This window comes from Carettochelys insculpta, chromosome 27 (assembly GCF_033958435.1).
Source record: "Carettochelys insculpta isolate YL-2023 chromosome 27, ASM3395843v1, whole genome shotgun sequence".
Lineage (NCBI taxonomy): Eukaryota > Metazoa > Chordata > Testudines > Carettochelyidae > Carettochelys > Carettochelys insculpta.
In genome coordinates, this window is record NC_134163.1 from 2,632,501 (window position 1) to 2,744,066 (window position 111,566).

Sequence of the window (111,566 nt, forward strand, 5' to 3'; positions counted from 1 at the left end):
CAAAAGGTTGAAAAAGCTACCGGGGGGAAGCTGTTCTAGGTTTAATTTTAACAAATAGGGAGGAAATTACTGAGAATTTGAAAATGGAAGGATGCTTGGGTGAAAGTGATCATGAAATCATTGAGTTCACAATTCTAAGGAAGGGTAGAAGGGAAAACAGTACAATAGAGATAATGGATTTCAGGAAGGCAGATTTTGGTAAACTCAGACGGCTGGTAGGTAAGGTCCCATGGGAAGCTAAACTGAGGGGAAAAACGGCTGAGGAGAATTGGCAGTTTTTCAAAGGGACATTATTAAGGGCCCAAAAGCAAGCTATCCCGCTGCGTAGGAAAGAGAGAAAACATGGCAAAAGACTGCCTTGGCTTAACCAGGAGATCCTGCATGATCTCAAACTAAAAAAGGAATCGTACAAGAAATGGAAACTAGGACAAATTACAAAGGACGAATATAGGCAAACAACACGAGCATGCAGGAGCAAGATTAGAAACGCAAAGGCACAAAATGAGCTCAAACTAGCTACAAGCATAAAGGGAAACAAGAAGGCTTTTTACAAATACATTGGTAACAAGAGGAAGACCAAGGAGAGGGTAGGGCCATTGGTCAGTGAGGAGGGAAACACAGTAACAGGGAATTTGGAAATGGCAGAGATGTTTAATGATTTCTTTGTTTCGGTCTTCACTGAGAAATCTGAAGGAATGCCTGACACAGAGAATGCTAGTGAAAAGGGGTAGGTTTAGAAGTTGAAATAAGAAAAGAACAAATTAAAATTTACTTAGAAAAATTAGATGTCTGCAAATCACCAGGGCCTGATGAAATGCATCCTAGAATCCTCAAGGAGCTGATAGAAGAGGTATCTGAGCCTTTAGAAATCATTTTTGGAAAATCATGGAAGACAGGAGAGATTCCAGAAGACTGGAAAAGGGCAAATATAGTACCCATTTATAAAAAGGGGAACAAGAATAACCCGGGAAACTACAGGCCAGTCAGCTTAACTTCTGTGCCAGGAAAGATAATGGAGCAGGTCATTAAAGAAATCTTCTGCAAGCAATTGGAAGGTGGTAAGGTGATCGGGAACAGCCAGCATGGTTTTGTTAAACACAGATTATGTCAAACCAATCTAATAGCTTTCTTTGATAGAATAACGATCCTTGTGGATAAGGGAGAAGCAGTGGATGTGGTATACCTAGACTCCAGTAAAGCATTTGACACGGTCTCACATAATATACTTATCAATAAACTGCACAAATACAACTTAGATGGGGCTACTATAAGGTGGGTGAACAACTGGCTGGATAACCGTACCCACAGAGTAGTAGTTAATGGTTTTCAATCCTGCTGGAAAAGTATAACTGGTGGGGTTCCACAGGGGTCTGTTTTAGGACCGGTTCTGTTCAATATCTTCATTAACGATTTAGATATTGACATAGAAAGTACACTTATCAAGTGTGCAGATGATACCAAGCTGGGAGGGGTTGCAACTGCTTTGGAGGATACGGTCATAATTCAAAAGGATCTGGATAAACTGGAGAAATGGGCTGAGGTAAACAGGATGAAGTTTAATAAGGACAAATGCAAAGTGCTCCACTTAGGAAGGAACAATCAGTGTCACACATACAGAATGGGAAAGGACTGCCTAGGAATGAGTACAGCAGAAAGGGATCTAGGGGTTATAGTGGACCACAAGCTAAATATGAGTCAACAGTGTGATGCTGTTGCAAAAAAAGCAAACATGATTCTAGGATGCATTAACAGGTGTGTTGTGAACAAGACATGAGAAGTCATTCTCCTGCTCTACTCTGTGCTGGTTAGGCCTCAGCTGGAGTATTGTGTCCAGTTCAGTTGCCTCTGAGGATAGAACAAGAGGCAATGGACTTAAATTGCAGCAGGGGAGGTTCACGTTGGACATTAGGAAAAAGTTCCTAACTGTCAGGGTGATCAAACACTGGAACGAATTGCCAAGGGAGGTGGTAGAACCTCCATCACTGGAGATATTTAAGAAGAGGTTAGATAGATGGCTTTCAGGGATGGTCTAGAACGTGCTTGATCCTGCCATGAGGGCAGGGGGCTGGACTTGCTGGCCTCTCAAGGTCCCTTCCAGTCCTACTCTTCTATGATTCTATGATATGACAGTACTACAGTGTCCTGGAAAGCCTCGTCCACATGCTTCTCTGCCTCCCTGAGCTCTTCTAGTTCAACCACCCTGGCCTCCAAAGCCTGAACTCGGTCTCTGAGGGTCCGGAGCTCCTTGCAACTAGCCCACACATACATCACCCACCCGCAGAGCAGGTAGTCGTACATGTTACACTCTATGCAATAAATAGGATAGCCCCCACTCTGCTGCTGGGCTTCTGCCTGCATTTTCGCTATTGAATAATCTGTATATAAATGGGGTTTTTATTTAGAGGATTGGGATATATGTTATATGTCAGAAGAAAATGACACCCTCTAACCACCACCCTCTAAACTCTCCTCTCAAAAGTCCCTCCTGTTTGCAATTGCCTTGGTCGCTATCTAGTGGGGTTTATAAAGCTCTGGCCTTCCTGATAGCCCTGCTCTTTGGCTACGCTTGACCAATGAGCAGAAAGTTTTAGAGTTCAATCCCAGTTATGACTCACAGCTTCCAACTGCTGCTCTGAGCACACGGCCTTTCAAACAGACAGCTTAGTGCTCAAAAACCTCCAAACAGACAAACACAAGCCCAGAACCCTCAAGCACAAAACACCCACACACTCTAGATAGCCGCTTACTGCAAGGCACCAGAATTTGGCTCTCCTTCACCAGGCGAGCTCCTCTCAAAACTCCCTCCTGGTTGCAGTCGCCCTGTTCACAAGTGCCCTGTGGGTCAGCCAGTACCCGTGTCTGTCCATGGGTAGACATATTGGTGCAAGATTACACGCCTCTCCCAGAAGGGTCCAGAAAGCCTTTGTGCTCCCTGGGCTGGAAGATGGGGAGGCACATAGCTCTGTGTGCTGCATCTTTGCTGGCACCAGCCCGTCAGCTCTCATTGGCCACCATTTCCCACTCCTGGCCAATGGGAGCTGCAGGGGACTGCGCCGAAACTCTGCCCTTCACTTGCCAGTGCTGCCAAACACGTGGGACCAAGGCAGGCAGGGAGCCTGCTGAGTGCCAGCCTGACGGGCTGGCAGCTGATGATTGGGCTTGGGGCAGGAACACTGTGTAAAATCCCCCCCCTCCACCTCCCAAGAGATGTGCAACACAGAGGCACATGGAGGGAGCCTCCAGCTGTTTTGAGCAGCCTGGGACTGCGGCAGGCAGTGAGCCTGCCTCACAGTCCTGCTGGCCAGGAGCCATCTAGGTAAGTGCCTCCCAGCCAGAGCCTGTCTCTGGCACCCACTCCCACACCAGCTCCCTGTGCCAGGTACCAACCTTGCACCCCCTCCTACACTCCTCTCCTGCACCCCTACCTTCTACCCAAGCCTGCACAGCAGCTCCCTCTCCCAAGTCACCACCTTCTGCCGAGGTTATCCCCAAGCTATCTGTAACCCACTCTTCCCCTCCCTCCCAGACCCTGTGCCCTCTCCTACGCTCCCCCAGGCCGGGGACCCTCTCCTGCCCCCTCAACCCCTGCCCAGGTTATCTGAATCCTCCAGAACCCCCTCCCGCACGTCACAACTCACTCCCAGACCTGGCTGGCACCCCATCTTCTATATTCCTTCCCTGGGGTCAAAATCCTCTCCTGGCCCATACGCCCTGCACCTGACCCAGGTCGCAATCCCCTCCTTCACTCTGTCCTGCACCCTACCTCCATCCCAGACCCCGCACCTTCTCCACAGAAAAGTGCAGCCCTTGACCACTTTCTAAATTCTTGGAGTGGCCCCTGATAAAAAATAAATGCCCATGCCTGATCTAGGGCCACCCACTCTTACCCAATTTTTAGGGCTTAGGGTGTAATGTTCTCTGGGTTTGCAGGACCTTCTGCCATTAAAAGAGTCTGTTCTAGCAATATCCTTACTCTATTAATTAGCCAACAAGCAGAATACACTTGCTAATCCTGAGCAAGCAGAACTCCTGTTGGTCAGTCTCATCTTGAGTTTGGTTGCTGCATGTCGTGGTCATGCAGAGGATTCGTGGTAGCTCTCATTGTAGGCTTCACCTTGAAGGTGACTAATTCTTCCAGGTTTTTCTTTATTATTCTTCTGTTCCCTCTTTTCTGCCCTTCTTCTCAGGTCTCAGTTTATACAGAAAAACTTGAGTCCTGCTGAGCTAGAGCTTCACCTAATGTTTTACTAAGCAATCAATCTATTGTAATTCCTAACCAATTATATCCACCCCCTTAATTGACTTATACCCAGCAAAATTAATTACACAGCAGACACTCAAAAAAACCCAGACCCAGATCATCCAGACAATTGTAGGGAAGTGAGGACCATAATGATTCGACGACAGGAATAAGGCCACTGGGCTACATGGACCTTTGGTCTAACCCAGTCTGGCTGTTCTTATGTAACCGAGGGACAGCAAATTTCTTCTTTGAGTGGTCCCTGTGGGTGCTCCACATCAGGTGCTGGGCTCGTTCAGGCACCACAGAAAGGAGAATTTTCTAGAGTCATAGTCAGGCTAGTCAGCTAGAAGAGCATTATTAGGATACAAACTAGTGAGTGCAAGAATGATGGTAGCGAGATTCAAAGCAAAACTGTTCAACATCTCAGTCATTCAGGTGTATGCACTGTGATGGGGTTTGGGGTTCCCCAAGCTCTGCACCCCGTCTGCAGGCAGGAGTGACTTTCAGCAGGAGAACAGCGGGTTTATTAGCCAACAGGACACAGCGTCGTACAGAGGAGTCAGTACAGCAGGCAGAAACAGCCAGTCCAATCCATGCTGGGGAGAGGAGGCCTTGAGGGGCCCCCAGAGCCGGGGCCTTGCCCCCTCCTTTGTCTTGCTCTCTCTCAGCCCAGACTCACTGCTTCCAACTCCCAGTTCCAATTCAAACCCCCCAGGCTCCACCTCCTCCTTTGTCTCCAGTACAAAGGTGTTACCTGGTCGTCAAGCTTACCCTCAGCAGGAGACCCACACCCTCTGTGAGCCACTCACATGCACACAGGTATCCCCCACTCCATCACATCTCTCCCCCCTTCCAGACCGAACTGAGCGGGGTCACTCAGCCGGTGACCTGGGGAAGTTCGGGGCCCCCTCACGTGCCAGGGCATCAGCTGTACCCTGGGTGCTCCCCTTGATGTGCACCACCTCCATGTCATAATCCTGCTGGGGGAGGCTCCAACTCAGGAGCTTGGTAATGGCCAAGTCCCTTTAGTTTCCTCAGGTTCGTTGGTCTCCCTGCTTCGGTCTCTGGTCCATCAGCCACGTTCTCAGGTCGGGCAGGCAGAGCCCAGACAGGTGCTGCAGCACCAGCAGATCAAACAGTTCTCTGGTCTGGGCCCTGCCCCCTCTGACCACCAGTCCATACAGCTGCTCCGGCCAATGTTTGGAATTCACTTACAGTTCAGTAAAGGAAGGTACAAATGCTTCCACCCTTGGCATTTAGCCAGACCACCAAAATGGCTGTGTGCCTCAGTTTCCCCTTCCACGTCACACAGTAGGTTTGGAATGTTCCTCCTCATGTGAGAGGTTGCAAGACTAGTTACAGGGAAGAACGGTGACATTTTAGCATTACAAACTCCTTCAACGTACAATTCATGCTTCTACATCAATGGCACCATGTTACATGGCTCCAAACATTCAGTACATGGTACAATTCTACAGCTTTGGGTAGCAGCACCCCCTGGTTACAGCAGTCAGTGTGAGTAACAGAACAAACCCATTGCAATTGTACATGTACGTTGCTCTTTGGTAGACCACAACCTTTGTGTAACCTCCTTGAGAATCTGGTATTTTGGGGCTAAATGGGTGAGGCCTTTCTTTGCACCATCAACTTCTAATCTTCTCTCTTGCCCCCTGGGATGGAAATCTGATCTCCCTTCTAACAAGAGCTGGGCCATTGATGATCTCAGGGAGACGGCCCCCTCCCAGCCAGTCTGGAAATCTGCCAACCAAACTGGTTTCTAAAAGTTGTTTTGTGACTCCCAGACACAGAATCCACATGAAGGAATCCCTGTTTATCCCTTACTGGCCCACCAGGCCCACTGCTCCTTTGTCCTTCCACCTCCAACTTTTGCCTCCCCCATGGAATCAGAGGTGGAGTCCAGTGTGAGAATATACGTGTTTTCACTTATATGTGAAGATGGGAAATGCTGGCCCTCTCCTGCATCCTACAGAGATTGACTGTGCAGCTGTTTTACTTGGTTATCACAGGGCTGCTCACACTCCCTGATGGTTTTTACTTTACTTGGACCAACTTCCAACTCCTGAGAAACCTTTGCCCTGCCTGCTTTGGACACTTGCAGAGCACAGCCAGTGGTTTCACACTCAGGCAGGTTTTGGCCATCAGGAGCTGCAACGAACAACTTCCCAGGCAAAGGTCTCACTCTCCTTCATCTCCCTCCCATTTTCTGTAGTCCCCACAGACTGCTCAGGAAAAGTTTCATTCTCTTCCTCAAGAGCTTCCTCAACAACTCTCCCATCTGCCTCCACGGGGGCACTGCTCCCTTGAGCCACAACCAACTCCTGGGTTTCACCTATGCCCAGGATCACTTCTGGCCCATCAGGCAGATTCCCACATAATCCCCCTCCAGGCAGACAGCTGGTACCACTAGACAAAAGGTTAGGCTCGCTTTCCTCCCTTCTGCTACCAGCTCCTTTATCTTCATCAGGCAGCATAACTCCATTGCCAGTCTGCTCTGCCTGTGTCCTGGCGAGAGGATGAGACTGATAGGACAGAGTCCTCTCACCCCTCCCAGTAACACCTCAGCATCGGGCAAAGAACAAGTACCAGAATCTTCTGATCTCTGGGATTCCCTGATGATACTAACTGGATGAGACCCAGTTAAAGCATCAACCTCCCTGAGAGACACAGAGGTAGGCCCACTTCCCATCTGGGCTTCAGCAGTACTCAGATCCAACTCTGGGCTCTTGGCCCCATCGCAAGCCCCCACAGGCTCAGACAAAGGATTCACTTCCCCAGAAGCAGAAGCACCTTTCTTGCACCAAGGACCAGCGTCCTTAGCAGGGACACCACTGCCCATCCCAGAGCCATTCCCTCTGCTCCAGCCCCCATGGCGGGATTCAGAGCCACACCTGGAATGCTCTTTCCTGGTGGTTCCCTCTCCAGCCACCCCAGGCTGGGGAATCTTCCTCAGACAATGGACGAGTTTCCTCTTTGGCACCTTTTCCAAATGCAGGCTCTGCTCTCTCCCCAGGCTGCTGCTGCTGTTCGACACAGACAGACAATGGGAGACACTCTCTCCTTTGTCCCAGCCCCCCTGCCATTCCCAGTGGACAAGCTGCTTTTCTGCATGGACGCACGGGCACCTTCCTCTGCCCAGGCCTGGAAAACTCTTCGCAGATCTGTCTTGGCCACTAGTAGTTGATGGGTTGGAATTGCTCCTTCCCTCCTTGAGCTGCAGCAGGCCACTCAGTTCAGAGCTCCATGCAGTCCAGGGTTCCCTGCCCCAATCTGGGCTTACCTCTGCAGGAGTTTCCTTAACCCTCAGCTCTGCCACTGCACATCCACACTGCCTTGTCCAGCTCCTTTAATCTCAGTTCGGTTTCCAGGTGCAGCCACTTCACTGTGGAGTTGCTGAGCATGGTTGCAGGCTCTCAGGCTGATGCTCTCTGCACCCCACGATCCCTGGAAGAATCCCTTCAGTGTGCCAGGCTCCTTGCAGGTCACAAGCTCCATGGGGTTAGGCCATAGGCCCCTCCGCCCTCTGGGACCGACTCCAACAGACTCCCAGAGGAACCCCTTCTTCAGTGTGACACCCGCTCTCAAGGGCCACAACCACACTGTCTTGGGAAGAACTCATTCAGTGTGTCAGTCTCCTCGCAGGTCACTTGTTCCTGGGGGTTGGGCCCTCGGCCCCTCCACCTTCTGGGACCGACTCCAACAGACTCCCAGAGGAACCCCTTCTTCAGTGTGACACCCGCTCTTAAGGACCATGAGCACGTTCTCCTGCAACGAACTCATTCAGGGTGTCAGCCTCCTCATAGGTCACTTGTTCCTGGGGGTTGGGCCCTCAGCCCCTCCACCTTCTGGGACCGATTCCAACTGACTCCCAGGAGTAACCCCTCCTCGGGTGTGACACCCCCTCTCGAGGACCACGACTGCAGTTGCTTGGGTTCGGCCGCAGGCCCTTCCGCCTTGGGGACCTCACTGCCCGTCAGCACACCTGGGTCTCGCTGGGCCCTTGTTACTTACTGCTGGGTGCTCCATCCTCAGGGTGCAGAACATCCCACTTCTGACACCAGTGTGATGGGGTTTGGGGTTCCCCAAGCTCTGCACCCCGTCTGCAGACAGGAGTGACTCTCACTCAGCAGGAGAACAGCGGGTTTATTAGCCAACAGGACACAGCGTCATACAGAGGAATCAGTACAGCAGGCAGAGGCAGCCAGTCCAATCCATGTTGGGGAGAGGAGGCCCCGAGGGGCTCCCAGAGCTGGGGCCTTGTCCCCTCCTTTGTCTCGCTTTCTCCCAGCCCATACTAACTGCTTCCCAACTCCCAGTTCCAATTCAAACCCCCGAGGCTCCCCCTCCTCCTTTGTCTCCAGTACAAAGGTGTTACCTGGTCATCAAGGTTACTCTCAGCAGCAGACCCACACCCTCTGTGAGCCACTCACATGCACACAGGTATCCCCCACTCCATCACATGCATCCATGTTGGACAGTACAGAGGAAGAGACTGGGCTATGCTATAAAGACTTGACAAAGATGGTAGAGGAGATACTGAAGAAAGATGTGTTGATCACTGGAGGAGATTGGAATGCGAAGGTTGGAACAGATAACAAAGGTTGAGAGAGAGTCATGGGAAGGTTTGGATATGGAGAAAGAAATAAACGAGGTGAGAAACTACTAGAGTTTGCTACAGAGCGTGAGATGGTGATCTGCAACACGAGACTCCAACAAAAGGACTGTAGGAAGTGGACGTGGTGATCGAATGACGGGTAGTCCAAGAACATGATAGATATGATTTTGATAAGATGAAGATGGATAACATCAGTACAGCAGTGCCGAACTTTCCAAGGAGCAGATATAGACTCAGACCACAGTCTAGTGATTGCAAACATCAAGATAAAACTCAAAAGAAAACGTAAGACAGTTTAAGAAAAGAAGAGACGTGGCAAGGCTATGTGAGGAAGAAATAGGGAATGCATACAGAACAGCACTCGAAGAGAAGATTAAGAATATGGCCACACAGAAAGACCTAGATAAGAGAGTCGCAGGGATAGCCATCGCTATAGAAGAGGCAATTGAGCAGACTGTTCCAGAAGAAAAGATCAATAAGAAGTGGATTACCGAGGAGACACTGAAGGTGGCTGAAGAGAAGAGAGCATTGAGGATCAGAAGAGATGTTTCCAAGATGGCAGAACAGCAATATAGAGTGACATGCAATAAGGTAAGGAAAGCAGCCAGATAGGATATGGAGAAATGGTTACAGGAGCAATGTGAAGATATAGAGAGGTTTTACGGTAAATGTAAGACTGGGGAGGTGTATAAGATGATTAGCAATACTAATAGGAAATGGCAACAGAAGCAGATGGCAATTAAAGATGAGATCGAAGAAGTGCTCATGAACAGGGAGAAGATTGTGCAGCGATGGACAAGATATTGCACCAATCTGTAAAAAGCACACTTGGACCTGAGTGTGTCAGAGTGACTGATTGAAGAACTGGAAGAGAGATCTCCGCCGAGCATCGAGAGTGACATTTCGAAGGAGGAAGCAGAAAAAGCAGTGAATGACTACAGAACAAGAGCCCTGGAAATAAGCTCACGGGAGAGATGATCAAATGTGGGGGAGAAAGCGTTATTCAGGAAATACACCAACTATGTAATATAGCATGGAAAGGAGGGAAGACACCTAAGGAATGGACAAGATCTGTGCTAGTGACAATACCCAAGCAAGGAAGTGCACTGGAGTGCAAGAACTACAGAACGACTGCCCTGACGAGACATCTAGGTAAGGTGCTGATGATGATACTGAGAAGGAGACTAAGACCACAGACAGAAGAACATATAGCAGATGAGCAAGCGGGGTTCAGAAAAGATAGAAGCACCATACAGCAGATATTGGCACTAAGACTGACCGCGGAGCAAGCCTGACGAGAGAACAAGAACGTGTACGCTTGCTTCACTGATTTTCAAAAGGCATTTGGCAGTATAGATCAGAAAGTGACCTGGGCATGTTGGCGTCATACGGAGTGGATAGCAGACTGATACAGTTGTGGAAGGATATCAGTGACAATGCAGACACAGCGGTGAAAACATGCAGGGAGTTGGGAAGTTGGTTTAAAACAAGTAGGGGTACAAGACAAGGAGATCCAATATCACCAAGTGTCTTCATCACACATCTGGAGAGAGCGATGAACAAGATCAAGGAAGAAACAGAAGGGATATCTTTGCACAGGAAAAGAATTAACAACTTGAGGTTCACGGATGATATAGTTGTCATTGAGGAAGATGAGGAGAAGCTGGTGAAAATGGTGCAGGTGCTGAAAGAAGAAGGGAAGCGGTATGGACTGATTCTGAACATTGATAAAAACAAAAACAATGGTATTTGAAGATAAGAAAATAGGAAGGTGTGCAAAATAACCTGGTGACCCCTAAGTGACTGGCCACGCTCAGGCATGTTAGAGTGAATTGCCTGGGCACATGAACAACGTGGAGAGGTACGTGGGATGGAGGCAGGGTCCAGAGACTGTAAAGAAATACGCCTCAGTACAAAATGGCTAAAACATTAACCCCAGGACAAGAACTGAGGAACCGAGTAAATTGGGCAAGTCTAAACCAGTCGGCACCGGGATTTACTGGATTGCATACAGCCTGCATTAACAGCAGCATGTAATTTCAGCCGCATCCACATCTTCTTGGCCTAAATTGAAAAACAGGAGAGACCATGGCCTCTGACCCATCAGCCCAGAGGAGCCAGCTGCATACCTTAAAAAGGGAAAAAATAAGTATGAGATATATAGTTGTGTAAAATGGGGAGGGGGGCTGAGAGGGGCTGCAGGAGAACAGAAGCAGAAGCAACCAGGCGGTGATCTGTCAGGCCTCGGGTGGAGCCAGCAAAGGGCGGGATTATAAAGGGGGGCTACAATGTAAGGAGAAGGAGGAACTCCCGAATCTTGGAGAGATTGGACGCTGTCTGCGACAAGGCCTGATCACCCTTCGCCGCTCCTCCCGCCTGCTCACGAGTTAGAGTATGGTGCAAATACCTAACGGTACCGTGACAATCTGTATTAGTAGTATAGCTAGCTGAAGTAACACGATGCAACAGTGCACCTCATTCCTGTATCTGCTTAACTATGTAAGTATATGCTCTCCGTAAATGCTCTCATTAACTCTGTTTGTATTCTGTCTGTCTGTATCCTGTCCTGGGGCAAGTCTGTCTATATGCTGATGTGTTTGTTTTAGTTTCATGAGCCTGTAAGTGTCACTTGTAAGGCTGAGGCAAAGATGCCCCAGAACCCCCGAAAGAGCTTTGATCCAATGACCGGGAAGTTCTGAAAGCAAACTGCCTCCACTGGGAAGCGTGATCTGCTGAGCCTCCGTGCTCTACAGGACAGTGTCGTTTGTGTCTGTACATCATACCCTCCTATTAACCCTTCAGTAGTCCCATCCCCTGAAACTGGAAACACACTTCTTGGAGATAGGTAACAGCCAATGAAAGTCCACCAACCCGTGGGCTGTTTTAGATAACTACTGGGAGTTAGAAAAACCCCAGGGGAGGCTTCTCTTTCTTTTGGGTGTAATCCTATTCCTCCTGTTAGGAGTGTGGTGTAAGCCACAGCTGTAACTACACCAGTTTCATAATAGCAAAATCAATCTCAGTGGGGCGGGTCACCACCAGGAAGCAGCCCTCCTTTTTTCCCAGTTCAACACTTCGCTCACCACCACCCTTATTTAGGACTTGAAGCACAGCTTATTTGCTCCTCAGAAGGAAGATCAGTGTAGATGGTATTGAACTGGAAAATAAAGAGAAGTTCACATATCGGGGGAGCAACATAACGTATGATCTAGACTGTAAGACGAAAATAGGGACTAGAATAGTGAAAGCAAGAGGGAGTTTGAAGGCAATGGATAAGATCTGGAAAAGCAAAGCAGTTAGCTTAGGAATGAAGCTGAGTGTCTTGAAAACGTGTGTATTCAGCAGCATGTTGTATTGATGTGAGACATGGGTGGTGATAAAAAATTTGAAAAGAAGAACATTGGCATTCAAAAGGAGTTGTTACAGAAAGATTCTAAGAATAGGATGGATGCAGAAGGTCACCAATGAGGAATTATATATAAAGATACAGCTGCAAGAGAATCTGCTGCAGAAGGTTATAAAACAGAAGCTACAACTATTTGGGCATGTTTGCAGAATGAACGACAAACGAAAAATCAAGACCCAGGTATTTGGCATAACGGATGACTCAAATAGGAGACGCAGACCCCACAGAGAATGGATAGACAATATAGTAGATTGGTGCAGAACTAGCCTACAGAAACTAAGCCACTCCACACTGGACAGGGAAAGATGGAAGGAAATAGTGAGAGAGGCATCAGACATCAACAGGCACTGAGCCCACGGTTGATTACGATGACAGCCAGGCAGACCGAACATGCACGGCTGCTGTCCCTAGCCATTCACGCTCCTTCTGTGACTTGCACGGTCTGGCTCCCACCAGTTTCTCTTCAACTGCCTCAGGCTGCAGACAGAACGTTCTTCTTTCACGGAGTTCGTCAGAGTGAAGTTCTCTCTAAAAACTTTTTTGTACATAGTTTGGATCCAGTTACTAGTTCTTTCCTAATTTAAGTTTTTCATTAATAGTTACAGTTACCAGTTGAGCCTGGGCATTCTTTGTTAAATAACTATAACTACAAGTTTGCTTCTCTTTTTTTTTTTTTTTTTTTTTTTTTAACGTTAATAAAGGGGGTGGGGAGAGACCGAAAAAAAAGATTGGGTTACTGCTGACTTTTATCAGAGAGATAGCTGTGTCAGTGCGTGTCTTCAAAAACAAGAAGTTGTCCTTGTGGCACCTTATAGGCTAACAGATATCTGTTAGTCTGTAAGGTGCCACACGACTTCTTGTTTTTGCTGACTTTAAGTTGCTTAGGTCCCACTGTACTATCAAGATGCCTGGCTCTCCAAGATTCAAAATGTGCAAAACGTGCCGCAAGGCAATGCCATTGTTGGATGGCCATGCCTTGTGCATCAGATGCCTCGGCAAAGCTCATGTAGCACAGAAATGCGTGCACTGTTTGAAACTTAACAGTGAGAGCCCGCCACGAGCAAGAAAGACAGCTCCATATGCTAATTTTTGATAAAGTCCTCCAGCCTTCATCTCAGGATGTGGCTTCTCCAATGGTGCAATTACTGCCCCCCCAAAAAATGAGCATCTTCCACCTCAGAGACCTCACCAAAGAAAGCGTGGGCATCTCCAGCCACATCATTATCGGCACTCCCGCAAAGCAGGCCTGACGCTGCAGTCAAGCCCCACAAAAAGGGCTCAGAACTGGCCATGTCCAACCAGCTGAATCCACAAAAGTGGCATGGAAATCCACCACCACATGGTCTCTGGAACAGTTGGCACCGAAATCAGCGTCAGCACCGGCAGTCTCGGGACACAGAACACCAGCTCAAACACCTATACCCACACCACTCAACACTGCAGACCACACTGGCGCCCAAGGACACAGCACTGAAAGACATCCAAGCATTCGGCACCGACTTGGCACTGAGATCAATGTTAAAGGAATCAACAACCAGGCCAGTGCCAATGGAGTTAGTACTGAGAACAGCACTGAGAGACCCAGTGCCCAGACAGTCCGTGGCGATTGAACTGAGGCCCGGAGCAGCTGCGTCTCCTCATAGGCAACTGTGGAAGACTCCTGCAAAACCTAAGCATGGCAGTCCTTCCCTATGCTCACCATCCCTAACTTTCTCTCCAGCACACTCATTATCACCACAAAGGGAGTCATTCTCACTGCCTGGGTACAGGTCATGCCGTTCTCCATATCAAAGAGAGTCTTCACCCTTTTTAAGTCTGGCGAGGTTCCATGATCAGCAGTTCTCTGTATCTCCTTTGCTTGCACCTTCCTGTGGCCACTTGGATTCTCTCCATTCCCCATATCTGTCTTCAAGGACCGCTACACACTATCATGGTACTGACTGTATCCGTCTCCTCCCACATCGTACCATTATCACCACCGTCGTCATTCTCATTCGCTGCATTGTTCATCTTACCGGCATGATTCACCCTTTAAAGGAAACACATGCTGTGCCTCTGCCTCCTCAAAGCATTCGCCTGTTACTCCACCTTCATCCTTGACCCCCCAACATACTCCCCCTGAGCAATTCTCTGAACCAAAGGAGGGACAGTGGTGATCACCAGCCAGCTGTGTCCTCAACGGACCAGTCATCATCTTCACCAGAGGAGGCAGCCATTCCAGGAGACATTTCCTCTCCTGGTGACACCAAGCGGTTAAATGAATTATTCAAATGTGTCACCCTCACCCAACAGGTTAAAATAGCTGAGGTGGCTCAAAAGAGGCATCATCTCCTCCAAAAATCTGACACATATCCAAAGCTCCAAAGTTGCCATATCTCTAGCCAAGGCCATGCTGGAGGCTGCCGAGAACATTTGGCAAAACCTGGCTTCCACACCACCTTCCAACAAGTGTACGGATAAGTGGTATTTTGTTCCTCCTAAAGGGAAGGAGTTTTTATTTACCCATCCGCAACCTAATTCTCTTGTGGTTGACGCTGCTCGCAACAGACGGAAGGCACCACACTCCAAAACACCTATGCCGATAAGGGCTCGAAGAGGCTGGACCTCTTTGGCAGAAAGTTTTGTTCTTCTACTCTTTTATTACGTATTGCCAACTACTTGCCACATCTCTCCAATTGTGACTTTGACAACTATTCTAAATTAGCACCTTTTAGTGAATTAATTACCTGAATCAAAGCATCCTATTTTAAAATCCATCGTACAGGAGGGCTAGGCATCAGCTAGAGCTGCCATCCAAATTGCCTTAGGCATCGCCAATACGGCCACATGTGCTAGTGCCACATCCATAGTTATGTGACATGCCTCCTATTTACACTTGGCTGGAGTGCCAAAGAGCTCCAATCTAAGTTGGAGGACCTCCCATTTGATAGGCTAAAGCTGTTTGCCAAAAGAACTGATGCAGTCCTGTACTCAAGCACGGACTCGCACACAACACTGTGCACTCCAGGCATGTATACACCTCTCTGTCAATGATGCAAGTTCAACCTGTACTACAGGTGCTTTGATTACCCGTTCCAAAGGCAGCCTTTGTACCAACAGCAACAACACATGTCCCACCAGCTGCGTTAATGCCAGCGTCCACCTAAACATCAAAACAACAATAACTGAGCCCAACCTCACCAGGCCACAAGGCAGCAGATCTGACTTTCGTTGAGGACACTGAGCCAACACATCCACCCACCTTGGAATGTCCAAATATTCCACCATCATTTGAGGCCCTTTTTCCACCAATGGGCCTCCATCACCACTGACAAGTGGGTTCTAGAACTTATCTGGTCAGGCTACATCATTCCCTTCTTCTCCATCCCACCTACCATGTCCCTTTGCTGCTCTGCAAGGAAGTCAACCTCCTCCTCATCAGAGCCACAGAGAGGGTACCGGACAAGTTCAAGGGAAAAGGATTTTACTCCTGTTACTTTCTCGCACATAAAGAACGGGTGGATGGGGACCAACACTAGACCTACAGGGCCTGAACCGATATTTACAAAAATGATTGTTCAAGATGGTAACACTCGCCTCCCTCATATCAGCGCCGGGATCACAACGACTGGTTTGCTGCCGTCCACCTTCAGCACACATAAGTACATGTGACTGACTATCTGGCACACAGGTGGTTCATCCACTTCAGGATGGGCACAGAACATTTTCAACATTGTGTACTGCCCTTTGGTTTATCCATCACACCCAGAGTGTTTTCCAAAACCCTGGCGGTGGTCACTGCCCATCTTCACCAACAAGGGATCATAACTTTTCCATACCTCAATGACTGCCTTATCAAGGGAAAACTGCAAACAGAGATGTCCAGTATGGTCACCATCACCAAGAGCATGTTCAATCATCTCAGTCTCTTGGTCAACTGCCAAAAATCGATGCTCACTCCTACACAGAACATAGAGTACATAGGGGCCAGGCTCCATGTTCTCTCTGCCAGGGTGTACCTGCCCCTACAAAGATTTCAAGCAATTCAGGACTTGATACAGTCCATCACCACCAGTCCCACGGTCCAACTGGCACTGTGCTTAAAGCTAATGAGTCATGTGGAAGCCACCACATAGGCGGTGCAGCATGCCAGACTTCAATTTTGCACCTTTCAACACTGGATGAGCTCTGTGTACAACCACACAAAGAACACTTTGCACAGGTCGGTTCACCTTCCTTAAAGTCTGCCTGTCCCTCACATGGTGGACCAAATGGCACAACCTGGTGGCAGGGGTAACCTTTCAATCTCAGGAACCTGTAGTGCATATAACTACAGACGCTTCTCTTCTGGACTGTGGTACCCACCTGGGTACGAGGTTGGTTCTAGGTCGCTGGTCACTGACCCAGGTTCTGTTACACATCTATCTATTGGAGCTCCGAGCAGCTCTCAATGCCTGTCACCATTTTCACGAGCACATTTGCAATACTACAGTCAAAGTACTTACTGACAACATTGCCACAATGTACAACATCAATTGCCAGGGCGGGGCATGTTCACAATCCCTATGTGCCGAGGCCATCTGACTGTGGAATTGGTGCATTCACAACACCATACTTGTGGTATCTTACTTACCTGGCATGGTAGATTCACTCAGCAGACACTTTGCTCCAGATCAGGAGTGGGAGCTCCACGACCAAGTCCTCCATCACCTCTTCAATCATGGCAGCACTCCCCTTGTAGATCTGTTCGCCACTTGCAACAAGAAATGTCATCACTATGGCTCGAGGGGCAGAGTGGGAACCAAATCATTGGGCAACGGTTTTCTCGTCACATGGGAGGGAGCCCTGTTTTACGCCTTCCCTCCCATGGTGCTCAGCCCCAAGGTGCTGCACATCGGTAGCACCCATATACGCTCACCAGCACTGGTTTTGATTACTGCAACGCATGTCGCCATACCTGCCCCCAGCATGGCCCGACCTCCTATCTCAGAACCAGGGATCCCTGCTTCATCCTCAAATACAAACCCTTCACCTTTCGGTGTGGTCACTAGTTGGCTCAATCCATCCAAAGACGTTTACTCCAACCAGGTTAAAGAGGTGCTGATACAAAGTCGGTGGGATAATACCTGTGCCACCTACCTCTCCAAGTGGCGTAGGTTCTCTTCATGGTGCTCCGCTCGAGATCTGGACCCACAAGCTGCTCCTTTGCACTTAATTCTGGACTATATTTTGCACTTAAGGGACTCAAGGCTGGCGTCGCTCAGCACACCTTGTGGCCATTACTGCCGTCCATCAACCCATGGAGGGGTTTTTGCACCCTCCCCATTGTCCAGCTCCCCCTCAGTGGCATTTAGACCTAGTGCTTAATGCTCTCGTGACACCTCCATTTGAACCATTAGTAATGGTACCTTAACAAATCATGGCAATGAAGGTGGATTTTCTCCTGGCCATCACTTCAGCCTGCAGAGTCAGTGAGCTCTTGGCCCTCATGGATGTGCCTTCTTATAGTATTTTTAACAAAGATGGGGTTATTCTCAGACTCCATCCAACCTCCATCCCTAAAGTGTGCTCGGAATTTCATCTAAATGAGCCTACCACATTATCTTCATTCTACCCTAAGCCGCACGCCTCTCCTCGACAAGCATCGCTGCACATGCTGGGTGTCCGGAGGGTGTTGCCCTTTTATATTAACAGAACTAAATCATTCTGAAAGACTGTGACAGACTTTGTTTCTCTCACTGAACGGTCTAAGGGTCAGCCTTTGTCAGCCCAACGAGTAGCAAAATTCGAAACTTCATGTATAGTACCAGGCTACTCCGCCAAGGGAATACCCCTCCAAGCACCAGCACGGGCACACTCCACAAGGACCATGGCGGCATGAGTGGCTTTTCTTCATGGTGTCCCAGTACACGACATGTGCAGAGAAGCTACCTCGTCGTCCCCCTATGCTAGCGAAACGCTCTGCAATACAACACTGATGGACCGGGAGAGCGTCTTGCATCAGCAGTGCTAGCATCTGGTGACAAACCATGACTCCTGCCCTCCTTCCATTACAGGCGTACTGCTGCAGCCACCTGATGGGGAGCACCCACGGGGACCGCGCAAAGAAGAATGTGAAGTTACTCACTTTGTAGCAGTAACTGTTGTACTTCAAGATGTGTCCCTGTGAGTGCTCCCCAACCCGCCCTCCTCCCCACGCCGGAGTCTCTCTTCACGCCTTTCAGATTCCAGGGCGGTTCTGAGAAACTGAGGAGCCGGACGGTGCACGTCACAGTGCATGAATGGCACGAGACGGCAGCCGCGCATGTGTCGCCCTGCTGACTACAGCTCTAGAAAATTCTCTGTTCTGTGGTACTGGTGAGCTCAGCACCTGCTGTGGAGCATCCATGGGAACACATCTCAAAGAATGACAGTTCCTGCCCCAAGGTGAGTAACTTTGCTGTCTAGCAGGTGACTGCCACGTCCGGGAACAGACACTGTCTCGTCCATCTTGGTGCTCTGACAACTAGGACAAATAGAATCGTAGGACTGGAAGGAAGGTCAAGAGGACATCTAGTCCAGTCCCTGAACTCAAGCCAGGACTATAATTCAGACCAGGGTACAGCAAGGAAAATAGCAAGAGCAGCCCATTGTTTTAATTCAGTAAAGAAATTATTCAACGGCCCCCGCGCATGCGAATGGGAGGGTCCTTCACAAACTAAGTCAAACTGTGCTTTTTGTAAGGGTTTCATGTCAGTTCTCTTTCTTAAAATGCACCTCGCCGTTCACAGCAGGAACGCTGCGAGCCTCCTTTTCAAAATCCAGACTGTGTCAGCAGCGCGCTGCGAACCCGGCTACCCACCACGCGCCGCGCCTCCGAAAGGGGGAGTCACCCAGCGCCGGGAGATCAGTTCGATTTAGCTGTGGGTTGTTCAGGGTGGGGCTTTTGCATGTTCGCTGCTTATCAGTCCCAAGCAGCCGCGCTGGGGGCCACGCGCTGGGAGCCTCCGTGACGAGCGGCGCGTGGCTCTGGCGCTGCAGCCCCCCGGGTCTCGGCTCGCTGCGGGTGTTGTTTTGCGCGTGCACAAAGCGGCGCGTTGCGGCGCGAGGAGGTGGCAGTGCCGGGGGGCGGCGCGCTGCTCTCGCCCGCCGCAGCGAGGACGCGGGCGCTGGCGGGGGACGCGGCTCCCCAGCCCCGCACACAGGGCGCGCCCTCTGCCCTCGTACGCCGCGGCCGGGGGCGGGCGGCGGCTGTGGACGCAGCGGAACACGTGCTCCGGGGGCCGCTCTGTGGGCTTCCTCCCGTGGCTCGCGGCTGGCCCGACCGGTGACCGCCAGCCGGGGTCGGGGCGGGGGGTACCGCGGGGTCCAGCGCGCGGCCCTGCGCCCCGGCTGCCTCCCCCCAGCGCTGGGCGGGGCTCGAGGCTGGAGACGGCCCCGCCCCGCGCAGGGATAGGCCCCGCCCCCTCCCGCGCTGCTGGGGGTGGAGCCCCGGCGCACTGCACGCTGGGAGTGGTGGGCCCGGCGCCGCTGCTCGGCTGTCGGTCCGTCAGTCCGTGTGTGGCGCGGGGCGGCGCGCGCGGCCATGGAGGGGGGGCTGGGCTCCGAGTTCGGGGCGGCGGGCGGGAAGCTGGACCCGGGGCTCATCATGGAGCAGGTGAAGGTGCAGATCGCCGTGGCCAACGCGCAGGAGCTGCTGCAGGTGGGAGCGCGGCGCGGGCCGCCCGGCCGGGAGGAGTTGGGGCCGGGCCGGGGGGAGCAGCTGGGGGGGCCGGGCCGGGCCGGGGGGAGGAGGAGATCGGGGTCCGGGGGGAGGAGCTGGGGGGGCCGGGACCCTGTGCCCTGACGCTGCACTCTCTGCAGAGGATGACGGACAAGTGTTTCCGGAAGTGCATCGGGAAGCCGGGCAGCGCGCTGGACAACTCGGAGCAGGTGAGGGGCGGGCTGGGGAGACCTCTCCTGTGGGGCAGCGCTGGGGCTCGGTGCCCCCTGCCGTCACAGACCCCTCAGTGCCTGGGCTCCATCTCTGTGCTGGGGGTAGTGGCAGAGGCCCCTGTGCTGTGGGCGTGTCGCTGTCACCAAAGGCCCCCCTGGCCCCTTTGCCCTGGGGCCCAGAATTCCCCTCTGCCGGCAACGCCCACTGGGAGGTACCTGCCCAGCCCTGGAGCAGCCGGGACCTGGGCTCATCTGCCTGTGCAACCGGGCACCGCCGGGCTGAGTGCCCACAGCTAGGGCTGCGCATCTCCTGGGGGTGCACGGAATGATTTATTCTGTATGCAGATGGTGAAGTTTAGCAGGAGCGTTTGCGTGGACCTCCACAGCTGCTGGCAGTCCAAGTGCCTAATGCAACCACGCCAGCAGGCCCTGGGTCTCTGCAGGGCACTTGGGGAGAATGGCTGACCCTGGGCTGCTTTGTACCATCTGCCTGTGGCTCTCAAAGCCCTTTGCAAGGCAAATGCCCCTGTCAGTATGATGGGAAGAGCAGCAGAGAAGGGTGATGACTTGCTCAAGGTCACTGGCAGGGGCAGGGAGGGGAGGCCAGGGACTCCTTGTAACGTGATCTGCCCGGTTTTCCTGGCACTTGTAATGTTCTGTGGCTGAGCTTTGTGTTCCCTTTGGCGTGGCAGGTAGTGCAGCACACCTGGGGCTGTTCCTAGCTATTGCTGGCCTGCTGGGCATCCTTCGGAGTCACTGCCTCCATCTGTGCCTCCAGTTCCCCAGGTCCAGCGGGGGCTGACTGATGAGTCCGGTCCTCCTTGCCAAGGCACTTTGGGTCTGGGGCCAAGAGTAAAGTGGCGTTATGGTTCTGTTTCAGAAGTGCATTGCCATGTGTATGGACCGGTACATGGACGCCTGGAACACAGTCTCACGAGCATACAACTCGCGGCTGCAGAGGGAGAGAGCCAACATGTGACCGGCTTCCCGCAGCCGGACAACGTGCCTCAGTGCTGCCCCCTGCTGGGGGAGAGTGACTTGATTCCTGGACTAGCCCAAGTGGCTGTGTGCGAATGAAAACAGGTGGTGGCAGTGAAATCCCTGTGATTTGGTTAATTGGCGTTTCCATCATGCTAGAGCAATAAACCCCATTGTGGAGTGTTTGCCCTGTCCTGGTCTATGCAAGCTCAGGGTCTCGCTAGGGCTGAACAGACAAGGGCAAAGGTATCTGGCCAGTGGAGTGGCTGCTGCCCATTCTCTCAATCCGGCTCTGCTCAGCGCCCATGGTAGGGGGCTGAGACACTGGCTAGGGCATGTGCTGATTGAAGGGAGAAAGGGCTGTGGGGGAAGGGATCCCCCAGAACAGGGGCTGAGCAGGTCACTTGCCTGCTCCCCAAGGAACTGAATGTGAGCCAGATCTGCAAGGTGCCTCTGCTCCTTCCTGTGGGCTTGCTGGCTCCAGAGGGAAGGCTGGTCTCTGAGCCGGGCAGGCAGGTTTGGCGGATTAGCAGGGTGACGGTGCACTCCAATCCCTTGCCTTCCAGCCAGCTGCCAAGTGCCCTGCCGGTGAGCGGGGGTTGCGGCCCGGGGAATGTGTCAGTACACTGTGGGCATTGGATTATTACCTGGGATGCTCTGGCCTGCAGTGGTTTATGGGGCTGGGTGCTGGCAGTGCACAGCCCCAGGCCCCACAGTGGGGCTGGGCCATACTTGCGCAGAGGCTGCAATCCCAGTAGCTGCTGGTAAAGGAGAGGTTTGGAATGAAGACTCCCCACATTGGCCTGTCATGGTGCTCGGTCAGGGCTGGCCTTTCCGTGTCCCCCTGGCCTGGCTGCTGGCTGCACTGTTAGTGAGGTGCCTGACAATGAGTCCACAAGGGGCAAGGGAATGAGGAGAGTGACACCGTTGCCGGGGTCGGGGGGCTGCATGGCATTCTACAGAGCAGAGGTTAAAGGAGCTGCCTGAGCCAGCTGGCTGTAACTGGCCTCTGGCTCCTTCTGTTCACTTCCTTTTCAGCTTGTCCGGGCCGTGAAGCTGTCCCCACCCCACTAGGGATGTGATGAATCTCGGCTCCAGGTATTGGATTAAATACTGTGGCCAAGTAATGGCTGCCAGCCCCTGTGGGCCACGCTGAGGGCTGCCTCTGGGGTTTGGGCTGTGGAGTTGACCAAGGGCTGGATGGCCAGCAGCCCCAGAGGGTAGGGCCAACGGAGCTGCCACAGCCCTTCCAGCTCCTGCAGTGGGCTTCTGTTGCTTTTTCCTAGTCAGTGGCTCCCATGAGACTAGTTAGCCTTCAAGTTGCTGAGAGCCCACGAGCAGGGAGCTCAGCTGTGCCCAAACACTGTCTGTTAAAACATCGCTTTGTTCAGCCTGTTCGGAGTCTGGCCCCAGCTCTGGAGGGGATGTTAAATAACCAGATGAGGGGAGCTGGGTGCTGTCGCTCTGCACAGCTGTGACTGGGAGCCAGGCCGTGGCAGAGCTCAATGCAGCTCTCGGGGTTTTATTCTCTGTGCAGCCAAACTCCCTCCTCACTTGCAGCCACCCATGGAGCAGCTGACCCCTATGCCAAGTAGGACCAGAACTGCCTCTGAGCCCTCGGCTCTGCAACCTGGCCCCAGGGTTCTGGTCTGTGCCGGTGTATTGTGGAGTTGTGTGCAGCCTGTGGCATGTGCTGCTGTTGGTGGGAACTTGAGGGGCTGGTCTCTGTGGCATTGCCTGCTGGCTGGCAAAGGCAGCTGCCCACTCAGTGTGCCAGCAACCCTGTGTTTAGTGAGTACCGCTCCCTGGGCAATTTTGGGACTGTGAACCGCTGGGGGAGGGGCAGGACACCTGTGAGTCAGGCTCTGCAGTACTGATCCTTGCAATTCAAGTCCTGTCCTCTCTTGGGGGACACCTGAGGCTGGCTGGGACACAGGCAGGGTACAGCTCTGGACCAAGGCCGTTGCTGTTGAGGGCTGCCCAAGGAATAGGGTCTTCGGTGGCCAAGCTGTGGGTTTTGGTTTCCTGTTGCTGGCAGCCCAGCTCTAAACTGCACAGCCACCTCTTGGGGCCTGCATGCAAGCGACACACTCATGAGCCCAGTGGTGTAAGTTGCTGCTGGGAGCTGGCTGATCCCCTGGCTGCTGCAGTGATGGGACCAGGTGAGCGTGCTGCAGCCTGGGTTTCCAGCATTCTGGGTCAGTCCAGGCTTTGCACATACTGGGCTGCAGGGGTTTGGGTGAAACAGGCTCCATTTATTTACAGGAGCCACTGTCTCGAATCGCACCGTTCTAGGCAAGCGAGCTCTGATAAGTGCACGCTGAGCTGGGACTGTGCGGAGCGTTCGGCTGCATCTGCCATTGCCATGGGGCCAGTGTCTCCCCTTGGCAGCATGAAGGAGTGGTGGTGGGCTAAGGAAGTGTTGCTCCCCGGCATTACTCTCCTTCCCTGAGTGCAAGATGAAGCTTCACAGCTTGAGGTTCTGCCCAATCCAGCCCCGGACAGCGGTGACTTTGGTGTAAACACCAGGGAAGTAAGGCCTTGCACAGCCATAGCCCCAGCTTGTGATTCCAGCTAGAAACCACCGTCCGGAGGGTTCCTTGCAGGCCAAGGGGCCACCTGCATCACCCTGCAGAAAGACAGAGATCAGCCAGCGTCAGGGCCAGGGACTGCAGCCTGCTGTCCTCTCTCTCTACCCCTCCTGCCCTCCCTCTCATGCTTCTGGTGTGGCTCAGCTCATGCATCTGCTTCACCAAGCTGGTGCCTGAGATCAGGGTCTTCTGGGGAGGGAGGCCCTGGGAGAGGAGACTGATGAAACAGTGCTATTGGGGGAGGATGGGAGCTGCCCCAGTGCCTCCTGGCTTCCTCTCCCCATGGATTTCAGACAGCTGGGGAGCAGGGCAGCAGCCCAGGAAAGTTGAGGTTGGGCTGAGGGGGTTCCTGCCCCACGGGCCCAGCTCCGGGGCTCCTTGGGGCTGGCCTGAGCTCACCGAGCAGCTGTCGATGGCGCCCTGTGGGAAGCCAGCACACACCATCCTGCTGCTGATCTGGATGGGGTAGAACTTCTTGCAGGTCTGGTCGCTGATGATGTGGATGGCCGCCTTTTGCAAGTGCTTGGACGTGAGGCCTGCAAATCCAAAGGCCAGTCAGCCTGTGTCCTGAGCCTGGAACTCCAGAAAAGAGGGCCATGGCTTTAGGGCAGGGAGTCCTGGCCACAGAATGGCTACTGGCCAGCTCTGGTGGCATGCGGGTGAGGCCCCTGCTGGGCTGGCTTGGCTTCCTTCCTGCCAGGGCAGGGCTGTGCTGGGCAGCCGGATTTGTTACTTGTGGGATGTGCACATGTTCTCGGGCAGGTAATTTAGTGGAGTGGGAGGTCAGAGCAGGCTCAGGCGTCAGCCACAAGGGTGTGGTGCAGAGGTGGCAGCGCAGGTGGAAGGGACTCATGGATATTGGCTTGATGGGACGGGTCTGGGTATCCCATGGGAGGAAGCTAGAAGGAGTAGGGGGACCAGTGAGATGTTGGCTGATGGGAGTGGCAGAGGGACAGCAGTAGTTTGGCTGGAGGAGGACGGCACTGTGGGTGTTGGCTGACTGGTGTCGGCTGGAGGGTGTGGCGGGGGCAGCACTGGTTGGTTGCGGGGGAGGGCACAAATGGTACCTTAGGGTAGCACGGCGCATGCATTGGCCAGAGGTGTCTGTGCTGTGCACAGCCTGGTGCTGCTGGGGCCGTACCTCCTTCCTTGGTGGCGCCCCAGCCTGTGATGACACAGCGAGCCCCGTCCCTGAAGAGGTGGGAGTTATCCGGGAGGCAGATGGGCTTGATGGCGCTGGTGAAGCGCACAGCCGTGGCGAGCTCCAGCAGCGCCACATCATAGTCCAGCGTGTAGATGTTGTAGAACGGGTGCTTGTGGATGTGGAAGATTTTCTCCACCCGGCCGTCCGTGCCGCTCAGGAAGGGCGTGCCCAGAATGGCCACCCACATCTTGGGGTCACTGTAGCTGTAGGGTGGGCAAGAGCAGGAGGGCTGCTGGGGGACCTCAGTGCAGCTGGTGGGGGGCCTGTTCCTGCAGGTGCCCGGGCCGGCGGGGGCAGCGTTTGCTGAGCCATGCAAGGAAGCATTGCCCCACGCTGAGCTCTGTGAAGGCCCTGCAGCAGGCAGAGCTGGCAGCAGCCCCCGCCTGGGTTTCAGTGGCTGAGCCCCTGTGACTGGCTCTCCATGGCCCCTGCCTGGGGCTGTAGCTTGGCGTGGGGGGCTCTGACACAGGGCAGGAGTGCTGACTTGGCAGCCTAGAGCCTCCTCCTGGGCCCCCTGTGCGGAGGGTCTGCACTGGAAGCTGGCAGGGGCTGGACAGGGAGGCCCAGCGACCCTGTCCCACTTACACATCGAAGCAGTGAGCAGCTGAGAGCAGCCACTTCTCAGCCACCAGGACAGCCCCACACTTGTGCTCCTTGCGCCGCAGCCAGAGGCTGACCTGCCAGGGCCACTCGCCTCGGGCTGCGCCACTGCCACCCACAATCTTGCTGAAGGCCCCGGCAGGCGCCATGCCACAGTCTGAGAGGAAGAAAGCAGCTGCTGGTTATTGGCCCACAATGCCAGGTCCTGGGAAAGACGTGCCCAGGGCTGGGGGGGAGTAGCACAGCCTGAGCCAGGAAGGGAAACGCTGGGTTTGCTGGACGCCAGGGTGAAGGCGTTGGGTTGGATGACCGGGGCTGCCCAGGCACGTTGGGCTGGATGGTGGTCACCGACTGGAGCTGAGTGGCAGGCAGCAGGGTGGGGGGCTGGGGCCAAGTGGCTGGAGGGGGAGCGGAGCACGAGGCAGCCAGGGGTCCCACATCTGTACGTTTTGGGCGGGCTGGGCTTGCCGCTTCCCTCAGGAGCAGAGACTGGCGGAGAGGGACAGGATGGGCCGGGGAGGCCAGGTGGGAGGGTGCAGCTTGGGGTGCTAGGCAAAGGGGAGCTGGGACAGGGAGGGGCAAGGCAGTGGATGGGGGGCCAGAGTGTGCTGGGCAATGGAGAGGGCTTGGCAGGGGGCACTAGGTAGAGCCAGGAAAAGGGGGTCGGAGGCAGAGGGAACCAGACAGGGAGGAGGACAGGGAAGGGCTGGGCTGGGCTGAGCTGGGGGGAGGGCTGGCCGAGGGAAGTAGAGCCGGGAGGGGAGGGAAGACAGAGAAGGAGGTACTGGGCAGTGGAGAGGGCTGGGCAGGGCCCACAGGAGGGGAGGGCAGGGGAGGTGTTGGTGAGGGAGGAGGTGGCGCTGGATGGCCGGGGGGAGGAGGGCAGGGCCGGGCTGGGCTGGGCTGAGGGAGGAGGTGGCGCTGGTTGGCGGGGAGGAGGGCAGGACTGGGCCGTGCTGGGCTGAGGGAGGAGGTGGCGCTGGTTGGCGGGGAGGAGGGCAGGGCCGGGCTGGGCTGGGCTGAGGGAGGAGGTGGCACTGGGTGGCCGGGGGGAGGAGGGCAGGGCCGGGCTGGGCTGGGCTGAGGGAGGAGGTGGCGCTGGTTGGCGGGGAGGAGGGCAGGGCCGGGCTGGGCTGGGCTGAGGGAGGAGGTGGCGCTGGGTGGCCGGGGGGAGGAGGGCAGGGCCGGGCTGGGCTGGGCTGAGGGAGGAGGTGGCGCTGGTTGGCAGGGAGGCGGGCAGGGCAGGGCCGGGCTGGGCTGAGGGAGGAGGTGGCGCTGGTTGGCGGGGAGGAGGGCAGGACTGGGCCGTGCTGGGCTGAGGGAGGAGGTGGCGCTGGTTGGCGGGGAGGAGGGCAGGGCCGGGCTGGGCTGGGCTGAGGGAGGAGGTGGCGCTGGGTGGCCGGGGGGAGGAGGGCAGGGCCGGGCTGGGCTGGGCTGAGGGAGGAGGTGGCGCTGGTTGGCGGGGAGGCGGGCAGGGCAGGGCCGGGCTGGGCTGAGGGAGGAGGTGGCGCTGGTTGGCGGGGAGGAGGGCAGGACTGGGCCGTGCTGGGCTGAGGGAGGAGGTGGCGCTGGTTGGCGGGGAGGAGGGCAGGGCCGGGCTGGGCTGGGCTGAGGGAGGAGGTGGCGCTGGGTGGCCGGGGGGAGGAGGGCAGGGCCGGGCTGGGCTGGGCTGAGGGAGGAGGTGGCGCTGGTTGGCAGGGAGGCGGGCAGGGCAGGGCCGGGCTGGGCTGAGGGAGGAGGTGGCGCTGGTTGGCAGGGAGAAGGGCAGGGCCGGGCCAGGCTGGGCTGAGGGAGGAGGTGGCGCTGGGTGGCGGGGAGGCGGGCAGGGCAGGGCCGGGCTGGGCTGAGGGAGGAGGTGGCACTGGGTGGCGGGGAGGCGGGCAGGGCAGGGCCGGGCTGGGCTGAGGGAGGAGGTGGCGCTGGTTGGCAGGGAGGAGGGCAGGGCCGGGCCAGGCTGGGCTGAGGAAGGAGGTGGCGCTGGGTGGCGGGGAGGCAGGCAGGGCAGGGCTGGGCTGGGCTGAGGAAGGAGGTGGTGCGGGGAGGCGGGCAGGTCAGGGCTGGGCTGGGCTGAGGGAGGAGGTGGCGCTGGTTGGTGGGGAGGAGGGCAGGGCCGGGCCAGGCTGGGCTGAGGAAGGAGGTGGCGCTGGGTGGCGGGGAGGCGGGCAGGGCCGGGCCAGGCTGGGCTGAGGAAGGAGGTGGCGCTGGTTGGCGGGGAGGAGGGCAGGGCCGGGCCAGGCTGGGCTGAGGAAGGAGGTGGCGCTGGGTGGCGGGGAGGCGGGCAGGGCCGGGCCAGGCTGGGCTGAGGAAGGAGGTGGCGCTGGGTGGCGGGGAGGCGGGCAGGGCCGGGCCAGGCTGGGCTGAGGGAGGAGGTGGTGCTGGGTGGCGGCGAGGAGGAGGGCAGGGCTGGCCTGGGCTGGGCTGAAGGAGGAGGTGGCACTGGATGGCGAGAAGGAGGAGGGCCGGGCCGGGCTGGGCCAGGGGAGGGGAGGTGGGAAGAAGGCTGGGTGACCCTGGGCAGCACTCACTGCAGTTGCGCTCGTCAGAGCCATTGCTGCAGTCAGCGATTCCGTCGCACTCGGGGTTGGCTTTGCCAATACAGATCTTGCTGGAGCACTTGAAGGTGAAGCTGGTACAAGGCACCGCTGGAAGGCGACAACCCACAGTCACTAAGCATGGGGCCTGCCATGCCTTGCCTCTCTGCCATGGGGCTGGGTCGGCCCCTGCGGGGGAGGCATTCACCCTGCAATGTGGGGGCACTTGCTGCCCCCCTCCACTGTTGCAATGGGGCCATTCCCCCCCCCCACTCCCTGGTGCTTGCTGTCATGTTGCATGCCCCCACTCCCTGGACTGGTGAGGGCATTCCCTCCCCATTCACAGGTGCCTGAGCTAGGCACTTGTCTGTTACCTGGGAGCTGTGTGGGCCTGGCAGCTCCGATGGTCTTTGGTGCAGCAGAAGTGGTTTTCCTGGGGGTGGCAGCTGGCTTGGGGGTGGTTGGGGTGGCTGGGCTGGTGCCAGGCTGGCTGCTGTGGCTGGGTGGGGCGGGGGAGCTGCTTGTGGTGTAGATCTGGGCAGTTGCCATGCTGGGCAAGGGGCTCACTCCAGAACTGAGGTTGGGCTTGGGGAAGATGGTGTCCAGGATCCAATCTTTGAGCTTGGTTATTCTGGAGTACACCCCTGGCCTCTTTGCTTGGGCACAGCCAATCCCCCAGCTCACAACGCCGGCCAGGTAGAACAAGCCCGGGGTCTCCTCGCAGGCCAGCGGGCCCCCAGAGTCCCCCTGGGGAAAAGTCAGGTAGGGGCAGCTCAGTACACGCTTGTCCTTGAGGGAACTGCCAGGCTGGTCTGGTCTGGCCAGTGTGTGCTCACTCTGACCAGAGCCAGGCCAGGCGCTGCAGAGAAATGGACAAGGAAGTGTGCACTGCAGTCATGGCCCATTGGTTCAGTCAGCCTCTCGTGGTCAGCTCATGGTGGGAAGCACCCATAACCCTCTTGCCTCATCTTCCCTTAGTTAACTCAGTGGCAAAAACTGGAACTTCTGGCCCTCACAGCTCTCCTGCAGCACTGAGTCCCACAGGGTAACACACTGCTCTGCCTGGTACCCTGCTGGATTTTTACATTGGGTCTGGAAGCCATTTTTATGCCCAGTTTGGCTACAGGGCCAAATGTTGCGCTAGGGGGGGTGTGAGGAGTCTAATGAATGCTAATGATGCCCTGGATCTGTGTGTGCTACTTCCATGTATGTAGGTAAATTATAGGTTTTAGCTCTGTAGCTGTTGTAGGAAATGCTTCAGTGCTAAGCTTCACAACAGGAGGTGTGAACTCAGCCCCTGCCAGGACATTAGGCTGAACAATAGGGTGGAAACCATGTGCTCAGATGCTGAATCCAGGTTCCAAATGCTTGGGATGCGTCAATGGGATGCAGCCCACTGGCCAAGTGACCTGGGCTGAGACAAAGGAACAGGTCCACCTCAGAAACTGGAAACTGTCTCCTGGGATTCAGCCAATGGCAGTATGCCACAACAGCCCACCTGAGTCAGGCGGGGGTGGACCCTCAAGGCACTAGGGGAAGAAGAAAGGGCTTTGTCCCAGAAGACAAGGAGAAAAATGCTGTGGACTTAGTAGGGTCCATCTTGGATCTTTTGGGCTCCAATGGTCCCTGTGCCACCATGTGGACCCCAGTGGCCTGGATCTCCAACGCTCCAATAACTGAATCTGTGTAACCTGAAACGAACTTTCACAGACTTTTAAGAATCAGGAAATACATCACCGGCTGCATCCGTAGTTACGGCTGGTGCTTGCACAGTGTGGCTTTAGCAACGCTTCTCTCTAACCCCGTTTTCTTTGTTGTTAATAAATCTTTAGACATTAGCTCTAAAGAATTGGGGAGCGTGTTTGAGTAAGAGCCAAGTATATATTGACCAGGAACTGAGGCTGGGCCCTTTGGGGTCTTGAAGACCCTGTGCAGTGTTGGTGAAACAGGTTTAATAACCGCTCACTTGAATTTGGGGGTTGTTGGTGTGAGCTGGTGCAGCAGCTGAGAAGTCTGTGGGTTTGCTTGTGTGGCTTCTGGCTGGCCAATGGTCTGGCAGAAGTGCCGTGGGGGCTTGTTGGATTTGCCTTAGTGAGAAAGAAATCCCACTGGGGCTGTAAGCGGCCCAGTTTTTAAGTAAAGTTACCCTGGATTGATTTCTCTAGCTGTGCTCAGAAACCCCATCTTATCACGCATGCAGCCCGTCAGGGTTGGGGTCACCAGGTGCAGCGCATTGGCATCCACCATTTTGCCAGCTCTCGCGGAAGCAGCCAGTCTTTGTGGACAAGCCCCCCGCCTGCTGTTGTGTCTGTAGGGTATTCGCTACTCCTGCAGAGCAGCTGAATTGTCATTTAGGAGGTGGCTCACTAAGCTGCATGGGGCTTCAGCTTCCACTGCTAAGGCAGCCAAGAGCTAAGCTCCTGGTAGCTGCACTGTTCTCATGTGTCCAGGTGGATTTCGCTTAGGGCTGTACATGGACCAAACTGCTGGAAAAAACCAGTCATGGCACAAGTCCTGGCAGCTCTCTGGTGCTTTCCTGGGTGGAGAGAGTCAAGAGCCATAAGGTTCTTACCTGGCAGGAGTCAACCCTCCCCTCCAGGAAGCCTGCGCAGATCATCCTGTCTGTGAGGGAGAAGTTGTAGAGAACATTGCAGGTCTTCTGGTCAATGATCCCCACAGAAGCTTTCTGCAGGCTCTCCGGCTTGGTGACTGCAGGAAAACATGGGGTGAGCCAGCTTGGGGGTGGGAGGAGAAGGGGTGCTGCTGGCACTTGCTCAGGGGGGCAGTGCAGAGGGATGCAGGCTGTGACATGGAGGGAGACCCAGAGTGCAAGAGGCCATGCTCCATGCAGCACAGAGGCCCCTCAGACCCTGCTGGTACTCAGTGGTTCTTGCTGCTCTGTGTAAGCTGCAGCATGTGCAGCCCTGGGGTTCCTGCGAAGCTGCCAGGCTGGCTCTTGTGGGGGGAGCTGCCCATGCAACTCACCCTAGCCTAGCTCTGGCTGGGGTGTCTAGGGGAGGAGGATGGGCAGACCACCAGGTCCAGCCCTTTGCCCCCTGTCTGAGCACAGGGGCGGGGGAAGCAGATCTGAACAAGCTAGCCTCAACATCTAGTGATGCATGGGGTTGGCTGAGGCACGCAACAGGAGGCAGTGCTTTGCCAAAGGAGTAATTTGGGATGGCTGGAGGAATCACAAGCCCCACCCTTTTTTTTTTTTTAAAGAATATATGGAGCTACACCTCTCATAGAGCCGGAAGGGATCTTGGGAGGTCATTGAGTCAATCCCCTGCCCTCTTGGCAGGACCAAGCACCAGCCTTTTTTTTTTTTTTTTTTTTTTTTTTTTTAGATCTATTTACATAAGAACGGCCATACTGGGTCAGACCAAATGTCCATCTAGCCCAGTCTCCTGTCTGCCGACAGTAGCCGATGCCAGGTGCCCCAGAGGAGGTGAACTGAAGACAATGATCAAGCGATTTGTCTCCTGCCATCCATCTCCCGCCTTCGACAAAAGGCTAGGCACCATACCTTACCCCTTGCTAATAGCCATCTATGGACCTAATCTCCAAATATTTATCGAGCTCTTTTTTACACTCTGTTAGAGTCCTGGGCTTCACAGCGTCCTCTGGTAAGGAGTTCCACAGGTTGACTGTGCGCTGTGTGAAGAAAAACTTCCTTTTATTAGTTTTGAACCTGCTACTCATTAATTTCATTTGGTGTCCTCTAGTTCTTATATTATGGGAACAAGTAAATAACTTTTCTGTATTCACTCTCCACACCATTCATGATTTTATATACCTCTATCATATCGCCCCTCAGTCTCCTCTTTTCTAGACTGAAAAGTCCCAGTCTCTCTAGCCTCTCCTCATATGGGACCTGTTTGAAACCCTTAATCATTTTAGTTTCTCTTTTCTAACACCAATATATCTTTTTTGAGGTGAGGAGACCACAGCTGCAGGCAGTACTCAAGATGTGGGCGTACCATAGTTTTATACAGGGGAAGTAAGATATTCTTCATCTTATTTTCTATCCCTTTTTCAATTATTCCTAACATCCTATTTGCTTTCCTGACTGCCACAGATCCTTAAATGGCCCCCTCAAGGAGTGAGCTCACCACTTTGGGTTTAAGCGGGGCTAGGCTTGAACCACTGAGCTATTCCTCCCCACTTGTGCATTGAATGCTGGTTCCCTGGGGGAAGTGGAATGGGCAACAAAGCTGTGCTCAACCAGAGCCCACTGGCACCCTCAGCCACTTGCTGAGCAGGGGGTTGGGTGGGTAGCAGCCGAGGCATGTGAGATCAGGTGGGGCCAGGTGGTCATACCTATAACGTCCTGAACACCATGAGCCCCGCTCTTCTCTGGGGTGTGAGCCTGGAGCAGGTAGACTCCATGGCAAGTCCTTCTTTCTGGTCAGTGATTCCTGGAGCTGGAATCACTGGGGCGCAGCAGAGGGACTGACCCTTGAGGCTGGTTTGGGGCTTATGCTGCTGGAGCAGACAGGTGCCCTGCTGCCCAGTATGACCGTGGGAACTGGACTCAGGTGGTAGCATTGCAGAGGGGTCTGTAAGCAGCAGCAGGTGGCCCGTGGCAGCAGAGGCATGGTGGACAGCAAACAGGAACAGCTAACAGGGAGTTTGCCTGGGAAAGCATCCCACGGTTTAGAAGGCGTGGGATGCGCAGTCCTAGGGATGGGAGTTCTATGACCACCACCCCTAAGAGGAAAAGACGAGTGGTGGTGGTTGGGGACTCCCTCCTAAGAGGGACAGAGGCATCCATCTGCCGCCCGGACCTAGAATCCCGGCAAGTTTGCTGCTTGCCTGGAGCTAGAATTTGGGATATTACAGAGTTGCTGCCAAAAATTCTTCAACCGGTAGACTAGTACCCCTTCCTCCTACTTCATGTAGGAACCAATGATACAGCCAAGAACAACTTTCATGAGATCACGGCAGACTACGTAACCCTCGGGAGAAAGATCAAGGAATACGGAGCACAGGTGGTCTTCTCATCTATCCTCCCTGTGGAAGGAAGGGGTCCGAGTAGGGATCATTGAATCACAGAGGTAAATGTGTGGTTGTGTAGGTGGTGTAGCAGGGAAGGATTTGGTTTCTTTGACCATGGGATTCTGTTTCGTGAACAGGGATTGCTGAGAAGAGACGGGATCCACCTCACTAAAAGAGGAAAGAGCATCTTTGCGGGCAGGCTTGCAAACCTAGTGAGGAGGGCTTTAAACTAGGTTTGTTGGGGGAAAGTGACACAAGCCCGGAGGTAAGTGGGGAAGGAGGAGGGAAAAATCAAGTGGATTTCCTGGGTGAAGAGAAAGTGGGCCAATCGGCCCCTTCTCTAAGATGCTTGTACGCTAATGCCAGAAGCCTGGGGAACAAACAGGAAGAACTAAAGGCCCTGGCACAGTCACACAAGTATGAGGTGGTTGGAATAACGGAGACTTGGTGGGATGATTTGCATAACTGGAGCACGGTCATGGATGGTTATAAATTGTTTAGGAAGGACAGACGGGAGAAAAGGAGGAGGAAGTGCGCTCTAGGTGAGGGAGCAGTATGATTGCTCAGAGCTCCAGTATTAGGAAGGAGAAAATCCAGTTGAGTGTCTTTGGGATAAGCTTAGAGGTGGAAGTAACAGAGGTGATGTTGTAGTTGGAGTCTGTTATAAGCCGCCAGATCAAGGAGAGGAGATAGATGAGGCTTTCTTCAGGCAGCTTAGTGAAGCTTCCAGATCACAGGCCCTGGTTCTCATGGGAGACATTAAACATCCAGACATTTGTTGGGCGACCAATACAGCAGCACACAGACAATCCAGGAAGTTTTTGGAAACTATTGGGGATAACTTCTTGGTACAAGTGCTGAAGGAACTGACCAGGGGCCATGCGCAACTTGACCTGCTGCTCACAAGCAGGGAAAAACTAGTAGAAGAAATAGAAGTGGGGGGGAACCTGGGCTGCAGTGACCATGAGATCGTAGATTTCAGGATCCAGCTGAAAGGAAGAAGGGTGAGCAGTAACATACAGACCCTTGATTTCAGAAGAGCAGACTTTGACTCCCTAAGACACCGGATGAGCAGGATCCCTTGGGAAATGAAGATGAAGGGGAAAAGAGTTGAAGAGAACTGGAAGTATTTTTAAAGAAGTCTTACTGAAGGCACAGGAACAAACCATCCTGCTGCGTAGTAAGAAATGCAAACATGGTAGGCAGCCAGCTTGGCTTAACAGGGAAATCCTTAGTCAGCTTAAATTCAAAAAGGATGCATACAAGAAATGGAAACGAGGACAGTTGACTAAGGAGGAGTATAAACATACGGCTGGAGAATGCCGGGCAGTAATCAGTAAAGCGAAAGCACAATTGGAACTGCAGCTGGCAAGGGATGTGAAGAGTAACAAGAAGGGTTTCTACAGGCACGTGAACAATAAGCGGGTTATCAGAGAAGGTGTGGGGCCATTACTGGATGAGGGAGGTAACCTAGTGACAGATGATGCAGGAAAAGCTGAAGTACTCAATGCTTTTTTTTGACTAAGATGGATAGAAAGCTGGCTTGATGGTCGGGCCCAAGGGGTAGTGGTCAATGGCTCAATATCTGGATGGCGATCTGTTTCAAGCGGAGTACCGCAAGGCTCGGTTCTGGGGCCGGTGTTATTCAACATCTTTCTTAATGACCTGGATGAGGGAGTGAGGAGCATTTCGAGCAGATCTAGGGAAGTAGTTATTCCTCTTTATTCGGCACTGGTGAGGCCACATCTGGAATATTATGTCCAGTTTTGGGCCCCCCCAGTATAAAAAGGATGTGGATTTGCTAGAGCAGGTTCAGCGAAGGGCAACAAAAATGATTAAGGGTCTGGAGCACAAGACCTATGAGGAGAGGCTGAGGGATTTGGGCTTGTTTAGTTTACAGAAGAGAAGACTTAGAGGTGATTTAATAGCAGCCTTCAACTTCCTGAAGGGGAGCTCTAAAGAGGTGGGTGAGAAATTGTTCTCAGTGATGTCAGATGGCAGAACAAGGAGTAATGGTTTGAAGTTGAAGAGGGGGAGGTGTAGGTTAGATATTAGGAAAAACTTCTTCACCAAGCGGGTGGTGAAGCACTGGAATGCGTTGCCTAGAGAGGTGGTGGATTCTCCATCCCTTGAGGTTTTTAAGTCCTGGCTTGACAAGGTCCTGGCTGGGATGACTACTAAGAGGTTGATCCTGCTTGAAGCAGGGGGCTGGACTAGATGACCGCCTGAGGTCCCTTCCAGCCCTGTGATTCTGTGACATGTACCCTTCCAGGCAGGGGTCCCTCCATCTTCCAAGGGGGGCTGGCCCACAAGCAGGACAGGGGGTGGATTTGTGGCTCACCACAGCACCCTATGAAATCTCACACTGAGCTAGCTCCAGCTTTGGCCTGGATGGGGGCCTTCAGGGAAAGATGAGGGGCAGGGGGCTGGACCTGGATGAAAAAGAGCAGTCAGCCTCATGCACCTCCATTCCCAGACCCTGGTTCCTTTCCTTTAGTGTAAGTTCTGTGCATACTCAGTGCCTGGGAGTGAGGAAGTTGGTGCCCCTTTGGGACTTGGGGGTGGTTGATTTGCCCACATGTCTGGGTGAGGGCTCTGGGTCTGTGTTGTCTGCTGAGGAGGAGCCCCGAGGTACAGGCTGACCCTTCTAGTCATCCAGCAATGTCCATAATCTGGCCTGATTTCAGTTCGCCAGACGACCACTTCTCATGGGCATGGCCACGTTTCCTGCAGCCCCAGAAAGTTTGTTTCCAGCCACCAGTCCTGGCTCTGTGTTCTGTGCTGTTATTTAGCTGTAGTTTACCCCTCAATGTCTTCTAAGAGCCCAGTGAGCAGTGGCAGTGTTGGTGATGTACTGGACAATATTGACCTATTGTCTGGCAAGTTAGTTCTGCGCTGGTCAGTCCTGAGGGTGCCTAATCAGAGGTTAAACCTGTCTTGAACTTTGCCCTTGCTGCTGCTGCTGCTGTTCCTTGGCAGAAAGGTTCCAGATACTTAACTTTTTCTAGTTCCCAGGTCTTCAGAAGCTTCCTGCTGGTTTTCATGTCCCTGTGTGTCAGGGCAGTAGGCTCTCTTTGGTAGTGCATGTGCCGTACCCCAGAGCCTGTTCTCTCCCTGCTGCCCCCTGCCCCACCCCCAGCCCCCATCCGGTGCCATCTGGGCCAGTCTCAGCTGTGAGCTTGGGCTCTGGGGGCAGGGACCTTGTCACCATCATGGGGTAGGCCCTGGCTTTCTCTTGGATGGGTGCAATGAGCATACAGACAATGCACTGTTGTGCTCTGGCCAGCTGCCAGCCCCCTTGTCTTGCTGCTCACATGGCCTGAGTCTCACCCTGGGCTCCCTAAGCTCTTGCTGACACCCCAACATGGGTGGATGCAGCTGTTCAGCTGTCCAGCTCTCCCTAGCTGGCACGAGATCAACAAATAAATCACATTACTCACTGTTGCCTTCTCGTACATTTCCCCATCCAGAAATCATGCACTTTGTGCCAACGGGAAACTTCTGCGCAGCGAAGGGGAGGCACACAGGCTGGATGTGCTTGTTGAAGTGCAGGGGCCTGGCCAGCTCCAGCACAGCCACGTCGAAGTCCAGGATGACGGGGTTGTAGGAGGGATGCGGCACCACTTTCTTTATACTGACTTTCACTGCGTTGCCATCTGCGCCAGTTAAGGACGTGGTGCCCAGCTGGGCTTTCAGATACTCCAGCTTCGTCCTGCAGTGCCCACCCCCCCACAAGACAAGCACAGTAAGGCTTAGGCATCTTGTGGTTGTCACTAGGGTTCGTGCCCCCCTGCTGGTTAACGTGCGCTTGTGAAGGGGGCTTGTGCTGTTCCATGGCCTGCCCTTGAGCAGCACGCACATGACTACATCCCTTCCCAACAGCAGCGCTGGCCAGACAGGTGTCCTGCGGCATCCTTCCCCTTCGGGGCATGTTCAGCGCCACCCTTCCGAACTGACACTCTGCCGAGGACTTGCCCTAAAGTCGAAGAGTAAACTGGAGCTAGCTGGTGAACTGGCCAACAAGCCCTTTTCTAGAGCAGTGAGTGCGGCCATTCTCACCACATCCGGAGGCACGGGCACAGAGAAAGCGCCAGCCTGGGTTAGACCCGAGGACTGTCAGCCCCGTGTCCTATCTCAGCGAGTGGCCAGTGCCAGGTTCTTCAGAGGAAGGCGCAGGAAACCCCACCATGGTGAATGTAGGGTAATCTGCACCCAGGAGGGTCTCAGTCTAAACCTCGACAGAGACTGTCTCAAATCCTGGCGCACAAGGTTTCATTCCCCTCCACACCCCACTGTGCTTATCATTCGAATGACTCTGTTGTAACTCTGCATCTTCTTGTTCGCCTGATATAAAGGCCTGATCCCTGTTTAAATCTTACCCCGTTCTGGCCCTCACTGACATCCAGAGGCCCTAAGTTCCACAGGCTAATTGTGGGTGAAAGTGTTTCCCTTCATTGGGTTTTCCTTTGTACTGTTCAGTTGCAAGGCGAGTGCTTTTGTGCTGTGTGACAGGGAGAACGGAGGCTCCTGACCTAGCTCCATCATCTCTTATTTACAGACTCTTCCCCGGCCCCTTCTTGTAGTCTCCTGTCTAGGGGAGTTTCAGGCTCTTCAACCCCTCTTTCTAGGACAGGTTTGCTACTTCTCCAAGCAATTTTGTTGCTTTGGCGGAATTGTCTCTCGTGCAGTTTGGGCTGGGCCCGGAGATGTGTGACCTTTTAGAGATGGGTAACAGTGCAGCACAATTCCCAGATAGGGCTCACTCACGGATTGCTACAGTGGCCTTATTTTTTTCTGTATTATTCTCCACCTCACACACTTCCCTCCGACCTACATTACTTTATCGACACTGAGCATCACCCACCGTTGTGTCTTCTGTTCCTGTAGCTGGGTGACAGCCTGCGGAGCTCTCCCACCCTGACTCACCCCAGTCACTTTGTATCCTCTGCAAACTTTAGCTTCTCACTGCTCAGCACACCCCCCCCCCCCCCCCCCCGTATCCTGAGTAAATGGACTGAAACGCCCCGGGATCTAGTCCAGTACCTTGAACCCCGTTCCAGGGTGATTACTGGTGACTCATGCCCACTCCTAGTCCCTGACCCTTGACAGTGCTTCGCCTCTCCTCCCACTTCCTGCTCAGTAGCTGAAGCGCTCAGGAGCCCCAGATGCTGCCGTGTGGCTGGGACGGGAGGAAACGGAACAGCACGACCGAGTTTTGAAGAGGAGATGGGCTCTTACTGATTGAAGCAGTGAGCGGCTGACAGCAACCAGCGCTCCCCAATGACAGTGGCCCCGCAGAAGTGCCTTGACCCCTCCTTCAGGCTGACCTGCCAGGGGATCTCTCCTGTGGAAGCTTCCACTCCTCCTACAATCTTGCTGGGTTTCGAAAGCCCAGGTCGCCCACCGCACTCTGCAGAGGAGCCAAAGCACAGCCCCTCAGCTCTTTTGTCTGCCTTGGGATGAGCTAGAAGGGAGCCCTGAGCCCTGCTGGCTAGTGACTTAGTATCTAAGGCCATCCTCCCAAGCTTGTGCCCCACTCACCCAGGAGCGGTGCAGCCACTCTACCTATTGCATGGTCACCTTCAGGGCTTCCTCCTGCTTCTCCAGACCCCTCAAGTACCTCCATGCTCAGTGGCAGCATGCAGGGATGAGGCTCAGTCCCTGGGACATGCACTCCAGTGGTGCCTGAGCCTCAGAGGGAAGCCAGCCCACCAAATGCCTGAAACCAGAGAGCCACCCAAAAGCTGCCTTCTCCATTAGTGCCCATTGGAGGGGTGGCAGAGAGCCAGGTGCTGTGAGCTGACAAACAGGCTGGCTCTTGGCACTGGCCTGCTCCCTAGCCTGTGTGGGCTGCAGGGCTCCGGCTTTGAACTGCCAGGAGAGTTTTGAGTGGCAGAGGCCAGAGAGGGTGTTGGTAGCAGCCACAGCCAAGTGCAACCTCAACGCCTGTGCTTGGGCATGGAGAGCTTTCCTGGTGTGCCCGGGGAGAAGGGCTGGGAGTGATCTGGCAAAATCCTAGCATAGCCGCCTTAAGAAACTGTGAAGCCCTGGTCTTCTGAGAGCAAAGTGCGCAAACCAGCCCCTGCAGATGAGCTGCTGGGGGAGGCTGTGACAGGCTCAGGAGATCAGGGCTCTTCCAGCCAAGGCTGCGCTTTGCGAGTCGTGTGGGCCACACTGGCTGCACCACAGGAGCGGCTGTTACAGTTCCGCAGCAGGGTTGCACTGTGAGCCGGGGCAGATCATTGTCACTAGGGAGCCTGACCTTGCGGCTGGGAAGCAGTAGCAGGCTTGCTGGCTGCAGGCACTGGTAAAGTGGTGGATCCTGGTCTGTGTTTGCTTGTGGTGCTGTAGCTGAGCCCCTCCATGGTGGCAGCGTCCTGTGTGCTGGAGAGTGTCGTTGGGACAATGAGGGCTGCAGGTGTGGGGAAAGTGGCCATAGCATCAAGGATCCAGTCTCGGAGTCGGGTGACTCGGGCATAGACCCCAGGCCGCTTGGCCTCCGCACAGCCGATTCCCCAGCTCACAATGCCAGCCAGGAAAAACTTGCCAGATGCCTCTTCGCAAACCAAGGGGCCGCCAGAGTCCCCCTGCAAGAGGCAATCCAGACACAGAACATGTGTTACCAGAGTCTGGGGCCAAGGCCAGACTGGGCATCATGCACTCCGCCTCCCTACATGTCACTCTGCGTCCTAAACTGGCAGGCACTGGTGCTGTGTGGTGCTGAAGAGTTGCTCTGTCTAACCCCAGAGCTGGCTGCATCTCAGGGGTGGATGAAGGATCCCAAACCTGTGATGTCTTTAGGGATGTGCTTGGAGGGGGCCCTGCAGGTGGCCAGCCTTAACTCTGAGTCCCTGCTGCACATCAAAGGGGATATCACCTTTCCAGGGACCTAGGCCAAGGGTCTCCAGCTCCTAAGAGTCTCCTTATAATGAGACTGTTCTGGGTGAACTTTCACATTCCTCACTGTGCCCCATGCCTTTCCTGGGCTCCTGGCTGTGACATGTCTGGGCTATACACAGAGGGCGTCAGTGGCTTTCATGATCATCACATGCTGGTGATGTTTCTGCCGCTGGCACTAACCTGTTTCAAATTGCTTTGGCATTGCTCTTGTAAAGCCCCAACACTGGCAGATGCACCTGGAGCAGTCAAGCTACGAAGTGACAAAGATTAAGGTCCCATCTCAAGCCATTTGCAGCCCTCCTGGGTGCCACCATTGTGCCCAGCCCCATGGTACCTGAGTCTCTCAACGTTACCCAGTGCTGCAATGCTCTGTCTTCCTCTGGGCTGTTCCTGGCAGGGCAGGGCTGGCTGTGGGCCCAGGGACTCTGGGCATGCCAGGCTGCAGGAGTTTGCCATGCCCAGGTTGAGGGGTTTGTGGCAGAATTAAAGGGCATCTTCCCGTATGGGTGTTCCACAGTTTGTCACATTTTGTGGGTTTCCTGGCTGATTTTTGCCTTCCCTGTGGCACACAATGGCCTGCCACTGGTCCTAGCAGTGAGCAAAGGGCTTTCAGGCTGCTACTTTGTGGACGTCTCAGTAGCACCCTGACACCAGCACAGCTTTGGAGAGCGAGGCAATGCAAAGCTCCCGCAGAGTGGCTGTGGTTTGATTTGTACTGTCACAGCAGCAAATGTGTGTTTGACAAGGGTGGAGGCTTAGAATCCACTTGAGTCCTTGTGGGTGAGAGCTCCTTGCCCTGACGTATGGGCTTCCATCCAAAGCCCGTTGACCATTCACAAGCAGGAATGAATTAACCTAGCACCTGGCCCCTCCCCCAGCAAGGCAGCTGTGTATCAAGAGTCCAGTGTGACACATGGGGAAAGAGGAGCAGAGATGTTAGCTGACTTGCTCAGGACACAGAGCAAAACTCCCATCTCAGAGGGGTAGTTGTTGTAGTCCATAGCTGCAAAAACAACAAGGCCCACTTCATCAGATGCATGAAGTGGAAATTACAGAGACAGGCATAAATATACTAGCATATGGAAAGAACCTGTCCTGGAAAAAGATCCCGTACTCTCACAGACCTTGGCAGGCAAGCCAGTCTCGCTGACAGATAGACCTCCCCACACCCTGAAGAAAATGCCAGCAAGTACACACCACACCGCAGAAATACTAACCCAGGACCCTATCCTCGCAACAAACCCCATCGACAACCCCGCCTGCAGCTCTCCACAAGTGATACCATCACAGAACCTAGTCACTTCAGCCACCCCATAGGGGATTCAGCCATCTGCACAGCTACTAACATGCTATATATCACGTAGCAGTAGTATATCATGTAGCCACTCTTTGGGATGGTCACCCTACGTTTTGCCACAAAAGAATACACACGCACCCCATCATGTGCCAGCAATGCCCCTCTGCCATAGACAAACCAGAATGTTCTCTGCATGGTTAGAGCACTGGCCTTGTGAACCCAGGTCTGAGAGTTCCATCCTTAAGGAGGCCATTTTGGGGTCTGGGGCAAATAGCTTTAAAAAAAAATATCCATCAGGGAGGGTGCTTGGTCCTGCTCTGAGTGCAGGGGCCAGGACTCAATGACCTATGAGGTAGGTGTATCACCGTTACAATAAGAACATAAGAATGGTCACACTGAGTCCTTCTAGCCCAGTGTCCTGTCTTCCAAAAGTGGCCAATGTCACGTGTCCCAGAAGAAGGTACAGAACAGGTACTCATCAAATCATCAAGTGTTACCATTCCTAACCATCCTGGCTGATAACCAGGATAGCCAATAACCTAACCTCCATGAATTTATTTAGCACTCAAAGTCCTGGCTTTCACAGTGTCCTCTGGCAAAGAAGTCCACAGGTTGACTGAGTATTGCATGAAGAAATACTTCCTCTGTTTTTTAAAACCTGCTACCTATTAATTTCATTTAGTGAACCCCTGGTTCTTGAGTTATGCAAACAAGCAAATAATGTTTCCATATTTATTTTCTCACCATCATTCACGATCTTATAGACATCTACCGTGAAAATTCCAATCTTTTTCAGCTCGCTCTTCACATAACAGCTGTTCCGTACCCCTAATAATTTTTGCCCTTTGCTGAACTTTTACAAAAAAAAATTCAATGGACACAAATCAGACCAAGAGTGGTGAGTAACATACAAAAACCAGTAGGAGCTCACTTCAAATCTTCCTGGACACTCAGTAAGAGATTTAAAAGTGTCCATTAACCAAAAAAAAACAAAAACAAAAAACCAACCAAACAACATCAACAACAAAAAACACCTTCAAAAACAGATTTTAAAGGGAAACTGCAGAGCTGCATGTATAAGAGGGGTTAGCCTGTGTTAGGCTGTATCTGCAAAAACAACAAGAAGTCCTGTGGCACCTTACAGACTAAAAGATACATTGGACCATAAGCTTTTGTGGGCACAGACCTGCTTCATCAGATGTGTCTGATGCAGCGTGTCTTTGCCCACAGAAGCTTATGCTCCAATAATTCTGTTAGTCTATAAGGTGCCACAGGACTTCTTGTTTTTGCAGAGCTGCAATTCATTTGCAAATTTGACATTATTAATCTTGGCTTGAATAGGGATTAGGAATGGCTGCCTGACTGCAAAAGCAATTTTTTTCTCTTGGTATTCACACCTCAGCGAATGTTGGGAGTGGGCCATATCCACCCTGACTGAACTGGCCTCCTTAGCACTGGTTCTTCACGTGCTAGGTGGGTGACCTCCTGAGGTCTCTTCCAGCCCTAGGACTCTATGATAGATAACTTTTCATGTGCTAGCATATTTAAACATGTCACTGTCATTTCCACTGCGGGCATATGATAATGTGGGGTTTTGCTAGGGAGCCCATATCTTCCATGGCCAAATAGAGGGCACAGGGGAATGACCTGTCCTGGCCAAAATGAGATGCATGGTCACCCTACCTGGGAGTCAGGCAGGGGGCTGCCACCTTCCTGGGTGGGGGGGGGGTGCAGCTATGGCTCGTGGCTGCCCCATGACTTGGGGCACCAGGAACTAGGCTGCTGCTGTGCCAGTGAAGCTCCCAGCTCCCCCCAGCCTGGGGAAGTCGGGTGGCAGCTGTGCCACCGCACAGGGCTGGCTCCCGGTTCCCACCCAGCCAGGGGAAGTCAGGCAGCTAGTGAAAAAGTGGAATGCAGGGTAATTAGCTCCTTTGGCAAAATAAATTGGGACGCTGGGCTGGAGCCCAAAATATGGGGCTGCCCCGCCCAAAAGGGACTGATGGGCACCCTAGGTTTTGCCACAAAAGTTTATGTCCAAATAAATCTGTGAGTTTTTAAGGGATCAAAGGATGACTCAGCACAACTTGCTCCCAGATCCAGGAGTGAAACGCAGGAGTCCTGACTCCATGGTGCCTGCTCCAGCCACTGGCTGCCAAACCACTGCTCAAGCCAACCTAGCCTCTGAGGCAAGACTTCTGGGTCACCTCCAGCTGCCCCGGAACAGAAGTGCTCAGGCACTGGGGTTTTGTGTGTTTAGCAGCAGTGTGGCTAGGGCTTTGTGTGCTCACACTTGGCCTGGCCTGGCCTGGCTACCCCACCCTGTGGACCAAGGGGCGTCAGAGCCACATTTGTGTGAGTGGCACTGCAACCTTTTGATGCTCGTCCACGCATGGCCCTGAGGCCCACATGTGCCTCGTTAGCCCATGCACTCATCCAGCCCGGGCAGAGGAGAGCTCTGGGAGGATGCTCAGCGCTCACCCCACGTGGCAGCCGCTAGCTTAACAGAGCCAGCGCCTTTAGCAGGGTGTGGCTGTAACAGGCTGCTTGCGGGGTGGTGTGACCAGAGGGGAACAAGCCTCTGTCCCAGCCACACCTCAGGGGGTGGATACCCAGTCCACTGCCTGGCACTCGGCGCCCTTCCTCACCTGGCAGGAGTCGATCCGCCCCTCCAGGTAGCCGGCACACATCATCCTGTCAGTCAGCGTGTGGCTGTACAGACTTGCACACAGGGCCTGGTCCAGCAGCTCCACCGTTGCCTTCTGCAAGGTCTCTGGTTTCACCACTCGTGGGCAGAGAGACGGCAATAGACTCGATCTGCCCATTGGGCAAAAAAGAGCCGCCAGCCCACGGGCCCCTCCCTCAGCAGAATCAGGCCCATGCCAGCCACGAACCAGGCAACTGGCTGGGGTGCTGCCAGCCCAGCAGCCAAACACCACAACTCCACGGGCGGGCAGAGGGCAGGACCCGCCAGTGCTTCTATGTAAGAAAATACACCACGCCCCCGCCTCTTGCACTGTATGACCCCCCCTTCCCCCAGCCCCTCGCACCATGTACCCCCTCCTTCCCCCAGCCCCTCGCACCGTATGACCCCCCATCCCCTCACATGGTATGATCCCCCTTCCCCCGCCCCTCGCACCATGTGACCTGATGCCACTGACCCTCACACCGTGTGACCCCCCCCCGCTTCCCCCAGCCCCTCACACCATGTGTCCCCTATTCCTCCCTGCCCCTCACACCGTGTGGCCCTTGCTTCCTTCAGCTCCACACAGCTTGTGTCCCCCAGTCCCTCACAAGGTGCGTCCCCCTGTGGCCGTTTTCTGGATGTGCCCCCTCAGTGTCCCCTTGGCTCTTGGGGTTGGCTGCCCCCCCTGCTAACCCTCTTAGGGTTCCCATCCACCTTCAGCCCTTCTCAGGGCTTGTTCCCCGCCCCGGCTGGGGGGGGCACGCCCTGACCCTTCGCAAGGTGTGCACCCACTCCCCCAGCCACAGCCCTTCTCCGCATGTCCTGCTCCACCCAGGCTGGCTCAGCCCCCAGCTCTTCCTCCCCACCGCCAGCCCTGCGCAGGGTGCGCCCTTGGGTTTTCTTGGGTCCCTCCCCTCGCCCGGCTCAGAGTCCCCACCCACTCCTCTGGCGGCCACGTGTGCCAGGCTGCCCCCCCCCGGGCCCACCCCCAGCAGGCCTGGCTTACAGAAGTCTTCCCTGAGGTAGCCCCAGCCAGAGATGAGGCACGTCCTGCCCGGCCGGAAGCGGTGCCCAGGGCCCGGCAGGCAGGCTGGCTGGATGTACTTGCTAAAGGGCACAGGGCGGTCCAGCTCCAGCAGAGCCACGTCGTAGTCTGCCGTGTCCGTGTCGTACAAGGGGTGGGGGAGAATGCGGCCTATGCCAGCTTTCACGGTGCTGCTGTCTGCGCCGCTGAGGGAGCTGGTGCCCATGTAGGCAGCCCAGACCGCGGGGTCCTGAAACCTGAAATACACAGAGCAGGGGGCCGAGCGTGACCCCTTCCAGGCTGCCCCTGCCTAGCTGCTGGTGGGAGCTGAGCCACAGTCAACATGACACGTGCCCCACCAAGTCCAGGCTCTGCCCTTGTGGCACAGTGGCCCGTGGCATTGATGTGACTGGCTGCCTGGGAGCTGAGCTGGGCACCTAGTCCTGGGGCTAGATTTGCACCTTATGCACTGCGTCTCTGGGTGCCCCCACCTACAGCCACCCCCTGTGTTGCACAGCTGTGGAGAGGGCAGGCGCCCCAGCACGCCAGCGCCCTGAGGCATGTGCCTGAGTGGAAGCCCGGCCTGCCTAGGCCAGTAGAGCTGGACACAGGAGCCCAGCTGAGCAGTGGCAGAGGCTGAATATGGGGCTCAACCCGCGGGCTGCGTATGGCCCAGTCAGCACACAGCTGCAGGCCACGTGATGCCCTCAGGGCCATGCAGGCAGGTCTGTGGTGTGTGGCTGCGGTCCCCGTAACACATTGGCCCAGAGGGTAAAGAGGCTGAGAGGCGGTGGGCTGGAGCGCTGGGCTCGCTCATCGTAGCTCTGCCCCAGGGCCGGGACGTACTCATTGAAGCAGTGAGCCGCAGACACCAGCCACCTCTCGCTAAGGATAGTCGCGCCACAGAAGTGCTCGTTGTTCTCCCTCAGGCTGACTTGCCACGGGAACTCTCCTCTAATGGCCTCGGTGCCGCCCACGATCCTGTGGGCTGTCCGCATGGCGGGGCGGCTCCCACAGTCTGAAAGGCAGAAGAGACTTGGTGTGAGACCCGCCAATGCCCGCACCCAAGCCAGAGGTGCAGATGGGGGCAGGTGAGTGCTGTAAGCCTCCCCAGCAGCCTTCGCTGGGGGTGTACTGACCGGACACCGCAGGCAGGGGTGGGGGCAGTGCAGGTCATTAACCCACAGCAGTCCCCAGGCAGCCAGGGCTGCCCCCTACCTGTGTCTCACAGGTAGGCAGACTCAGGCTGCAGCTCTGGAGCAGAGGGAGCTCCTCTGGGGACAGGGAGCGGGAGGGAGAGAAGGTCCAGCTATGAGGAATGGGTGGGGGCAGAGGAGTGAATCGGGGAGCGGCAGAGCAGGGGTGAAGCCTCGAGGGAAGAGGTGCTGGGCCTGGGCCTGGGAGTCTAGTTGGGAGCCATTAGAAAGGTGGCTGGGTGAGAACCTATGCAGCTGGGACACACAATTCATGAGCACTTTCCTCACTAGAAACTAGCCGATCAGGGGCTGGAATCTTACCACATGGCATGCATCCTATAAATACCAAATAGTGACAGAGAGAGAGCCGTGTGAGTCTGTATTCTAGCGATACAAGAAAGCAGACCAGTGGCACTTTAAAGACTAGCAAAAGAATTTATGAGGTGGTGAGCTATCGTGGGACAGACTGAAGAGGTGGGTCTGTCCCACAAAACCTCATCACCTAAGAAATTATTTTGTTAGTCTTTAAAGTGCTACTGGACTGCTTTTGTGTTTTGATATAAATACCAAAGCTGGACTGTCCCTCAGTGAGCAGCTGGCAAATGAGCCAGGCCTGAGGAGAAGGGCTAGGAATGAGCTTCGATTCCCACACCTGGGAGTGCACAAGAGCAGCCATACTGGGACAGACCAGTGGAGCCCAGGAGTCTGTCTTCCAGCAGCAGCCACTGCCCGACAGCTCAGAGGTAGGGAAAGAACAGAGCCGGGCGACTGCCAAGTGAGCTGCCCTCTGCCATCTGGTCCCAGTTGCTAACAGTGGGCAGTGTGGGGAGTTTTGTCCTCAAGCATTTTGGCCAATAGCCATTGACAGACTTATTCTTCATGAAGTGCCCCATTAATCCAGTTCTAGAACATGCCACGGTGACGAGTTCTGCAGATTGCCTGTGTGCTGGGGGACCGAGTGCTTCCATCTGTTTTAAACAGCTGTCTGTTAATTTCACCAGGTGACCTCTAGCTTTTGTGAAACCCGGCTCTCTTCACTTTCTTCTCACCATCTGTGATGTCACAGGCCTCTGTCATTGCCCCCACCAGGCCCCCAGCATCTCTTCTACAAGCCGAACAATCCACGTCGTCTTAATTTTGCCTTGTGCCCCTGCGCTGTTCCACTCCGCAGCCGTCTCTGTTGCACAGCTCCCAGTTCCAGCATGTTCTTTCTAAGATGGTGCAATGAGCCCTGTGTGCTGTGCTCCAGGTGTGGGCACACGTAGGACGAATTTATGTCATGGAGTTAGGTTTTTTTCAGTTTTATTAGCTAACGCATTCCTAATACTTCCCAACGTCGTGAGCTTCTGTGACTGCAGTTACACACTGAACACACATTTTCAGAGAACTATCTCAGATGGCCTAAGAGCTCTTTCTAGCATGATGGCAGCTAATTTAGCCCCCCAGCACTGTACGTGTCTGGTGGGGAGTATTTTCCAATCTGCTTTACTTTGCACTTGTCAGTACTTCAGTCCATCTATCCTTCTGTCACCCAGACCCTTTGTTGCTCTTTGCAGCTTTGTACCTAACTACCTTGAGTAGATTTGTACTGTTTGCAAATTTTGTCCCTTTGTCACTCACCCCCTTTCCCAGATCATATCTAAACAAGTTGAGCGGCAAAGGTGTACAGCTTTTGGGGGCCCCACTGTTTGCCTCTCTCCATTGGGAAAACTGACCATTTAGTCCTCCTCTTTGTTTTCTATCTTGTAACCAGCTGCTCAGCTGGGAGAGGACTTTTCTTTCTATTCCATTGCTTAAGAGTCCACAGCCTTTACTTCCCGCAGACCATTCACCTCACAATTCCCTGCCATCACAAACCAGCTATCAAGCTTTCTAACCTCTGAATCTCCTGTTATGGTTACCTGGCTCTTTTGAGTAACTGGGGCTCCCTCCCACACAGGGCTGTCCTCAGTGCTCGTGGATACCACAACTTTAGGCAGGAGGGTCCTAGCCATAGGCGCTGACTGGGGAAAATTCAGTGGGTGCTGAGAACCCACCAGCAGCCAAGCTCCCCACCCCTGCCTCTCACCCTGCTGGCCAGTCCCTGCCCTCCCAACACCTCGGGAGCACTGCAAACAGCTGGTTTGTGGTGAAAGACAACAGAGGGCCATAGATTCTCCTTGTGCTCTGCCTACTGCCGCCCTTAGCCTGGAGATGGCAGTAGCACTGGGCTATGACTTATCCACCCATCAAAGCCTCAAAGCAGCTTCTTCCAAGGAGGAACAATTAGTGAGTCGTCTCAATTAGACAACAAGTCGGTACCTGCCCAGGGTTGCTGGGCCAATCCTGGACTTCCTCCCTTCCACTAGTAGCTCCCCAACACACCTGCAGTTTCCACACCTTCCCCTGGTTGATGTGCCCCAGCACAGAGCAGCCCCATGCAAGGGACCTACCGCAGCCTGCCTCGTCAGAGCCGTCAGGGCAGTCGGCAAGGCTGTCACACTCAGGATTCTCTTTCCACACGCACTGCCTGTTCCGACAAACAAACACATTTCCCGGGCAGCTGCCTGCAGGAACAGGAAGGGAGTGGTTAACAGGGCTCCTTTCTTGCAGAGCCGGATTGCAGACCCAGAGCCTCCCTTGCAGGCCCTATCTCCTGGTGCATGACTCCTTTGAATTTGCTCTGCAGAGAACAAACCCTGGGGCTGGCAGCGGAGGCTGGGCACCTCCCCAGACGGAGGGTGAGAAGCTCCAAGGACTGGAAGCTTATGGAGAATGGAGAGAAAGTGTCCAGTCCTTCTCTGTGGCTAACAGTAACTATAGGAAACACCCACCCCCGTCCTTTTCCCCTGGAGCCGCAGGAGACAGTGCACCCACCGGAGCAGGTCGGAGTCCTGCTGGGGCTGCTGTTACACCAGGGCTGCCTGTGGCTCCTTGGCAGCCTGGTGTGACTGCAGGTGCATTTTGGAAAATAAACCAGGGCAGAGTCTGGGCCCAGCCTCTGAAGCTACCTCATACTGTGGGAAAGTTCAGACCAGGACTGGCCATTCAGAGACAGCTGCCTCTCTGACAGGGCCCAGGGCCTGGGTTCCCCAAGCTCAGAGACCAGAGGAGAGGAAAGGCACCACTGCACTGGGCATGGACCAAACCGGGTTCCAAAGCTGCAGCATCGAGGGACTTCAGCGCTCCACCCCTCAGAGCAGAAGGGTCTGGGAGACCTGACCGTGTGAGCATGGCCAGGTCCTCCAGGGTGCTCCAGCTGGCATGGGCTAGCCATGGGAGGTCCTGCTCCCTGGGAGGATGGAGGACCCTGGGTATGAGCAGGCAAGGGGCTGATCTAGGGAGAACTCATACCTGATTTCAATCCTAGTCCATTCAGGGATGTCCTGCTCAGCCCTGCAACACAATGGAGAGATGGGAAGGGCGAGAGACCAGACATTCAAGGGTTTCAGGTCCAGTGATCTTCCAGTGTGGCTAATGGCTGGCACAAGTTGTTGGGATCCTGCCACCTCTCACAGGAGGAACAGCCCCCCACGTGGGCCTTCAGCTCTGTGGATGCCTGAGCCTCCAACAGCTGCAGCCACAGAGCCAGGCTTCTAGCACTGAAGCTAACTGGACAAGCCCTCACTGAACAAACCCGTGTGTGCTTCAGCATCCCCCAGGAACAAGGGGAACTGGTGAGTGGCTTATAAGAACTTGACTGCACGGGCTGAAAATTGTGATTTTGGGACTGCGCAACATGAAAATATCAGAGACAGGCTGCTTTCTGGGTTAACAGACAAAAGCTTTTCACAGCAACTACAGTTAAAGACATACTCAAATCTGCCCACCAGAAAGCAAAGCAATTGGATCTAGTCAAACAGTAAAAGAAAGGCCAGGAACAACATGGAAAATCTGAAAATGACTTAGTAGCTCAAGTTCCAAACAGGCACAGCAAAGTGCTAAAAGTCATTACTATAAAAGGCCCGAGACAACGAGGGAGTTCCTGATTAATGACATTTTTTTTTCCAGATTAAAAGCCCAAAATGTGGAAGAATTCAATAGTCCAACAGATGTATGTTTAGCTAGCAGTGCTAGGTGTAATAGCTGCACCAAATATGGACATTTTGCAGTTGTTTGCCATACCAAGGCAGTCGGGGGGTTGACTAATATTACAGATGCTAGCAGCTTCAGAGATCACTTTGAAGTCAATAGTCTTTTCATGAATATTTCGTTTCAACCCTTAAGCAGGCTCTGTGTCACTGCAAAATCTCAGAATAGACCTAAAATCACTCTCAACCCTTCTCAGACCTGAAATGACCAGCAGAGCGTTGACTAGCCCTGAAGGTATTCTGAACAAGAGTGGCCAGTTCATGAGACACACAACTTACAAAGTTTTGCATTCAGAAAGCACATGATCAAAGGATCAAGGACTAACAACCTTCTTCGCTGCAGTGTGGCGGACAGGGTGGGCCAAATGAGGAAGGTGGAAGAACTTGACGGAGTATTTGGTGATGTCGGAAGTTTGAAAGGAGCTCCAGCACCAATAACCCAAAGAGAAATGCTGAACAAAGCAGTACACCAACACCGCTGCAGAAGGACGCTGGAAAAAACTAGCTGCAGATTTATGGGAATTCAGAGGATACTGTTATCAGGTCATCGTGGGCTGTTGGTCCAGGTGTAAAGAAATAACGTACTTCAAAGACATACCATACTGCTGTCTTCTCGAGAAACTGAAGTGCACTATTGCTGACCAAATAGTGAGGGACAGTGGAGCACAACTGACTGTAGCAAAATTTAAAGAATTGTAAATGAAATATGGTTTTGAGCATATTATGAGAAGCCCACTGTATTCACAAGAGAGAGCTGTACAGACACCCAAGAAAATCCTACAGGAGCAAGATCCATTAGTTGCTGTTCTGAGCTAGCAATCAACCCTGATAGCAGGAGTGCACAGCTCCTGATAGGAGAAGAATTCAGAATGACTGTTCTAGCTTTGGATAAGAATCTCTCTCGAAAGTGTTCAGATATGAAGAGCGCAGCCAAATCAGGTAAAAAGGCTGAAAAATCTTAAAACACTGTTACAACAGACATTGATCACTCTGTCAGGGACCTGCTCAGCATAGAACCTAGTGCCTGTATCCATGTCAAATTGAGGGGGGGGGAGAAAAAGGGTGGACAGTTTTAGCTGTCCTAAAGAAAAATTATTCAGCTTCCAGATCAGATGAGAAGAAATTGAAACCAAAAGCAGAGAATTCTTCAAGAAGAACAATCAACAGTGTAAACTCCACAAACAAGATGACCCAACAATTCCAAACTGGCCACAGCCAGTCAGCAAAACTAACTGTTGCGCTTTCTGGGCGTGCACTTAGAAAAACCCATAATTCAGAGGCACTTAACAGACAATCCCTATTGCACTTTAAAGATGGTAATAGCATAAATATCGCACATGGTAGTTATGTAGCACTTAAAGGAGGAATTATATTATTATCCCGCTTGGCCACAAGATGGTGTTGGGGGTTAAATATCTTAAGCTTGCAACCACCATTGCACACAGAGCATCAAAGGCTCTCACGGGGAGACGTGTCTGATACAATGGCAGCTCTGTAGTCAGTCCATCTCTGACGTGCAACCTCCTGTGCACAGGGGTACGTGACACTTTGCGAGATCCTGTTCTGGGTCTGGTGCATGTCTAGAGGACTATGGGGCCTGGAGAGTGAACTGGGCTTTAAAAACCAAATGGGTAAAGCTAAAGCCCTGAGGGGGTTGGTCTAAGCCAGAACATTGTTTGTGACCTTGCTAAGTGCAGCCTTTGCCTGTTATCAGCCTCTGCTCAGGTTACTTCTCTCTGGTGACAGGCCCTGCCTGAGGAGCCAACCTTTCGGGCTTCTTGGCAGGGCTAGGAGACGCTCACCTGTGAGCGAGGCAGAGGCGATGGTCCCATAGGAGGCCAGTGGGATGCCCTGCTCCCTCAGGGCTGCAGCCAGCCCATGTCTGAGGGCCTCTTCCTCCGCACTGGGGCTCAAAGGCCTGGAAGCCTTAGGGCTGAAGGACAGGCGGACATGAACGATCACACTGGAGTTCCCATTCCTGCGAGAGGGAAGACTCGCTGAGCACATTTCCTCAGGACAGTGCAAGACTGAGCTCTGATTACAGGCCTGTCCTCCCTCTGCCCAGCCCTAGCCCCACGCTGCAGTGTTCCTGGAGAAGCCTGTGGGTAGATGCCAATCTATTTGCTCATTAATGAAGTATCAGGGGCTGGGGCTGGAGGATTCCCAATGGGCTTGTTGTTTGCTTTAAAATGATCAATGAAAAACACTGATAACTCATATTTTACCAAAAATGTTGCTGGAAGTCTGACCTACAGGATTAACCATGTTCTGTTTTACCAAAAAAATACCGCTTTTGTAAAAAAAAATCATAACCACCATTTTAATCAGATTTTCATAAGGATTAAAAAAAAGAAGAAAGAAAAGAAAATTTCCAGCCTCAGCAAAAGGCCATTTTTCTAACAAACAAACAATTCCCTCAACGCCCTCGCCCATCGCCAAGATAGCAACCAGAAGGAATTCGGGGCCAGAGGCACAGCGCTGCAGACTCCCGAGCGGGCTGCAGGAGGCGCGAGAGCAGCCCGCACTCACCTGTACTCCAGGACAGTGCAGCCAACGCAGCTCCCTTCTAGCCGAGAGCCTCGGAAGCTGGTGAGGAACTATGAGGCAAAGCAGAGTGAGGCTGGTAGTCACTGGCTTGGGCTTTCTTTAAGCAAAAGGCCCTGGGGAGAGGAGGCCTGACCTGGGCAACCCGCGGGAGCTGGGTCTGAGAAGGGAGGCTGAACTCCTGAGGACACCCCACCGCACACCTCCTGGGGTATTTCTCCAGCTAGCCCCAAAGAACCGGGACACACAGCTGCTTTCCAGCCTGGGCCCCTGACCAGGCAAAGTGGAGCCACCCAGGGATGCTACCACCAGAAATGTTTCCCTCTCTGCCTGTCTCTGTAGAGAGATCCCACGGCAGCTGCTGGCCCCTGCACCTCACCTGCCTTCCAGCCTGGCCCTGCTGTGTCCCGTTCCTTTCCCCAGGGGTACACAAGGCGAAGAGACATAGGCTCTTGGGGGGAGGAGGTGCTGGGGCAGGAGCCTGCTCCAAGGTGGCAGCAGGAGGCGGCGTGCTGGCCAGGCCACCATGCAGTGCCCTCACTCCAGTTTGGCCCTGCAGCCCCTCTGCTGACAGATCTTAGCCACCCTGAGACCCCCTTCTGCAGGGGGCTGCACTGCCAGTCACTCAGCCTTGACCCCACTGCCCCGCCATCCTGGGGTGACCACAGCTAAGGGCATGTGCCACTGGAATCGCTACTCTGCCTGCCCGCTGAGCTGGTCTGTCTTTAGTGGCTGTTTGCTCCATGACCTTAGTTTTGGGTGGCAGGTTCCACCCTCCCATCCGCTCTGTTTGCTTTTCTCTGTGCTGGTACCCTCCCACCCGTGCAGTCAGCAGGGTACCGGGAGCATGGCAGCGCCTTCCCCATTTCCCCAGCAGATGCCATCCATCTCCCAGCAGCTCTCCTTTGCGGGCAGGATCCCAGCCATGGTCCAGCTGGGCCAGGACAGCCCGCTCCCCAACATCAGGCGGTCTTGTGGGGTCAGCCCCTGCCAGCCCTTCCTTCATTTTTGCAACCTTGTGCATTTCCCAGTGCATGGATCTCATGGGCATCTCTGAAGTACAAATTCCTCTGCCGTCGCCGCGCCCTGGCTCACCTCAGCCAGAATCTAGCAGCAGGGGCTCTCTGCAACCCCGACCGACATCAGACCAACACCCCCACTCCTCGCACCATTGGGGTTTTTTTATGTCTAATATTCCCATGACCCTCTGCCATGGCCACTGAGTCCTCTGGGCAGAGGACATCAGGATGGGAGCGTTGTTAGAGCTCCCGGTGTCCCTAAACCCCCACAGAAGCCAGCGCTAGGTGACGAGACACCCTTCTGGGGCTGCTTCTTGCTGAGGCTGGGCCACAGCCGTGCAATGCACAGACAGCTCAGGCCTTCGCTGCAAGCTGAGGGCTTAGCCCACAGGTGGCTCTGGTATCCTTTTGAAGACTCCAACTCACCAGCCTTTCCAAAGCAGGCGTCAACGTCTGGGCGTAGTCCGAGTTTTCCTGCTGTAAACTGCTGTCATAGGGAATTCCTCGCAGCTCCACTGTGTGCTCAAAGCTGAGCTCCTGTGCAGAGCAGTACGCTGCAGGCAGAGGGCGAGAGTGCCGCACGGAGACAAGGAAAGGGCACTTGGAAGCTGCCCAACTCGGGGATGGCGTGTAGGCTTTGGAGATCACCCACTTACAACCAAGATTATCTGTTTCTGCTCCTCCTGGTGCCTCGTTGATTTTGTGTGTTCCTACAGCGCACACGCCTCCCCCCCAGCTCCCATTAGCACCTCAGGAACTCAGAGCTGAGGGAAAGAGCCAGGGGTCCCCCTACAGACAGGAGATGACACCTCTGCCCTGACTCCTTGTCTAATTGGCGTGCTCAGGGCTCCAGGCAGCAATAGGCCTCAGAACGATGCAGTTTAGGTCATTGAATAACACTAGTGGATACTCTTGGAAATTCCAGCTCTAGGCACACACCAGGATCTCAGCCAGCTGGTCTGTGCTTAGCACCTGGAACACCCATATTGCTAGTGGGTCAGTCAGAGAGTAGGAAAAGAAGGCAAGAAGGAGTCATAAGGTTGTTGTTTTCACTGCACTGGAGCTGCTGCTTTTCGTCTCTGCAGGGGCAGGAAATATTCACTTGTGCCCAGAGCCCTGCAACAATCTCACACCCCCAGGAACAGCTGCTCCCACACACACAGGGACATGCTCATTGCAGTGAGTTGTCCCACAGTGCCCAGCTGGGGACTTGGCCCTGGGAGCCGTGCAGAGGGTGCAGCATTCTGGCAGCGTTTGAATGACGGGTGGGTGGTGGGAGGGGCTCAGCTGGCAAGGGGACGGCATTTAGCAGATGGCACGTAAGGCGCAGAGGGAGAGGAGAGCCAAAGGCGCTCGGGAGAGGTCTCCCTAGATCATGATTTCCCACAGTGGGGGCGTGAAGAAATTCTGGGGGTGGGGGGGCATGAGGCGACCCTGCCCCGCCCCACCCCCCATCATCCCGCCCACCCAAAGAAAGAGCTGGCCTTTGCTGCTGGCTCTGAGCCCCGGCCATTTTACATGGGCCACCTGGTGCAGTTGCTATAAAAAGCAGGCAGCCGGTGAAGACCTACATGGATCGAGCTGCCTTCTGCAAAGGGGAGTGAGTAACAGACAGGAAGCCGTGCTAGTCTATATACCATCAAAACACAAAAAGCAGTCAAGTAGCACTTTAAAGACTAACAAAATAATTTATTAGGTGAGCTTTTGTGGGACAGACCTATGACCTTCAGGCTGTGGTCTCAAGCAGGGGGTCTGTCCCACGAAAGCTCACCTAATAAACTATTTTGTTAGTCTTTAAAGTACTACTATGCTGCTTTTTTTGTTCTGAAAGGGGAGTGAGTGGGGTTTGGGGAGGGGAGGAGGAGGATGGGGTTATATGGGGTCTGGGGGTGCCTGGCTTATGGGAGGGGATGGGCTTGGGCAGGGGGTCTTGCAGGTGGTGGGCAGCTAGCTTGTGGGGCTTGGACGGCTGGCTCCAGCAGCGCAGGGCTTGGGTGGCTCTGGATGGCAGGCAGGTGGCTGGCCCCAGCACTGCGGGGTTTGGTCAGCTTGGACTGGTGGCTTGGCAGCACAGGTCTCAGGCTGGTGGGTGGCTGGCGTGGGCAGTTCTGTTGGCTGGTATGGGGCTCAGGCACCTGGGCACCTGGGGCTGCACCAGGCACCCTCAAGGGGCCAAGAAAAACTATTTGTGCTTATTCTTAATTTTAAATCACATTTTATATCAAGTTTTGGTGTTTATTTTAAATTATGAATTGAATGTTTGTTAAAAGGGGGTTGGATGATGGTAAGGAAGGGGGGGGCGAGGGTTTCTCAAAAAGCAAAGGGGGCATGATGCAGAACAGTCCACTGCCCTAGACAATGGAGAAGCAATTGGAGGAAAGGAGAGGGGCAAAGTTGGAGGAGGTGTTGTGCAGGCCCGAGGAGGTGGAGATGAGAGACTGAAAAGACAGGACTTGAGAAGAGGCTGTGCCACCTCACAGAGGGGAGGGAGAGGGCCTCATCGTTTTGTGTCCTCGCCAGACTTCGCCTACCTCCCTGCTCTTTCCTCTGCCTCTCCTCGTCCTGCTGTGATGGCAGCCATCCCTGGCCAGAGAAGCCTGGCTGGCGGCTCATCAGTGCCTCCTTTGCTGTTGAGGAGCACAGTGCTGTCGCCCCTCCAGATCTCTGGAGGTGAGCGAAGCTCTGGAGATGTACCCAGCTCCTGACTGCGTATCCGAGCTGCCCCCCAAACCTCCTGTGCGGTGAGGTGCACCAGCCCGCGCGACCAGGCTTGGGACACATGCCCTGATGGCCCCACCCATTAGTCACAACAGGTTTTCTTTTGTACTTTAAAAACCATAAGAGTGGAGCCAGCTGCCAACTTACCCATCAGAATGCCCAGGGAAAGGAGAACAAAGCCAGCCACGAGTACGACCGCGACGGTTACCTTACAGCAGGTGCTGTGTGCTGCCAGTCTCACCCGCACTGTGTCTGGTGCTGGCTTTAGCGCGAGGTCCGTTCGTTCCATGCTTTCCAACAACTCCACGGGTGACCTGGGGGTTGAAAAGACGGAGTGGGCAGGCTGGAGGGAGAGGCTGGGCTCTGGTACGTTCCTGTCACGAGGCCCAGCCCAGGTGCTGCCAGCCAGGAAGAGCTCAGCGCTTGCTTCTCCGGAGCCAAGAGTTCTTGTACTCTCTCAGGCACACAGGGTCTCCTCTCCTCACTGGCCAGGCACCAGCAGCCAGTGCTGCCTTTCCCTCACAATGCTGCAGTGATTAGAGAACTAGGCTGGGAGACCCTCAACAGAACGAAACCCAGCCTGGACTTTCTCCCCAGACTCTCACACACAGGTAACTCTGTTGACCTCCCAGGCTGTCTGGGTAAGTGCTCCATGCTGTGGGTCCCAGCGTGGCTGCACCACTCAGCACAAGTGGTTCTTGGGAGGCGTCATTTCTACACTGGCAACTTGAGCTGGGGGGCTCTAGACCAGACCTCAGGTGTGTGGCTAGTTCAGCTCAGAAGCCAGCTGGCTGGGTTCTTCAGTGAACCAACCCTTCCCGCCAGCTGTGGAGGTTCCCTCCTTGCTACGGGCCCCCTGACATTTCCTGCTGGGGCCTTGCAGGTTCCAGGGCCAGGTCTGCTCCATGTCTGCACTGGTCAGGTTGTTCCCTGAGCGCCTCTTGCTCTGGATCTCACCAGTTCAAGCGCTTTTCCGCTCCGCAGTTGCTGTACAGACGTGGCATCATTGGCAGAGCTGTGCAAGCCCTGGGCTCCGAGGGCCCAGCTGGGCTCCTTCTGGCAAAAGGGATCTGCAATCGGCCCCCTTTGCTGACGCTGCCCAAGCAGGAAGTCTCGGGCTCGTAGCTGGGGTGACCCCGAGGAGCTGACAGGAGCCCAGAGGCTGGTCAGAGTTAGGGGTCAACGTTACACAGTTCCTCTTCATGCACACAGCCTGTTTTGCTCAACTGCACCTGACCTCTGAGGCTGCAAGAGCAGCTGCCATGCCCCTGACTTTCCTTCACAGCCGTGTCAGATCGGTCCTTAGCATAGCAGCACCCAGGAACTGTGGCCAGTGGAAGTGGCGGAGGGCAGTACCTCCATGTGCTGGGTGGTGCAGCCAAACAGGAGCCATGTCAGGTAAGTGTCTGCAAGCCCTGCCCCCACCCTCCTTCCCAAACCCTGCGTCACCAGCCCGCTCTATGGGCTGGAGCACAAGAGGCTCCCAGGAGCCGCGGACTGTGGGAGTGAGACAAGCCTCACGCTCTCTTTTATTCCCTTCTCACTTTTGTGGCCCTGCCTGATTTTTCTGCAGGTCAGTGGCCCCAGCCCATGGCCTAGGGAGGCTGCAGAGTCTCCATCACTGGAGAGCTGTAAGAGCAGGTTGGACAAACGCCCCTTAGCGATGCTCCAGATCAGTGCGCCTCAACTGGTGTGCCAGGGCACACTGGTGTGCTGCAGAGCGGCACTTGCTGTGCCCCAGGGACGCATGCCAGGAGTGCTGTCCGCTGCTCTGCGCGTGTGTGCCACTGCTTGATGGGCAAAGCACATGGTGGCAGGAGCAGTGGCAGCTGCTCTGGTGGGTTGCCAGCATCGGGTTAGAGCAGGGCGGAAGCGGGATCGGGTTAGAGTGGGGGAGGGAGGGGCTGGGAGTGCCTAGCTCTGGATTAGGAGAGGAGAACTGGGCTAGAGTAGGGGGAGGCTGGGGGTGCCTGGCTCTAGGGGAGGGACAGAGGACGGGGTTGGGGGGGCTGGCTCTTGGGGAGCAGAGGGGATTGGGTTATATATATGGGGGGTGCGGTGGAAATATAACGAGTGCTGCAATGTGCCATGAGGTGATCGAGGTTGCTGAGCACTGATCTATCCAGCTGCTGCTTGGCCCTGCCAACCTCTCGAGGTCCCTTCCAGTTCTATAAGTCGGTGAGTCTGTGACACAAGTGAACAGAGGGGTAAAGAACGAGGAGGACAGTTCCGCAGAACGCTCTAAAGCCCTTGGCAACCTCGGCCTATTGGAACAGTGTGTACAAGACAGGGCACGCAGGCTGGACATTGGGGGAGTACGTCTCCATCTCTGGATGCTGCATCCGGCGCACGCGGCTGCACTTATCATAGAATCATACAACACTAGGACTGGAAAGGACCTCGAGTGGCCATTGAGTCCAGCCCCAATGGCAGGACCAAGTACTATCTAAACCATCCCTGACAGACATCTATCTAACCTATTCTTAAATATCTCCAGCAATGGAAATTCCACAACCTCCCTTGGCAACTTATTCCACTGTTTGACCGCCCTGACAGTTAGGAACTTTTTCCTAATGTCCAACCTAAACCTCCCTTGCTGCAGTTTAAGCCCATTGACTCTTGCCCATTGCCTCAGAGGCCAAGAAGAACAAGTTTTCTCCTTCCTCCTTATGACTCCCTTTTAGATACCTGAAAACCGCTATCATGTCTCCCCTCAATCTTCTCTTTTCCAAACTAAACAAGCCCAATTCTTTCAACCTTCTTTCGTAGGTCACATTCTCTAGACCTTTAATCATTCTTGTCGCTCTTCTCTGGACCCTCTCTAGTTTCTCCACATCTTTTTTGAACTGTGGTGCCCAGAACTGGACACAATACTCCAGCTGAGGCCTAACCAGCGCAGAGTAGAGCGGGAGAATGACTTCTCGTGTCTTGTTCACAACACACCTGGTAATGCATCCCAGGATCGTGTTTGCTTTTTTTGCAACAGCATCACACTGTTGACTCATATTTAGCTTGTGGTCCACTATAATCCCTAGATCCCTTTCTGCTGTACTCATTCCTAGACAGTCTCTCCCCATTCTGCATGTGTGAAACTGATTGTTCCTTCCCAAGTGGACCACTTTGTATTTGTCCTTATTAAACTTCATCCAGTTTACCTCAGACCATTTCTCCAGTTTATCCAGATCATTTTGAATTATGACCCTATCCTCCAAAGCAGTTGCAACCCCTCCCAGCTTGGTATCATCTGCACACTTAATAAGCGTGCCTTCTGTGCCAATATCTAAATCACTGATGAAGACATTGAACAGAACCGGTCCCAACACAGACCCCTGCGGAACCCCACTTGTTATACTTTTCCAGCAGGGTGTTAAAAGGGAGAAAGGGGGAAGGCAGAGCGTGTACGAAACTGCCATTCAAGCTTTTAACTTGCCAAGCAGAACAGTCACGAGGTAACTTGGGCATGGTACCCTGCACGTACCTGCATGAGGAGGGGGCTTCCGAGAGCAGAGGGAGCCTTCGCCTCGCACAGTGAGGTGCAGAATTTTTGGCCTGAGGGCTGCGTCTGGGTATGGCTCTCCAGGGTGTGGCCATGTGTGCCCAGGAGGGACTTGGGAACGCTGCTGCGGGGGGCAGGGGAGCTGCTGTGGAGGGTGGGGGTTGATCCCAGATTCCCAGAAATAGTGCAGGGAAGTCATGTGGGTGCCGTGTGCCTCGGCTGCATGCTGGAAGATGGTGGAATTGTGAGCTGGGGCTGGGCACACCAGACACACAGAGTGGGGCAAGCCCCTGACCCGCTCCCTAGGAAGCGTTTGAGGGCTGGTTGAAAACCTGCTGAGCTGGACGCACCCTGCAGGCCATAGTTTGCCCACCCTCGACCTAGCAGAAAAAGTCACACTAAGACCTGGCCTCGGGAGGAGCAGGAGAGTGGTGCTTTTGCTCTCCAAGGCACAGGGGGACTTTCAAATGGTCCCTCCAACCATCAATGCCTTTCTCCACCTCAGCCTGGTGAGACACACAGATTTCTGCTCCAGCCTCTAGCTCTAAACCACTGGCCAGAGAGTATCCATCTGTCTGTATCACCCACTCAAAGCTTGCTGCCTCTTGCAAGGGTGCAGTGCAGGCAGGAGCTGGGAGCAGAGAGGCAAGCAGACACCTGTGTTAAGCCAGACCTGGCCCTGGAAGGTCAGCGGTGCAGCTTACTGGGCTGGGCTGGGCTGCATAAGCCCTCACGCCGCCTGGCAGTACATTTTGACACTTGCAGCCACAGCCACCCAGCTTGGCCTGGCCACAGACTGTAGCGCACAACATGGTATCAGAATTTGGGATAGTTGCCCCTTTGGCAAACAGGAGAGAGGTAAAGGGCACGTATATAAGCCCCCAGCCCTCACCAGGAAAGAGCTAAGAGTCATATATTGTAAGCTATAGCCTGTGGATCAGGGAAAAGATACAGCAGGGAAATTGGAATGCCTGGAACCAATGTGGGCCCCACTCAACACCTTCCCAGCGTTTCAGTCCAAGAGGGAGGAGAAAAGGAGAGCTGACTACTAGCATATTGCTATCAGCCAGAGAACCAGGGGACAGGAAGCCCTGCCTGGGCTGGGCAGAGCAGAGCAGAGGGGACCACCTGGAAGGGAGGAGAAGGGAATCCTACCCAAAGGAGAGAGGGTAAGAAAGCCACAGTAGCCACAGCCCCAATTCAAACGAACAGTAAGACATGGATTTTCCAGAAGTGAGGGGGAACAACCTTTGCACCTACTTGAGCTGGGTTGTAGGGGTTCTGGCATCAAGACTGTGTATATCTTTCTGAAAGAGCTGCTCTAGCTTAGCTATAAGCCTTGGGCTGAATGCAGGAACCTCTGAGCGAGCCTCTGGCCAGAGCTGTGCAGGTCAGCCTGGCTGATCCAAATGGTCACTTCCATGTTTCGAAAGTGATGAATTACTCTGTGTAACAGAGCCCTGACGCTAGTCCTGCGTCCCTGAATGCATGGCGCATGGGGAGCTGGGATTTGAAGGGCCAAAGAGGAGGCAGTTCCAGCTTTCAGAGAGTTGTCTTGGCCAGGTGGTCTGTTTCAGAGGGAGTGCCTGCTGTTGGCCAGCCATGACTGAGGCTTGCCTCAGTTTCCCCCTTACAGCCATTTGATAAGTTCACAGAGGCCAAATATTCAAAACATTCTCCGTTCCAGGATCCAGTTGAAACTGAGAGGCAGCAGGTTTAGAACAAGAGAAAGGAAACATTTTTTCACACACTGCACACTAAGCCTGGGGCCTCTTTGCCAGAGAAAGCTGTGAAGGCCTAGACTATAATAGGATGCAAAAAGAAGAACTAGATACATTCATGGTGTATAGGCCTGGGACGGACAGGGTTTGCCCCCATTTGCCAGTAGCTGGGAATGAGCAATAGACCTTTTATCTCACCCAGCATGGCCATTCTTTTTTCATTTTCATACAAAATGTTTGGATCTAAATGAGCTGTTACCACTCAAGAGAGAGATCCTGGAGTCATCGTGGGTAGTTTTCTGAAAACATCCACTCAATGTGCAGCGGCACTCAAAAAAGAAAACAGGATGTTAGGCCCCATTAAGAGCCGACTAGAGAATAAGACAGACATATCACAATGCCATTATGTAAATCCAGAGTATGTTCACGGTATGAATGTTGCACACAGTTCTGTTCACCCCACCTCAAAAAGATCATAGAATTAGAAAATATACAGAGAAGGGCAACAAAAGTATTGAGCCCACCACCGCGTCTCTCGAAACAGTTTTCAGGAATTTGAAGTTTTACGTGGAGATACACATATATCCCATAGAGCTGGAAGGGACCTCAAGAGATCATCCAGTCCGGTCAGCTGCCTTCCAGCTGGACCTATCACCATCCCTGCGCTGATTTTGAGTTGTTGCATATCCACAGTGCTTGACAATTTAAAGGTTTGGTCATTACAAAGAAAGTGAGCTGTGAAGCAATTACTGATTTCTGGGTCCTCCAGATTTACCAGGGAGGGCTGGAAGGAGCTTAACAAATGTGAGAATTTCCTGGTTAGCTGTTCTCTGTCTGCTGCTTTAAAAATTGGTTCTTTTTGTCCATGTCTCACTACTGGCAGGACGGGAGCTTCTGCTTGGAGATGAACTTCATCTGCTTTCCTTCTTGCCTCAGCTGTTCAAGATTGAGGGTCTATTTAGCTAGTCCCACATTTTTGGCTGGTTTGGGAGAACTGCTTGAAAAATCCAGCTAAAACTGCCCTGAACAGGAAGCAAGGAGGGATAGTTGACAGGCGACCCTAAGCCAAAGCTCCAACAAAGAAAAGCCGGTGGAAGAACCCCCATGATTACAGCAGCATGTTCCAGCTGGAAAGAACATTTTTAATAACTGTCCTTTCCTTAGTCATCCGGCAGCTCAAGGGGTACAAAATAATATACTGATTTGACCACAGGACCTGATGCGCCTGGTTCTTACCTTTGATACAGAAACTGCTGCCAGGCTTCAACGTGACAGACCCTCATGTGATCTGTTAGGTCGTTGCTCTGGGCTGTGAACCAGTAGCACAAAGACTCTTGTCTTTTCAAAGCTGCTGTGAGCATGAGATGCCCACTCAGGAGGCAAATTGGGGCACAGCTGAGGAGCCAGTGCCTGCCAGCTGCAGTCATTAGAGAATTGCTCATCTGTGTCCAGACTGGCACACGTGGCCAGCTCCCACGCACCCTGCTCCTCGCCTGCCGGGGTATTGAGACCATCACATCTCCTCAGTGTTAGTAGCGTGACAGTCTCAGCATGGCTCTTGGGGACAAGGGAGACCCTCCAGTCCTCAGGATGAAAGCCGAGGGGCCAATGCTGCCCTCCTTCTCAGTCAGACTTGGGGCCCTCTCTTGCTTGCTCTGACTTCTGCAGGATCAGAGTGGGGGCTGACAACCAGGAGACAAGCCCAGGGCAGGCAGCCCTCGGCCCTTGACACAAACCAGGCTTGAGACGAGAGCTCCTCATGAAGAGGAGGCCGTGTGCACCCCTGCTCGGTGACACCACTACCCTAGTCTACCTGGCGGCAGGACAAACGATGGGAAAGGGAATAGCCCAGGGGCCCTGCAGCAGCAGCCCCAGTGCAGGATGGTTGGATGCTAAGGATCACCTCAGGGACTGGTGAGACCGGCAGATGGGAATGCCCCGGGGGCCTTCCAGGTGCATGGGGCCTGAAGGGAATGCTGAATCCGGAGGACAGAAGCTAAGGCAAAGAGGGCTGTCGGTTCCTGGGGCAGTGGAGGCCTGGGTAACGAGAGGGGTCTGTTGGGATTAGGCTGGGCTTGTTGGGGGAGCTTCCGGCTCAGTATGAGCTGGGGAGATGGGGCCCATGCAGCCCAGTGCATGCTCCCCACCAACACGGGGGCGCTGCTCAGGCTGCTTCCCCCAACCCCTCCTCTCAGTGTTCAGGGCTTCCCACTGGCTCAGCACAGCCGAGTGGCACTACACGGGGCAGGGCCGACGCTCTCCCCTTGTCTGCCTACGCCAAGAGATCCCCTGCCAGTGGCTGTGAGCCTGCCCCACCGCGCCAGCCATTCAGCTGCTGCACTTGGCGCCCAGGCAGGCGGGGTGGCGCATGGCAGCTGCCATTCGGCATGGGAGCCCAGCCAGCAGGCTCTGCTCTGCCGGCCCTTCCTGGGGATGCGCAGGCCCAGGGAAGAAAAGCTTGGCCGGCATTGCAAGGTCATGCGGCAGCGCGAGGCTAAGCACTGGGCCTGGGAGACAACCAGAGCCCGAGGAAACACTCCTCTTGAACAAGCACTTGTGCTCTGGCAGCGCAAGCTGCAAAGCGGCGTGAGCGGGTGGCTGTGCTGACAGCGGGCGGAATTGAGGGCTCGTCGGCTTTCAGTTTAGGGAAATAACACTCCCGCCCCGCCACAGCCCGGCTAACGCCTGCCTCACAGCACTGCGCAGTGCTTCCCGCAGGGAGGTTGGCTTTGTTACTGCTTACAGGGCAGGGGCTGCCCTAGGCCGGGCCCCTGTGCAGCACCCTGCACAAATACCCCATCAATGGGAGAAGCCAGGCCTGCCCAGGCCTCGCTCCAGCCTGCTCATGGCCCTCTCTCAATGCTTCAGTGATGCTGTGGCAGGACATTTGCTGGGGAGGCGGCTGGAGCTGCGCCGCCTGCGCCATTGCACGATGGAACGATCCACCCGCACTGCTGGGTAACTCTTCTTCAGGCTGTGTCATCCCTTTGAGTTGTTCCCAATGGGCCCATGTGCCCTTGCAGGGCTGGAACATCGGCGTGAGCGTGGCCTGAACCAGAGTGGAGTGAGGACAGCAGGTGCCCCCCAGCAAACGCAGGTCCTCAGCATGGCATTGGGTTTGTGTTCCCTCCGTGGGCTGCATGGAACAGGCCCAGGGCAGAGCGCAGTGCAGGGAAACGTGGTGCTGGGCACGCACCAGCGTTAGGAGCTACCCGAGCTGAAATCCTGCACAGAAAGCCTGACTGAGGCGTCCGAGCTCAGGAAGCCAGCAGCCAGCCCGGAGCCCAGGGGGATGGGAAGCAGGAGCACAGTCACCTGTCTGCAGGCCCTTGTTCTTGCCATCAGGGTGCTATGCTGTAGGGGACTTTGCCATTAGAACCCCGGGGTGGGGGTCCTTAGCCCCCACTGGCCGGTGAGCCTGCCAGGCCTTGCTCTTCAGGCAGCTCACTTGCCTGGTCCCTGCCAGGGCAACAAAGGGTCTCAGTATAACCCAAACAACTGTCATTCTTCTGCCTCCCTGGGGCTCCCTTAACCCTCTCTGTTCCCAAGCTCCCACAGCAGGGATAGAGCATCTCGCAGCTGGCCAGCATGTTCTCCCTAAGGGCCTCTGGCTCCCCCCTGTTCTTTACAGGCCCTGGTGCTGGGCCCTGCTGGACCCCCAGCTGCTTGCTGTGGGCCTCTTCCAGCCTCTTCCCAGAAAAGGAGTCCCCTTACTCCTGCCCTCTGGCTACCCTCCCTAGGAGGGGCACACAGCTCTCCATCTGTGCAGCCAGTATCAGGCTTTCTAACTGTTTCCATCACACTCAGCTGGGCCAAGTGCTGGCTGGTGACATCGAGCAGTGAGGCTATTTCAAGGTATCTCAGTAATTTTCCATTCCTATGCCCTTTGTCCTTCTGTCTCACTTCGGAACCTGCCGCGTATCCTGCTCCTTTTCTCGCTGCCACTGGAAAACGAGGTGTCCTGGTAAGTTGCAGGGCGTTAGCTGACAGTAGGAGGAGGAGGCACTGAGCTTCAGCTGAACTGAATGGAGATTCCCCTGGCTGGGGATAGGCAGAACCACAGCAACCCAACTGAGCACTGAAACGGGAATGGACTGATGCCCTGGGGTTGCTCGCAGTGGTTGGATAGGAAGGGATCCCACAGCCAAGTTTTGCAGCAGGCCCCATGGGATCAACACCATCCCTGGCAGGAGGTAATTTTCCCTGGGCAAGCGTACAGCACAGCTGGTGGGAATGGGAGAAAGTCAGTGGGCCAGGTCTCGGCACCATGGGCAACGCACCGGTCCCATGGGAGAATCTCCGTAATTATTAATCAGTACTGTCAGACTTAACCCCAGTTTAACACCCAGTTTGGCTGAAAAAATACCATTGCTGCACTAAAGGGGGTCAGTTTTCAAAGCTAAAAATAATGATCAACAGTAATTGTGAGGATAAATTTAAAAGAGCCGTGTACATGAAAATTGGGTGTTGTTCAAGCATTTCTTATGCACTGCCCCAAAAGCTGCAAATTCTCAGCTGAAACAATGGCTACTTTACTCTTAATTGAAAAAAATCTTGATTAAAATGAAGACATGACAACATTAAAATCAGAAACCGAATTGCGCGTTATGTACCAGGTGACAGCAACAACTAGAAATGAGATGTGTGAAATGCAGTGAAAGGTATCAACAGACTAAGGAAAATAGGGTCAAGGGCAAGAAAGATTTAAAAAAAAAATGTCAAAGAGCTAAAGGAAGAGCAGCAGTACAAGCCGGACCGCCTGGCGACCTGACCGGTGCAGACCCAGAGAATTTGCTGGACCATAGGAAGGCAATATTGTCCAGAAACATCACCAACACTTCCATGGCGTATTGGGCTCACTGGAAACATTTAGAGGCAAATTACAGCTAAATACCAGCACAGAACACTGAGAGCCAGGAAACAAATTTTACGGGACCACGGGAAAGATGACCACACCCATCCAGTGAACATCCAGGCAATTAAAAGCTTGCTGGACCACAGATATTGCTGGATGAGCGAATGCCAGATTAGAGAGGTTCAACCTGTGGTACAGCTCCAATAATAAACAAGTGGCAACAATAAAACTGTCAGTAAAGATGCAGGACAGACAGAACTGTTCAGTAAATATTTGAGAGAGAAGCTGGCTGATGCATAATGATGTGGGGAGGGATAGCTCAGTGGTTTGAGCATTGGCCTGCTGAACACAGGGCTATGAGCTCACTGCTTAGAGGGGCTATTTACAGAGCTGTGGCAAATAGATAAAAAGAAAATCTCTCAGGGATGGAGATAGGTTCTGCTGTGAGTGCAGGGGACCGGACTCAATGACCTCTCAAGGGCCTGTCCAGCACTATGAGACAGGTATAGCCCCTTAGTGTATATGAAACAGCTTCCTCAAAAGTGTCTAAGGAGAATGTTAAGCTGGTTATACAGTACTTAGCATTTTAAAATCTGCAGCTCTGACTACTTTGCCAAGGAGCTCTTTAGATCAGTGATGTTAATAATTCTTCAAAAATAAGGAAAATTTCAGAGGGAACGAAGAAAACTAATGTCATGCCAATATTGTTTTTAAAAGCATTTATGGGGCTAGTTGGTTAATGTAGGCTAATCCAAGAGGAAACAATGGAACAGTTGGTACAGGCTATCAAATAATTTAAGATTAGAATTATCATTAATCAACCAATCAATAAGATGTCCTGGAACTGCACTGGATATCTTGCTTTGAATTTACTGGTCTGGGTGATAGCAGGGGCTGGGTTTCCTGAGCCCCACTACCAGCTCCTCTGTCCTGATGGGAGACGAGAGGGGGAGAGTCACCGTTGCTCCCAGTCACTATGTAAGTGACTAAAATGCTCCGTGAGCGTCGGTCTGACTCCGCCTGGCTTGTGAGCCCTGTGTGCTCCCTGGCTGTTCCTGGCACTGAGCGCACCTGAGGGTGGTACAGCTCAGCCGCACGTCGTACGAGTGCCCGCCGCATGGAGGCAACACTTCCCCGCTGCCGTGTGACCTTGGGTGGGGACTCACCAGAGCACGCTGGAGCAACAGGCAGGTCCAGGGGCGCAGCAGCTCCCTCCTCACCCTGCATTTCCCCAACAGCTGTGGTTTGCGGGCTCCACAGTCCAGCTACCTCAGAAGACACCTCACGCAGATCACACAGCCTGGGGTCTCATGCTCCTGGCCTGGGGCCATCCACAGCACAAGCAGGGCTGCAATCTGCACCGGACGTGGCTGCCAGCACGTGTCCCTGCGGCCGGGGTGCGGGAGTGTACGCACACTTCCCTGCCAGCCTCTGCTCTGGCCCCGCCCATCCTCCCCCAAGTTGCACCCCTTCCTCCTAGCCCCTCCCCCAAGGACACGGCCTCAGGGATTACCGGCGGGAGGGTCTGCTGTGGGCTGGTAGCAGGGGTCAGGCTCCCACACGCACTGGGGCAGCAGGAGCCACAGGGAAGCAGTGCAAGGTGCCCTCTCCTAGGCCAGCCTGGTCACTCTGCTTCATTGCAGTGGTGGGCATGAGAGCGCCACATGGGCTGCGCTGCACTGCCCTGGACTGCGCTGCACTGCGCTGCGCTGGACTGCACTGCGCTGCACTGCACTGCTCTGCACTGCACTGCGCTGCGCTGCACTCTGCAGTGGGCTGGCCTGGGACGTGGCGGCAGAGCAGAGCAGAGGCTCCTGTGTTGTTCCACTTCCCTGCAGCGAGCACGCGCGTGCATGTGGCCTAATCCCCGCTGCCAGCCCCAGCCTGCCCATGGCCCTGCGGGCTAACCTGCATAGGACGGACTGTCCTGCCTGTAGGGTGGCCAGGGCAGCCACCACGGAGTCCTGCAATGCACAGGGCCCGTGGGAACTGCACTGACTGCACCCGTCCTATGGCCAGCACAGCACCACACCCACCTCCCCTGGGTCACAAGGACATGCAGGCAGCAGCATGGCGCTAGCAGCCAGAGGTCCTCCAGCCCACTGCAGGCAGGGGGTGTTAAATTGCCTGGGGCAGCAAGCAGGGCTGGGGATGCCTGGGAGGGGAGCACGCAGGCAGGCCCTGTGGGGGGCCCCTGCTGGCCTGCTAGGGGGAGTTGAGGGCTGGCACTTGCCTAAGATACATTGAGTTTGAGCCCCCTGACTTAACCCTGTTCTCCCACTGCATCTGCCTGGTGGTGACATTAATGGGCCACTGTGCTGTAAGTGAGCCTAGGGTTGTGGCTGGGGAGTGGGGGCGGTGGCAGGACTGATGAGGAACAGAGAGTTCTTTGTCATCCAAAGAAGTGGCACATTGAGAGGGGGAAGGGAGGAAAGAGACCCAGAGAAACTGAGCGGCGGGGTCGGTGCCGAAGAGAAGGGCTTTTCAGTGCTGTTCAGGAGGCGTCAGCGGCTCTTTTAAGTGAAGCTTCCCGATAAGAGACTTGAAAAGGTCACCTCTTTGTGAGGAGAGAGCTGGAGAGAAGGGCCGGGAGCCGGGGGTGTGGGGGGGGGAATCATCTATTCAAACTGCCTTTTATGTGGAGCTTGGGGTTTTGTTTTCCAACCGTAAATGAGCCGCTGCAGAGATGAGCAGATGCTGGCGCAGTGGCCCCTGTGTTTTGGCTGCAGTGAGTGTGTTTGTTGACAACCTCTTGGTTTGACAATTCAGATGCTGCTAAGAGGAGACAGGTAAGAGATGGTTTTGCAATGGCACCTGCGACCTAGATGCATGCGAATGTGCTCTCTCCTCCTTTGTGTCCAGGGTCTTGACGCAAATTGGCTACCACTTGTCAGTGAGGTTAACTTACTTCAGACAGGACAACACCTCAGACCCACTCAGGCGGCCCTGGTGAAGATGAAGTGGGGCCAGATTCTGACGTATTTTTGAACAATTGTGTCTTCGCTACTGGTGAAGATTTGCCCACGGGCCTCAGTATGGAATTCATGACACTGATGTCCCTGGCGAGCGGGAGGAAGAAATATTCAGAGAAGGATGTTTTCTTTCCTCTCCATGAACTCAGTACTCATCCTGTGCTTAATAAAGCTGCTATTCATTGAGAGAGAGGGCAATGTGGAAGGTTAAGACACAGGCTAGGAAGACCTGCCAATGAAAAGGGGTTTGAAGTCCTCTCTTCTCTTTCTCCCCCCTCGTCGCCCCAGACTTGCATCTCGGCCCAGGGGATTAGCTGGCATCTGAAGGGGTAGGGCAGGGGTGGGCACTAAGGAGGCTGCAGGCTGTGGTCAGCACAGCATGGCCACTTGCAGCTCTCACGGGCCACGGATCACTGGTCCCAGGCTGTCAGCGGTGCGGGAAGGGGTGTCCGTGCCACTTCCTGCAGCTCCCCCACTGGGAAGGGTGATTTGCAGCCAACGACAGCTGCGAGCAGCCACACTGGTGGCCATGCAGGTAAATAAAGCACTGGTGGCCTGCAGAGGCTAACGCTGCTGAACTGTGTTGGGCCTGTGGGGTGCTTGGAGCCTTCAGTAGCGTGAGGCTGGCAGCTTGCACGCCTGCCCCAGGAGTGGACACAGCACTGCTGGAGAAGTTATCTGAACAGGTCCAGCCTCATTGAACTTGCCTTGTCCATTCTGTCACGGTTTGACGTCTCTTCACAGGTCAGGCTCCTGGGGTTTTTCTGATGTTCTCCCTTAGGGACAGATTTCCTCTCTTCCCAATATCTCTCTCTCTCTCTGTGTCCCCTTCTGCCCACAGCGTAACATCACCCCCATAGGCCTTCTGGCCTCAAGCTCCTTGGCTCCTCCTTGAGCCTGCCACTTCCCCAACGGTGAGTGTGGGGGGCGGATGCTGACCTGCTTGCTGCTCTGGGCCAGGCCAGTGACCACATGGAGCGCAGCCTCTACCTTCACCTCAAATTCCTCTCACTGCTGCTGTCTCTCCTTGGGCCACTTCCCCACAGCCCTAGCATCTGCTTTGCCCTTGGTTGGGGCCGGCAGCCGCCCCTTCTCTGGCAGCTTGAGGGGGATGACCCACCACTGTAGGGAAATACTTAATAATGGACTTTTCAATATGACAGAGAAACTTATCACACAACCCAGGGGCTGGACACTGAAGCTAGACAACTTCACACCAGAACTAAGGTGCACGGTTTTAACTCAGTAATTTACAATGGGAATAATTCATCACTTACCCTTGCTGTCATTTTTCTAACCAACTTGCTCTGAGAATTATTTCGGAGCAGTTTTCTGGCTTGTTTTATACCAGAGGTAGACCAGATGCTCAGAATTGTCCTTTTTAGCTTTGGAATCTACCAATAAACCCCCTAGCAACAAACCACATTTTTGAAATGCTGGCTCCAAGGCCAGGGTGACCCTCTATCCTGTTTTGGCTGGGACGGTCCCGTATTTCAGGTGGCAGGAAGGCGTCCCAACTTATTTTAACCAAAGGGCTAATTGTCCCGTATTTTCTCCTCCTGCTGAGCTGTCCTTCCCCCAGGTCACCTCAGTCACAGCTGCAAGTACCAGGTGCTGGCCAGAGAGCATGTGTAGCACATACTGACTGGCCAGGTGTGCAGGCAGCAGCAGCAGGAGAGGGAGCCAGCAGGGGCCATGCCATAAGGTAAGGCAGGGTATGGTGGGGAGAGGTGGGGGGTAACGTGTGTCCTCCCCAAAGTCCTTTTTGCTGCCCCTCCAGCCAGGGAGACTTCTCCCACCAAGGCAGGGTTGCAGCCCCATTGCCGGCACCACGCAGCTTGGGGAAGGCGGGAGCAACATCCGCGGCACTTGCAGCCCCATTGCCAGCTCTCTGAAGCACAGGGCAGCCAAGGAGTGCTGCTCCCACAGGGCAAACACCCCTGGAGCTGGGAGCTCCCCTGCAGGACAGCAGCCCCCATTGCTGGCAGCACAGGGCAGCCGTATGGTATTTTGCACCATTAGAGTTCACATTTTCAAACTTTCCTTCATAACCAAGAGGGCTAGAAATCCTTTCTTGTAGTACAAGTGGGATCGCCACCTACTCGCCTGAGCCCAGGGCTGGAGAAAAACAACCTGAATGGACAGACTGGTGATGTAATCCCAGATTTGGTAACACACTTTGTCTCAATCAGGGGTTCCCTCAGAGACCTAACTGTGAGCTCCCCTGCAGAGGGAGGCAGCCAGTTTCCAGCAGCCTGCAGTGTGGAACAGCTGGGGTGCCCTTCGGTGTGGGGCAGCTGTGGAGGAGCCCTCGCCCACTGCCCCCTGGGGCAGCAGCTCCATTGTGCCCCATTGCTTGGGGGCAGCCCCCTTCTCTGCCAGGCTGTACTCCTAAGCCGCATCTACAAGAGCCAGCTACGTTGAAGTAGCTGCACCAACTTCGAAATAGTGCCCGCCACGTCTACACGTGGCGAGCGCCGTTTCAAAGTTGAAATCGACGTAAGGCGGCGCGACATCAAAGTCACTATCCCCATCAGGGGATGGGAATAGCGCCCTACTAAGACGTTGAACATCGAAGTAGGGCACCTGTAGACGATGCGCGTCCCGCAACATCGAAATAGCGGGGTCTGCCATGGCGGCCATCAGCTGAGGGGTTGAGAGACGCTCTCTCCAGCCCCTGAGCTCTATGGTCACTGCATGTAGCAGCCTCTTAAAGCTCCCCGCCCCCTGCGTTCCTGTGCAGGAAGCTGAGAGCACGTGCAGGCAGCAGCACTGCCACGCAGCAGCCCCAACCCACCACCCTGCACTGATGGCTGCTAGGCAGCCCCCCAAGCACCCCCAGGGCACCCCCCCCAAGGGGAGCCAGGGCTCCCAGCCTGGCAGCCAGCCTGGGAAGAGGCAGCGGGGCCCCTCCTGGACGGAGGCCGAGATCCAGGACCTGCTGGGGCTCTGGGGCAAGGAGGAGGTGCTCCAGGTAACAGGGAGCAAGAGGCAGAACGCGGATGCGTTCGCTCAGCTGGCCGAGGGCCTGGCCGCCCGGGGTCACCCTGCCCACACTCCTGACCACATCAGGAGTAAGGTGAAGGAGCTGCAGCAGGGTTATGCCCAGGCCCAGGACGCGGCCAGCCGATCTGGGGTCGCCCCCACCACTTGCCCCTTTTACAGGGCACTCAGGGCCATCCTGGGCCCCCGGTACACCTCCTCCCCCCCGGCCACTCTTGACACCTCGGTCAATGAGCCCCAGCAGGCCCCGGAGACAGAATCTGCCCCAGAGGCAAGCCCTGCACCCCGGGGCCCCCCCCAGGAGCCCACCCCTGGGATGCCGGAGGAGGAGGAGGAGGAGGGGGACTCCTCCAGCAACAGAGGGCTCCGGATCGCCATCTCATCCCGGAGCTCCAGCAGGGCATCCGTCCCCCGGGTGTCCCCCGACCGTGGGAGCGGACCGTCAGGTATGTACCCCCCCGGTGCACATCCCCGGGGTTAAGGGGCAGGGACAACAGACATGACCATGGCCCCAAGGACAGCAGTGGCATGTCCCTCAGAAGAGTGCATCACCCCCTGCCCCCCAGCAGGACAGCGCCATGCCCCATCCCTGGGGATGGGGGGAGCGGAACCTAGGGTCCCGGGGGCGGGGGGGCACCCATCATCATCATCAGCATCTCCTGGGGATGGGGAACCAGCAGCAGGGCCTCCCTGACCCGGATCCCCTCGGGGTTGACCTGGCGACTGGGGGCAGTGGGTGGCTGCACGTCGGCCCTGCCAGCCTCCACAGCCCAGCCCTGGAAGAAGGCCTCCCCCTTGCTCTCTACTGGGTGGTGGAGTGCACTGCACGCACCCACAACCTGGGGGATGTTGGTGGGGCCCGCATCCAGGTGGGTGAGGAGACACCTCCAGCGCCCTTTGAGGTGGCCGAAAGTGCGCTCAACCACCTGGCGCGCATGGTTCAAGCGCGTGTTGAACCGCTCCTGGCTGGCTGTGAGATAGCCCGTGTAAGGGTGCATGAGCCAGGGCCGGAGGGGGTACGCCGCGTCTGCGACAACGCAGAGGGGCATGGTGGTGTCCCCCACAGGGATCTCCCGCTGGGGGATGTAGGTCCCCACCTCCAGCCGGCGATGCCGACCCGTTTCTCGACCATGAGGGCACGTCGCATGGAGGTGTCCTGGTGCCATAAGGCAGGGGTGAGCCACTGGCAGAGCTCCAGGAATGTCTGCCGGCTCATGTGGAAATTCTGGAGCCAGCGCTCGTTGTCCCACTCACCGAGCACCAGCCGCTTCTACCAGTCGGTGCTTGTGGGGTAGCTCCACAGCCGGAGGCGTGTGCGGCGGGGGGGGAAGGCGGGGCGGAGGGCAGCAAGGTCTGGGGCTGCTTCCTCCTCCCCTGGGGGCAGCCCCTCTTCCACGAATAAAAGGTGGTCAGCTGCCTCCTGCATAGCACTGAGCAGGGCAAGCACTGCTCCTGCAGGGGCGGCTGTGGGGACCTCTGGCTGCTGCTCCTGCTGCTGCTGCTGCTGGGGGTCCATACTGCTTCGATGGGGTGTGCGTGCCTGTGGCTCTGCAGACCGCGTGCTGTGCAGGCTCAGTGTGTCTGGGAGGGGCCCTTTAAGGGAGCTGTTGTCCCGGAAGTGCTAGTCCGCCTTGTGACCCTGTCTGCAGCTGTTCCTGGCACCCTTATTTCGATGTGGGCAGCTTTGGCGTGTAGACGCTCCCCTGCAGCGCCTACTTCGATGTGGTGCTGCCCAACGTCAACAGCACCAGCCCTAGAGGACGTGTAGACGCTATTCATCGAAATAGCTTATTTCGACTTCGCTACATCGCTACATCGAAATAAGCTATTTTGATGTAGCATCCCCGTGTAGACGTAGCTCTAGTGCTCCATGGCTGGGCAGCCACCCTCACTGCCAGGGTGGACCCCCTCACAGGCCTGCAGGCTGCAACCTTCATTCCTGGCTTTCACTGGGGAGCTGCAGCCCCTATGCCTAGGGACACCATTGCAAGGCAGGAGCCCCCCATCCAGTGCCCCAGTGCAGGGCAATAGCTGGGAGTGGCAGGACTTAATCATGCATTCCCCAGGTGCTCCCTGTGGAGCCCATGGGAGAGAGTCAGGGCCAGATTGCACTTCAGGCCCATGGGAAGCTGAACATTGATGGGGGCCTTTCGGGGCTAATGGAGCCTGGCGCAGGCCCTGCTACAGAGCAGTGACCACTGGCTTGTAATATCTATTTTCCACCTATCACTACTTATAAAAACATAGTACGTCTTTTAATGGGCGCTCAGTAAACAATGTTGTTTTGAACATTTGTACGGTGTAGGTTTCACTGATTTCCATTGAACGTGCTGAAATCTGCACAATTTTACCAGGTGTCCTGTATTTGGCCTAGGGAAATATGGTCACACTATCCAAGGATCCTCCAGCCCCAGGAAACCAGGTATTGGTCTCACCTGTATCCCTGAGCCTTTGCAAAGAGCAAACATCTTTCCCTCCTGCTCTCCCATAACATAGGGGAAACTGAGGCCTGTGCAATGATCATACAAATATTATGAACCATCCACTCTGTGGAACTCACATTATGCTGGAGTGGGAACCTGAGCAGAGCTTTGTTTGTATGAAATGCCACCTGACACAGCTGATGGATGAGAAGATTGGAGGTTTTCAGACGCAGGTGGAATTGTGGGGTTGAATTCAGAGATGTTGCATGTGGGGTCAATTGCTTCCCTGGATTTCTGCTTGTCCTGCTGGTGGGAGGGAGAAGGGTTCGGTCCTCCTCCTGCTGGGCCTGCACCTGCCCTCCAACCTGCTCAGCCCCTGTCACTGTCAGTCAGGCCTTGGCTGGGAGCAGAAGGCGTGGGACTAGCCACTTTTCATGCCAGTTGCTCTGGGTCACTGCTCTGTTTCATGCAGTGGCGGTGGGACACTCCCACCTCAGCGTGGTTGCCAGGCAGAGCTCCCCATTCCTGCAAGTAATTCCTGTGGGGGGAGGGGTATTTTTTGGGCAGAGGAGATGGGGGGTAGTCACATGTCCCCATCATTATATTGTTCTGCACACTGCAGTATGGAGAAGGATGAGTCCTCTGTGGCTGAGTTTCAAGGTGATTCAAGCAGATCATGGAGGGAAAGCAAGACAGCACTGAAGGGACAAGGCAAGGCTTGCAGATGCAAGCTACTGTCTTTGAAAACTTGTGGAGATAGGAAAGGTCCCAGATGACTGCAAAAAGGCAAACGTAGCACCCACCTTTAAAAAAAGACAGACAGACAATCCAGGGAACTGTAGACTGGTCAGCCTCACTTCAGTCCCAGAAAAGTCATGGAGGGGATCCACACAAGGAATCCATTTTGAAGCACTTGGAAGAGGGGAAAGTGATCAAGAACAGTCAACATGGATTCACCAAGGGCCAGTCCTGCCTGACTGACCTGATTAGCTTCTATGATGAGGTAACTGGCTCTGTGGACATGGGGAAGTCAATGGCCGTGATGTACCTTGACTCTAGCAAAGCTTTTGATACGGTCTCCCACAACATTCTTGCCCATAAGTTAAGGAAGTATGAATTGGATACATGGACTGTAAGGTGGATAGAAACCTGGTTGGGCCCAATGGGTAGCGATCAAAGGCGCCATGTCTGGTTTGCAGTCAGTTTCAAGTGGAGTGCCACAAGGATCGGTTCTAGGGCCAGTACTGTTCAACATCTTTATTAATGACCTGGATGAGGGGATGGACTGCACCCTCAGCAGGTGACACTAAACTGTGGGAGAGGTAGATACATTAGAGGGTAGGGATCAGGTCTAGAGTGACCTAGACAAATTGGAGGATTGGGTCAAAAGAAATCTGATGAGGTTCAACAAGGACAAATGCAGAGTCCTGCCCTTGGAACAGAAGAATCCCCAGCATTGTTACAGGCTGGAGATCAACTGGCTTAGTAGCAGTGCAGGAGAAAAGGCCCTGGGGATTACAGTGGATGAGAGGCTGGATCCAAGTGAATAGTGCGCCCTTGTAGCCAATAAGGCTAACAGCGTATTGTGGTGCATTAGGAGGAGCATTTCCAGCACATCTAGAGAAGTTGTTGTTCCCCTCTACTCAGCACTGGTGAGGCCACATCTGGCATATTGCATCCAGTTGTGGGCCCCCTAGTATAGAAGGGATGTGGATGCACTCAAGTGGATTCAGCAGAGAGCAACAAAAATGATTAAGGGGCTGGAGCACATGACCTATGAGGAGACGCTGAGGGAATTTGGGCTTATTTGGGTTGCAGAAGAGAAGACTGAGGGGTGATTCAATAGCAGCCTTCAACTTCCTGAAGGGGAGCTTTTAGCAGGATGGAGAGAAACTGTTCTCAGCGGTGTCGGATGGCAGAACAAGGAGCAATTGTCTGAAGTTATAGAAGAAGAGGAGTAGGTTGGATATTAGGAAAAACTACTTCCCCAGGAGGGTGGTGAAGCATTGGAATGCGTTGCCTAGAGAGGTGGTGGATTCTCCATCCCTAGAGGTTTTTAAGTCCCTGCTTCACGAGGTCCTGGCTGGGATGACTTAGTTGGGGGTTGATCTTGCTTTGGGCAGGAGGCTGGATTAGACAACCTCCTGAGGTTCCTTTCAGCCCTAGGATTCTACGGGAAGCTGGACTGAAGAACTGTAAGGGGGCACTGCTGGGTGACTGAGGAAAGGGGCACATGAAGCATATGATTATATAACCACTCCCTGTGGATCTCAAAGCTGGGCCCTAGGGAGGTTAATGCAGGAACCTCTTCAGTTTGAGCTAAAAGGCTGTTGAGGAGACTCACCTGTGTCTCTGTAACTGGTCTTGATGCCACTGTATGGGACAGTGACCAACACCCCATGGTGGGTGGGTGACAATTACAAAACTTACCGAGGAAAAGACTGGCTAGTGTGGGGAGAAGAGAGCTCAGGGGGCAGGTTTGCTGAGTTCAATGACGAAGAAGGGCCCCAGCAGGCAGTAATGGAAGGTGAGGGAGTCAGAGAGAAAAGAAGAGTTGCCAGTCCTATAAGAAGGAAGAAATTGATGCAGACAACCAGGCTACGGCTACTCTGAAGCTTCTATTTTGGGATACATTTGTATCCCGAAATCGAAACCCTATGGCCAAACACTGCATGCAAAATAGTGGGGCTATTTTGAGCACAGTATTTCGTTCCTGCTAACCCTCATGGTCAGAGCGATGGCAGGAAGTTCTAAATAGGCACTTATTTCAAACTCTGGTGCTGTGCAGCTGGCACCTACATTCAAAATAAGTTACCTCAGCATTGATTTGTCCAAATTGCACAAGGTATTTCAAGATAGAACTACAGTGTGGCCCTAGCCCCAGAGTCTGGAGCCCTGGGAGGACAGAAGATGACTTGCGGAACATCGCAAAGGAGAACGAAAGACCAGAGTACTTGCAGCCAGAAAGAGCAGGAGGCGGACTGGAGAATCACACCAACCTCAGGAAGAGGCTGGTCGATCTGTTCAGTGACTCCTTACTCAGAAGAACAGAGCAGCCTGTCACCAGAGCTGATTCAGAGAACAGGAGGGTGTTCTGTTTGCCAGGGATTAAGATGCAGGATGAAGACTTGAGGCTGAAGAAGATCCTAATGTGAGCAGGAAAGAACTGATTGTCCTTCACAGGGGAACCAAATGATACAGTCAGACTCTCACTTGGAGGAAACCAGGCCAGGCTGGGGGAAGATGCTCAAGGAGACAGAGATGGATCATCAGTGGGATTCTGCCTGTCCCTAGAGGAGGAGAGTGAAGGTGGGACAAGATTGATGCTCAACAGTTGGCTCAAGTGGCATGCTGTCAGGGGCCATTTGGAGTATTCGACCGTAGGGAAGCATTCACGGACAGATGACTGTTCTCATGGGATGGACTCTACCTGAGAAGGGAGGAACCAGACTTCTGAGGTGGAGGTTGGCACAACTGGTTAAAATAGCTTTAAACTAAGAATTTTGGAGAAACAGTTGGGAGATGCTGATGTACCCTCCTCATCTTGTTCTAATGCTGAGCAGGAGGAAGATCAAATAAGACAGAATACAGCAGTGGGGAAAGAAACAGCAGGGAGGAGAATGGCCCTTAAGAGGAAAGAAAACACCAATACCAAAGACACAGACAGCTCAGGCAAAAGTGGGTGTAGAATGACTCTACATAGCTGGGTGAGGAATCTGGGGGAACCCAAACAGAAGAAAGATGGCTGTGCACCAATGCAAAGAGTCTTGATAATAAAAAGGAGGAATTAGAACTACGTCCCAGCTGATTGGCAGAGCATCCACGGCTGGGTTTTCTGTTTCTCCCAGCAGTGCACATTTGCACATGCCTCAATGCACGTAAAAAGTCCACATACAGATGGAGAAGATTAGAGGGAACATTGAACTACAGAGTCTGGTGCTATTTAACATCTTCTAATGACCTGGATGTAGCTCTAGAGAGTGAACGGATCACACGTGCAGAGGTAAAAAACCTGGAAGACAGAGCGAAGATTCAGAGGAATCTTGATGAATTGGAGACCTGGGCTACAGATAACACAACCAAGTTGAACAGACATATCTAAAGTGCTGTGCTCAGAGGAGAAAAGCCAGATTTTCAAATACAGCGTGGGTGATGAACGGCTTGGCAGCAATGTGCTTGAGATGGATCTGGGAGTTTGGAGAGTCACAGCCTCAACTTGAGCCAGCTGTGTGATGCTCTGCAAGAGAAGCACATGCAAGAAGCAACAACACACTTCCTGGAGGCTACTGTGCAAATAAGTGAGGGTCACATAAACACCAGCCTACACCAGAAACCCACGGACCGCTATGCTTACCTACATGCCTCCAGCTTCCATCCAGGGCACACCACACCATCCATTGCATACAAACAAGCACTAAGGTACAACTGCATTTGCTTCAGGCCCTCGGAGACAAACACCTACAAGGCCTTTACCAAGAGTTCCTGAAACTACAATCCACACCTAAGGAAGTGAATAAACAGATTGACAGAGTCAGACGTGTACCCAGAAGCCACCTGCTGTAAGACAGGCCCAACAAGTAAAACAACAGAACCCCACTGGCCATCATATACATACCCCTAGCTAAAACTTCTCCAGTGCATCATCAGTGATCTACAGCCCACCCCAGACAATGAGCCTTCACTCGCACAGACCTTGGCAGGCAGGCCTGTCCTCACCTATAGACAGCCTGCCAACCTGAAACAAATTCTCACCAGCAACTATAGATCACAGCACAGCAACTCCAAACCAGGAACCAATCCCTGCAATAAACCTCGGTGCCAAGTCTGCTCATATATCTACACCAGCAATATCATCACAGGACCTAACCACATCAACCACACCATCAGGGGCTCTTTCACCTGCACATCTACTAATATAATACACACCATTATGTGCCAGCAATGCCCCTCTGCCATATACATTGGCCAAACTGGACAGTCTCTACCTAAAAGAATAAATGGACACAAATAAGATATCAGGAATGGTAACATACAAAAACCTGTAGAAGAACACTTCAATCTCCATGGACGCTCAGTAGCAGATTGAAAAGTAGCCATCCTGCAAAAAAACCAAACCAAACAAAACAAAACGAAAAAAATCCTTCAAAAACAGAGTACAAGGAGAAACTGCAGAGCTACAATTCATTTGCAAATTTGACACCATCAACCAAGGATTGAACAGAGACTGGGAGTGGTTGTCAAATTACAAAAGCAGTTTCTCCTCTCTTGGTATTTACACATCCACATTAGCTGCTGATTATGGGCCACATCCTCCCTGACTGACTTGACCCTGTCAACTCTGGCCCTCCTCTTGATTGGGACTCCCTCCTTTTAATGATCCTGTAAATTTGGAAGCTCCTCTGAAACCCCCACTCATTCATCTGACAAATATCGGAGCGGTAGCCGTGTTAGTCTGGATCTGTAACAGTAACGAAGGGTCCTGTGGCACCTTATAGACTAACAGAAAAGTTTTGAGCATGAGCTTTCGTGAGCACAGACTCACTTCATCAGATGCTGGAAGTGACGAAGATGATGAAGTGAGTCTGTGCTCACGAAAGCTCATGCTGAAAACTTTTCTGTTAGTCTATAAGGTGCCACAGGACCCTTCATCTGACAAAGTGCATCTTTGTCCATGAAAGCTTATGCTCCAAATACCTGTTCGCCTATAAGGTGTCACACGACTTCTCATTGTTTTTGCAGATACAGACTAACACGGCTACCCCTCTGATACTTGTCTTGGAAAAGTTAGACACAAAATATTCTTCCGCTTGGCAGGGGGCTAGACTAGATGGGCCTTGTGGTCCCTTCCAATCCTGTGATTCTATAATCGAAAGTGAAATTAGATATTCAAAGTTGGAATGTCACACAAGAAGATCTAGATGACCTCGAAAACTGGAGTAATAGAAATTTGATTAAATGTAAGAGTGTGAAATGGGAGGCCATGCATTTTAGGACCTAACAAGAATTTTTGCTATAAGCTGGGGAAGTGCCATTTGGAGGTAAACAGAGGAAGAGATGTGGAACAGGAGGGGTGTTCAGGTAAAACAGAACTAAAGGCAAAGGTGGTGGAGTAGTTCTGAATATTAATGATGGAGAGTATAAAGAAATTGGAAGTGATGGAATGGATAAATGACTCTATTTTGGTCACAGTCACTTTGGGGAAGAAGACTAGCAGGAGCTCCCCAGGATAGAGCATGGGGCGTACGACAGACTCTCAGAATCCGAACTGGATATGGCTGGAGTCTCCTTAATGTTTTAAATTAAATAAATAATACTGGGAAATGAGAGATTATGGGAGGTTGACTTTACAGCTATGGACTGGGGGACAAGGGCTATTAACAACGCTAGGGCCAAATATCCCTGGATATGATAGCTCAGAATTCTTCATCAATCCTCGCTGAACCAACAAGAGATGATGCCATTTTAGATTTGGTATTGGTGTGTAGTGAGAATCTCACAGAAGAACTGGTTCTAGGGGGCAATGTTGGTTCCACTGATTATGAGCTAATTCAGTTTAAACTTGATGGAAGGATTATAGAATCATAGAATCCTAGGGCTGGAAGAGACCTCAGGAGGTCATCTAGTCCAGCCCCCTGCCTGAAGCAGGATCAACCCTAAAGATAAACAGAACTGTTCTGGAACAAGGGGCCTTGATTTCAAAAGGGCAAACTTTAATAAATTAATGGAATTACTTAGGGATGTGGACTGGCCCAGAGAACTCCAGGATCTGAAAGTGGAGGGAGCTTGGAATTGCCTCAAGTCAATGTTGCAGAAACTATCTGGAGCCTGACTCCCAAACAAGGGAAAAAACATGTAGGGAAGAATGACAGAATGACAAAACAAGGTGGAGGAACAAGCATCTCAAACAGGAGATGCAGAGAGAGCAGAAAGCCTGCAGGAAATGGATGGGGGTGTGGGATCAGCCCCTCAGAGGTCCAGCCATGGCTGGATGAATTGAGAACTGCCAAGAGCCAAGCAGAGCTGGGCCCTGCAAAGGGAACTAAAGCCAACAGCAAAAGGTTCTGTAGCTGTCTGCAGGAAAAGAAAACAAGAAAGGAAGTGGGCTTGCTGAACAGTGACCATGGGGAGTGAAGGGGGTGAAGGAGCTAGAATTCGGAATATGGAGCTTGAATTCGGGATATTACAGAGTCGCTGCCAAAAATTCTAAAACCTGTAGACTATTACCCCTTCCTACTTCTTCATGTAGGAACCAATGATACAGCCAAGAACAACTTTGATGGGATCACAGCAGACTACGTAACCCTTGAGAGAAAGATCAAGGAATACGGAACACAGGTGGTCTTCTCGTCTATCCTCCCTGTGGAAGGAAGGGGTCCGTGGAGGGATCGTCAAATCACAGAGGTAAATGCGTGGTTGCATAGGTGGTGTAGCAGGGAAGGATTTGGCTTCTTTGACCATGGGATTCTGTTTCGTGAACAGGGATTGCTGAGAAGAGATGGGGTCCACCTCATTAAAAGGGATCCACCTCACTAAAAGAGGGAAGAGCATCTTTGCGGGCAGGCTTGCAAACCTAGTGAGTAGGGCTTTAAACTAGGTTTGTCAGGGGAAGGTGACACAAGCCCGGAGGTAAGTGTGGAAGGAGGAGGGAACAATCAAGTGGGTTTCCTGGGTGAAGAGGAGAAAGTGGGCCAATCAACCCCTTCTCTAAGATGCTTGTACACTAATGCCAGAAGCCTGGGGAACAAAACAGGAAGAATTAGAGGCCCTGGCACAGTCACACAAGTATGAGGTGGTTGGAATAACGGAGACTTGGTGGGACGATTCGCATAACTGGAGCACGGTCATGGACGGTTATAAATTGTTTAGGAAGGACAGACAGAGGAGAAAAGGAGAAGGAGTTGCGCTCTGTGTGAGGGAGCAGTATGATTGCTCAGAGCTCCAGTATGAGGAAGGACAAAATCCAGTTGAGTGTCTTTGGATTAAGTTTAGAGGTGGAAGTAACAGAGGTGATGTTGTAGTTGGTGTCTGCTATAGACCGCCAGATCAGGGAGATGAGGATTTCTTCAGACAGCTAAGTGAAGCTTCCAGATCACAGGCCCTGGTTCTCATGGGAGACTTTAATCATCCGGACATTTGTTGGGAGACCGATACAGCAGCACACAGACAATCCAGGAAGTTTTTGGAGAATGCTGGGGATAACTTCTTGGTACAAGTGCTGAAGGAACTGACCAGGGACCGTGCGCAACTTGACCTGCTGCTCACAAACAGGGAAGAACTAGTAGAAGAAATAGAAGTGGGAGGGAACCTGGGCTGCAGCGACCATGAGATCGTAGATTTCAGGATCTGGATGAAAGGAAGAAGGGTGAGAAGTAACATACAGACCCTTGATTTCAGAAAAGCAGACTTTGACTCCCTAAGACACCGGATGAGCAGGATCCCTTGGGAAACGAAGATGAAGGGGAAAAGAGTTGAAGAGAACTGGAAGAATTTTAAAGAAGTCTTACTGAAGGCACAGGAACAAACGATCCCGCTGCGTAGTAAGAAATGCAAACATGGTAGGCAACCAGCTTGGCTTAACAGGGAAATCCTTAGTCATCTTAAATTCAGAAAGGATGCATACAAGAAAAGGAAACATGGACAGTTGACTAAGGAAGAGTATAAACATACAGCTGGAGAATGCCGGGCAGTAATCAGGAAAGCGAAAGCAAAATTGGAACTGCAGCTGGCAAGGGATGTGAAGAGTAACAAGAAGGGTTTCTACAGGCATGTGAACAATAAACAGGTTATCAGAGAAGGTGTGGGGCCTTTACTGGATGAGGGAGGTAACCTAGTGACAGATGATGCAGGAAAAGCTGAAGTACTCAATGCTTTTTTTGTCTCAGTCTTCACGGACAAAGTCAACTTCCCCTTGACAGTCCTAGATCATGCAGTATGGGAAGGTAGACGGCAGCCATCTGTGGGGAAGGAACAAATTCTGAGCTATCTAGAAAAACTAGATGTGCACAAGTCCATGGGTCTGGATTTAATGCACCCCAGGGTACTCAGGGAATTGGCAGAGGTCATTGCTGAACCTTTGGCCTTTATTCTTGATGACTCTTGGAGATCGGGGGAGATACCGGAAGACTGGAAGAAGGCAAATGTAGTGCCCATCTTTAAAAAAGGAAAGAAGGACAATCCAGGGAACTATAGACCAATCAGCCTTACCTCAATCCCTGGGAAAATAATGGAGGGAATCCTCAAGGAACCCATTTTGAAGCACTTGGAAGAGGGGAAAGTGATCAAAAGTAACCAACATGGATTCACCAGGAACAAGTCCTGCCTGACCAATCTGATTAGCTTCTATGATGAGGTAACAAGCTCTGTGGACATGGGGAAGTCAGTGGATGTGATATACCTTGACTTCAGCAAGGCTTTTGACATGGTCTCCCACGACATTCTTGTCCATAAGTTAAGGAAATATGGATTGGATCCTTGGATTATAAGATGGATAGAAAGCTGGCTTGATGGTCGGGCCCAACGGTTAGTGGTCAATGGCTCAATATCTGGATGGCGGTCTGTTTCAAGCGGAGTGCCGCAAGGCTTGGTTCTGAGGCCGGTGCTATTCAACATCTTTATTAATGGCCTGGATGAGGGACTGGGTTGTAAGTTTGCAGATGACACAAAACTAGGGGGAGAGGTAGATACGTTGGAGGGTAGAGAGAGAATCCAGAGGGACCTGGATAATTGGAGGACTGGGCCAAAAGAAATCTGATGCAGTTCAATAAGGAGAAGTATAGAGTTCTGCACCTGGGGTGGAAGAATCCCAAACATTGTTACAGGCTGGGGACCGACTGGCTCAGCAGCAGTACGCTGGAAAGGGACCTAGGGATTATGGTGGATGAAAGGCTGGATATGAGTAAACAGTGTGTCCTTGTAGCCAAGAAAGCTAACAGCATACTGGGGTGCATTAGGAGGAGCATTTAGAGCAGATCTAGAGAAGAAGTTATTCCTCTTTATTTGGCACTGGTGAGGCCACATCTGGAATATTGTGTTCAGTTTTGAGCCCCCCAGTATAAAAAGGATGTGGATTTGCTGGAGAAGGTTCAGCGAAGGGCAACAAAAATGATAAAGGGTCTGGAGCACAAGACCTATGAGGGTAGGCTGAGGGATTTGGGCTTGTTTAGTTTACAGAAGAGAAGACTTAGAGGTGATTTAATAGCAGCCTTCAACTTCCTGAAGGGGAGCTCTAAAAAGGAGGGTGAGAAACTGTTCTCAGTGGTGTCAGATGGCAGAACAAGGAGTAATGTTCAGAAGTTGAAGAGGGAGAGGTGTAGGTTAGATATCAGGAAAATCTATTTCACCGGGCGGGTGGTAAAGCATTGGAATGCTTTGCCTAGAGAGGTGGTAGATTCTCCATCCCTTGAGGTTTTTAAGTCCTGGCTGGGATGACTTAGTGGGGGTTGATCCTGCTTGAAGCAGGGGGCTGGACTAGATGACCTACTTAGTCCCTTCCAGCTCTGTGATTCTGTGAACGTAGAAATAACGTAGGCCTGGCCTGACACCTAGATGAATACTTTGCCTTGGTTTTTGATCAGGGTAATGAGAAGCTGAGGGACAGTGGCAGGGAGGCTAATGGAAATGGGGATAGAGAAATAGAGAAGAGCCTTTAGCTATCATCTTTGAAAGTCCTAGAAGTCGGGAGAGATTCCAGAAGACTGGAAAAGGGCAAATATAGAGCCCTTCTATAAAATGGGAAGAAAGAACAGCCCAGGAAACTACAAACCAGTCAAATTAACTTCTGTGCCAGGAAAGATAATGGATCAAGTAATTAAGGAATTAATCTGCAAAAATCTGGAAGAAAATAAGGCAATAGGTAACAGCCAGAATGGATCTGTAAAGAACAAATCATACCAAACCAATGTGATCGCGTTCTTTGGTAGGATAACAAGTCTTGTGGATAAGGGAGAAGTGGTGGATGTGTTATACCTAAACTTTAGTAAGGCATTTGATATGGTCTAGCAAGATGTTATCAATAAACTAGACAAATACAACTTAGATGAGGCCACTATAAGGTGAGTGCATAACTGGATGGATAATCATTCTCAGAGAGTAATTATTGATAGTTCACAGTCATGCCAGAAAAGCATAACAAGTGGGGTTCTGCAGGGGTCTGTTTTGGGACAGGCTCTGTTCAATATCACCAATGATTTCGATATTGGCAGAGTACACTTAGTAAATTTGCAGGTGATACCAAGCTGGGAGCGGTTGCAACTTCTTTGGAGGAGAGGCTCATAATTCAGAATGATCTGGACAAACTGGAGAAATGGTCTGAGGTAAACAGGATGAAGTTTAATTAGGACAGACGCAAAGTGCTCCACTTAGGGAGTTTCACACATATAAGCTACGTCTACACATGAATGCTACATCGAAATAGCTTATTTCGATGTAGCGACATCAAAATAAGCTATTTCGATGAATAACATCTACACGTCCTCCAGGGCTGGTGCCGTCGACGTTGGGCAGCACTACATTGAAGTAGGTGCTGCAGGGGAGCGTCTACACACCAAAGTGGCCCACATCGAAATAAGGGTGCCAGGAACAGCTGCAGACAGGGTCACAGGGCAGACTCAACAGCAAGCCGCTCCCTTAAAGGGCCCCTCCCAGACACAGTTGCACTAAACAGCACAAGATCCACAGAGCCGACAACTGGTTGCAGACCCTGTGCATGCAGCATGGATCCCCAGCTGCAGCAGCAGCAGCCAGAAGCCCTGGGCTAAGGGCTGCTGCACACAGTGACCATACAGCCCCGCAGGGGCTGGAGAGAGCGTTGCTCAACACCTCAGCTGATGGCCGCCATGGCGGACCCCGCTATTTCGATGTTGCGGGACGCGGATCGGCTACACGTGCCCTACTTTGATGTTCAACGTCGAAGTAGGGCGCTATTCCCATCCCCTCATGAGGAGAGCGACTTCGACGTCTCGCCACCTTATGTTGATTTCAACTTCGAAATAGCGCTCGCCACATGTAGACGTGGAGGGCGCTATTTCGAAGTTGGCGCGGCTACTTTGAAGTAGGCGGCACTTGTAGACGCGGCTATAGAATGGGAAGTGACTGACTAGGGAGGAGTACTGCAGAAAGGGACCTGGGGGTCATAGTGGACCACAACCTAAATATCTGAGTCAATAGTGTGATGCTGTTGCAAAAAGAAGCAAACATGATTCTGGCATGCATTAACAGGAGTGTTGTGAGCAAGACATGAGACGTTATTCTTGCACTCTACTCTGCTCTGATTAGGCCTCAACTGGAGTATTGTGTCCAGTTTTGGGCACCACATTTCAAGAAGGATGTGGAGAAACTGAAGATGGTCCAGAGAAAAACAACAGAAATAATTAAAGTTCTAGAGACCATGAGCTATGAGGGAAGCCTGAAAGAACTGGGCTTCTTTAGTTTAGAAAAGAGGAGACTGACAGGGGACATGATAGTGGTTTACAAGTACCTCGAGGAGGGAGAAAAATTTTTCTTCTTGGCCTCTGACAATAGGAGAAGCAATAGGTTTAAACTGCAACAAGGTGGGATTAAGATTGGACATTAGTAAAAGCTTCCTGTCAGGGTGGTTAAACATTGGAATAAATTGCCTAGGGAGGTTGTGGAATCTCCATCACTGAAGATATTTAAGAGCAGATTAGATAGATAGGGATGGTCTAGATGGTACTTGGTCCTGCCATGAGGGCAGGGGACTGGACTCAATGACCTCTTGAGGTCCCTTCCAGTTTTAGTGGTCTATGATTCTATAATTTTGTTGAAAGCCATTAGTGGTACTTAAAGAACATATTGACCCAGTCCTCAAGACTATGCTCTATAAACATTTTTTGTTTTTCCTTTATAACCAAACTGTGGCTGGTACTACAAAGACAGGTGACCATGCCCCCTGGTGCTGGAATCTATCTTGAATTTGGTATTTTTCTGTTGGGATGGAGAGAATGGTTCAAAGATTTCCTGCCCTGGGATAAGTCTATTTAAGGGATGGAAAACAATCAATGATCATCTGAAACTGCCTCCTCAGCCTAGGGGGATAGACAAGCAGCTGTTAGACCCAGGCCAGAGAAAAGATCAGCTCTGATCTGAAGGATTTTACTTGAAATAGAGACTACAGAGAGAAATGTACTCTGCAACAATCTCCTGTCAGTGCCCTCGGCTTAGCTGGTGTGTTTTTTTAATTTGTTCTGAAGTACCTCACTTTGGCCACTTCTGAAAGACAGGATATGGGGCTAGATGGGTCTTTGGTAGTTTTTATGTTCTTATGTTCAAATACAACATGGTTTTACAAAAGGAGATCACATATACCAGGCTGATCTCCTCACCTCAGAAGACCACTGATTTTTTTAGGAAAAGGAAACAACAATAGATCTAACCTTCCTGGATTCCAGTTAAAGCATTTGAGAGAGTTCCATATGGAAGATCTTCAAATACTCCAGCAAGAATGCTGCTTTGAACTGATTCCTGCAATTGGTATTTATGTAAAAATTCTGTTGTGCCTGAGAGAGAGAGAATGCCTCTGCCGCAGCTTGCTCTCCCATTGCTGAGTGGCTGCAACAGGCTCTCTACACAACAAACCTACGTTAGTGTCCTGGAAGAGGCAAAGACCATGGGTATCGAGGCTGTGATCACCCATCAGCAACTCTGCTTGACTGGTCACGTTGACTGGACACCAGACCATCGCCTCCCAAAGCAGGTCCCTGTTCTCTCAGCTGAAAGAAGGGTGCTGTAACGTAGGACAACAACAGAAGCATAAGGACTTGCTGAATGATAACTTAAACAAGTGCAATACTGACATGGATGCTTGGGAGACCCTTGCCTGTGGTCACTAAAAGTGGAGGAGAGTCTTACAGAATGGTCCTCTGCATTTTGAACTTGCCCACTGAAACACTGAAGAGGACAAGAGATGCAGGAGGAAGGAGAGACGGGCTTCCAGACATGGTCAACAGCCTCCTGCTGTACCTGGAAACATCTGATCTCACTGTAATACAACTTGTGGTTCAAGGACAGGCCTCACCAGCCACCTAAGAATCCGCAACCCCCATACTTGGCAACGTGTGATCGCAATCGTACACAACAGCCTTGACACTGAATACACACAGGAAACACATCTGTAGCGCAAGACAAGGCCATTTTTTCCGAGTAACTTTTCAAAATAGAATAATTTAAGCCTCTGCTTTCCAGCCCATGAACTAAACACATTGCCAGTGGAAACAGTTCCTTTGCTTAAATAACTTCCACTCATCCCCTTGGTCTCCTTTTGGACACAGCCCCTTTGGCTTAGGATTCCTGTCCTAATAAGAAGAACGAAGAGGAAACTTTGACTCCATTAAGTTGTTAGAAGTTCTCACCTTAGAACATTAAAGGCTTAACTTGACATGTCTCTATTTTGGGAAGAAACAGGTGGATTTAGTGGGAAACAGATCAGCAGTACTCCACATCTGCCTACATGGGTGTAACTTGTTTCTAAGCTTGATGGTTTGTTGATAGATAGTTACTAGCTCAGGAGCTCTGTATGAGCTGGAAAGTGTCCATCGCAAGGAGCTCCCCCACGTGGGCGGAAGTACCTATAGCACAAGTGACTTCCCACCAGGCACTGGGTGCAAAGCTGGGGCTAAATCAGATGACTGGAATCAGCATCAGTTAAGTTAGTAGGAGTTTTATCATTGACTCCTGCCACCCAGCCCCAGATAGTTTCACTAGTGCATAAAGTCCACCTCAGAGCCCAGAAGAACATTTGGATGCAGCCCCTGAGAACTTACAGCTGCACCAAGCTATGAACTTTTCAGTCAAACCCACCCCAGAACGTCCCAGAGAAGCGATGTGCTGCTGGCACAGAGGGAGATGCAGGTCTGAGTCACCCGCAGGCAAGACTGGTTCAGTGCCAACCAATTCCGGGGAATGTTTAAAAGTACAGAATGCTCAGACTCTCATCCCATCCTCTTGGCTGACAGGCTCTGCACCCTCACCCTAACAAAGCAGCTCAGCGACTGACTTGGGCACTTGCTGTAAATACAGGAACTGTGCACAGCACTTGGGTGTTATACTGCCCACTTGGTTACAGATGATGCCAAATCCGATGCTCATGCTACTCAGGAATTATGTGTCTCAGAATAAGGTCGCCTTGCTTCACAATCCCAAGATTATCACATTTGTGCATCTTAAACATGTTTAATATTCGTGGTGTTTTCCCCTTAGCTCTACCGAGGCTGTGCTCTTAACACTGTACTTTGATTCTGAATAAAATCTGTATTCTGTCTCTTTCCAGCCTTGTAACGCTTTATTCCTGGCTATCGTGAACACCCTATTTAGCCAAGGCATTCCAACAGGGCTCCAGTACAGCCTTTTCCAAGACTCCCTTCTCTTGGCAGCCAGGCCCTGGCTGGCTGGGGAAATGCTGGCTAGTGACACCACCTGCTGGTGAAAAACCTTGGAAATAGCCAGGCAGGGAGCTTGGCAATGAGACCCCTGATTTCCATGGACAGTCAATGGGCAATGCCAATTGCGCCTTTGCAAGTCTCCCCAGCATTGCTAATGTGCCAGCTAAGGGTCCCATTCAAACCAGCCCCTGCCCTCCTCGCAGTGATGAGTGTAGTGCTCAAGTGCCCAGCAGGGCTCTGTGTAGGGCACAGAATGCAACTCTTCCACTGCAGTCAGGGACCAGCTCCGTGTTCTGTTCCTAAGGAAAATTACTGATCCTTCAGCAGCTGGGAAATACTGGCACTTGATCATGAAGTTACTAACAGGTAACACATTAAATCATGTTTAAAGAAAATAACAAAATAAAAACAACCTATTAACGTTAGAGAATTGCAGCAGCTACTGGCTGGTTCCCCAGTTCCAATTAAGCAGCTGGGCTGTCTCCCTGCATGCGATTTATTCTCTCCAGAACAGCTGTTCTTGGTGCCTGGCTCAGGCAGGAGAGTCGTTCCCAATCGTGATCTCGCTGCTCAGAGAGCAGCATTAGCTAGTTTTGTGGAGACAGACAAGGTGTGAAGGCACAAGCCCTGCCAACTGGGAACCGTCCCATCCCTCCAATGATTGCTGCAGAGACTCTGCTGGGTGTCACTGGGAAAAGTCTGAATTTACTTGTTCCCACTACACATACAGAGTATGTGTGCAGCTCAGAAAACAGGGCAACAAAAAACTGGCAGGGTTAATGAGAACGCAGCCAGGAAGCACCCGCTCTGCTCCTACTCCACTATGATGCTAACCTGCTGGGAAATGAAGAATGACTTTTAGGAAGTTGTTGTAACTCACCTGCTTTGCTCTGCCTCTCTCCACTGAGGGGTTTTCCCCTAGAAAAGCCCTTCCATCCAGCTCTGACACCTCCCCATAAGCTCCCCTCACTCACTGCCTCTCAGTTACAGCAGCTGAGGGACGCTTGCCGGGCAGAGGGGGCGGTGTGCCGTCAGTTTGCACACGGAGCTTAAAGGCACAGGGCTAAGAGACCCAGAGGAGACTTGCTATGAAACCCTGTTCTGCCCTCAGATGAGTCAGTGTCGTGACAACGGCACATTACATGACCCTTCATGCTCCAGTGCAAAGGGCACACTGTGCCTGTTGTCCTCAGCTCACAGTTCAGTCACTATGGGGCAAGAAGAACAGAAACCAGCCGCTCCCCAGAACTGGGCTGGCCTCTGAAAATCATGCTGGTGAGGGAAGACAGCAAATGCAGGACTCTGAACACATGTGGGACAGTCTGGCTGGCCATTTGACAGCCTCACGTCTCAGCCAAAGGCTGGCCGGCTGAAGTTCATGGAACCATAAAACACCATAAATGAAAGGGACCTCAAGAGGTCACCAAATCCAGTCCCCTGCCCTCAGCGCAGGACCAACCACCATCTATCTCATCCCTGCTAGGTATTTTTCTAATCTCTTCTTAAATCTACAGCCTCCCTAGGCAATTTGTTCCAGTACTTAACCACCGTAACAGTTAGGAAGTTTTTCCTAATGTGCATTCTAATCCCCACCCTTGCTGCAATTTAAGCCCCTTTCTTCTTGTCCTGTTTGCAGAGGTTTTTCAGTGTCATTTCTTCCTCTGCAGAGCTTTTGAGTCAAGGTTCCCTAATCTCACCCTCTTCCTGCTGCCTCCCAGGTCCGTCCCTCAAGCTGAGAGTCGGCTGCACTCAGCAGGTCCCCAAGACTCTCAAACTGTTTCTGACGTGGCCTTGGAGACCTGAGGTCTCCACCACATCCTCATTAGCAAATGTGCAGGATTCCTGTGGCAATGAGATCACCTGAACCTCTGGGGAAGAAAACTGATCACTCCACTGGTTTTTGCTCCCGGCTTTATCTGCTCAACTCTCCTCTCTCCTCTGCGCCTACTTCCTGGCCCTCTGGCCCTCATCCCCTCCTGCCCCTTCCTTCCCCCTACATTCCCCAATAAACAATTCTTCTGCCCTATACCCTGCACATGCCACCAGATATCAGCTTGATTTCCTCATCTCCTGAATGTTTTTCTCCCAGTGGAAAGCTCCAGGCTCCTGGCTCCTCTCCCACAGATGAGTTCTGTTGGTAGCTCCTGTCTCTCTTGATGGCTCCCATTTCCCCATCCCCTCTCATGTAGCAGCACAGAACCTCATCAAGGCAGCCACTGTGGATGCTTTCATGGCTCCAGTTACTTTTCTATAGCGTGCTTCAATTTTTACAATGCCTTTGACTAGGTCCCTCACCGAATGCTCTGAAGCAAAGTAAGCTGTCAGGAGATAGGAGGGAAGGTCCTCTCATGGTACAGTTAATGCTGAAAAAGTAGGATACAAAGGGTAGGAACAAATGGTTGATTTTCAGAATGGAGGGCAGTAACAAATGGTGTCCCCTAAGTCAGTACCAAGATGAATTCTGTTCAATGTAACAATGAATGATCTGGAGAAAAGGGTAACCAGTGAGATGGCAAAGTTTGCAGACTTCGGAGAGCTTCAAAAGAATCTCCCAAAAATGAGTGACCAAAGAACAAACGGGCAGATGAAATTCAATGTTGATAAATATCAGAGAGGTATCCGTGTTAGTCTGTAGCTTCGAGAACAACACGAAGTCTTGTGGCACCTTATGCATGCATCTGAGGAAGTGGGTCTTTGCCCACGAACGCTGATGCTCCAAAATATCTGTTAGTCTATGAGGTGCCACAGGACTTCTAGTTGTTCTCAAATGTTGATAAACACAAAGTAACTGGCATCGGAAAACATCATCCCAGCGATGACGTCTAAATTAGCTCTTACCACTCAAGGCAGAGATCTGGGAGGCAGTGTAGATAGCTCCCTGAAAACATCATATCAATGTGCAGCAGCAGGCCCTCGCCTCTCCTGAGCCATCCCGCTTTGGTGGCTAACTGCTTGCTTGCTGACCTGCCCTGAATCAGGGCCGCTGGCTGAGTCCGCTATATCCTTCCACGGGTTGAGGTGAAGGGTACCCGGCTAACTGCAGGGCTGAAAAGGGGAGCGCAGCATAAAAAGTTTGATCACCCCTGGGATACAGGACTTGATGATTGCCTGTTCTGTTCACTGCCTCTCAGGCACATGGCATTGGCCACCATCAGAAGACAGGATACTGGGCTAGATGGGCCATTGGTCTGACCCACTATGGATGTTCTCATGCACTTCTATGGCCCCTGTGCACATCTTTGCAATGAAGAGCCTGGATGGCTGTAAAAACAGATGGAAACAAGGACAAGACACCAGCACCACATGACCTGCCATCTCTTCCCAGTCCAGTAGCAACTGTTCCAGAGTTAACAGTCATTGTGTCTGCTTATAATGCTTAACTTACCCGTGATAGTACGCAGATGGCACTATTAGTATCCCTTTGCCTGAGAAATACTTGTTAGTCAACTCTGCTTGCAGTGGATCCTAAAATATATTTTCAGTTCACATCTGAAATAATTGCCCATGTATACGTGATGTGATGGATTTTTGAGGATTAGTGTTTCACAGTAATTGCCTCCCAGAACTCCTTAAGGATAAATACTATGAAAGCCATGTGTTAGGTATAGCAAGTTGCTGAGAGCAGTTGCTGTTACATTGACAGTAAGCTCATGGGGATCAGGTAGATACATTGGAGGGTAAGGATAGGGTCCAGAATGATCTGGATAAATTGGAGGACTGGGCCAAAAGAAATCTGATGAGGTTCAACAAGGGGAAGTGCAGAGTCCTGCACTTGGGACGGAAGAATCCTAAGCATTGTTACAGGCTGGGGACTGACCAGTTAAGTATCAGTGCAGCAGAAAAGGACTTGGGGATTATAAAGGATGAGAAGCTGGATCTGGATCAACAGTGTGTCCTTGTAGCCAAAAAGGCTAACAGCATATTGGGGTGCATTAGGAGAAGCATTTGCTGCAGATCTAGAGAAGTTATTATTGCCCTCTACTTGGCCCTGCTGAAGCCACATCTGGAATATTTTGTCCAGTTCTGGGACCCCCAGTATAGAAAGGATGTGGACACATTGGAGTGGGTTCAGCGGAGGGCAATGAAAATGATTAAGGGTCTGGAGCACATGACCAATGAGGAGAGGCTGAAGCATTTGGGCTTGTTTAGTTTGAAGAACAGAAGAGTGAGGGGTGATTTGATAGAAGCCTTCAACTTCCTGAAAGGGGGATCTAAAGAGGATGAAGAGAAGCTGTTCTCAGTCGTCACAGGTGGCAGAACAAGGAGCAATGGTCTGAAGTTACAGAGGGGGAGGTGCAGGTTGGATGTTAGGAAAAACTATTTCACCAGGAGAGTGGTGAAGCACTGGAATGTGTTATCGAGACAGGTTGTGGAATCTCCATCCCTAGAAGTTTTTATGTCCTGGCTTGACATAGAACTGGCTGGGATGATTTAATTGGGGTTGATCCTGCTTTAGGCAGGGTGCTGGACTAGACAACCTCCTGATGTACCCTCCAGGCCTAGGATTCTATGATTCTATAATCCTTTGCCAGTGGGTGCTGAGCAGTTCTTAGAATTGCACCACTGCAAACTGTTTTTCCAAGGCCAGGTCTATACTAGACCTAAAAGTTGATCTTAGAGACACAATTCCTGCTATGACAATTGCATAGCTGGAATCAACACATTGAAGATCAATTTATCTGGCTGTCCACACTGAGGAAGAGTGACAGGAGAGTTTCTCCCATAAACATCCCTTACTCCTTGCAAGAATGAGGAGTATCGGGGTCCACTGTCAAGCCTTGATGTTTCCATTTAGTGTATCCTCAACTAGGCATGCTAAATTGACCCCTGGAAGAGCAACAATGAATGAGTCGATCTTCTGGTAAGGATAAATGTACCCCAAATTCCTTTGGATGGAGGATTGGTGAGGTGGTTGTCAGTCACTAAATCACCAGAGGTGTCAGTTTCCGGAAGCCTAGGTAGAGAAGAGAGAAAACACAAAGAGGGTGCAGGAACCAGACAAACCGAACAGAAGATAATAAAGGGACTCAGAGCTGGTTGTGGGCACTGGAGGTCAGAGAAGTTACCCATGCCAAAGGAAAGACAGAGGATTACTGTGGATGAATCATATTTCTCATTACTAAGGAACAAAAGAGAAAGCTGTAATTACACAAGGCCTTTGATTCTCATACGAAAGCCATATTCAACTTACCCTGCTCTGGCCTTTGAGATGCCTCTGAACAAGAGAGCCTGGTGTCTGCTGCCAGCTGGTCGCTCAATGCCAGGTTTACAATTACACCCATTTCAATTCCATTTTATGGTCAGTATCATCACGTTAAAAGGCATCTCCAGAATGACTGGTGTGGAGCAAGAAAGACCCTAATAAGCAGAATTTACCTTGCACTGGGAAGACTGAGAGGAAATCAGTTAATTCCACCCAAAAGTTAGTCTGTCAGGTGGATTCTGACAAACGAAAGGAACACTCCAGCCAGCCGTAGCTTTGCTCCCGATGGACAGGAATCTGTCTCTGCAGGACAGACAGCTCCTATAATCTTGGGGTAGTTCAGTGACAAGCTCTGAAATGAGAATAATTCAGACTTGGATGATGTTAATGTAATCTAATTATGTTGCTCTCTTGAAGACCTAGCGCAGGAGTGTCCAACGTGTGGCCCGTTGGCCAGAATCCAGCTCATCAAACCTTTCCCCGTGGCAGCGGTGCCATTTTACCCAAACTGGCCAAAGTGAGCATGGGGCACCGGGGGTAGTCAGGCTGCGACAGGGGTCGGCGACCTGTGGCCCAGAGGCACATGTGGCCCTTCATGGAGCCATTTGTGGCTTTGGATGCTGCCGCCACTGAGTCCTGTTGTTCCTTCCTGCTCTTCCACGCTGAAGTAATGGAACTAAATGTAATTGATTTAATGTCTGGCAGGAAGGATCCGGCCATTCAACCAATTGCATTTGGTTCCATTATTTCAGTGCAGCAGGGCAGGGAGCCACCGGCGCTGCAAATGGGGGAAGTGAGCAGGAGAGCTGGGGGAGGGGCGGCCGAGTCTGCCCCTGCTAGAGCTGCGCTGAGTGCCAGAGGCGGTGGCCACAGAGGAGCAGCGCACAGAGCTTGTCATCTGAGGTAGGTTAAGCCTGTGGATGGGGGGCAGGTTTGGGGCTGAGAGGGGTTAAACCTGGGGATGGGCGGTGTGGCGCAGGCTTGGGGCTATTTTTTGATTGGCCCCTGGAACATGTAAAAATTGCCATGTGGCCCCCAGTGCAGAAAGGTCGATCACCCTGACCTAGGATTTCATACAGTGGCCTGGTCTACACTGGGAACAGGTGCTATTGCTAACAATGGGCTGCCTTCCAGACAGGCGCAGCTGCCAGGTAAATGAGACTCCAGTGCTGTCAGCACCTTTGCAGAAGTGGGAGGCGACTGCATTATCATCATCATTATTATTGTTATTGAGCCGTCAGGACAATCGCTTTCCCTACACTGCATCACAAAGCCATGACCTATGCATGTCCTGGACCTGTCCCCGCTTCCCTTCCCTATGTCACCTTCTCTCCTAATGCTAAAAATGATTTTTCACGGTGGGATTCTGGGAACTACCTGGCCCACTTTTCAGTGTCTGCTCACAAGTCTTCTCTAACAGTGCTACAGGCTGAACAAAGCACACAGTCCCATAACACTTTAAAGACTAACATTATTGTTATTCTTTAAGGTGCTACAGGACTGCTTGCTTTGTTTTGCAAAGATACAGACTAACAACGTACCTCTCTGAGTGCCACAGGCTGGTTTGTCTCATTTGCACTAGTGATTAACCCATTTTCAACAACAATTAGGAACAAAGGAACATGAGGTCTGTCAAAATGAACCTAAATAGCCAACCTGTGCCTGACTGCAGCCACAAACAGATGCATCGGGGGAAGGCGCCACCAAGCGTATAGTGGACAACTCCAGCACTGCTCCCAGTAGCATCTCTACACAGATTAGTACCAAGTAGTAGCATCTCTAAACAGATTAGTACCAAGTCCCTGATGAGCTAGGTAGCTTGATCCCTTGGTCTATTTCTGGATGCAATAAGAAAAAAGCAGCATTCATAGTATTTAAGTGGCCAGGGAGAAAGGGCAAGTTTGATTCCCTAAACTGGTCTCCCTCAGGTGATCTGGCTGTAGGCTTACTCCTAGAATAAAGAGGTATCCCTTTACCAATTCCTACCCATAAGCAAGATAGCAAAAAAAAGCTCCAGGCCTCAACTAGGTCATGTAGCCCTTTATGGGTTTTGCTAGGGTAGGGAATAACCATGTCCACGTTGCATCTGATGAAGTGGTTCTTTGCCCATGAAAGCTTATGCTGCAAAATCTGTTAGTCTATAGGGTGCCACAGGACTTCTTGTTATTTTTACAGATACAGATTAACATGGCTATCCCTCTGACACATGTCACTTTTTCTGATCAGCAAGGAGGTCGCCAATGACACCATCTTCTCCCTCAAAGACTCCTGCTGAGAACGAAGGCAAAGTGGCTTTGCTTTAGATAATTATCTGCTGTACAGGACTACGGCCTATTGCAGTAACTCTCAAGGTTATGGATTCAGTAGACACAGCCAACGTAAGTGCAAAAGCCACAGGATATCAATCTGAATTTGTTTTGGCTCTGGGTTACTAAACTACAAGGCCCTGCTATGGACTTTGTAGCGATAGCAAGCTAGGCTTGCCCCAGAGGTCTTTGTGTTCCATTCTAAGGATGGCAATCTGCAAGCTTGTTGGGACTTTTTAGGTCCAAACTCCTCCCTGCAAAGAATTGCCCTGACCTTTACCTGGGATGCCCTGATGCACTGACTTGAGGAAGGATCACAAGAAGTCTTCCAGTTGTATGACTCTTGCAGGGCTTGTCAACATTTTTAAACCAAGATACAGAATATGTTGAAGTCTTGGTCAAAAGACTGTGCCCTGATGTGCTCAGGTATTTCAGAACTAGGGGCGACGGAAGCAGCTACATACCTAGCACCTTATCTCCGTATTGACAGAAGACCAAGGGCCACCTTCTAGTCAGCAGAATTTCCTACAGTATCTTGGTTTTGCCTGGAGGTCTCCCATCCAAGAACCACCAGTATCTGTTTATGATCTGGCCAAGGTACAGCAGAATGAGGTGCAGCAGCAAATTACTGTTTTACGCCCTCACTCTTAGCACTCCATCAATGAACTGAGAATAAGTTCTGCATTTATGCATATTATAAACACAATGAGGAAGATTCTGCCCTGAGTTGGCCAGAGGTGCCTTGCACCTCCCTAATTACAAGAGGATTGGATTTGGGTTTGGTGGACAACCCTAACCAGAACAGCCCTGGGGGTTGTTTTCACTGCAATGGCTTCCAGGGGCCAGCACAGATGCATAAGATACCCCAAGTTATACCTCCCCCACAATCTGCCTGCGTTGGTGAGCTGCAGCAAAAATGGTGCAGAGCTAACAAGACAACAGCTCTGGATCCAATTCCCTTTAAGGCATTTGTATGCTGGTGTCAGCACTGGATAGACCTGGCACTTTACTTTGCTAACGTATGTATGCCAAAGAGATTTACATAACAGAACAGAGATACACATATGTGTTTGTGGTTCCAAATAATTCAACACTGTACAATCTGCACGAATCTTGGCTGCATGAATCCTGCAGCTAATACGACTACCGAGATCCTGAGTTGGGCTTTGTGAATAGATTGCATCTTACTATTTGCTAACCTTTCTTTCCACAAAACCGGTCTCTCTGGTTTAGCCTGTGAATGGAAGTAGTTATCTTTCTGTCCCCCTCAGTCTGAACAGAGCTGTTGCTTTGTTAATTTCTCTAAAAAGATGTTTTTGAATATTTGACTTACTGTTTTGCTTTGCATCTGTAAAAGGAAAACCAACTGTGTACTGAAAAGCAAGGGGCCCAGAAACCAGTACAGACAATATTCAATAGCACTGGCACCCACTAGGAAACACCTAAAACTGCGGTAAAGAGGTTTATTCCCTTCAGAAATTTGCCTCTCAGGAAACAAAACCAAACGAGTACATGATAAAATGGGCCTGAATTGCCACAGGGGGTTCCTTTGGTAGCATTGTTACCAAAGTTTCTGAAGACAAAGGAAAAAGAGATCCCCATAGAAATTTGTGTGGCTCTGTGTGAAGACAGAGAACAATTCGTTATGAAGGTATAATTGGCTGCATATGCAGTCCCTGCAAAGGGGGACATTAGATATCAGCTGATAGGAATAAGGGGATTTTGATGTTTGCAGGGTCCTTTTGCAAAGGACCCTGTGCGGACGAGCTGCGAGCGGAATGCAGCCCTTTCAAAGTGCTGTGGCTGATGGCATGCTAATGAAGTGCTGAATATTCAGTTCAGTGCCTCATTAGTTGAATAGTTCTAAGCTAGGTTTCATCTGAAGTCTAAACTCCATGCAAGGTCACAGTGCAAAGGCAAAAAATTGTATTTCAAACCATACAGTGATCCAGAAAGAGCTGAACAAAATCCACTTAAAAATTAAGTATTTTTATTTAACTTCTTTAAAAAAAGCTTGAATTTATAATCCAAAACAGGCTACAGGCAAGTTAATTCCAATATTCTTTTAAAACAAAAGAAAAAGAAAAAACTCCTGAAATTTCAGTTAGACCAGCACAGATAACCAAGTAATTTCTGAAGTGTGTACTTAATTTCACCCATCATTGTGTGACTGAAATCAATCTAATCATTTATTATCTAAGGATAACAGCAGAAGTCAGTCTGCAGGAAACCTCAAAATATTTCTAACGCAAGAGCCCAACCTCTTTACCTCCAAATGCTAGTTTGAAACAGGGCATTTTCCATAACACCAGCACAAGAGCAGGAACTGAAGCTACATTTGTTTAGTAGCAATGTTATGAATTACAATATATTTACAAATAGAATAAATACATTATGATACATTGTGCTATTGAGTGTAATTCAGTCAATGTGTGTAATGGATATTAAAAGCTTGAGAAGGTAAACTGAGCACCAAGAATGATCAGAGGGCAGAAAGGACCCATCCAGAGAGAACTATAGATTTGATGCAATTAGATCAATAAAAACCTACAGCAGTAATTAACTTGAATACAGCAGAATCCCACCTATCCAGTCCTCCTTTTTCTAGCTCTCCAAACAACCAGGGCATACAGACCCAGAAGGAGGCAATCTCCCCCGGTGGTCCTACAGCCTTCTGCTTTTTCCTTCTCCAGATTATCTGAATTTTCGATTATCTGATCTGTCCCTGGTCCCAGTTAGATTGGATAAACAGGATTCAACTGTATATACACTACAGCAGAGCTGTTTAGTAAACATGCAAGAAGCCCTTCCAACTTGGATAAGACACCAGCTTTACTATTTTTGAAGTGCCTGTGTCAGAGTCAACAATACAATATTAGTTGCAGGAAAACCTGAATGTCTATTTCTTTCCACTTTTTAAAAGGCAATATCTAATACTTGTATTATTTCACATGAAACCTACCACTGGAGAAAATTCTACCAGTCATTCAACGACTTCACAACTGTGTCCAGGAAAGAGAAGTTACTCACTTGTAGTAACAATGGTTCTTTGAGATGTGTCCCCGTGGGTGCTCCACAGTAAGTGTTGGGCTCGCCCCGGTGCTGCAGATCGGAATTCTTCTAGCAGTTTCCTCTGGATTGCGCATGCGCCGATGCGTGCCGCTCTCTCGCGCACCCTCGGTCATGTGCGCAATCTGGTCCCCGCCAGTTCCTTGACCAACCGCCCTGGATGCTCCTGAAAAACACCGGACAGAGATCCGAAGCGGGGAGGACGGGCAGGTAGTGGAGCACCCACGGGGACACATCTCGAAGAACCATCATTACTACAAGTGAGTAACTTCTCTTCTTCGAGTGGTCCCCGTGGGTGCTCCACAGTAGGTGACTACCCAGCAGTAACCCCAAGTAAGGAGGTGGGTACTTGATTCATGTGCAGCTTGCCCTTGAGAGGACTGCTGTCAACAGATGGGTATCCTCATCGAACACCCGATGCAGGGCATAATGCTTGGTGAAGGTGTCGTAGGATGACCAAGTCGCTGCTCTGCAAATGTCTTTCAACGCGATTCCCTTGAAGAAGGCCGTTGATGCCGCCACCGCTCTGGTGGACTGAGCCCTGGGCGGGGCTAGCAAAGGGGTCTTTCAGAGCTTGTAGCACAGTTTTATACAGGACACAATAGCTGCGTCTACACGTGCACGCTACTTCGAAGTAGCGGCACTAACTTCGAAATAGCGCCCGTCACGTCTACACGCGTCGGGCGCTATTTCGAAGTTGAAATCGACGTTAGGCGGCGAGACGTCGAAGTCGCTAACCCCATGAGGGGATGGGAATAGCGCCCTACTTCGACGTTCAACATCGAAGTAGGGACGTGTAGACGATCCGCGTCCCGCAACATCGAAATAGCGGGGTCCTCCATGGCGGCCATCAGCTGGGGGGTTGAGAGATACTCTCTCTCCAGCCCTTGCGGGGCTCTGTGGTCACCGTGGGCAGCAGCCCTTAGCCCAGGGCTTCTGGCTGCTGCTGCTGCAGCTGGGGGTCCGTGCTGCGTATACAGGGTCTGCAACTAGTTGTTGGCTCTGTGTATCTTGCACTGTTTAATGAAAGTGTGTCTGGGAGGGGCCCTTTAAGGGAGCGACTTGCTGTTGAGTCCGCCCCGTGACCCTGTCTGCAGCTGTGCCTGGCTCCCTTATTTCGATGTGTGCTACTTTGGCGTGTAGACGTTCCCTCGCTGTGCCTATTTCGACGTTGGGCTGCGCAACGTCGAAGTTGAACATTGACGTTGCCAGCCCTGGAGGACGTGTAGACGTTATTCATCGAAATAGCCTATTTCGATGTCGCAACATCGAAATAAGCTATTTCGAAGTTGGGTGCACGTGTAGACGTAGCCAATGTGATTTGAAATTCTCTGGGAAGAGAGGCCTTCCCCTTTCGACCTGGGAGCGAGAGACACCAGAAGCCTGTCCGTTTTCCGGAAGGGCTTAGTTCTGTTTATGCAAAAGGCCAACGCCCTCCTCACATCTAGGAGATGCAGGAGCACCTCCTTGCTGGAGCTGTGAGGCTTCGGGTAAAACGAGGGTAATACTATTGGTTTGTTAATGTGGAACTCCGAGGAAACTTTCAGAACGAAGGCTGGGTGTAACCGTAAGATCACCGCCTCCTTTGAGAATACTGTGCAGGGCGGCATTGCCATCACTGCTGCGAGCTCGCTAACCCTGCGGGCTGACGTAATCGCAAGAAGGAAGGTCGTTTTCATGGTAAGTAGTCGGAGGGGTACCGTGGCTTTTGGTTCAAAGGGTGGTCCCGATAGCGTGTGGAGTACCAAGTCCAAACTCCATGATGGTGGTAGCGGTTTTCGAGGAGGGTACAGGTTTAGCAGCCCCTTCAGGAACCTTGTGACGATAGGATGGGCGAATATGGTGGGCCCTTCCTCTTTGTGCCTAAAAGCTGATATAGCTGTGAGGTGGACCTTTAGCGAGGATAGAGAGAGCCCGTCTCGTTTGAGGTCCATCAGGTATTCCAGAATTACAGTTATAGGGATGTCAAGAGGAGCTAACTGCTTGGAAGAGCACCAGGTGGTAAATCGTGTCCATTTCTGTTCGTAAGTCCTCCTGGTGGAGGTCCTTCGGCTACACTCTAAGACTTGTCTTACTCCCTCCGTACACGTGCTCTCTAAGGCGCTGAGCCATGGATTAATCATGCTTGTAGGCAGAGTCCCTGAGGGTGCGGGTGCACTATGGACCCCTGAGCCTGCATGAGTAAGTCTGGTGCTACTGGTAGGGGGAGTGGTGGATGATCCGACATGCGCAGAAGCAGGGGAAACCATTGTTGTCGGTCCCAGGTTGGAACTATGAGTATCATGCGAGCTCTCTCCCTTCTGGCTTTCTGCAGAACCTTGTGGATAACTGTTGTGGGTGATTTCCAGGACCAGCATCTGAAGAAGTGAGTTAACTCACGAAAGCTCATGCTCTAAACTTTTCTGTCAGTCTATAAGGTGCCACAGGACCCTTCGTTGATGTTGTGGGGGGAAACGCGTAGAGTAGAGGGCCCTTCCATGAGATCATGAAGGCGTCCCCCAGGGACCCCCGCCCTATTCCTGCTCTGGAGCAGTACTGAGGGCATTTCTTGTTGCATTGGGTGGCAAACAAATCGACTTGGGGAAACCCCCAGGTGCGAAATATGCATCGTAGCAGGTCGAAGCGGATCTGCCATTCGTGCGTGAGTGCAAAGCGCCTGCTCAGTTGATCTGCCTTCACGTTGTGGGCGCCCAGCAAGTACAAGGCTTTCAGCGTTATGTTGTTGGCAATGCACCAGTTCCACAATTGGACTGCTTCTGCGCATAGCGCACGGGACCGTGCCCCTCCTTGTCGATTGATGTAAAACATGGTGGAGGTATTGTCAGTATTGATCCCGACTACTTTGCCGTACAGCTATTTCTGAAAATGTCTGCACGCATTGAACACTGCTCTGAGCTCCAGTATGTTTAAGTGCAGTGTCTGTTCCGCGGGGGACCATAGCCCTTGCATCACCTTGCTGCCAATGTGCGCTCCCCATCCTATGTGGGAGGCGTCGGTTGTAAGAAAAATAGAAATTTGTGGTTGGTGGAAGGGTACTCCCCCTAGCAGGTTCTTGGGATCTGACCACCACGCTAGCGACTTCCATACCTCCGTCGTGGGCGATACTACCCTGTGGATGGTATGGGCTGCCGGTCTGTAAACGCTTGCCAGCCAATGCTGCAGGCTTCGCATGTGTAACCTGGCATTCTGTACCACAAACGCAGCGACTGCTATGTGCCCCAACAGTTGCAGGCATGTTAGGATCGGCACCGCGGGGCTGTACATCATGACTTGTACCAAGGATTTGATGGTGCGGAAGCGGGTGTCGGGCAGGTATACTCTTGATGCGATAGAGTTTATGCGCACCCCTATGAACTCTATATCTTGCATGGGTTCGGTCTTTGACTTTGCGAGGTTGATAACTAGGCCCAGCGAAGTAAATGTGTTCGCGGTGACACGTATCATGCGTAGGACCTCTGCCTTTGAGGCCCCTTTCAGTAGGCAGTCATCCAGATATGGAAAAATAAACACGCCCTGCCTGTGCAGGTAAGCTGATACCACTGCCAGGGTTTTGGTAAAGACTCTGGGTAGTGAGGATAGGCCGAACGGAAGAACCCTGTATTGGAAATGCTCCCCACCGACCGTGAGGCGGAGGAAGCGTCTGTGTGCCGGATGGATTGTTATATGAAAGTAAGCGTCTTGTAAGTCGAGGGCTGCAAACCAGTCTCCATCGTCCAGTGCCGTAAGTATTGAAGCAACTGTAATCATCCGGAAGCGCTGCTTGCGCAAGTATCGGTTGAAGCCCCATAGGTCCAAAATCAGCCTCCAGCCTCCTGTTTTCTTCTCTGTTAGGAAGTAGCGTGAGTAAAAACCTTTTCCTTGGAATTGTTCCGGTACTCTTTCCACCGCCCCATGAACCTGAGGTGATCTACCTCCTGCTTCAGCCTCGCCTCGTGAGAAGGGTCCCTGAGAAGAGGATGGGTGGGAGGTTTAATCAGTGGTAGTGACTGGAAGGGGATCGTGTAACCCATGGCTATAATTTCCAGCACCCATTTGTCTGTTGTGATGTTTTGCCATTGGGAGTAGAACGGTTTGAGGCGATGATGGAAAATGAGGTGAGAGTGGCATTGAGCGATGGTGTTGATAGTGCAGTCCTTGACATACCCGTCAAACTTGCTGCCTCTGGGCTTGCCCCGAGGTTGTGCGACTTTGTTGAGAACGTCGCCTGGGGGCCCTGTACTGTTGCTGCTGTTGATGGCGCCCTTCGTCATAGCCTCGCTGATATTGTGCGCATTGTGGTTGGTAAGCGTAGCACCTTTGCTGAGGATAGAACTTCTTTTTCTTGTGTGGAGGAGTGTAGATACCCAAGGTCTTAAGTGTGGCCCTCGAATCTTTGCTAGAGTGGAGGACCGAGTCGGTTGATTCTGCAAACAGCTTTTGGTTGCCGAAGGGAAGATCTACGATCTTCGCCTGTAGATCTCTGGGGATACCAGATGTCTGGAGCCAGGATTCCCTACGCATTACCACTGCAGCGGCTGTTGAGCGTGCCGCTGTGTCCGCCACGTCCAGGGCAATCTGAACTCCCGTTCACGAGGCCTCCTGGACAATCGCCTTTAACACTGGCTTCTTGTCCTCCAGGAGGGAATCCATGAGAGAGGTAAGTCTAGAGTAATTGTCAAAGTTATGGTTGGATGAATGTGCCGCATAGTTTGCCATTCTCAGTAATAAGGTAGAGGAGAAGTAGACCTTTCTGCCGAACAGTTCTAATGTCTTAGCATCTTTATCTGACCCCCCTGATTTATACTGAGGCATCTTTGACCTCCGTTGGGACGATTCGACCACCAAAGAATTGGGCTGTGGGTGGCTAAACAGGAATTCCATGCCCTTGGCTGGGACGAAGTATTTCTTATCTGCCCTTTTTATTCGTAGGCAGGATGGAGGCTGGAGTCTGCCATATGTTAGTAGCTGATTCCATAATGGCTTCGTCCAGTGGGATAGCGATTTTAGATGAAACCGGAGGTCTCAAATTTTTCAGGAGTTTATGATGCTTCTCCTGCACCTCTGCTATTTGAATGTCCTGCGTGTATGCTACTCTTTTGAACAGCTCTTGGAATTGTTTAAGTTCATCCGGAGGGGCGATGTTCCCGGGGACAACTGCCTCATCCGGGGAGGATGAGGAGCCGCTGCTAGGATAAACCTCCCCCAACTCCTCTGGTTCCTGAGTTCGCTGGTATGTTTGCTCCTTCGTGGGCTGTGAAGGAAAGTCTCGGGACTCTGGACCTATTTACCCCTGGGAGAGCTGCGTTCCTCTCCCAGAGCAAGAGTGTATATGGGGGTGTTGGCGAGGAGTGGGTGGGGATCTGCCCCTGGATCTAGATCTCTGATGTCGGTGTTCAGTATGATGAGGACGGCCATAACAACATGGACAAGGGCCTGGTGATGGAGACCTGGACCACGATTGGAGTGTGTACCCATGACGTCTGGGAGAGCGGGATCTCCGCGACGACATTGATAATGGTGAAGCTGGTTTGTGATAGTACTCGTAGGGACCCATTCCCGAAAAGGGTGAAGGTGGCCTGAGCCAAGGTGAAGGTGGTTGGAGGAACGGAGAGGGGGGTCTGAAATAGGCCGGTGGAGTTGCTGCCCGGTGTGTATCTCGGGGGGGGGGGCGGGGGGGGGGGCTGGGTGATGATGGCATTGCAGCCACGTCCGGAGATGGACTGAGGTGCTGGGTTTTGGCCCTAGCTTTCCCCTGCCCCTGCAGGGTGGGCGCCGCCCCCTCCCGTGCTGGGGATCTCGGCCCTGCTGTCGGTGCCGCGCTCGGTGCTGTCATATGCGGTGCCGCATGGGTAGCTTCCTCCGGCGCCGTTTGGCCTGTGCTGGGTGCCCCTGCGCCGTCGGCGCCGTGAGAGCCGGTGCCTCGTGAGGCAGGGCCGCCGATTCCGGCGCTTGCCACACTGGCGCCCGCGGTGCCCTCAGTGCCGACTGTTGAATAGTCAGAGGGCCGGCCCCGGCCACGTGAGCGACCACGCTGCCACTTTCATCAGCCCACGGTTCAGGGCTCTGCGTTCCGCCTGTCCTGCTCGCTGAAACCACCGGCAAGGATCGAGCCGGGGAGAGTTTCTTCTTCTTTTGCACAGACGGGGTCAAAGAAGCCGCCTTCCTTTTATGCGACCCAGAGGGCCTTTCTGTGTGAGGCTTCTCCGGTGGCTCAGGCTGAAGGGCCTTATCAAACATGATCATTTTGAGCCTCATCTCTCTGTCCTTCCTGGCCCTGGCTGTAAGCTTAGCGCAGTACAAACACTTCTGGGTAACATGGGACTCCCCCAGGCAACGAATGCACTTACTATGACCATCAGAGGCTGGCATAGCCTCGCGGCATGACTCACATTTCTTAAACCCCAAGGAAGACATCACGGTGAGTCTTTACTGTTAATAGGGTACTTAGCCGCTAATCACTGCGTTCTTCAAACAAATAACATTTACGGCCTTCAGGGTAGCGGACGGCTTAACCAGCCTTCTTTGTCCGCTCCTCTCCCCTCCGTTCCTCTTCTCTCTTACTATTTTACTATTTATTTTATTTTTTTTGTTGCTTCTTTTTTTTTTGTATAATAGTAAAAAAACAACGAGCTAACAAGTAGAATTAACTGTCTTATCTGTCTCAGGCGTTAGAGCCGGAGCAGATTCCGTCTGCAGCCGTTGGCAGTTGAGAAGGAACTGGAGGGGACCGGATCGCACACATGACCGAGGGCGCGCAAGGGAGCGGTGCGCATCGGGGCATGTGCGATCCAGAGGAAACTGCTAGAAGAATTCTGATCTGCAGCGCCGGGGCGAGCCTGACACCTACTGTGGAGCACCCATGGGGACCACTCGAAGAAGAAATTCTAATTCTCTGAGTGCATGTAAATAGGAAAAGAATTACCCAGTTACACTGTGAGGCTCCCTAAATCATCTTTATTGTCTGGCACTGAGTGCAAAGCAATTGATAGGTGGCTGTTGAAATAAATCACGTGTGTGTGATTACAAAAGTCAGGCGACGGTACCAGTCTTACTACTGTGTTTTCAGAGCACCAGCAGGTACCCTTTACTGATAACCTGCTACATATTCCAAAGGGTGGAGAAAAAAAGTTATTCACTTTCTCATAATGGTGGTTTGAGATGTGTTGTTTATGTCCGCTCCAATCAGGTGTGTGCCCATCTGCAGGTGTGGCAGCCAGAAGATATCTCCCCTAGCAGTTTCTGTTGGGGGGCGGAACCCCAGGACTGGCGCCTTCACGGCATCCTGCTGACCTGCCACTCCCTGAGTTACTTCTTGCCAGCTACTCAGACAGTGGGGTAGGTGGCTGGTACTGGTATGGACATGAACACCCTGTTTTGAAGAACAGATATGAGGAGAGGGACCGTTTTTCTTCGAGTGTTTGTTCATGTACATTTCAATCATTGCCAAGTCCTATTTTTGGAGGCGAGGTTGGGACTTTGGTAGCTACTGACTGGCGGACAGCTCTACCAATGGTTGCACTGTCTCTGGCCTGCTGGGTAATAGAACAATGTGATGTAAAAGTATGTTTAAGCATCATGTTGCCACTCTGCACATTTCCTGGGGAGAACATGCCCAGGGAATGCTGCTGAATAATCCTGTGCCCTGGTGAAAAGCACTGTGAGCAGAGGGGCTAGCACCTCTGCCAGGCCGTAACATGCTTGGATGCAGGACGTGATCCATGATGAAATTTGTGGAGAGGAGACTGGAAGTCCTCTCGTCCGTTTGCCATGGCCACAAACAATTGAATGGACCCATGGAATGGCTTTGGTTTTTTTTTTTTTTACTGTAAAAGGCTTGTGCTCTATGAACGTCCAATGAATGAACCCCCTGCCCCTGGGCGTGGCTTAGCATAGGGTACACAGTGAATATATCCTGGTTAATGTGAAACTGGGAGACAACCTTTAGAAGGGAAGCTGGGGGTGCCCTAAGCTGCACCTTGTCCTTATAGAACGTAGTGTACGGGGCTCTGACATTAGGTTTGGCCTTGGGTAGCAACCCAATGAATCTTTAAACCATCAATGGCTTGTGCAGGATACATCTTGTGATGCATGTCTAGTTGACACTTGTCTATAGCTATTTCTTTAGGTTAGACTCAGCTTTAGTAAAGGCTCAGATAACCAGGTAGTGAACATGGACACTTGTACAGGATCTTACTAACATAACAAAATATTCATGATATTAATCCCTCAGGAACTTGCTTGCAGGCCTATCTCACTTCAATAGAGAAGATTGGTATGAAATACTTTTGTTGGATGGACCTGTACATGTTTCTTTGGCACTGTCTACTATTTTTGGTATCAAGTCACAGATCCTGTGGTCAGCTCTGATCAAATTCTTGTGAATTCCAATTGCAAGGGCATACATTGATGCTCTACCCACTGTTTCCTATTGTTTGCTGATGCTAAATGGAGACTAAGGAATCAGTGGAAGAGGAAAAGAGTTGAAGATCTATTTGGTTTGTAATCTGTTAATGGTAATTGTCCAATGCTTGACAATTACTTCTCATGAAAGAATATACATGAATTTGCTGATAGCATACTTTGCAAATACAAGATACGGCTCAATGATAAGGTGGGGGTGGCTAGCTAGACACACTGCTAATATGCACACCAATGTAGACATCATATATATCATAGAATCATACAATTCTAGAAGTGGAAGGGACCTCAAGAGGTGATCAAGTCCAGTTCCCTGCATTCACGGCAGAACCAAGCACCACCTATCATCTCTGAAAGATATTTGTCTAACCTGTTCCTAACTATCCTCGATAGATATTTCACAACCTCCCTAGGCAATTTATTCCAGTTCTTAATCACTCTGACAGTTAGGAAGTTTTCCTAATGTCCAACCTAAACCTCCCAGGTTGCAATTTAAGTCTATTGGTCCTTGTCCTATCACCAGAAGCTTTGGAGAATAATTTTTATCCCTCCTCCTTGTAACAACCTTTTCAGTACTTGAAAGCTGTTATGTCCTCTCTCAATCTTCACCTTTCCAGACTAAACAAACCCAATTCTTTCAGTCTTCCCTTATAGGTCACATTTTCTAGTCCTTTAATCATTTTTATTCTTCTTCTCTGGACTGTCTCAATTTTGCTCACCTTTCCTGAAATGTGGTGCCTGAAACTGGATACAATACTGCAGTTGAGGCCTAATCAGCACAGAGTAGAGAGGAAGAATTACTTCTCATGTCTTGCACACAACACTCCCATTAATACATCTCAGAATGTTTGTGGTGGATGGGTGTCGGATGTGGGGGAGTGTGGGGGAGGGCTTTGGTGTTCCATTTTCAAGGCTGACTTCCTCGCTGCTGCATTGGCTGTAAGGTTGTTCTGGTGCCGAGCATCTCAGTGCCATTGTCGTTGGTGCTGTTGGTGGTGTGGATGTGATCATCTGTGCTGATGACTTGGTTGTAGCTCCCAGTGCCAATGTTGCCCTCAGTTGCGGATGTCTTGATGTTGGCATCATAGGTTTTGGCTCTTTCAACTTTGACGCTGGAACCACTTCTGAATGGGAAGAGGCAGTGCTGGAGATACTGGGCTCATCACTGGTACTCAATCTGCTCTGTGAAGTGGCAGGCAGAGATCTTGCAGGCAATGCCCTTAACTTTTTAAGCAAAATGGCCATTGACAATGAAACTGTCTGCATTCGGGGCTGTTGGTCAGATGATGCTGTGGATTATGACATTCAGGGTTGGAGAGCTTTATCAGAAAGTATCATCCATTGCCTCATTTCTCTATTGCAGCAGGTCCTTGCCATCAGTTTACTGCAGTGAGGTCGCTTTTGTGGGACATGGGCCTCACCGAGACAACAAATGCAGGCCGAGTGCCTGTCAGAGGCGGATAAGACCTTGCAACATGTGTTGCACTTTTTAAAACCAGGTGAACCTGGCATTATGGATTTTTCTAGTTTCCTTTCTTCCATTTCTTTCTTCTCTCTCTCTCTCTTTTAAACATTGAACAATGTGGAACAATCTTATATCATGAATTATGAAGTAACAAGGAAAAAGAATTTTAAAAAACCCCCAAGTACTAAACTGATAAACTATGACAAAAACACAGTGGCAACTATTAACAATTACATACAATCTCACGATCAGGTCAGTGCTGAGGAGATTAGCTCGCTCCAACCACAGCCCGGGGCAGTTGAGGGGAACCAATGGGGGCCAGACTGCGTGCATGGACAAAAGGCCACGAATGCCATAAAGGGCTGACAACACATGAGCAGTCTGGCTGATTGCCTCTATGAAAACGTCTCCGATCTGTGGTGCCAGGACAAAACCAGCACCTACAGTGGAGCACCCCTCGGGACATCACTCGATGAAGAATGTTTTCTTGTTATTCTCTATGTGTCTAGCTAGACTGAGCTTGTTTTGTGTGTTTGCCTTTCTAATTTTGTGCTATTTTTATTTATATTCCTCCTTTGTAGTTTCCACTATGTCAAAATATGTCTTTTCTAATTATGTTCCATAACAAAATACTAATGTGAGGCTTTCATTAAAGAGAACTGAAACTCAATTAAAGTGATTTCACGCCTAGCTGGCTAGTGAGTCTGGAGGGAGGCACTCATATTGCAAAATG

At 52.2% G+C, this 111,566-nt stretch overlaps 2 protein-coding genes across 2 annotated transcripts; one reads left to right on the forward strand and one right to left on the reverse strand.

Annotated features, from left to right (window-relative positions):
* The first annotated feature begins 19,742 nt into the window (after nt 1-19,742).
* TIMM13 (translocase of inner mitochondrial membrane 13) lies at nt 19,743-21,338 on the forward strand. Its single transcript, XM_074978405.1, has 3 exons — nt 19,743-19,942; nt 20,104-20,172; nt 21,056-21,338. The coding sequence occupies exons 1-3, from the start codon at nt 19,826-19,828 to the stop codon at nt 21,152-21,154; spliced, it is 285 nt and encodes a 94-aa protein (XP_074834506.1). The 5' UTR covers nt 19,743-19,825; the 3' UTR covers nt 21,155-21,338.
* A 2,096-nt stretch (nt 21,339-23,434) lies between these two features.
* TMPRSS9 (transmembrane serine protease 9) lies at nt 23,435-91,377 on the reverse strand. Its single transcript, XM_074978334.1, has 20 exons — nt 91,274-91,377; nt 56,676-56,842; nt 54,237-54,364; nt 52,777-52,844; nt 52,050-52,225; nt 49,511-49,552; nt 48,610-48,723; nt 45,828-45,999; nt 44,964-45,238; nt 43,920-44,056; nt 39,340-39,664; nt 38,316-38,487; nt 36,518-36,789; nt 30,652-30,788; nt 28,454-28,826; nt 28,074-28,190; nt 25,534-25,705; nt 24,886-25,151; nt 24,144-24,280; nt 23,435-23,782 (listed from the first exon to the last, which is right to left on the reverse strand). The coding sequence occupies exons 2-20, from the start codon at nt 56,815-56,817 to the stop codon at nt 23,621-23,623; spliced, it is 3,387 nt and encodes a 1,128-aa protein (XP_074834435.1). The 5' UTR covers nt 56,818-56,842; nt 91,274-91,377; the 3' UTR covers nt 23,435-23,620.
* Between the last annotated feature and the right edge of the window lie 20,189 nt (nt 91,378-111,566).

What these genes read in the sequence shown, in the direction of transcription:
- TIMM13 (XM_074978405.1), top strand. Translation starts at nt 19,826, where the DNA reads ATGGAGGGGGGGCTGGGCTCCGAGTTCGGGGCGGCGGGCGGGAAGCTG. An exon ending in ACGCGCAGGAGCTGCTGCAG is followed by an intron (nt 19,943 to 20,103) that starts GTGGGAGCGCGG and finishes CACTCTCTGCAG; the next exon opens with AGGATGACGGACAAGTGTTT. An exon ending in CGCTGGACAACTCGGAGCAG is followed by an intron (nt 20,173 to 21,055) that starts GTGAGGGGCGGG and finishes GTTCTGTTTCAG; the next exon opens with AAGTGCATTGCCATGTGTAT.
- TMPRSS9 (XM_074978334.1), bottom strand. Translation starts at nt 56,817, where the DNA reads ATGGAACGAACGGACCTCGCGCTAAAGCCAGCACCAGACACAGTGCGG. An exon ending in TGCACTGTCCTGGAGTACAG is followed by an intron (nt 52,226 to 52,776) that starts GTGAGTGCGGGC and finishes TCCCTCTCGCAG; the next exon opens with GAATGGGAACTCCAGTGTGA. An exon ending in GGAGGGTTGACTCCTGCCAG is followed by an intron (nt 28,827 to 30,651) that starts GTAAGAACCTTA and finishes ACTTTTCCCCAG; the next exon opens with GGGGACTCTGGGGGCCCGCT.